Below are 144,179 nucleotides of genomic sequence, written 5' to 3'. Positions count from 1 at the left end.
CATTCACAGAGGGTGGGTTTGCTGGTAGTTGTGAACTCCAACATTAGGCGTGTAATAGGGTCCCTTAGGAACATGGCTGTCAACGAGGGAAAGGAAGCCAGTGTGCACTCTGTGTGCATACTGGGAGGAGTCATTCCGGATGTGGAAAGGGTGCTTCCAGATGGCATGAAGAGTACAGGGTGCAGCCAGCTGCAGGTGGTGGCTCCTGTACTAATGACGTGTGTCGCTTTGTATTGGAGGAGATTCTCTCCGGTTTCAGGTGGCTAGCGGAAATGGTAAAGTTTGCAGTCTTGCTTCCGAGATTGAGTCGGAGCTCACCCCCTGCAGCATCGTCGATGGAACCAACTATAGTCCTTTGGTGCAGAACCGATTGGATGGTCTGAATAAGAGGCTTAGGCGGTTCTGTGACCTTGTAGGCTGCAGTTTCATTGACTTGCGCCATCGGTTGGTGGGTTTCCAGGTTCCGCTTAAGAGGTCAGGAGTCCACTACACACAGGAAGCGGCTACACGGGTAGCGGGGGCTGTTTGGAACGTACTGGCCGGTTTTTAAGGTTAGACGGTCTCAGGAAACCATAGAAAGGGGGTCTGTCTAAAAGGGGGCAGGTAAAACACAATAAGATAGTTGCAGTAACAATCGATATTGTAGCTGCAAACTGTCGTAGCGGTGTTGGAGAAGAACCAGTGCTCCTAGCCCTAATACAAAGCACTAGATCTCAAATAGTTAAAGGTACGGAAAGCTGGCTCAGGCCGGAAATAAGTTCAGCCGAAATATTTTCAAACGACCTAACAGTGTTCGGAAAGGATACATTAAATACAGTTGGTGGTGGAGTATTTATTGCTTTTTTAAGTCGTTTACCTTGTACTTAAATTGAAGTAGACAGTTTCTGCCAAATAGCATGGGTAGAGGTTATACTTGATAATCGGACTAAAACGTCATCCAAAATTGTACTAAATGCTTTCTTAGAAAATTATTTTGAACAATTAGTTCATGAGCCCACTCGAAGAGTAAATAGTTGCGAAAACATACTTGACCTCTTAGCAACAAATAATCCTGGACAAATAGGGATTTCATGACGAACACAGGGAATAGCGACGACAAGGCAGTGAAAAGAAACGCAAAGTACATCTATAGATGTAGATGTAGATATTTAAAAAAGCTGATAAAAATGCTCTTAACGCCTTTTTAAGAGACAGTTTCCACTCCTTCCGATTGATCATGTAAGCGCAGAAAAGATGTGGAATGATTTCAAAGAGATAGAATCGACGGCAATTGAGAGATATATACCACATAAATAAATAAGTGATGGCACTGATCCTCCATGGTACGAAAAATGCACGCCAAATGTAAAAGAACGCAAAATCCCCAAGGTTGGCAAAGTTTTGCAGAAGTCCTAAATATAGCGCGACCTCCAATTTGAGATGCTTTTTAATAATTTCCACAACGAGACTATGTCTCGAAGTATGGCAGAAAACCCAAAGAGATTCTGGCCATACATAAAGTACACCAGTGGCAAGACGCAATCAAGACCTTCACTGCGCGATAACAACCATGAAGCCACTGATGACAGTGCCACTAGAGCAGAGTTATTAAACACGGTTTTCCAAAACTCCTTCACCAAAGAAGACGACGTAAATATTCCTGAATTCCAGTCAAGAACAACTGCCAACATGAGAAACATATATGTATCCTCGGTCTAGCAAAGAAGCTTAAATCACTTAATAAAGGCAAGGCTTCCGCACCAGATTGTATACCAGTCAGATTTCTTTCAGAGAATGTTGATATAATAGCTCCGGATTTAGCAATTGTATACGACCACTCGCTCATAGAAATATCCGTACCTAACGACTGGAAAACTGCTCAAGTCACACCAATACCCATTAAAGGAAACAGGAGTAATCCGCTGAATTCCAGGCCCATATCACTAACGTCGATTTGCAGCAGGGTTTTGGAACATATACATGCATACGAACTTTATGAATTACCTCGAAGAAAACGATTTGTTGACACATAGCAAGGATTCAGAAAACATCGTTCTTGTGAAACACAACTAGTTCTTTTTATTCATGAAGTAATGAGTGCAATCGACAGGGGATGTCAGATTGATTCCGTATTTTTATATTTCCAGAAGGCTTTCGACACCGTCCCTCACAAGCGTCTTCTAACCAAACTGCATGCCTTCAGAGTATCGCCTCAGTTGTGCGACTGGATTCGTGATTTCCTGTCAGAATGTTCGCAGTTCGTAGTAATAGACGGAAAGTCATCGAGTAAAACAGAAGTAATATCCGGCGTTCCCCAAGGAAGTGTTATAGGCCCTCTTTTGTTCCTGATCTATATTAACGACATAGGAGACAATCTGAGTAGCCCTCTTAGATTGTTTGCAGATGATGCTGTCATTTACTGTCTTGTTAAGTCATCAGATGACCAAAACGAATTGCAAAATGATTTAGATACCTTTATGGTGCAAAAAGTGGCAACTGACCCTGAGTAAAGAAAAGTGTGAAGTTATTCACATGAGTACTAAAAGAAATCCGCTAAATTTTCGATTACGCAATAAGTCACACAAATCTGAAAGCTGTAAATTCAACCAAACACTTAGGGATTTCAATTACAAATAACATAAATTGGGATGATCACATAGATAGTGTTATGGGTAGAGCAAACCAAAGACCGCGATTCATTGGCAGAACACTTAGAAGGTGCAACATGTCTACTAAAGAGACTGCTTACACCACGCTTGTCCGCCCTATCCTGGAGTACTGCTGTCTGCTGTGCGGTGTGGGATTCGTATCAGGTGGAACTGACAGATGACATCGAAAAATTGCGTAGTCTTCCGCTGCCAGAGTCAGTCGACATAAAAGTTTTCTGGGTTTGGTACCGCGTCATAATGTAAAAACTACTGCTGCTGGAGAAAAACCAACGTTTCGGCCACGATTGCAGCGGCCTTCTTCTGAGTCTAATGGCAATTGTGGCCGAAACGTTGGTTTTTCTCCAGCAGCAGTAGTTTTTACATTATGACGCGGTACCAAACCCAGAAAACTTTTCTGTCAACTTCGATAAAGTTCATAGAAGGCCAGCTCGTTTTGTATTGCCGCGAAATAGGGGAGATAGTGCCACAGACATGATACGTGAATTGGAGTGGTAATCATTAAAACAAAGGCGTTTTCAGTTGCGACGGGATCTTCTCATTAAATTTCAATCACCAGTTTTCTCCTCCGATTGCAAAAACATTCTGTTGGCACCCACCTGCATAGGGAGAAATGATCATCACGATAAAATAAGAGAAATCAGGGCTCGCACAAAAAAACTGAAGTGCTTGCTTTTCCCGCGCTCCGTTCGAGAGTGGATCGGTAGAGAGACAGTTTGAAGATTGTTGATTGAACCCTCTGCCAGGCACTTTATTGTGAATAACGAAGTAATCACGTTGATGTAGATGTAGACGTAGGGGATGGAGTAATATAAAGTGTTACGGGAGAGTATTGGCTTGGTCGTAGGAACGAGAGAGGTGAAAGACAAATAGAGTTTTGCAATAAATTTCAAGTTGTAGTAGTGATTACTGTATTCAAGAATCACCAGAGAAGGAGGTGTACTTGGAAAATTCCAAGAGATACGGGAAGTATCAGTTGGATTACGTCAGATTCGAAATGAGATATTGAACTGTAAGGCATACCCAGGAGCAAATACAGACTCAGATGACAATTTAGTAATGATGAAGAGCAGGCTGAAATTTAAGAGAGTGGTCAGGAAGAATCATTGCGTGAAGAATTGGGATACGGTATTATTAAGGAATGACGAGATACACTTCAAGTTCTCTAAGGCTATAGATGCAGCAATAAATAACAGCTCAGTAGAAAGTACAGTTGAAGAAGAATGGACATCTCTAAAAAGGGCCATCACAAATGCTGGAAAGAAAAACATTGGTACAAAGAAGGTAACTGCAAAGAAACGTTGGGTGACAGAAGAAATACTTCAGTTGATCGATGGGAGGAGGTAGTACAAAAATGCCTGGGGAAATCAGGAATAGGCAAATACAAGTCACTTAGGAAATAAGTGCAGGGAAGCTAAGGTGAAATCACTGCACGAAAAAGTGAAGAAATCGAAAAGAAATGGTGGTACCGTTTTACCCATCGTAGATCGACAGTTTTCTTTTATGCACCATGCATACAAATTACATTATTGGCCGGTTTCGGTCTCAGGCCATTATCAGATGTATGGCAGTGGTGATATGTGTGTCACATTTAAAAATGTCCGTTACGTGTTATGTGCGGACAGCTATGTTCCCAAGTGTTCACATGTCCTCATGTCGAATGTTACAGATATGGTCATGCACATACCAATCAGCTAACAAGAACGGCCTTCGCAAAACGTCATGTAGTCAAAAACCTTACCGACAGGTAGCGTACTAGCGCTTGCACATTCGTTTATCAGCATACCGTGTAATTTTCCACACTCGTACATGCACATAACTCGTAAAACTGTTAAAAGTGATTGCTAAGGGCCTAAGGCCGAAACAGACCAGTCATGTAATTTACATGCACGGTGCGTTAAAGGGATAATATTGACAAACTAAGGTGATTACAACTGTTCCATCATTTAGACGATGCAACGGAGCTGTGGATGTGTACATGAAGAAATTATCGAAATCGAAATGCCAGTCGGAAGAGCAGACTCAGCATATAGGAAGGTCAAAACAACCTTCGGTGAAATTAAAATGAAGGGTGATCAAATGAAGAGCACAATGGGAATTCCACAGTTAAAAGCAGAGGTGAGAACGGATGGGTGGAAAGAAGACACTGAAGGCCTCTATTTGGGGGAGGACTTGAGTGATGACGTGATAGAGGAAGAAGCAGGAGTCGACAGAGAAGAGATAGGGGATCCAGTATTACAATCAGAAAATAAAACAGCTTTGGAAGACTTACGGCCGGCCGCGGTGACCGAGTAGTTCTAGGCGCTTCAGTCCGGAACCGCGCGACTGCTGCGGTCGCAGGTTCGAATCCTGCCTCGGGCATGGATGTGTGTGATGTCCTTAGGTTAGTTGGGTTTACGTAGTCCTACGTTCTAGGGGACTGATGACCTCAGATGTTAAGTCCCATAGTGCTCAGAGCCATTTTTTGAAGACTTAAGATCAAATAAAGCAGGAGCTATAGATAACATTCCATCGGAATTTCTAAAATCAAAGGGGAAATGGCAACAAAACAACTATTCACATTGGTGTCTAGGATGTTTGAGTCTGGCGATATACCATCTGATTTTCGGAAAAATATCATCCACACAATTCCGCAGACTGCAGGAGTCGACAAGTGCGAGAATTATCGCACAATCAGCTTAACAGCTTATGCTTCCAAGTTGATGAAAAGAACAATCTACAGAAGAATGGAAAAGAAAATTGAGAATCTGTTGTATAACAATCAGTTTGGGTTTAGAAAAGATAACGGCACCAGAGGGGCAATTCTGAAGTTGCGGTTGATAATGGAAACAAGACTGAAGGAATATCAAGTCACGGTCATAGGATTTGTCGACCTGGAAAAGCATTTGACTGTGTAAAAGGGTCAAGACGCTCGAAATTCTGAGATAAATGAGGTAAGCTACGAGGTAAGACTGTAATGTAAAATCTGTACAAGAACTAAGAGGGAACAATAAGATTGGAAGACCAAGGACGAAGTGCTCGGATTAAAAAGGATGTACGGCAAGGAAGTAGTTTTTCCACCCTACTGTGTAATCTATACATTATAGAAGCAATGATTCAAGAGTAGAATTAAAATTCATGGTGAAAGGATACCAATGATGAGACTCGCAATGACATTGCTATTCTCAGGAAAAGTAAATAAGAATTACAGCATCTGTTGATTGGAATAAAGTCTAATTAGTATAAAATGTGGATTGAGGGTAAATCGAAGAAGAAAGTAATGAGAAGTAGCAGAAATGAGAACAGCGAGAAACTTAACATTAGGATTGGTGATCACGAAGAACATGAAGTTAAGGAAATCTGCTACCGAGGCAGCAAAATAACCCATTGAAACGCCCTGATAAACGCTCAGTACAGGACAGGTAGTTTAAGTTGTGGAAAGGGGCCAAAATAAGCGGCTGTCAGTTACACTCGAACATACAACCTTTAATTTGATCAAATATTACAAGAGCCAAGACATTTTTTTTAAAAAAAAGACACTGCTGTAGTTTTGGAACTTAATTAGTGGCTGAATGAGCCGTACAATCTCATGCCTTGAGGACAAGACCACTTTAATTTAAAAACGGCTGAAAGCCAATAACTTAAAGCTCAACCAAAATCAGAAATTTAAAAGGCAAAGCCTTATCGTAAAACAGTTCCTTAATTAGGCTGAAGGCCCAAAGAATCTGACACTTTAAGAGCAAAACAACTTAAATTCAAAATCGGCTGAAAGCCCAACACTTAAGACTCAATAAAAAAAAATGCCAAAGGTTTTACATAAAACAGTACTTAAATTAGGCTGAAGGCCCAAACCATCTGATGCCTTAAACAACCTTAATCTAAAAACTGACTAGAAGCCATACAAGTACAAGCAACAAGAACAAACAAGAAAAGGCAGGACACCCAAGGGCGGTGAGAAGTTCTGAGGGTCAGCCTGGAATTCAAACACTAATGCTCGCTTAGGTGAGACAGGCAGTCAGTCCAACCATTGTCGATCCGATGACAACCCAACTGACAGATAGTCAACGCACCCATCGACAAGATAACCTCCACTTCACCCGACCAGCATACAACAGGGAGTTCAATGGAACAACATAGAAGGTATTGGCGCCTACAACCAATTAAGCATTGAGCTGTCGAACTACACACTGCACTGGACAGCCTCAACACGATGAAGAAAATACACTGCCTGAATTTACGTCAGTGTCCAGGGCAGGTAACCAGAACGTTAACAGCCACAAGGCAGAAGATTCCAGTGCATTTCAGTTCAAATAACCAAGTACAGTTAAACTCCACCAGAGGGTGGCTAAACTTTGCCAACTTGAAAACACACGTTGTTGATCGTGGGAATATCCCAACAGCCGACAACGAACTCCAAATTACAAAATGTCGATAGTCGTGACTTGCTGGTAGATTAAGTCAAAACTCGACTTTCATGTCCAGGATCGGTGAGCCACGAACCTTGTAGCAATGGGACCAGCACTACACACTCCGATACCACACAGAGGCTGCCAGCGGGCCCGGCAAAACCACGAGCCGCGGAGATTTCCTCGCTGCTCCACGCCAGCCGACCAACTGCCAGGCCCGGAAACGGTGAAAGAATCAAATATACGTTGGCCGATGAGACGACCAACCGAACGACCAACCAACGGTCGCCCCGCTCCAATCTCCCTCTGTCGGACAGTTCATGTGTGTCGCCAATGGTCGGCGAGCACTGGCTGTCCGTGCCTCAGCGGTGCTCCATCCCGACTTCACTGTTGCTATGCCCTGACTGCACTGCTGGTCCATCTCCGAACTGACTGCCAGGCACATGACGACCCGGAAATACTAAAGGTCGCTCCAGAAATGGTACGACAGTGCACTTATCGATACGCGCAGCTGCTGCCGCTCACGGGCTAGTAAGGCAGGAAGTCAGTGACGCCAGTGCTATAGACGAATGTTGAAAATTCGATGAACTGGCAAGCTAAAGAATGAGGAAATTCTCAGCAAAAACGGCGAGGAAGAATGTATGGAAAACACTGACGAGAAGGAGGTCATTTTTTTTAAAGCGTCAGGGAATAAACGCCATAGCACTAGAGGCAGCTGTAATGGGTAAAAGCTGTAGAGGAGAACAGAGATTGTAATACATTCAGCAAATAATTGAGGACGTGGGTTGCGAGTGGTATTTTCAGATGAAAAGTTTGGCACAAGAGAGGAACTCCTGGCAGGCCAGATCAAACCAGTCAGAAGATTAATGACAAAAAATATTGTTTCCAGGCGTGCACCTCTTCGTCTGAAGTAAATCGACGGCCACGAATGTCTTTTTTTGGGGCTCCAGAAATATGAAATCGCATAATGAGAGATCGGAACTGTAAGGAGGATGTGTAAGGGATTCCCAGCGGAACTTTTTCGGTTTATTCGAAACACAGTCTTCTTCTTTTTTTTACTGAGCATTAATCCCATGTAGTACAGAGTCCGCTCTATTCAAGATTTGGCTAATTTATTTCTATTTAACTTTGCGGCTGGATGCTCTTCCTGACGTTGCAGTCTCAGCTAGCTAAAGTAGGAAATTCTTGTATGCCAACTGTACGTGAAATGTGTAATCATTGTTCTATATGTGATCGTATTTTAACTGTTTCATATTTTGTGAGGCTTAAATTGGAGACCAGTCCAGCATTTGTCTAAACGAGCATGGGAAAGGGCGTAAAATTCATATTGAGAGATGGCATGAGCCCCCTCTCATTTTCTATCTTACGATTTTCCTCTCTAATTGCATGCAGTGAAAAGTCGCTATTCCTTCACACGCGGACTTCCCACACAGCGTCTCTCGTCACCTGGGTGGTCCGGTGACAGGCGGGCTCTGCTGATCTGGAAAGGGTTAAGCCGACGGGTGTGAGGAAGTCGAGTGAATGCTTTGCAGACGCCGACATTGTCAAAAGACACACCCGGAGGGGTCTGAAGTAGCGGCTGGGCTAGAGGTTCCGTTACTTCGCAGAAACTTAGCGAAAACACTTTCTGGCGGGCTACCAGCGAGGCGTGGGAAGGACTTGTGTACCCAGGCAGTTGTGGCGGGAAAATTCCCGCGCTTTCTGCAAAATAGTAACTGTAATTGGCTTGCTCAGGGCATAGCTCCGTGACGTAGCAAAATCAGCGCAGAAATTGGCGCCAAGAATCTCCATTGGTGGAATGGTAGTGCTCCGGCAATAGAGTGGAATTTTCCGCCGGTTTTCAAGTTGCTGATTGGAACGTTTAACCACGGCCACTGTCGTGGGGGCGGGAATGTTGTGTGTTTGGCCTGTACGGGTGCTCGGGGTAGTCAGCTCTCACCTTTTGGTCGAGGACGTCGAAGCAACCAGCCATCGCCTCCGGTACGCCAAATCGTGTTCTTGCAGTTAAGAAGACAGATTAGTAAGGTATGTCCGCAGCACCGGCAGACAGGGATTTTCCTAGGTGATAATCAGAGCTCAGCAAAGCGCGCCTGTTCGTCTTTTTCTAACTTTGTTCTGTCTTGGGTAGCAGCAATTAATGTTGGGTTGGCTATGTGTTTTCTCTTAAGATTTGAGTTGCAAGGAATTGGCTCCACATACCACTTCGTCATAATCCTCACAATCTAGTTTAGGGACAACTTCACATTCACAGCGTTTGTTTGAGTATTCAATTTGAGCCAATTTGATGTTTTTGTTTATTATTTTGTGTTTAGTCTTAATAAATCATATTGTTATTTTGGACAGAACTTTCGTTCTGTCAATCGGTAGAGTAACCCTATCATTCCTCACTATGTTAATGAAACCTTCGTTTATTTAACTTATTCATCAAATTAAATTATTGCAGGTGCCAAACTCTCTTCTGCTCCACTGGCAGGGTTGATTAGAGTCAGTTCGCGTATTTTTTTTTTTTTTAATCCTTGTGCAACAGCAAAAGTCGGAGTTAGAATGGGGGGGGGGGGCTTAAAGCATCATTTACATATGTCGATTCTAGAAGAATTTAGTGTTAAATACACTGCTAGCCCCGGCACCTCGCAATGTACAGGGTGGTTTGTACACCAGCCACTGTCTTTAATCTGCCGCACGTATTCGATCCGTCTCTAGCGCACTTGCCTGCCTTGCAAGTTAATCTGCGAAATTACGCAGTTTAAAACATGCTATCAAAACATGTTTCCGGCTGCTATATGTGGACATAGCTTGGAAATGTATTTCGGAACAGGGAAGCAGCTGTCAGTAGCAGCGTCGAAACAGATAAAAGAAAACAATTTACGACAAGTCGCCGATGCGTGTGTAAAGACGCAGTTAAGTCAAAACAGTAACATACTTTTAAAGACACTCACTTTCGAAACATAAAAGCAGAGCATAACTCTCATTTGTGCATTTGTTAATTTCAGTTGATAGTCCAATCTGCGATATTTCGAAGCGTGCGTATATTCCGTAAATGTAAAAAGTAACACCATCTGTTATTAGTGTAAGGATCTATATGTGTACATGTTGTCATATTCCTGCCTCAGAAATCTGGTAATTGTGGATATTATTTCTGTAATCCATGTTCTGAAAAGTAAGTAACTCAAAAATGTAGTGTGTGTAATCAAAGGAAACAAAGTTTTTAAAACACTGTTACGTCTATAAGAGAAGTGCACTAATTAGCCAGAGACTTTGTTTGCCATAACAGCATCGGCAGATGTAGTCTGTGGCAGTCTGTCGTTGTAGTCGTGTGTGTTCTGAGTGCAGTTGTGTGCGTTTGCGATGATCAAGGGAAAACATGTGGAGAAATACTAGTAATGTTGTTATACACAGAGATAGCCGAAGAAGAAGTCTCCCACAATGGACTAATCAACGTAACACTGCAACTGAAGGAATAAGGGAGAATTATGAAAGCTGTCTACCTGTCACTGCTCCACGACGTCTACAGTAACAATCGAACTAAATCTGATTTTTTTAAAAGTGCAGTTTCTCGATAACTCGTTTCGTTCTCTTTCTACAATTCAAGAATTAAATATGGTCCATACAATTTCGTTCTTTTATTAGCTGTTTTTTTTTTTTTTCAACGCATCCTCGTAAAATATTTTTGCTCTAAAGTGTGAAGATCCTTTACAACGTGCTGTTCCGCCATTGCAGTAAATTAACAGATTTATAAACTGCGTGGTATATATTTATATTGATTAATTCACTGCTGGTAGTATAGTTCCCTGTATACTTCATAACTTTGGAAACATCATGCTGTGTATTACAATGGAGCAAGATGGATGTGATCTATGAGAGTTATTGGTTACAATACGGAATAGCAAGCTCAAATAACGGTTAATAATGACACGTACAGTATTGTAAACTTAATTATTGTACATACACACATATATTGGAACATACTAGTATTGCTCCGTTTTATGTAAACCGACGTTACCTGTCCAAGCAGGTCTACTAAACACGCCAGGTGGCGCGAGTAGACTGCATGGCTATGTAGAGGTACGCTGTTTACATTTCTGTTCACTTGTTGTTGCGTTTGCATAAAGGTATAACACGCCGTAATTGAAAATGGCCCCCAAGTGTCAGATTCCTCATGAATAAAGGGTAATGATGATCACTTTGCATCAAGAAGGCAACAGCGTTCGACAAATAGCAAAGAAACTGATGAGTTGTCAAAACCATACACCGGCATCGAGAAACAGGCTCCTATGAAGATCGTCCTCGCTCAGGAGCACCCAGGAAAATACCAGAACGCCAGGAAAAGTATTTGGTAGTGACCAGTAAACGTAACAGTTTAAAAACTGTCCGTGAATTGATTGATGAACTAAACGCAGTGAAGGTTACACCGGTGAGTGAGTCAACAGTGAGACGACGCCTGGCAGACAAACAACCTTCGAGGTTATGGAGCAACAAGGAAACACTGTTGCGCCCTGTTAACAAGAAGAAAAAGCTTCAGTGGGCTAAGACACCCCAACACTGGACAGCGGGGGATTGCGAAAGAGTCTTATTCACTGATGAATCCAAGTTTGAAATATTTGGAAGTAAACGCCGTCACTTTGTACGCCGTTTATCCCATGAACGCTTGAATCCTCAGTGCGTAATTCCAACTGTAAAGCATGGAGGGGGTTCTGTGATGGTATGGGGATCCATTGTAGGGAATAAAGTCGGAGATTTGGTGAAAATAGATGCAAAATTGAACCAAAAGGATAGTCATGCCATTCTCCAGCGACTTGCTAAGACACTGGTTTGCGTCTGATTGGGAGAGGGTTTGTCTTGCAGCAAGAGAACGACCCGAAGCATACATCTCGTTTGTGTCAGAACTATGTGAAGTCTCTAGAGGCTCGTAAAATATGAACTGGACAGGAGGATCCGAAAACGGGAAATCATGAGTGGGTCACAATTGTGGGACGTCATGTAGCAAGAAGGGAGATTAATTCCAACTGAAACCTTGGAAAAACTGACGCAGCGCATGCCGAGAGTGTGCAAGGCAGTGATGAAAGCAAAGGGTGGCTATTTTGAGGAATCGAAAAATTAATTGTTGCATCTTCCTGTATATTATTTAAGCTTAATAAACATTTGGAAAACAACAAAATGCATTTTTATACTGTATTTCCTTTCCGTTGTCTATAATTACTAGGTGTTTCCAAACTTTGTATATTTGTGTGAGCGATTACCATATTTCATTCAGTGCTACGGTATGTTACATTGTTAGAAACACCTACGTCAACCTTTCCAACTGTCGTAAATGTTTTATTTCTTTCTTATTTCAAATTATCAGTACGTGCACCTTAATGAGAAATATAATTACCGTGTGTACTTAAAATTTTATTATAACATGGCGTTGGATAATCAGATGCATTCACGTTCAAAATTTTAATAAATCGATGTAATTAAAAAGTAAATCAAGACACAAGGTACTTAAAGACATTAGCTGCCATTTGGCATTGATTCATATCAATGCGGCAAGTTGAAAATTTGTAACTTCCTGGCAGATTAAAACTGTGTGCCCGACCGAGACTAGAACTCGGGACCTTTGCCTTTCGCGGGCAAGTGCTCTACCAACTGAGCTACCGAAGCACGACTCAGGCCCGGTACTCACAGCTTTACTTCTGCCAGTACCTCGTCTCCTACCTTCCAAACTTTACAGAAGCTCTCCTGCGAACCTTGCAGAACTAGCACTCCTGAAAGAAAGGATATTGCGGAGACATGGCTTAGCCACAGCCTGGGGGATGTTTCCAGAATGAGATTTTCACTCTGCAGCGGAGTGTGCGCTGATATAAAGTTTGGAAGGTAGGAGACGAGGTACTGGCAAAAGTAAAGCTGTGAGTACCGAGCGTGACTTGTGCTTCGGTAGCTCAGTTGGTAGAGCACTTGCCCGCGAAAGGCAAAGGTCCCGAGTTCGAGTCTCGGTCGGGCACACAGTTTTAATTTGCCAGGAAGTTTCATATCAGCGCACAATCCGCTGCAGAGTGAAAATCTCATTCTTGAAAATTTGTGTTGGACCGGGATTCGAACCATGTCTCTTGCTTACTACATAGTTGAACTGACCACTTTGCCATCCAGATACAGTGGTCACCATAACCTCGTGGACTATCCTAGCACACGTCCTGTGAGACCCATATTCTCAGCTTACACCACATGCTACTGAAGTAGAGGGTGTCCATAATTAAAGTCCCGGTTTCGAAACGCTGTAGAAAGAGAATCACTGCTCGGAATGACGTCAGATTTGAACAGCATAGTATTGAAGCAGGGGAAACGTCATAGAATAAAACTGGACGAAAATTTTTCCCTTAGATTGCACTGTAAGCGTCAGAATACGTACACCAATAGACGCAGACACACGGCTGTTAGTTTGCGCGCAGCATTGCTGTCTCCATGGAGGATCGCACGCTGCTGGTAAAGCACTTTACCAAGAACGGCAGAGGGAAGAAAGCGGTTGATCAGGCGTCCGTCGAAAATGTGGCCACAGCATTGCAGGAGGGTTCGAGTGGTGGTGCGCAAATATGCAGTGCAAGGAGAACAGCCCGGATGTCGGACATGCCTGCGAGCGTGGTGCATAAAATCCTACGTAACACCCTGCATGACTAGCCATACAAAATCACCCATGTCCAGGAGTTGCTTCCTGCTCACCTGCCAGGAAGGCAAACGTTCGTTCTGGAATTTCTTGTTCACATGTGTAAGTAGGCTGTTTATGTTTTCTTATTGGCAACGTTACGTAGCGCTCTATATGAAAATCACTGGCTGTGCTGTGTGCAGTCTGTGGCTAGTTTGCATTGTTGTCTGCCATTGTAGTGTTGGGCAGCGGCAGCTGAATGTGAACAGCGCGTAGCGTTGCGCAGTTGGAGGTGAGCCGCCAGCAGTGGTGGATGTGGGGAGAGAGATGGCGGAGTTTATTATGACTATTAAGGTAAATACATTGTTTGTTCTCTATTAATATCTTTCATTTGCTAACTATCCCCATCAGTAGTTAGTGCCTTCAGTAGTTTAAATCTTTCATTTAGCTGGCAGTAGTGGCGCTCGCTGTATTGCAGTAGTTCCAGTAACGAAGATTTTTGTGAGGTAAGTGATTTGTGAAAGGTATAGGTTAATGTTAGTCAGGGCCATTCTTTTGTAGGGATTTTTGAAAGTCAGATTGCGTTGCGCTAAAAATATTGTGTGTCACTTTAGTGAATGTTTGACTACGTTCAGTTTTGCTCAGCTGTTTGAAAAGCAAATAGTGTAAGAGGTTTATCAGCACAGTCTCGTGTAAAATTGTTCTAAGGGGACGTTTTACATGGAAGTGAACAATGAATGGTCATGGAACATTCCGTGGACAGGCGAACCCATTTTCCATTTCCAAGGACACGTCCGTGCTCAGAATTGCAGAATATGAGCGACGGAAAATCCGCATGCACATCACTCTGCAAATGTTACTGTGTGGTGCGAGTTACCACCGTTTGTCGTAAGGCCGTATTTTTTTCGATGAGCCTTGTGGGTCCTGTTACCAGTACCGTCACTGGTACACGTTAATGGAGTCTTTTGTGCACCATCGTTATACCAACCCTACAACAGCATAGATGTATGGATAGTATCATTTTTATGCAAGATGGCTTTCCTCTGCACACTGCACAACCAGTGAAGTGGATGCTGCAGAGGCATTTCGGTTCAAAATGGTTCATATGGCTCTGAGCACTATGGGACTTAACTTCTGAGGTCACCAGTCCTCTAGAACCCGGCACGAATTCCTTTCCTGTGCTAATATCTTCATCTCAGAGTAGCACTTACAACCTACGTCCTCAATTATTTGCTTCACGTATTCCAATCTCTGTCTTCCTCTACAGTTTCTGCCCTCTACAGTCCCTCTAGTACCATGGAAGTCATTCCCTCATGTCTTAGCAGATGTCCTATCATCCTGTCCCTTCTCCTTATCAGTGTTTTCCACATATTCCTTTCCTCTCCGATTCTGCGTAGAACCTCCTCATTCCTTACCTTATCAGTCCACCTAATTTTCAACATTCGTCTATAGCACCACATCTCAAATGCTTCGATTCTCTTCTGTTCCGGTTTTCTCACAGTCCATGTTTCACTACCATACAATGCTGTACTCCAGACGTACTGTACATCCTCAGAAATTTCTTCCTCAAATTAAGGCCGGTATTTGATATTAGTAGACTTCTCTTGGCCAGAAATGCCTTTTTTGCCACAGCGAGTCTGCTTTTGATGTCCTCCTTGCTCCGTCCGTCATGGGTTATTTTACTGCTTAGGTAGCAGAATTCCTTAACTTCATTGACTTCGTGACCATCAATCCTGATGTTAAGTTTCTCGCTGTTCTTATTTCTACTACTTCTCATTACCTTCGTCTTTCTCCGATTTACTCTCAAACCATACTGTGTACTCATTAGACTGTTCATTCCGTTCAGCAGATCATTTAATTCTTCTTCACTTTCACTCAGGATAGCAATGTCATCAGCGAATCGTATCATTGATATCCTTTCACCTTGTATTTTAATTCCACTCCTGAACCTTTCTTTTATTTCCATCATTGCTTGCTCGATGTACAGATTGAAGAGTAGGGGCGAAAGGCTACAGCCTTGTCTTACACCCTTCTTAATACGAGCACTTCGTTCTTGATCGTCCACTCTTATTATTCCCTCTTGGTTGTTGTGCATATTGTATATGACCCGTCTCTCCCTATAGCTTACCCCTACTTTTTTCAGAACCCCGAACAGCTTGCACCATTTTATATCCTATGAAAGTGTCTTGATTTTTCTTTGGTCTTGCTTCCATTATTAGCCGTAACGTCAGAATTGCCTCTCGCGTCCCTTTACTTTTCCTAAAGCCAAACTGATCGTCACCTAGCGCATTCTCAATTTTCTTTTCCATTCTTCTGTATATTATTCTTGTAAGCAGCTTCGATGCATGAGCTGTTAAGATGATTGTGCGATAATTCTCGCACTTGTCAGCTCTTGCCGTCTTCGGAATTGTGTGGATGATGCTTTTCCGAAAGTCAGATGGTATATCGCCAGACTCATATATTCTACACACTAACGTGAATAGTCGTTTTGTTGCCATTTCCCCCAATGATTTTAGAAATTCTGATGGAATGTTATCTATCCCTTCAGCCTTATTTGACCGTAAGTCCTCCAAAGCTCTTTTAAATTCCGATTCTAATACTGTATCCCCTATCTCTTCTAAATCGACTCCTGTTTCTTCTTCTATCACATCAGACAAATCTTCACCCTCATAGAGGCTTTCAATGTATTCTTTCCACCTATCTGCTCTCTCCTCTGCATTTAGCAGTGGAATTCCCGTTGCACTCTTAATGTTACCACCGTTGCTTTTAATGTCACCAAAGGTTGTTTTGACTTTCCTGTATGCTGAGTCTGTCCTTCCGACAATCATATCTTTTTCGATGTCTTCACATTTTTCCTGCAGCCATTTCGTCTTAGCTTCCCTGCACTTCCTATTTATTTCATTCCTCAGCGACTTGTGTTTCTGTATTCCTGATTTTCGCGGAACATGTTTGTACTTCCTCCTTTCATCAGTCAACTGAAGTATTTCTTCTGTTACCCATGGTTTCTTCACAGCTACCTTCTTTGTACCTATGTTTTCCTTCCCAACTTCTGTGATGGCCCTTTTTAGAGATGTCCATTCCTCTTCAACTGTACTGCCTACTGCGCTATTCCTTATTGCTGTATCTATAGCGTTAGAGAACTTCAAACGTATCTCGTCATTCCTTAGTACTTCCGTCTCCCACTTCTTTGCGTATTGATTCTTCCTGACTAATGTCTTGAACTTCAGCCTACTCTTCATCACAACTACATTGTGATCTGAGTCTATATCTGCTCCTGGGTACGCCTTACAATCCAGTATCTGATTTTGGAATCTCTGTCTGACCATGATGTAATCTAACTGAAATCTTCCCGTATCTCCCGGCCTTTTCCAAGTATACCTCCTCCTCTTGTGATTCTTGAACAGGGTATTCGCTATTACTAGCTGAAACTTGTTACAGAACTCAATTAGTCTTTCTCCTCTTTCATTCCTTGTCCCAAGCCCATATTCTCCTGTAACCTTTTCTTCTACTCCTGCCCCTACAACTGCATTCCAGTCGCCCATGACTATTAAATTTTCGTCCCCCTTTACATACTGCATTACCCTTTCAATATCCTCATACACTTTCGCTATCTGTTCATCTTCAGCTTGCGACGTCGGCATGTATACCTGAACTATCGTTGTCGGTGTTGATGTGCTGTCGATTCTGATTAGAACAACCCGGTCACTGAACTGTTCACAGTAAAACACCCTCTGCCCTACCTTTCTATTCATAACGAATCCTACACCTGTTATACCATTTTCTGCTGCTGTTGATATTACCCGATACTCATCTGACCAGAAATCCTTGTCTTCCTTCCACTTCACTTCACTGACCCCTACTATATCTAGATTGAGCCTTTGCATTTCCCTTTTCAGATTTTTTAGTTTCCCTACCACGTTCAAGCTTCTGACATTCCACGCCCCGACTCGTAGAACGTTATCCTTTCGTTGATTATTCAATCTTTTTCTCATGGTAACCTCCCCCTTGGCAGTCCCCTCCCGGAGGTCCGAATGGGGGACTATTTCGGAATCTTTTGCCAATGGAGAGATCATCATGACACTTCTTCAATTACAGGCCACATGTCCTGTGGATACACGTTACGTGTCTTTAATGCAGTGGTTTCCATTGCCTTCTGCATCCTCATGTCGTTGATCATTGCTGATTCTTCCGCCTTTAGGGGCAATTGCCCACCCCTAGGACAAGAGAGTGCCCTGAACCTCTATCCGTTTCTCCCCCCACTTTGACAAGGCCGTTGGCAGAATGAGGCTGACTTCTTATGCCGGAAGTCTTCCGCCGCCAATGCAGATTATTTATCAAAATTTAGGCAGTGTGAGGTATCGAACCCAGGACCGAAGACGTTTTGATTATGAATCAAAGACGCTACCCCTAGACCACAGGTAAACATTCTCTTGAACATAGAACTAGTTAAACCTAACTAACCTACGGACATCACACACATCCATGCCCGAGGCAGAATTCGAACCAGCGACCGTAGCAGTCGGGCGGTTCCAGACTGTAGCGCCTAGAACCGCTAGGCCGCTCCGGCCGGCGAGGCATTTCGGAAATGCTGTCATCAGCTGACATTTCCCTACAGCCTGGATGTCCAGATCACTTGATCTTAATCCATTTGATATCTGGTTGTGAGGTTATGTGAAAGATGTGTTCGTGGACGGAACTGAAGCAGGCATTGCGCAACGCTTTCTGAACATCGCCCCGGAAACACTTCGATCTGTTGCGGATCATACTGTTTCAAGATTTCAGCTTGCAGGAACGATGGATAGCAACTGTATGTGTCTTGCTCCAGTCTCATGGCAAATAGAAACCGATTTGTTTTGCTTTTAATGCGATTCTTGGCCCCAGAAAAGTTAAAAACTGATGCCAGTTTCCTTTTTATGTGGTATTTGGTCCAAGGACAATTAAAAACCGATTTTATTGACTTTTTAATGGTTTTTTTTTGGCTTGAGGACAATTAAAAACCGATATTTCCCACTCGATGTGCTACGACCTTCCAATTGCAAATAGTCTTACCTAACTAATAGTGCCACAACTGTAGACTGCCGAACTTGTGCTGACAAGCATATTGAACACTACGAATGGAGTAATTTGCAACTCAAACCGTAGCGGTCGTATTGGGATTCATCTGTCATCACAATAAAGCGCCATCTATTGATAAAATTTTAATTCAATTTCTTTTTTTTTTTTCCACACGTTTCCCCCTGCGCTAGTAAAATGCTGTTCAAATCTGACGTCATTCTGAGCAGTGGTTCTCTTTCTACAGCGTTTTGAAACTGAAACTAATTACGGACACCCTGTAAATGGTAAATTCAGACGGCCGCTTTATAAGTGAAAAATATAATGTTTGTATGTCGCGTTGTGTCGTCTGCTGTACCGAGTAGTTAAGTGTTGCGTTTTTGCTTGCTGTAGTAAATCTTACTGAAAGAAAGAGTCGAGGCAGCAGACTCTGGAAATGGTTCAAATGGCTCTAACCAATATAGGACTTAACATCGGAGGTCATCAGTCCCCTAGACTAAGAACTACTTAAACCTAACTAACCTAAGGACATCATACACATCCATGCCCGAGGCAGGATTCGAACCTGCGACCGTAGCAGCCGCTTGGTTGCGGACTGAATCGCCTCAGTCTCTGGAGTTACTATCGCTGCACCAAACTGAGGAAACAAGCAGTACAAGAACAGCAAGAAAAAAACAGGACGCTTTGCTACATTTGGTACTGCATGGAAAAGAAAACAAGATCGTTTGTCGTAACATATCGACGGAAAAAGAGAAAGGCAGTGAAAAGAAGTAGTGCGAACAATGTCTGCGAACCACTTCGTTCGGCTATCCGCTCCTCCAATTTCTCGATGATGTTTACCGGGAGCTGATGACCGCGTAGTTGAGCGCCACACAAACCAAATGTCATCACCATCATCGTCATTGATGTTTAAGAGATGAAGGAAACTAGACACACTGTGTACAATGACGTACAAAAACTATGATTGTACGCAGCTCGTGGTCTCGCGGTAGCGTTCTCTCTTCCCGAGGACTGGGTCTCGTGTCCGATACACGGCGGGGTCTGGGATTTTCACCTGCCTCGAGATGACTGAGTGTTGTTGTGTCGTCTTCATCATCATCATCATTTATCCCCATTACGGTCGGAGGAAGGCAATGGTAAACCACCTACGACCTTGCCTAGTACAGCTGCTCGGGTCTCCCGCATCGTCCCCTACGCTCTGTCGAGGAGTAATGGACTTCATCATCATCAAAACTATGAATTATTATCGTTATTCGTATTTTATACGGTACAGTAAAGTCCATCCCTAGTTATTTTGCCACGGTACATTTCCTTGCGAGCTTGGAAAATAATTTGCAAACTCTTGCCGGCCGCGGTGGCCGTGCGGTTCTGGCGCTGCAGTCCGGAACCGCGGGACTGCTACGGTCGCAGGTTCGAATCCTGCTTCGGGCATGGGTGTGTGTGATGTCCTTAGGTTAGTTAGGTTTAAGTAGTTCTAAATTCAAGGGGACTTATGACCTAAGATGTTGAGTCCCATAGTGCTCAGAGCCATTTGAACCATTTTTTTGCAAACTCTTCTCGAATTTGTTTACGTATGTTAGAAGCTTTCCTTGGTATATTCTGAGGTGCAGTAACAATGGATGCAGTGTCATCTCGTCTCCATGTTCCTGCAGTCATCTCATCTGCCTGCAAATCATACGAATCGAATCTTCCTTTTTGCATATATTGGTTCCTTTCTTCATCATTTCACTTTAAAAAATTAAGGACACACGCAGCTGTATGACTGACAGTTCGTATCTTCTCAGGTTGCAACAACATAGGTCTTCGAAAGACATGAAAAACCGAAGCCATAATATTGAATGTGTTATCTACACCCATTCCGGCACTAAATAAGCGGTAGTCAAAATTTTTTTCTTTTGAATCTTGGACATGTCTTCTTCGGGATAGCTTTATGCACGAAAACGTAAGGCAGTTTCCTTGTGACAAGTTTAGTTTCTTTTTTTTTAAATTAGTTTACTTGTTGGTCTGTTCACGAATTAACTGCCATCTGGAATTCTTCCTTGGCAGGCAATATCTGCGTACAAACATTTCTAACTGGCGTCAACGACTTAAGTGATTCAGTGTTAAATGACCCTTCGTAATTGTAAAATTCGCTCTCACTGTAGGACTACATGCTTCCATCAGTTTCTCCCACACATTGGTTGAAGTGAACTTTCTGTGAGCACAAACATGGTACTTCATTCCAGTCGTTTTTCAGTCACCATACTCTAAATAAATAAATTTGGCTTCAGGTTTTGGAATATATGACAGAGGCAGGAAATGAAAATGAAGAGGACATTCACGGCCTTTGTATATCGTCTCCTCCACTGAGAAAATTAAAATGAGTGGATGTGAAGAAAAATGGCAGCGCCTATAATGTTGCTTCCCAGTTGTTAACAAGAGTTCTTAAAAGAGAGAATAAAATGCCGTGTGGCTAGGGCCTCCCGTCGGGTAGACTGTTCGCCTGGTGCATGTCTTTCGAGTTGACGCCACTTCGACGACGTGCGTGTCATTGGCGATGAAATGATGATGATATGGACAACAGAACAACCAGTCCCTGAGTGGAGAAAATCTCCGACCCAGCCGGAAATCGAACCCGGGACGTTAGGCATGACATTCCGTCGCACTGACCACTCAGCTACCAGGGGCAAACAGATAAGAGAATGAACAGTATACCGAAGAAAGCGGCACCTACGGCCAGTATGTGACATGTATTCCACGAAAACTACCACAGGTATGGAGAACAAAGGCAATGACAAAGCTAAATGTTGTTTTGATACTAGAACGACTCGAATGTGTTTAGAGTTTAGAGACATCAGTGAGTGTGGATGTGTTAGTCACATCCTAAGTAATGATGATTCCCCTGTTGCAACTCCAAAATTTATGACAATGTTGAGGAAGTAATTTTCGATGATTTGTGTGAAATCATGTTGTTGTTGTTGTGGTCTTCAGTCCTGAGACTGGTTTGATGCAGCTCTCCATGCTACTCTATCCTGTGCAAGCTTCTTCATCTCCCAGTACCTACTGCAGCCTACATCCTTCTGAATCTGCTTAGTGCATTCATCTCTCGGTCCCCCTCTACGATTTTTACCCTCCACGCTGCCCTCCAGTACTAAATTGGTGATCCCTTGATGCCTCAGAACGTGTCCTACCAACCGATCCCTTCTTCTGGTAAAGTTGTGCCACAAACTCCTCTTCTCCCCAATTCTATTCAATACCTCCTCATTAGTTATGTGATCTACCCATCTAATCTTCAGCATTCTTCTGTAGCACCACATTTCGAAAGCTTCTATTCTCTTCTTGTCTAAACTATTTATCGTGCATGTTTCACTTCCATACATGGCTACACTCCATACAAATACTTTCAGAAACGACTTCCTGACACTTAAATCTATACTCGATGTTAACAAATTTCTCTTCTTCAGAAACGCTTTCCTTGCCATTGTCAGTCTACATATTATATCCTCTCTACTTCGACCATCATCAGTTATTTTGCTCCCCAAATAGCAAAACTCCTTTACTACGTTAAGTGTCTTATTTCCTAATCTAATTCCCTCATCATCACCCGACTTAATTCGACTACATTCCAATATCCTCGTTTATCCTCGTTTGCTTTTGTTGATTTTCATCTTATATCCTCCTTTCAAGACACTGTCCATTCCGTTCAACTGCTCTTTCAAGTCCTTTGCTGTCTCTGACAGAATTACAATGTCATCGGCGAACCTCAAAGTTTTTCTTTCTTCTCCATGGATTTTAATACCTACTCCGAATTTTTCTTTTGTTTACTTAACTGCTTGTTCAATATACAGATTGAATAACATCGGGGAGAGGCTACAACCCTGTCTCACTCCCTTCCCAACCACTGCTTCCCTTTCATGCCCCTCGACTCTTATAACTGCCATCTGCTTTCTGTACAAATCGTAAATAGCCTTTTGCTCCCTGTATTTTACCCCTGCCACCTTCAGAATATGAAAGAGAATATTCCAGTCGACATTGTCAAAAGCTTTCTCTAAGTCTACAAATGCTAGAAACGTAGGTTTACCTTTCCTTAATCTAGCTTCTAAGATAAGTCGTAGGGTCAGTATTGCCTCACGTGTTCCAACATTTCTATGGAATCCAAACTGATCTTCCCCGAGGTCGGCTTCTACCAGTTTTTCCATTCGTCTGTAAAGAATTCGCGTTAGTATTTTGCATCCGTGACTTATTAAACTGATTGTTCGGTAATTTTCGCATCTGTCAGCAGCTGCATTCTTTGGGATTGGAATTATTGTATTCTTCTTGAAGTCTGAGGGTATTTAGCCTGTCTCATACATCATGCTCACCAGATGGTAGAGTTTTGTCAGGACTGGCTCTCCCAAGGCTGTCAGTAGTTCTAATGGAATGTTGTCTATTCCCGGGGCCTTGTTTCGACTTAGGTCTCTGTCAAACTCTTCACGCAGTATAGTATCTCCCATTTCATCTTCATCTTCATCCTCTTCCATTTCCATAACATTGTCCTCAAGAACATCGCCCCTGTATAGACCCTCTATACACTCCTTCCACTTTTCTGCTTTCTCCTCTTTGCTTAGAACTGGATTTCCATCTGAGCTCTTGATATTCATGCAAGTGGTTCTCTTTTCTCCAAGGGTCTTTTTAATTTTACTGTAGGCAGTATCTATCTTACACCTCATGAGATAAGCCTCTACATCCTTACATTTGTCCTCTGACCATCCCTGCTTAGCCATTTTGCACTTCCTGTCGATCTCATTTTTGAGACGTTTGTATTCCTTTTTGCCTGCTTCATTTACTGCATTTTTGTATTTTCTCCTTTCACAATTAAATTCAGTATCTCTTCTGTTACCCAAGGATTTCTACTACATTCTACTACATTCCTCAAAGCTATCCATTCTTCTTCTACTGTATTTCTTTCCCCCATTCCTGTCAATTGTTCCCTTACGCTCTCCCTGAAACTCTGTACAACCTCTGGTTCTTTCAGTTTATCCAGATCCCATCTCCTTAAATTCCCACCTTTTTGCAGTTTCTTCAGTTTTAATCTACAGTTCATAACCAATAGATTGTGGTCAGAGTCAACATCTGCCCCTGGAAATGTCTTACAATTTAAAACCTGGTTCCTAAATCTCTGTCTTACCATTATATAATCTATCTGAAACCTTCTAGTATCTCCAGGGTTCTTCCATGTATACAACCTTCTTTCATGATTCTTGATCCAAGTGTTAGCTATGATAAAGTTATGCTCTGTGCAAAATTCTACCAGCCGGCTTCCTCTTGCATTTCTTAGCCCCAATCCATATTCACCTACTACGTTTCCTTCTCTCCCTTTTCCTACTGTCGAATTCCAGTCACCCATGACTATTAAATTTTCGTCTCCCTTCACTACCTGAATAATTTCTTTTATCTCATCATACATTTCATCAGTTTCATCGCCATCCGCAGAGCTAGTTGGCATATAAACTTGTGCTACTGAAATAGTCGTGGGCTTCGTGTCTCTCTCGGCCACAATAATGCGTTCACTATGCTGTTTGTAATAGATTACCCGCACTCCTATTTTTTTATTCATTATTAAACCTACTCCTGCATTACCCCTATTTGATTTTGTATTTATAACCCTGTATTCACCTGACCAGAAGTCTTGTTCCTCGTGCCACCGAACTTCACTAATTCCCACTATATCTAACTTTAACGTATCCATTTCCCATTTTAAATTTTCTAACCTACCTGCCCGATTAAGGGATCTGACATTCCACGCTCCGATCCGTAGGACGTCAGTTTTCTTGCTCCTGATAACGACGTCCTCTTGATTAGTCCCCGCCCGGAGATCCGAATGGGGGACTTTTTTACCTCCGGAATATTTTACCCAAGAGGACGCCATCATCATTTAATTATACAGTAAAGCTGCATGCCCTCGGGAAAAATTACGGCTGTAGTTTCCCCTTGCTTTCAGCCGTTCGCAGTACCAGCACAGCAAGGCCGTTTTGGTTATTGTTACAAGGCCAGGTCAGTCAATCATCCAGACTGTTGCCCCTGCAATTACTGAAAAGGCTGCTGCCCCTCTTCAGGAACCACACGTTTGTCTGGCCTCTCAACAGATACCCCTCCGTTGTGGTTGCACCTACGGTACGGCTATCTGTATCGTTGAGGCACGCAACCCTCCCCACCAACGGCAAGGTCCATGGTTTATGGGGAGGGGAGGGGGGGGAGTGAAATAATACCAAATAAATTAAAAATTCGATAATATGCACATTTAACGATGTTCTTCACTTGCTTACCTTTAAATAATCCTTCAGGACTTCTACCAATGCTCCACAGACTTCAAGTACTAGTTGAAGTAGAGCTTCAAAATGTTTTGCTTCAGAATGTGGAACAGATACACATGGCCCTGAAATGAATCTCCTGTTCCCAATAAACGAAGAATAACAGCAAGTCTTTAGTTGATTGTAATTATGGGGTACGTGCATAAGATCGCAGCATTTTTCCATGTGTTTAATAAACGCTACAGACACATTTAACAGAGAGTTCAGTCGTCAATAATATATTCTTCTTCACCATTTACAACAGTGTGCCAACGCAGGGACTATAGAAGTCACGTAGTTTTGAGGCGAAGAGCTCGTGGATCATGTTCGGAGTGCATTTTCAGCCAGAAAGGAAGATCCCTGAAAGCTGTTCGATAGAGAGCGTGAACGGTGTAAATCTGAGGACGCAAGGTCAGGTGAATAACATGGATGCGGAATGACTTCAAAACTCAACTCCCGTGTAGTTTAGCAGAATGCCGGCTGGCGGTATCGTGGAGTAGCATCACTTCATGCAGTCTTCGTGCTCGTTGTTGTTGGACTGCGTCTCCAAGACGTCTCAGTTGTTGACAACAAATGTCACCAGTGATGGTTACAACTCGGGGAAGCAATTCCACTAGACGCGTTACGTTGTTTTTTGTAGATGCCTGCGGGTCTTTGTACAGGGAGTGGCTGCTTTGTTTGGGCTCAACCATTCCTTTTTTTTCCTTATGTTAGCATGAAGACGCCATTTCCGCGACATCAGTAACGATACGGGATAGGAACGGCTGGTGTTGTTCACGAGTCTATTGATGAGGAGCAAGCAGAGATGCACATGTGGCCAACCCTTGAGTTTTGTGATTTTGGCTTAGAGCATGCGGTAGCCATACACCCGATTTTTGAACCTTCCCCCTTGCTCGCAAATGCCTCACGATGGTGGAAGGATCACAGTTCATCCCATCTGCCACTTCTCTTGTACACTGAGATGGATCATTGTGAATTATTGCGTCTAAACGATCTTCATCAAGCCCCGAAGGTATTTCTGAACGTGGAGCATCACTAATGTCAAAACGATCCTCCTTAAAACGGGAAAATCATTTTCTTTGAAGGGCTCTGTATAATGGCATTATCCCCATACAGGACGCAAATGTTTCTGGTTGCCTCCGCTGCTGTCACCCCTCTATCGAACTCTAACACAAGAATAGGTCTGAAATGTTTCGATTTCGCCGTAGCACACGTACACTGGTGTTGTTAATCTCTTGGAAGTAGGCCCTACTTATGTATTAGACATCTTACAGGGTGTTTCAAAAATGACCAGTATATTTGAAACGGCAATAAAAACTAAACGAGCAGCGATAGAAATACACCGTTTGTTGCAATATGCTTGGGACAACAGTACATTTTCAGGCGGACAAACTTTCGAAATTACAGTAGTTACAATTTTCAACAACAGATGGCGCTGCAAGTGATGTGAAAGATATAGAAGACAACGCAGTCTGTGGGTGCGCCATTCTGTACGTCGTCTTTCTGCTGTAAGCGTGTGCTGTTCACAACGTGCAAGTGTGCTGTGGACAACATGGTTTATTCCTTAGAACAGAGGATTTTTCTGGTGTTGGAATTCCACCGCCTAGAACACAGTGTTGTTGCAACAAGACGAAGTTTTCAACGGAGGTTTAATGTAACCAAAGGACCGAAAAGCGATACAATAAAGGATCTGTTTGAAAAATTTCAACGGACTGGGAACGTGACGGATGAACGTGCTGGAAAGGTAGGGCGACCGCGTACGGCAACCACAGAGGGCAACGCGCAGCTAGTGCAGCAGGTGATCCGACAGCGGCCTCGGGTTTCCGTACGCCGTGTTGCAGCTGCGGTCCAAATGACGCCAACGTCCACGTATCGTCTCATGCGCCAGAGTTTACACCTCTATCCATACAAAATTCAAACGCGGCAACCCCTCAGCGCCGCTACCATTGCTGCACGAGAGACATTCGCTAACGATATAGTGCACAGGATTGATGACGGCGATATGCATGTGGGCAGCATGTGGTTTACTGACGAGGCTTATTTTTACCTGGACGGCTTCGTCAATAAACAGAACTGGCGCATATGGGGAACCGAAAAGCCCCATGTTGCAGTCCCATCGTCCCTGCATTCTCAAAAAGTACTGGTCTGGGCCGCCATTTCTTCCAAAGGAATCATTGGCCCATTTTTCAGATCCGAAACGATTACTGCATCACGCTATCTGGACATTCTTCGTGAATTTGTGGCGGTACAAACTGCCTTAGACGACACTGCGAACACCTCGTGGTTTATGCAAGATGGTGCCCGGCCACACCGCACGGCCGACGCCTTTAATTTCCTGAATGAATATTTCGATGATCGTGTGATTGCTTTGGGCTATCCGAAACATACAGGAGGCGGCGTGGATTGGCCTCCCTATTCGCCAGACATGAACCCCTGTGACTTCATTCTGTGGGGACACTTGAAAGACCAGGTGTACCGCCAGAATCCAGAAACAATTGAACAGCTGAAGCAGTACATCTTATCTGCATGTGAAGCCATTCCGCCAGACACGTTGTCAAAGGTTTCGGGTAATTTCATTCAGAGACTACGCCATATTATTGCTACGCATGGTGGATATGTGGAAAATATCGTACTATAGAGTTTCCCAGACCGCAGCGCAATCTGTTGTTGACAATTGTAACTACTGTAATTTCGAAAGTTTGTCTGCCTGAAAATGTACTGTTGTCCCAAGCATATTGCAACAAAAGGTGTATTTCTGTCGCTGCTCGTTTAGTTTTTATTACCGTTTCAAATATACCGGTCATTTTTGAAACACCCTGTATTTCTAAGTGACGTTAAAAGAAATTTTTACATATTCTAATGTATCAACTAAACTAAACTAAACTCCTCCCGAACAGGCCATGAAGGCCCATCCTCAGCCCATAGGTGTCACTGGATGCTGATATGGAGGGGCATGTGGTCAGCAAAAACATGGTTCAAATGACTCTAAGCAGTATGGGACTTAACATCTGAGATCATCAGTTCCCTAGACTTAGAACTACTTACACCTAACTAACCTAAGGACATCACACACATCCATGCCCGAGGCAGGATTCGAACTTGCGACCGTAACAGCAGCGCGGTGCCGGACTGAAGCGCATAGAACCGCTCGACCACAGCGGCCGGCTGTGGTCAGCATACCGCTCTCCCCGCCATATGTCAATTTCCGAGGCCGGAACCGCTACTTCTCAATCAAGTAGCTCCTCAGTTTGCCTCACAAGGACTGAGTGCACTCCGCTTGCTAACAGCGCTCTGCAGACCGGATGGTCACCCATCCAAGTGTTAGCCCAGCCCGACAGCGCTGAACTTCGGTGATCTGACGGGAACTGGTGTTACCACTGCGGCAAGGCCGTTGACACCTAATGTAGTAACAGCCATCAATATTTTTTTTCAATAACGCTTTAGCAACGTAGTTTTGATTTCAAAAGTCGTGTATAGTCAAAGTCTCTGTACTGTTGTGCTCTGATTATCGTGGCCGGCCGGTGTGGCCGAGCGGTTCTAGGCGCTTCAGTCTGGAACCGCGCGACCGCTACGGTCGCAGGTTCGAATCCTGCCTCGGGCTTGGATGTGTGTGATGTCCTTAGGTTAGTTAGGTTTACGTAGTTCTAAGTTCTAGGGGACTGATGACCTCAGATGTTATGTCCCCTAGTGCTCAGAGCCATTTGAACCTTTTTTTTTATTATCGTGCTGTTAATATGCTGTATGAAAATGGCTGAGCTGCTTTCTGCTCCGCAGTGAAACATGCGTGTGGAACATGGTTAAAAAGTGCCGATAAATAGGTTTTTCTTAATGTTTTTCATAAATTTACAGTAAAAACCGGCTTTGAAGTTGCCCGAGGAAGTGTATTTGATACAGTCGTAATATCGAATTTATAGCGGAATCGGTAGGACAGTAGATTGAAAAACTACTGCAGTTCATGGATCGCCGGTTCGATTCACGCCTTGCTGATACGTATTTTTCGTTCAATTTGTAATACCTCCATCTCACAATTGTAAAATTCATAATCATTTTTAAGAATAAATGCACGTCTTCTTGTTTCTAATTACATATTGCACGCAAAATTCATGTTTTCATTTCAAATATAAATTCTTCATTATCTATAACTTATGAAAGATTGTTAATAAATGTTTGCTTAAATTAATAAAAGATAACAGTTTAATTTTTAGGACAAAAATGAAAAATCAGATACTCTTTACTTAAACTATGTCCATTGTTTTAAACCACATATATAGTCTCATACGAACCAGAGTGATAAGTGTCGTAGAAATATGAAAAACAATCATTTTCACAGCTTCGAGCATGCACCATACCAATGCTGCATTTTTACATTTGTCACTGTACCATTACAATATGAACCCAACAAATCTGATCTGGAGCCAAGTTAATGAATTTGACGATAGAAATAACAAGACTGTTAAGCTGCCAGAGCTACTGGAACTAATGTAAGCAGCTTTTTCTCATGTCACTGCCGCACGCTGGCGGGATATAGAACGGCACGTCATAAAAGAAGAAAATGCGGCGCCTGGGTGGCTTCCGGGATTCTCTTGTTCATCAGCGTAGCAAATGACAGATCCAGGACTGAAATTTATTTCTCGGAACCGGATAAGGAAGGAACTAAGAGATTACCAGACGACTGACTGTAATTAATACCTTCAGTGGCTTCAGTATTCATTCAACAATACGGTGAAATCCTGCAGTATGCTTTTGCAGGACACATAGCACGCACATAAAAATTACCCATGTTTAAGTTAAGAATTTTCGTCACTCTTCTTTGTAATTGGAATACTAAGTTGAGAGCGAGAGCATTTTATGCTTTTCGTCTGATCATCTAAGAAGCTGTAAGTAGGCTGTTTAGATTTTTATATGGGTAATGCCACGTAGCGCTCTGTATGAAAATCACTGGCTGTGCTGTGTGCAGTCTGTGGCTAGTTTGCATTGTTGCCTGCCATTGTTGTCATGAACTGCTATAGCTGGATGTGAACAGCGCGTAGCATTGCGCAGTTGGAGGTGAGCCGCCAGCAGTGGTGGATGTGGGGAGAGAGATGGCGGAAGTTTTGAAATTGAACTGCTATATATATTATGACTTTTGATAATATTAAGGTAAATACAGTGTTTGTTCTCTATTAATATCTTTCATTTGCTAACTATCCCTATCAGTAGTTAGTGCCTTCAGTAGTTTGAATCTTTTATTTAGCTGGCAGTGGTGGCGCTCGCTGTATGGCAGTAGTTCGAGTAACGAAGATTTTTGTGAGGTAAGTGATTTCTGAAAGGTATAGTTTAATGTTACTCAGGGCCATTCTTTTGCAGGGATTTTTGATAGTCAGATTGCGTTGCGCTAAAAAATTATAGTCTGTCAGTTTAAGCACAGTCGTGTAAAAGTTGCTCTAAGGGGACGTTTCATATGTCGACCCTTAGCCTAGGATACCTCACTGGAATCTTCTGATTTTTTTTCTTGTAGTTTGTGTATTTAGTGTAGCTTTTGTTTATTGCTAGCGCGTAATTGTAGAGAGAATCTCCTTTGTAGTTGCAGTCTTTCATTGTTGTACTGTAAAACAGTTGTGGCATGCATGTAGATTTGCACCAAGTATTTCGCAGCTGCGCTTGTAATTAACTACATATTATTTTCAGTGCTATGTTAATGTGTTCTCTTATTTTTGCTATTCAAATTGTGCTTTTCTGTGTTATCGTGTGAAATATTGTGACAATAATGGCGTGTGAAAAACGTAACACTCGGCTCCAAAGTAAAATGAGAAATGACAGTGAAGACGAAAGCAGTGTGTTGGCCCCACCATGTAATGAATTAACTAATATTCAAAGTAGTAATTTGGTAACTGTGCATAGGGAAATGGAGCGGGCGGCAAATAATGGTGTAGACAGTCAAACAGGTAGTGAACAGGGAAGCATTATCGATCGATCGGTCGGCAACAGCTCGCCTCAGGAATCCGAAATGACAGGACACAATCTTGCAAATACTGTAGATTCAGGTTTTGCGTCCTCACCGTTTTCTCAAATAAGTCAAGACACATTTTCAGCTTGTCAAAATGTGAATGTTGCCGGTGCAAATGCACTGCCGAAAAGAGTAGAGGAACAGATTCCAGACACTAATGCATTGTTATTACAACTAATGCAACAAATGGAACAAAATCAGAGACAAACACAGCAAAAGCTGCAAAAGTTAGACACAATGGAACAACACCAGAAACAAACACAGCAACAGTTACACACAATGGAACAAAATCAGAGACAAACACAGCAAAAGCTTCAAAAGTTAGACACCACGCTTGAACAAACACGTGAAGATTTAACTACTGAGTTACATAACATTGAATCGAAATGTCAAAAAGTCTGTAATGACGTAAAAACACAAATTTGTGAGCATTTCCAACCTATTTTTTCGCGTCATGAGAATGCGTTACAGAATCACGAAGCAGCCATAAAAGAACTGCAAACTATTGTTCATGAAAATCATGAGACCTTGCAAGCTAAAATGGACTCAGTTGCATCTACCGATTCGGTTACGCAACTTGCAAAAACTCAGGAAAACTTAAAGGACACAGTAGAAAGACACATGGGGGAAATTAGTTCATTATCAGAGAAAGTAGCCGAACTTTCGGATCAGGTCACTAACTTATCTACAAAGGTAGATGATGATCTGAATGACACAAGACCCGTAGCCTTCACTGACACAGAAGAGTATGAACAAATTAGAAAATTCAAACAAAATCAAAATCAAATCAATACACAGTACAAAAGAGAAATCCGGGAAGTACAAGATCAGCTGACACAGGTAATACAAGAATTACATATTTCAGAGGATACTCGCGCTCCAACACGGGAAGAGGAACTTAGAAATACGGAAAAGCCACAAAATAATAGCACAGGGCATTTCGGTAATTATGAAAGAAATTGGCAAGGTACACCGAATTTTGAGATGGAACCGCCGAAACGACGTGACAATGACCGACATGCTACTCGCCGACACGATGATTTTGACTATAAGCTGTTCATTACTACACGTAAATTCAAAACATTTAAGAATTCTGGCAACGACATTCATCCACAAGCATGGCTCCATCAATTCTCTCATTGTTTCCCTCCCAACTGGTCATTGGAGCACAGGTTAGAATTTATGTGTGGCTACTTAGAGAATGAACCAGCTGTAAGAATGCGATCGGTCATTCACGATTGCCACAGTGAAGGAGAATTTTACCATGCCTTCCTCTCAGCATATTGGTCTCAAGCCACACAAGACCGCGTAAAACATAGCATCATGATGATGAAACACTTTGAACAATCTGAATTTTCCAGTCTTGTCAAATATTTTGAAGACATGTTGCACAAGAATCAGTACCTGTCAAACCCATACAGCCCCTCAGAACTCATCCGCATTTGCTTAATCAAACTGCCTGAACATTTACGACATATTATTTTGGCAGGACGTTGCAAAGACGACATTGAAGCTTTTCAGGGACTGTTACAAGAATTAGAAATTGACACAGACAGTCATGGGATGCGAAAACAGGAAAACAATCACTACAGGTCTCATCCGTCACAATTCCGTGACGACAGAAACGATAACTGGACGCGACAAGGCTATTCTCACCACACAAATCGTGACCAAAATAGACACCACCCGTATGACAACCGTTGGCAGAGTAGAAATAATTACAGGGAAAGATTACCTCTCCACAGTAATGACTATCACAGAGACAATCAGAGAAACAGACAATATGGGAACCAAAATAATTATTATCAAGGGAGACAGAATAACTTTAGACGCAACGGTCCAGCGCGCAGTTACGATTCAGGGAGAAATTCTCCACCATGTGACCGACAAGAAAGAAACTATCGAATCTACCGACATGACGACAGACGATATGATCGTAATGACAGACCTGAATTGCATCAGAACTGGCGAGATTTAAACAGAGCAGAGCACTCTCGTCACGATGAATTTGTAGAAGTTAGGTCTCCAAATCCCAATAACGACGCGCGCCAACAAAGAGACAATAGGCAATGACTCACTTCACTGGCAGCCATAATACGTACTTATGAAACTGACGACGCAGCTGCCGTAGCTAGTAATTACGTAAAAATGGAAGACATTAGGGACATCTTACTCCAGGAACACGACGTAAAACATAACAACATTGCATATCCTGTGATTCATATTACTGTAAATGACGTAAAATTTACGGCAGTACTTGACTCTGGCAGTCCCATTTCAGTAATTAGTGAAACAGCTTTTAGCAAATGCAACAAATCGAACGATTGCCCCACACTTCCGTTACGTAAGATTAAATTACAAGGTGCAATCTTTGGAAAAAGTGTAGATGTACGCCAACAAACCAATTTAGAATTCTTTTGCCAAAGCCACAGCTTCTCTATGAACTTTCTTATTGTTCCATTATTGTCGACGGAAATTATATTGGGAGTAGACTTTTTGAATGAATACAAAGCAATCTTAAGCTTTCACGATGCTGAAATAAGTTTAGAGAAAGAAGGTAAGTCAATAGCTTTGAAATTTGAAGACTGGCTCTCAAACCATGATGAGGAAATTAATCGGCTTTACGTTCTGTTAGATAACAGTTCGGAATTTTCTACGGAACTAGACACTAACAATCACTCTGCAAGTACTGACAGGGATGATATCGACGGCATGTTTGAAATTAATGAGTTAATTCAGAATAAAATTCAAACAATTGAGAATTGTAATGAAACTGATAGGCAGGACCTTTTTGAGATTTTACAAGCACATTCCACAGTTTTTACTCACAAAACAGGAACAATCAAGGGATTTAAATACCAATTTCGTGTTCGTGAGCATACTAAATTTTGTGTTAGACCATACGTAATTCCAGCACATTATAGGGACCGTGTTAGAACAGAAATACAATCTATGCTTAATGAGGGCATTATTGAGCCTGCAGTAAGCTCATACAACAACCCGTTACATGTTGTTGAGAAGAAAAATGGATCGATCAGACTTGTCTTAGATTCGAGACAAATCAATACTATCATCATTCCTGAAACAGACAGGCCGCAGACGATGGAAGAACTTCTTCAAAATTTTAATGGTGTAAAAGTGTTGTCTTCCATTGATCTCAGATCTAGCTTTTATCAGATCGAACTTCATCCAGAATGTAGAAAATACACAGCTTTCCTTTGTTTCGGCTTTTGTTATCAGTTTCGGAAACTTCCTTTTGGTTTGAACATTTCTTCGGCAGCATTCATTCGCGGGTTAAATTCCATATTACCTGAGTTCTTAAAACGTCACATCACCTTATATGTGGACGATATTCTAATAGCAGAAGCTTCATGGGAACAACATAACCGCATCCTCAACAGTTTGTTACGTATTTTTGCAGATTCTGGAATTACAGTTAACTTGGAAAAGTCTGAATTCGGTAGGTCAAAGGTGAAGTTTTTGGGACATATTATTTCTTCTGAAGGCATTCAGCCGGATCCTGAAAAGTTAGAAGCAATCAGAGCCATTCCAGTTCCATCCACAAAAAAACAAGTCCGTTGTTTTATAGGTCTCGTAAATCTTTACCGTCGTTTTCTGAATATGCATATTCTAGTTACACCAAAACTTTGTTCTCTCACTGGAAAAAATACTATTTGGAACTGGGACGAACAAGCACAGTTGGAATTCAATTCTTTGAAAGAAGCGTTACTTCACGCGCCAATACTAGCTCATCCAGATCTGTCACAAGATTTCTGCCTTAGCACGGATTCTTCTAAAGTCGGTCTTGGTGCCCACTTATTTCAAGAAGCCGTAGAAAATGACACTACTGTTCAGAAAACCATTGCTTTTGCTAGCCGAGTGCTAACAAAATCTGAAAAAAATTATTCCGTTACTGAATTAGAAGCTTTAGCTATCGTTTGGGCATTTAACAAATTCCGTTTCTTTCTTTCTGGTAAGCACGTAAAAGTATACAGTGATCATCGTGCATTACAATTTCTTATGTCTTCAAAATTAAATCATGATAGGTTAAAACGTTGGGCATTGTTTCTGCAAGAATTCCGCTTCACGATAGTCTACATTCCCGGCAAGGAGAACATTGTTGCGGACGCGCTGTCACGCGCACCGGCTGGGCTTGAGAAAAGTAACACAGAAGGCAACCTCAAGAAAAATTTCAGTATTCTTTACATTCAGAAAGTCGCCTTTGAAAACTTCATCACCACATCTTTAAAGGACATTGCTCATGAACAAGATAAAGATCCGATTTGGAAAGACATCAAAAGTAAATGGCATGAAAAGACACACACTCAGATTCGGCATTATTACCTGGTTAGAAACAACATACTCTTCAAACGCTGCACTGTTGATGACAAGCTATGGGTACTTTGCATTCCAGACGATTTTGTTAATAAGCTCATTTGGTACATTCATTTCAGCTACGCACATTTTGGTCCACGAAAATGTTATCATATTCTTCGAAAGACTTGTTATTTTAACAATATGGAAAAGAGAATTCGAAGAGTCTTGTCTATTTGTAAACTTTGTCAAAAGGCGAAACCATCTACTGTCTCACATCGTGCTCCGCTGTTTCCTATCATTCCTTCTAAATTAAAAGAATTTGCTGCTGTTGATCTCTTGGGACCACTTGTCAGAACATCTAATGGATTTTCGTACGTTCTAGTCGCTGTTGAACTTACTTCAAAATTTGTTTCTTTCACTCCGTTACGTAAGGCCACTGGACGGTCTGTATCCAACGCCTTTGTTAAAAATTTCTTACGTGAAGTTGGACACGTTAGTAAAGTCATTTCAGATAACGGACCGCAATTCAGATCTGCTGTTTGGTCACGCATGCTTCGGAATCATAAAATCAAACCTGTTTTTATTTCATTGTATTCACCACATTGTAACCCGTCTGAACGGATTATGAAAGAAATCAATAAGCTTTGCAGACTTTTTTGTCACAGAAAGCATCAGCATTGGGACAGATATTTACACTTATTTCAAAATGTGCTGAATGAAATGCCTCATGATTCCACTGCTTTACCACCTACTCTTGTACTGAAGAATGAAGAACCACTGAACAGAATCAGAGAGCTTGTACCTTTCCCGAATACACGTGAACTTCGACACAAAGATATAATTGATTTGGCTCTTAAAAATATAAAATCTGCAGCAGACAAAAGGAGAAAACTAAACGGTAAAGCAAATGCAAAGAAATTATGTATTGGTCAGAAAGTTCTCATTAAAGCTCATTCATTGTCACATAAGAAGAAACACTTGAGTCATAAATTCTTTCTAGTTTACAATGGACCTTACAGAATCCGACGTATACCACATGATAATTGCGTTGAAGTTGAAACTCTGCGTACCAGGAAGAGTAAAGGTTTACACCACATTTCTCATGTAAAACCATTTATTGACAGATAATCTGCTTTTTAACTTAGTCTTTGCAATTTTCACTTCACGCTACTTGTACAATTTGTCACACTGAGAAACTGTTAACATGCAACTATGTTTTAAAGCTAACTAACTATCCAGTCAAGAACATAGGTAACTTAGACAAGTAATTACGAATGCATTGTTATTGCGAACAGACGACACAGTGTGGTTATTTATACATTCCTCCTTGTTAGTTGCACGATTACGTAACGAATATACGGCTTACATACTTATAACATATACCAGCACTGCTAATGAAATTTTCATGCATCATTTTGGTTTGCTTGAGAGTGGATTCTGGATTTGAGGTGCTTTCTGTGAAACGCCAATTGACACAGTGGTTAGTTTATGTGACAGCTACACAATTTTATCACGACGCTGCTAATGCGTGACAATTTACAATGTTGCTTTTGCGGTGTATCTGTTTTATATCTGCACAGTTTTTTCTGAATTCTTCTATAAAGTGAGACATGTTTTAGTGGTGACTTTTGTGGTATAGCTACAAGGAAACAGCCTTTTCTGTAGCACAACAATACGTTACAGCACAGTACTTTCTTCATCACGGCAATAAGCGTAATAAGTATGATATCTATACGCAAAGCATTTCACTTTGTTTATCATGAGGTAAGTACATTGACTTCTGCAGAACTTAGCTTTCGGAGGACAATAACTATGACACTTCCCAGAGATTATCTTACAGCAAGACGTATATTTAGCGCTACAGGACACGTATTTGAGTGATTAATTTTGTACTTAAAACATTTATTTTTAAAGATTTTTGAATTACAAAGAAAGTTTTTCGTGATGCATTTCATTCCATTGCTGTAATCTGTAACACCTGAGGGTATAATTACAATAATCCTCAGGGGGGTACACGCCTACTTTGTGTATCATGTGTTTGGCAAGCACAAGGAGCCCTAGCTAATATGGTATTTGCTTATACAACTTTACACATCGGTACCATATTTCTCTAATACATAAATTACACAGCTATCTGATCATTTAACTGAGAGAGGCAAACCTTTTTACTACGTCAGTGACAGATGTTTACGCAATTACACAGTTGGGTAACTTCACACTTATGAAATTGTATTTTGTCTGTACTGTATGAACTGTTCATATTTTTTCAGAACCATTGTTATACTATGAGAGCTTTGAATGATGTATTTGGTAAGGAAGAATGATTTTAAAGTACGTTTGAGGTAGATGACGCTATTTAAATGAGCAGAGAATTTTTTTTAGATTTTGAAATTATTGCAGAAAGGTACGACTTTTTTGAGATTTGACTGAGGTGTTATGATGTTATTTTTACGACGACGATGTGTATTATGCTGTTGAGGTATGTTTATGTCAATAAGATGATGCTACCATATATGAGGAATGTGATTACGTGTTTATATGTATATGAATAATGAATAGAAGTTAGGGACTCTTGACTTGTGAAAAAGGATGTTGGAAACCGAGAATCGTACTTTAAGAGTTATGAAATGTGTGTAAATGCGTGAATGTATCACAATGCTGGCGAAAATTTTTTGGACACTGTTATATTCATAGGATTTTGTTTCTACACACTTGTGACGTAAATTTTCTACCTGTGAAATTTTCATATGAGACTGTCTCTGTAGCGGAAAAATGTCGTAAATATTTCCATAAGAAAGTTAAGTGACCACCTGCATGTGCGTCTTCGGCAGACAGCTGTGTCAGACACCTGGAGAACTAGCCATTAGGGTGTGCCTTTCCGGAAGCCTATACCCCCGCTAATGACATTCCTTTGTAGAGGGCATCGCTAATGCGACACGCTCGTTACTTGAAAACATATGATTTTTGTAATGCGTTGTGGGCACACAGCTGTGTCAAACACCTGGAGAACAAGCCATTAGGGTGTGCATTTCATCGCTAATGCGACACCCTCGTTACTTAAAAACATATGATTACTCGCACTTTGTGCTAATTACTGAAATGCTTATGAATTGATGGAAAATATTCGTACATCTGCACACCTGATTATGACAAGTGTCTTTCTCCGAGAGTTGAGTGCTACTGACTTACGAAATGCCACATGACTATTGAATGATATTTTTATGCTTTCCTTTTCATAGTTGCTTATTTCATTTGATGTCTGGTTTGCAGCTGTGTTGCAGCATTGCTTTTATAAAATGAAATGCATTTGCTAATGTGAACACTTTCTGTCAACAGATCTATTAAATAATTATTTTATGATCCACATTCTTTAAAAAAGGAGCACTTGGAAAGGAAAGAACAATAAGAAGGAACTAGTAACAGTAACACATAATTTTCTTTTCAAGTACATGGTAATATTTTTTTACAATCAGTTGTTATGGTGCACCACTTTAATTACATAGACATTAAGATGTGAAAAGACATTTCCCTTCACAGGAATTGCATAAATAATTTTTTTACGATTTGGTAACTTATCTACTAGCATAAGTTTTTGTGATGCATCACTCTAATGTTAAGATGTGACATAGGTATTAGACATGGCCATTTTAGTGCAATATTTTTTCTGCTTGAGCTATGTCATGTTTAGATATAAGTTGCTGCTGCTGTTTGCCAGGCATAGTGTTACTGAATTTGACTTTGTGTTACTCTTCTAAGCTAGTTTTTCTTGTTTCCTGCACAGTGCCTTATATTAGTTGTAATTTATGCTACTTGCTTTGCCATTTCTATTTTTTGTCATTGATGTTTGTATTAAGTGTTTTATGTGATGCTGCATTGCCTCGTCCCTTAGTTTAGCATCTGAGCTCAGTAGATTTAAGTTAGCTTATGAGGGGTGGACGATATAAGAAACTGACTATGGAGAATAGGTACAGAATGCATTGCGAAGTTATATGAAAAAGATTTGGGCCAAAATGAGTATTGTACAATGAGAAATAATTATTTTGAAAGAAATATGAATAGAATACAGGAAGGAGGTATAGATAGGACTTTTTGGGAATAATAATGAACGAAGGGAGATCTCCATGCAAAATACTGCAGTAAAACAAACCCTGTCCTTTCCTTTTGTGTTATTCCGCTATATGTTTGTGTACCCTTGTGTATTTGTGTTTTTCCTGTCTTTATGTGTTTAGCTGATGAGAGCTATGTTGTAGACTTTTTCTAATACTCTGTTATTTACTTTGTAAAGATGTTTAGACATTATTTATTCTGTTTTAATGCTCATGTGTGAAGTTGATGTTTCGCAAGTTATTCTGATTTTTTATGTATGTACTCATGTCATAATTCCTGTAACACTGATGTATATGTTTATTTCTATTCTGTTGTAAAGCCTGTACTACAAATGTTATCTGTATTGCTATGTTTTTAATGATGTATTTTGTACCTTTGTAATTGTATTCTCATGTTATAATACTGTAATTGACACCAGTTAATCAAATTAAGTAACTTGTAAGTTCCATTTCACTGCACACGTTTCTGTTGGTCATACTATATGGACAATATGTGAGAAGTTGGGACTGTTAGTGTTTGCACGTGTGTTAATAATTCAGCAATGGACTGGATAACAGCATTGCTGGTTCTAAGGACAATTAGAAAAAAAAACTTTGTGAGTGGACAAGTGGTGGTTTATGGACTTGCTATATTCTCCGCAAGACTCTTCGATGGTGAATGTGCACCTGCACAGTCGCAACAGATGGCTGCTGGCCGTCTCCACAAGGACTACAGTGGGTCTACACCTTTGCTGCCTCACCAATACTCTCTATAAGGACTGCCGTGGGTCTGCACCTCTGGTGGCCCACCAATACCACAATCTCTACCAGGACTACAGTGAGTCTACTCTGTGATGACCTACCTACCAATATTCGTCAGAACTTCGAATGACTCTGCTGTGGGTTTGCTCTGTTGTGGCCCATTACCTGTCAGCATCTCAAGAGTCAGCACTGTCTTTCTGTTGGAAGGACAACACTACTTCTTCAAGACTGCATGGACATCCACTACTTCCGTGTGCATTGTCTTTTATTGCTCAGACTTTGATAAAAGAAACGGCAGTTTTACTGTGGTGAATGATCAGGACTGTCTTTATGGACTGTGAGAGAATTTTAGCTTTTGACCAACATTGTATTAATCAGTGTCTGCATTTGATATCTTTGTTATTGTAATTATGAAATTTTTTTTTAAATCTGTATTGGCCAGTGCCCAACACCATTTGTAAAATTTTTTGTGGGGAGCATGGGGGCTATGTAAGTAGGCTGTTTAGATTTTTATATGGGTAATGCCACGTAGCGCTCTGTATGAAAATCACTGGCTGTGCTGTGTGCAGTCTGTGGCTAGTTTGCATTGTTGCCTGCCATTGTTGTCATGAACTGCTATAGCTGGATGTGAACAGCGCGTAGCATTGCGCAGTTGGAGGTGAGCCGCCAGCAGTGGTGGATGTGGGGAGAGAGATGGCGGAAGTTTTGAAATTGAACTGCTATATATATTATGACTTTTGATAATATTAAGGTAAATACAGTGTTTGTTCTCTATTAATATCTTTCATTTGCTAACTATCCCTATCAGTAGTTAGTGCCTTCAGTAGTTTGAATCTTTTATTTAGCTGGCAGTGGTGGCGCTCGCTGTATGGCAGTAGTTCGAGTAACGAAGATTTTTGTGAGGTAAGTGATTTCTGAAAGGTATAATTTAATGTTACTCAGGGCCATTCTTTTGCAGGGATTTTTGATAGTCAGATTGCGTTGCGCTAAAAAATTATAGTCTGTCAGTTTAAGCACAGTCGTGTAAAAGTTGCTCTAAGGGGACGTTTCAAAGCTTGCGGTAGTGCTGGAGCTCTACCGAACATTATGTCATTCTCCTTTTTTTTTAAAAAAAAAATAAACAATCGAAGCTACATTGTTTCTCCGCTCGCCTCTTTGTTACATCTGAACCGCAGCTGCTCACATCATTGCAGGTTAGTTGGACTAGCTGGCTGGTCAGTGCTGTCCAAGTTAAATGCGCCGATAAAGCTCTTTTCCCGCATCTTCGCTCAGTGTATGTGACAGCAAAAAATGTATCTTTATGATCGTACTTGACTCTACTGGATACACCATGGCTTCCACTCCACGTGAAACGAATCCGATGAGATTCAAGCAAACGCGGAAGAATACATAGTGTAATGTTTACATCAGATTTATTTTTTATGATGAACAGAATATAGCTGTGCAGGTCCGCTCGTTGCGTTTGGATGGCGGATGTTTACCTCGGGGAGCGCGCCTACTCCAACTGGAAAGTCACTGCTTCCTTCTGCCTTTGCGGTATTGGGTTGCACTTTGGAGTTCGACTAGACCTGTTTCCTGCCGCCTTGGTTGATAAACATGATTATACACACCGTCCTTAAATCTCCCAAGCCTGGCAGAGGAATGAACGGTGAACGCCATGTCTTGTGTGTGGTAAAGTTTCGACCCCAGTTCTTGAAAACACCTGTGCTTTTGCTATTGAACTTCATTTGCTTTTCTTACCATAGGCCGGTTGTTATCCTTAAAATGGATCAGTATCCCAGTATTAAGCAATTGCCAGATTTAAAAGTGGATTCAGTTGCTGCAAGAGGACTTGCGATTTACCTAGTTCTGTTTTGTGAATACCTGGTCTAGAAAGACTTGCTTTTACCTGCAATTCTGGTGCGTGCAAGTGTAGGTACTTTTAATATTTTTCATTGTCAATAACTTAAAGTACACGTGGGTCAAAAAGCCTCAGATATTTTCTTTACGTTCCTCAGTCAGGATTAAAAGCCCCATGTGCATGTTGTAATTTATTTTGTTATGTAAATTTTATTCTGTTAACGCCGGCCGCTGTGGCCGAGCGGCTCTAGGCGCTTCAGTCTGGAAACGCACGACCGCTACGGTCGCAAGTTCGAATCCTGCCTCGGGCATTGATGTGTGTAATGTCCTTAGGTTAGTTAGGTTTAAGTAGTTCTAAGTTCTAGGGGACTGATGACCTCAGATGTTCAGTCCCATAGTGCTCAGAGCCATTTGAACCATTTTGATGCATTCTGTTAACCCTAACTACCGGGTGATCAAAAAGTTAGTATAAATTTGAAAACCGAATAAATCACGGAATAATGTCGATAGAGAGGTACCATTTGACACACATGCTTGGAATGACATGGGGTTTTATTAGAACCAAAAAAATACCAAATTCAAAAACATCCTACAGATGGCGCTTCATTTGATCAGAATAGCAATAATTAGCATAACAAAGTAAGACAAAGCAAAGATGATGTTCTTTACAGGAAATGCTGAATATGTCCACCATCATTCCTCAACAATAGCTCTAGTGGAGGACTAATGTTGTGACCAGCACTGTAAAGCATGTCCGGAGCTATGGTGAGGCATTGGCGTCGGATGTCGGTCGATCACGATACACTTGCGGCTTCGGGTAACCCCAAAGCCAATAATCGCAGGGACTGAGGTCTGGGGACCTGGGAGGCCAAGCATGACGTGGCGGCTGAGCACACGATCATCACCAAACGACGCGCGCAAGAGATCTTTCACGCGTCTAGCAATATGGGGTGGAGCGCCATCCTGCATAAACATCGTACGTTCCAGCAGGTGTTTATCAGCCAGGCTGGGGATGATGCGATCCTGTAACAAATCGGCGTACCTCTCACCCGTCACGGAAGCAGTTACTGACGTTTTGCTGTCCTTGTTGGGTTGGGTTGTTTTGAGGAAGGAGACCAGACAGCGAGGTCATCGGTCTCATCGGATTAGGGAAGGACGGGGAAGGAAGTCGGCCGTGCCCTTTGAAAGGAACCATCCCGGCATTCACCTGGAGCGATTTAGGGAAACCACGGAAAACCTAAATCAGGATGGCCGGACGCGGGATTGAACCGTCTTCCTTCCGAATGCGAGTCCAGTGTTTAACCACTGCGCCACCTCGCTCCGTTTTTTTTGCTGTCCAGCGCCATCTGTCGGACATTTTGTGAACTTTGTGTTTTTTTTTGTTCTAATAAAACCCCATGTCATTCAAAGCATGTGTGTCAATTTTTAGGTCTCTATCTACATTATTCCGTGGTTTTTTTAAGTTTTCAAATTTATACTGACTTTTGGATCGCCATGTACTTTCGGGTCAAATGGGCTTAGTCGTCATCCTGATTGTCTCTGTCATGGTCAGAGGTCCATACGCTATTTGCAATTTGTTTGCTATCTAAATCTAACGTGTGTTCTAGGTAAGTGCTTTAAGATCTTTATTGATTCGAGCACCCATGTGGGGCGCGAGCCGTACTCAAGCTGCTTATCGTGCGTCGACTAATCCATGTGTGTCAACCTCTTTATTTGCTTTGAATTTACCATTGACTGGTCTTGTGAATAGCTGCTTATGCTTGTCGATTTTCCAACGCTCCCATTCTTATTTTGAAGGAAATGTGGAAGTCACATATTCTGCTATCTCGAAAGATTTTTAATGTTTAAAGTGTTATCCATATTTGTGGTTTTCGTGATACTGATTTTGAAACAAACAAAACTAGTTTCTAAATCCAAAGAAAGCCTCTGGGGGCGATTTTCTAACGTTTATCAAGTACTAAGGTTTTGGTTTGTTATATATTAAAAGAGGGAACTCTCTGAAATATTCAAAGTGCAATAATTTGAAGTTTTACCAACTTATTGTGGTGTATTGTGGCTTTCCCTTGTGCTTAATTTCTCATCTTTTTTGTGTCAAATTTTGTCTCTGTGGCAAATAAATGACTATATTCTTAATTCTCAGAACTTGACCACTCCAGAAGCAAACTCCGTAACATTTCAATATCCGAATGAACTTTTCGGAGACCAGAGCCCACTTCCGTATTCAGCTCCCATAGAAAATTATTCTGGCCAATTCTTGAATGGTGTATTTTCGTCCACCAACCACGACAACGCCTTTCATTTTGTTTGTGTGATCCATAGAGTATTAATAATTCAGCAACATATATCATTACAGTTTCCTCGTCTCCAGCCACAACAAAGCAGACTACACGAAAACAGAAAGACAAATAAGGTTGTAGACGATGCGAATACAGTACCAGAAATGTTTGCCGCCAGTGTGGACACAGTAACAGACAAAATCAAAGTGGGAAACGTGTAGCGAAACACCGCAGGAAACATGTTTCCAACAGAAACATGCTTCCAACAGCGCCTTGTTCTGCACGTTGGAGGAAGATGTGCATTAAAGGGTAATTCCCTATACGAGGACTCCATTTCGACTGTGTAGTCTGCCATGGTTGAGTGCACAGCCGAAATTTATCATTCATTACTTTCAGTCACTCTTTTTCCTATTGTGTGAAGCATGTGTCTTGTCATTTTACAGGATATACAGTATCAGAAACAATATTCTGGGAAATAACATGGTTATACCAGTGATTTTATTTGTACGGAACGCAAAACACCAAAGGTCTTAGCCCGCTATTGCCTGCACCGAAACTGAGTTTATTGTGCAGTTTCTCTCAATGTCTTTCCAGTAAAACCAGCCAGCACCCTCAAAGAGCAGTAGAACATGCTTTACTAATTCTTTACTAGACACAATTCCTTCGCCAATTAATGACCCCAATATTCTGTGTCTTTTGGCCTCCAACGCATTGCACGGGAAGATTAAATGTGATTCGATTTAATTCCCCTCGCCACATAATCTACACCTAAGGGCTTTTTCCTCTATATTTACCATGCGCAATTGTTTCTTAAAGTTCCCATGGCCAGACATTAGTCCTGCCATGAGCTTAATCTGTCTCCTGTTCAAGCCAAGGACTGTAGAACGTCTCTTGAAACATGGCTTCAGCCTCATTAGCTTGCCTCGTCATTTTTTTTTTATCTTAGACTAATATTATTCTGTATGCTGATGTATGGAGACTAAAACAACGAATGAAAATTTGTATCAAGCCCGGGACTCGAACTAACGCCTCCTGCTCACTAGGCAGAAAAACTAACCATTACGGTTTTGCAGTGAGGAGGAGGGCGTGCTGGGGTAGTCCGTGCAGTTGTGCAAAGCCACCGTGCCAGGGTGGTGTAGTGGTTAGGGCAACAACCTAGTGAGCACGAGACTTGGGTTTGAAGCGTGGCCTCAGCACAGATTTTCATACAGCTCTTCAATCTGCATACTCCATACATGTTTGAGACTTGAAAAGGTCTCTTGAAACATATAATTTCATTTTATTCTGTATGATGCCTATTGATCCAGCTACGTTGTTTTGAATTTACTATCGCCTTTGTGAAGGTCAGCACACGATCCGGTCCAACAATTGGAGTTTTCACTCCTTTCCTGGCCAACTTATCAGTTTGTTCATTGTGACCAGGAACCCACAGCAGGTTTACCGTGTTGCTTTCCCCTAGCCTCACAAGATCTTTGATCTCGTTGCAAAGGCTGAGATAGTCTTCAGAGGTGCTTGGTTTGTGTAATTGAACGTAGAGAACACGATTCTTGTAACACCTACGCGTATTCTCCTCCGGGCACACTCCGATGGCAAATATTTCCTTTCGGAATACCGTATCACAGGATAAAATAGAACACCACTCATCAAAACTAGAAACATTTAAGTTTTTGTAATATGTTGTTGTTGTTGTTGTTGTGGTCTTCAGTCCTGAGACTGGTTTGATGCAGCTCTCCATGCCACTCTATCCTGTGCAAGCTTCTTCATCTCCCAGTACCTACTGCAACCTACATCCTTCAGAATCTGCTTAGTGTATTCATCTTTTGGTCTCCCCCTACGATTTTTATCCTCCACGCTGCCCTCCAATACTAAATTGGTGATCCCTTGATGCCTCAGAAAATTCCTACCAACCGATCCCTTCTTCTGGTCAAGTTGTGCCACAAACTTCTCTTCTCCCCAATCCTATTCAATACTTCCTTATTAGTTACGTGATCTACCCATCTAATCTTCAGCATTCTTCTGTAGCACCACATTTCTAAAGCTTCTATTCTCTTCTTGTCCAAACTATTTACCGTCCATGTTTCACTTCCATACATGGCTACACACCACACAAGTACTTTCAAAAATGACTTCCTGACACTTAAATCTATACTCGATGTTAACAAATTTCTCTTCTTCAGAAACGCTTTCCTTGCCATTGCCAGTCTACATTTTATATCCTCTCTACTTCGCCCATCATCAGTTATTTTGCTCCCCAAATAGCAAAACTTCTTTACTACTTTAAGTGTCTCATTTCCTAATCTAATACCCTCAACATCACCCGACTTAATTCGACTACATTCCATTATCCTCGTTTTGCTTTTGTTGATGTTCGTTTTATATCCTCCCTTCAAGACACCATCCATTCCGTTCAATTGCTCTTTCAAGTCCTTTGCTCTCTCTGATAGAATTATAATGTCATCGGCGAACTTCAAAGTTTTTATTTCTTCTCCATGGATTTTAATACCTACTCCGAATTTTTCTTTTGTTTCCTTTACTGCTTGCTCAATATACAGATTGAATAACATCGGGGAGAGGCTACAACCCTGTCTTACTCCCTTCCCAACCACTGCTTCCCTTTCATGTCCCTCGACTCTTATAACTGCCATCTGGTTTCTGTACAAATTGTAAATAGCCTTTCGCTCCCTGTATTTTACCCCTGCCACCTTTAGAATTTGAAAGAGAGTATTCCAGTCAACATTGTCAAAAGCTTTCTCTAAGTCTACAAATGCTAGAAATGTAGGTTTGCCTTTCCTTAATCTTTCTTCTAAGATAAGTCGTAAGGTCAGTATTGCCTCACGTGTTCCAGTATTTCTACGGAAAGTGAAAAAAAAGACATTTCTCCGTTTATATGTATTTTACTGGTGTTTTTTTGATACTCAATCATTAACTTACCATTATCGGTTGAAGCTCGTTTGTACGGACGCACCGCGGTCATGGACATCACAGCTTACAGTGTTCTGAGTATTTTATGGAGAAATTTTTGAAAAGCAAGATTTGCCATTAAGTGGAAATTAAATAAAACAGGCCAAGAAGGTGCTCAACTATCAAAATTCTCCAAGGAAACGAACGGCGATGGCAATGAAACGAGATTGTCACCATCATACCACGTACAGCAGTACGATGTGCGAATCTCGTATTAATTCATTAGAAATTTAGTATTCTGTCTGGGTGTTGTTTGATGTCTTTAGGTTAGTTAGGTTTAAGTAGTTCTAAGTTCTAGGGGACTGATGACCATAGACGTTGAGTCCCATAGTGCTCAGAGCCATTTGAACCATTTAGTATTCTGTGACACGCCATCAACAAGCTAATAAAGTACATAGCAAGTTGCATTTATTATTCTTTGCGTTACAATAGAGGTTGCTTTTCCTGTAGTCAGTTCCGTCGACTGGGGCAGGCACGTGAGGGAAGTATAGACAAGGAAAAGGGGGAGGAATGGGTGGAAGGGAGCACACGATATTTGCGCGGATACATCTCTCGTCTTTCGTCACACTGCAATGCTCTTCTGAGACTAAAGTGCGAAAAAACAATAATCGAGATATCGTGTTATGACATGAGGCCCCCTTGGCGGGGTTATCTGAAACACTTACATCAGCATGCCAAACACGAGTCAGGTTTCGAGAAGCAGTCCGCACGTTCCACACGTGTTACGGGCAGGACCGGTTTAAGGCCCTACCGATCTAAGTGGCCGGTTATGGAGTGCAGGGCTGAGAATGCAGAATTTGTCCATAGAGTGTGTCATAATTAAAAGCAGAACCTGCTGCGAATGAACGTATACAATAACAGAAGCAAAACCGTTTCAGTAAACATAGGTTTTAAACGAGCCCTTTGCGAGATAACTGCGAATGTTTGATTACGAATGCTCACTGGGTTTAAAAATGCTTTTGTGGTATAAATTTTTCGATTGAGTCTCCATCTACTTGAGCTCGAGTTCGAACAAAAGCCTACCTCAACAATAAATAGAGTACTACTACAGCAAGTTACGTGTTACAATTTACTGCACATTTTTGCAACTTTCGATTTCTCTTAAACCCTTCCAAATCATCTCGTGAATCTTGACTAGATAGAACAATTCACTGCTCCAGTTCTTCAACGGTATCGACGGGAATGCTGAACACTTCACTTTTGACATGACCCCTTGTAACGCTACCACCGACTACATTAAACGACAATCCATGTTAACGTTATACCTCTGCGAGGAATTTTTAAGATGTGACCGTGAGATAACGTAATGAAAACAGAGCAATCAAAATGGGATTCGTTTCCGAAGTACCCCAACAGAGTATAAACAATAGTAAACGGTGGGTCTGGAACAGACGCTCTCCCAGCACAAAAGCAGGTTGTAACATTCCATATTAAAACAGGTCACCAGCCTAATTAGGCATTCTTGTGTCACGCAAAATGATAAATCAGCAGGCAGTGCTAAGGCTGTGAATAAATAGTTGCCACTATTTAAGTTCCAACCTTCGTATATTTACTGGTAGAAACCAGTAGTATCTTTCTTTTCTATGTAAAGTGGTAGCAATTTTCCATTCAGTTTTGTCCAAACACGCCCTGTGACCTTATGTGGTGCAGATCAACGGTCATCCAGTCTTTTTTATCATCTTTCTATTGCCCACGCACCCACCGGCTCTTTTAGCAGCTTTTCGATTGGTCCAGCGCTCTCCCACCTGGTAAAAAAAAGAGGCAGACCCCGGTGGGAGTCAGAAAGTTTTGGTGGGGAAGCCGCTGTGAATATCTCCACTTAGCATATGTTTCAGTTCTGTCGGAGTTAGTTAAATTATCGTTTTGCAGCATAGGTACTCATCAAGTTTACTTGAAATAAGAGTCAAGTAATTTGTTCTGGAGAGGCCACATTTTTTATTCCAAAAATTTTCTCAGTTTAGTGTGGATTTTGGTGTTCAAGTTTTGTGTTAGGTCTGATACTGAACCGGTGTCTTCAGGACGATTGCTAGTTGAATTCAGAACTTGTATCCGTGGTTGCTAGCTGACTGATGCGTACTTGCATCATAGGAAATGAATATTTGGAAAATTTCTCTTGTTTTCGCGAATTATAACTGTGATCTTTGTAAGGAGTTACCATTTATGAAGTTCACAAGTGATTCAGTTTATGGATCGCCTTCAGCGAATTATCTGTAACCTCTGTTTTCTATTGTGATTTTTCTAATTGTGTTTGTGTTTTGTGTACGACTTTTCAGGTTGAACTTGTACGTTTTTGAAGTACCATCCACCATATGCTTTATGAGTAAAGTCGTACCCACTAGGAGAGTGATAATTTGAATAATTCTCAAGTCCCTGGGTAGAACGAATAGTCATATATACATATAGATTTGTGGATATCCTACTTTACCGATCTTAATACATTTTTATAGCTTTGCCCTGAATCTATTCTCCACCCACGATAGGCTCACCTAATTTCAAAACGCTGAACTACTTGAGTGGGACTAATACCTATATGATTGGGAATTTTCAGGTAGATTAAGATTTATTAAAATTATTGACTTTCATCAAATGTAGTGGCCTTGGATTTCTGTCCTTTCGATCCTCCACCTGTGACTATACTACATGCTGGAATCAATACATTGTGTAATCTTTCCGGTAGTTTCTGTTGGGCGAATGATCGTGCATTACGTGGCTCACAGTTATTTCGCTTCCTAATGTATCCATACTTCCCTCTCTTCCTAAAAGGTTCACGTGCTGATGTTTTTCCTTTATGCACAATGCACGATGTTCATTTTATAGAATATGAGTCACTTATGCTCTCAACCCCATCATAATCCACCGTATTCCTGTTTTCCCTGTGTAGTCACTAATAAAAAGACTACTCAGCTTAGATAGTGCCTGGCAAACACATAAAGAGTTATCCTCATTCTATATCGTGTCAAAGTCTCTGCTTTATTTCCGTTGCGCATTTCAATAATCAATAGTGTCGGGACTTAGCATGACATGCACATACAATGGGACTGAGAACAAAATGCTATTTCCCTCCAAAATCTTAGAGTCATGAAGCTCTTCAGAAGTCCGTGGTACATGGCGAAACTGATGACACGGAGAATAATATCTAAGTACGAATAAGAATCAGGAGTATACACTATTGTTTTTAAAAAGTGAAACAGTCAGATGCAAAGGTATGTAAGACGCCACGATAAGAGAACGTCCTTCTTAGTTCTTCCCAGTTAGCGTGCTCGATATTTTGGCCTTATGCGCGCGTCTTCTGTGGTGTCTTGGATTTTCCTTCCAGTGATGGTATAGTGTACGATACTGTGGTCACTCAATGTCATTCCACTCTCAACCTGTTTGTTAAAGTGACGTCAATATTTGAAGTTGCTCTGGCCCACCTCCCTGCGTAGGTTGGCAGATTGAGAGGTTCATTCAATATGTATAGGTTGAGTTCCTTAATGGCTTCTTCTAGTTGCCTTCCACTGTCATCAGTCAGGTGCCTATGCCACAATACTGACTTCGCATTTTCATCAGCGGAGTACACAAGAGCTTAGTTCGTCCTTGGTTGCTAATATCCTTTAATCTTGGCGGATAATCGTCGATCTCATCTCTAAATTAAAAATTCATGGAAGCCAAGACGCAGCCCTCGCTCCCGATTAAATTTACACACAGATTACGTGTTCTGAACAGTTTTGTGATATTTTTGTCATTGTTACGGCCTTGTTAAGTACTGTTACTGCGTCATAAGACGTTGCTCTTGTGTGGCTGTGTGGGCAGTTATTGGCACTCTGGGGATCTTTCCTACCTTTGAGGCACAATACATCTAACTGCAACTAATCTGCCACTCTTCCAGCTTCATGCAATACGCTAATACTTCTCATGGCAGTAAACGGTCCTATCTTTACCTCCATTAGGGATATTGGGTATATATTCGACGGTCTTGCCCTACTCGCCTGTAATCCCACGCTGTACGTCCACGCGTCATCACAAAGTGCTTGTACAATGTATCCAAGGAGAATGATTCATTTCTTCTGGCAGAAACTTGCTTCAGTAGCTTCTCCAGATTTTTCACTTCTGTTGGCAGGTTGTCCACTCTGAGACGGATTCTATATACGAAATCAGGTACAGGAAAAGTAACATACTCCCTTTCTGGATGGTTATACCTCACTAGGTGTCTTAACGCTGTAGTAAGCGTTATCGGCTCTTCCAGTCTAGTGAGTTTCATAACGTTCTCTGTGCTTTCATAAATCTGTCGCAGATCTGTTACGGTCTGTTTTATTGTTTACTTTTTTGTAGTGGGCGTTTGTTTCCTGTACGAACTGCTCTGAGCTCGTACTGTTTTTATTGCAGATTCGCGACCTGCATTGATGAATCTTCTTCTACTTGGCGGCGCTGGATGTGTGCTGTCGCATTCTAAGCACAAGTGCCCAGTTTGTGTCACCAAATCCTGATGGCCTGTATCATATGTCACTCCTACATCCGTCTCTGATCTTGCTTCTCTGTTATATCACATATGCTGACTTTTCACCAAAAACTTCTTTCCTGCTTTTTCTTAGATGCATGATGCTCTGTTTCGGTTAGTGTTGCATCCTCCTCTCTGTGGAACTTACTGCTCACTTTTTGCCAGAATTTCCTCTCTCTTTCCACGTCTCTCCTCCTCCTCGATGATGATTTATAGTTCTTACATAAACGGCACTTGATGGTGTCGCTAAAGTCCCCATTGCTTTCTAATATTATGAGGCGCCTAGGGATACAGACAGTTTCCAGGTGGGAAGTGAGACTGCAGCCTGCTTTGTGCCTTTGTCGACAGAGCGGGAGCCTGGCCTAGCTGAGTGAAGGATATTCCGTATCGCCATTGCCATCCCCAGAGAATAATTGTGTAAAACATATTTGGCTTTTCAGTATGAACATCTATGGTTAAGCTGCTGCAGTGCTACCTAGTCAGCGTGAGAAAGACGGTTGATTTCACTCCAAGATATCCAATCAAATTAAATCGCCTCACCACTAAGCTTGCTGCAGAGAGGTTGACCTGTTAAGGAGGCAGTGCTCTAGGCAAGTACCAACCTTGTATTTATTGATGTGCACTTTGTTCACTGAGTGGGAAGTTTCTCCTGTGCTCCCCTGTTTCCTCACGAAATAAGGGACATCTTCGTCTGTCACACTGCCGACAGAATTGAGTCGTCCCCTCCAATAGCGTATTTTGAAAAGTGAGGGTTGAGGACGGAGAACTAAGTTTCGTGGATTTCCGTGCTCCGACCACCGGCCGAGAGATCTCCAGGCCGCCGTCTGGTGCTGGTGGGCACATGCTTTTTCTGATTTTCGGGACACGTAACTTTCACAATTGGAGACAGTGCCACCTGTACTCTTAGCAGCTTGCTTCTTATTTGTTGGTTGGTGGTTGGTTTGTGGGGGTTAAAGGGACCAGACTGCTACGGTCATCGGTCCCTTTTTCCAAAAAAAAAAAAAACTCACAGATAATAAAAAACGAACAACAGAAAAGACGGCAGACGACACAGGACAAGAAAGACTCAGACAGAGATCAGACAAGACAAATTAAAATTACACACAGTGTGACGGTGGTTGGCCGACCATAGAGATAAAAAAGGAAAAGCCAACCACCGAGAACACATTAAAAACTCAGTCTAAAACCGTAGGCCAAAGGCCAGAATGAAAACAAAAAGGACATAAAAACTTTCAGATTAAATTATAAAAAAAACCTGCCCGAATAAAACGCAAAACTAAACCTGCCATAGCAGAGTCATCAGTTAAAAGTGCAGGGAGCTTGTCAGGCAGTGCGAACGTCTGCCTGAGCACAGCTAAAAGTGGACACTCCAACAAAATGTGGACCACCGTGAAAACGGAGCCGCAGCGACATAAAGGTGGGTCCTCACGACGCAATATGTGGCCGTGCGTCATCCATGTGTGCCCAGTGCGCACCGAGCGGGGTGGCGCAGTGGTTAGACACTGGACTCGCATTCGGGAGGACGACGGTTCAATCCCGCGTCCGGCCATCCTGATTTAGGTTTTCCGTGATTTCACTAAATCACTCCAGGCAAATGCCGGGATGGTTCCACTGAAAGGGCACGGCCGACTTCCTTCCCAATCCTTCCCTAATCCGATGAGACCGATGACCACGCTGTCTGGTCTCCTTCCCCAAACCAACCAACCAACCAACCCAGTGCGCAGCCGGCAGAGGACAACAGACTCCTTGCGAGAGACCCACAAGGAGGAGCGCCACACACCGGTAGCCTCCTTGATGACCTGAAGTTTGTTAGGTGAAGGCAGAGCGCGCCGTTCAGTGTCCCAAAGTTCGAAAATTTTGCGGCGTACGATCCCTCGCAAATCAGTCTCCGGGAGGCCAATGTCCAGAGATGGTTTACTAGTGGCCTCTTTCGCCAGGTGGTCTACATATTCATTGCCAGGTATCCCAGCATGGCCTGGGGTCCACACAAAGACCACAGAACGGCCGCAACGGGCAAGAGTATGCAGGGACTCCTGGATAGCCATCACCAGACGAGAACGAGGGAAACACTGGTCGATAGCTCGTAAACTGCTCAGGGAGTCGCTACAGATAATGAAGGACTCACCTGAGCAGGAGCGGATATACTCTAGGGCACGAAAGATGGCGACCAGCTCAGCAGTAAAAACGCTGCAGCCAGCTGGCAATGAATGTTGTTCATAGTGGTCCCCGAGAGTCAGAGTATAAGCGACACGACCAGCAACCATCGAACCATCAGTGTAAACAACGCCAGAGCCCTGATACGTGGCTAGGATGGAATAAAAGCGACGGCGGAAGGCCTCCGGAGTGTCTGAGTCCTTCGGGCCCTGTGCCAAGTCGAGCCGAAGGCAAGGGCGAGGAACACACCATGGGGGTGTACGCAAAGGGGCCCGGAAAGGAGGTGGAACAGGCAAAACCCCAAGCGCGGAGAGAAGCTCTTTGACGCGGACCGCGATCGTACAACCTGTCCGGGGCCGACGTTCTGGCAGATGGACGACCGATTGCGGGAAGAGAAGACGATGATTTGGATGCCCAGGCAAGCTAAAAACATGGGCAGCATAAGCGGCCACAAACGTTGGCGCCGTAACCGCAGTGGAGGGACACTTGCCTCCACGAGTATGCTGTCCACAGGGCTGGTCCGGAAGGCACCAGTGGCAAGTCGTATCCCGCTGTGTAGGAGTGGGTCCAGCACCCGGAACGCAGAAGGGGATGTCGAACCATAAGCCAGGCGGGACTGGATTAACGCCTGGTAGAGCCGTAAGAGGGTAGATCGGTCGGCGCCCCAGCTGGTGTGGCTCAGGCATCGCAGAGCATTTAGATGCCGCCAACACATCTGTTTAAGCTGCCGAATATGAGGCAGCCAAGTCAACCGGGCATCAAAAACTACACCCAAAAACCTATGTGTCTCCACCACAGCAAGAAGTTCGCCATCAAGATAAAGCCGCGGCTCCGGTTCAACAGTGCGTCGCCGGCAGAAATGCATAACGCAGGTCTTGGCAGCCGAAAACTGAAAGCCATGCGCTACAGCCCAAGACTGCGCCTTGCAGATAGCGCCCTGAAGCTGACGTTCAGCGGCTGCAATACCAATAGAGCTATAGTAAAGGCAGAAGTCGTCAGCATACAAGGACGCTGAGACAGACGTACCCACCGCTGCAGCGAGCCCGTTAATTGCTATTAAAAACAGGCAGACACTTAAAACAGATCCCTGTGTCACCCCGTTCTCCTGAACTCGGGAGGAACTGTGGGGGGCCGCGACTTGCACGAGGAAGGTACGATGCGACAGAAAATTTCGGATGAAATTCGGCAGTGGACACCGAAGACCCCATTCATGAAGCGTAGAAAGGATGTGATGACGCCATGTCGTGTCGTACGCCTTCCACATGTCGAAAAAGACAGCGACCAGGTGCTGACGACGGGCAATGGCAGTACGGGTGGCGGACTCCAGGCTCACCAGATTGTCGGAGGCGGAGCGGTCTTTACGGAACCCACCCTGAGTCGGAGCCAGAAGGCCCCGCGACTCGAGCACCCAATTCAAGCGCCGGCTCAGCATCCGTTCAAGCACCTTGAAAAGAACGTTGGTGAGGCTAATGCGGCGGTAGCTGTCACCTCCAAAGGGTTCTTGCCCGGTTTCAAAACGGGGATGACAATGCTTTCCCGCCATTGCGACGGAAACTCACCCTCGACCCAGAGACGGTTATAAAGGTCGAGGAGGTGTCGCTTGCAGTCCACTGAAAGGTGTTTCAGCATCTGACAGTGAATGCGATCTGGCCCAGGAGCGATATCAGGGCAAGCGGCTAGGGCACTGTGAAATTCCCACTCACTGAATGGAACATTGTAGGATTCAGGATGGTGGGAGCGAAATGAAAGAGTCCGACGTTCCTTCTGCTCTTTAATGAAGCGGAAGGACAGTGGGTAATTCGCAGAAGCGGAATTTAGAGAAAAATGCTCTGCCAAGTGGTTCGCAATTACGTCGGAGTCAGTACAAACCGCTCCATTCAGTGAGAGCGCAGGGGCGCGCATAGGCGATGGAGGAGAACAAGTCCCAGTCAGCCTTATTCATAGCCCATCTGCTAGGGCGCCCAGAAGAGTGACGCTGTGGCAGTGACAGAAATATCGGAAAGTGGTCACTACCACGCAGGTCATCATGCACAGTCCATTGGACAGTAGGTAAGAGGCTAGGACTGCAGGTCGAAAGGTCGATGGCGGAGTATGTGCCATGTGCCACACTGAAGTGTGTGAAGGCACCATCATTTAAAATCGAAAGATCGAGCTGTGCCAATAAATGCTCAACGGTGGCGCCTCGACCTGTTGCCACTGACCCACCCCACAGAGGGTTATGGGCGTTGAAGTCGCCCAGTAACAAGAAAGGTGGTGGAAATTGGGCTATCAGCGCAGCCAGGACATGCTGCGCGACATCACCATCCGGTGGAAGGTAAAGACTGCAGATGGTAACAGCCTGTGGCGTCCACACCCTAACAGCGACAGCCTCTAAAGGTGTTTGTAGAGGGACAGACTCGCTGTGAAGTGAGTGATGGACATAGATGCAGACGCCACCAGACACCCTTTCATAAGCCGCCCGGTTCTTATAATAACCCCAATAGCCACGGAGGGTGGGGGTTCGCATTGCTGGAAACCAAGTTTCCTGAAGAGCAATGCAGAAGAAAGGGTGAAGGCTGATAAGTTGTTGGAGCTCAGCTAGATGGTGGAAGAAATCGCTGCAGTTCCACTGGAAGATGATATTGTCCATGGCTGAGAGAGGCGTGAAGGGACTGGGAAGGCAGATTACGCCGCTGGGTCACCTGCTGCCTCCGATTGAGCACCTGTGCAAGTGCTATCCATTGCGTCTGAGGGATCGGCGAGATCGAGGTCCTCAGCAGACGCAAGAATCTCCACCTCATCCTCAGACGCAGAGCTTGTAGGTAGCGGTGGAGTCGGTGCCACCGCAGGTGCCTTGGTCTTACGGTTCTTCAATGTCGTTTTCTCTCGAGAGAAGTGGCCCCCATTGTCAAGGGGGCAGGTGAGGTCCTCTGGCTCTGAGAGATGACTGTATGTGGTGCAGCTAAAGGAGCTGGAGCAGGAGTGACAGTGGAGGCATAAGATGACATCATACGCATGGAATGTTGCCGTTCAAATATCCGCTTAGCCTCAGAGTAAGTCAGTCGGTCCAAGGTCCTACATTCCATGATTTTGCGTTCTTTCTGTAAGATCCTGCAGTCTGGCGAGCAAGGTGAATGAGGCTCTCCAAAATTGACACAGACGAGAGGCGGGGCACATGGAGTATTGGTATGAGATGGGCGTCCGCAATCTCGAGGCTGGAAGTACAGCGGGAAGACATATAGCCGAACTTCCAGCACTTAAAGCACCGCATCGGGGGAGGGATATAGGGCTTGACGTCACAACGGTAGACCATCACCTTGACCTTCTCTGGTAATGTATCACCCTCGAAGGCCAAGATGAAGGCACCGGTAGCAAACTGATTGTCCCTTGGACCCCAATGAAGGCGCTGGACGAAATGAACACCTCTACGCTCTAAGTTGGCGCTCAGCTCGTCATCAGACTGCAAAAGTAGGTTCCTATGGAAAATATCACTCTGGACCGTATTTAAACTCTTATGCGGTGTGATGGTAACGTTAACATCCCCCGACTTGTCACAAGCAAGTAACCTGCGTGACTGGGCGGAGGATGCCGTTTTTATCAAAACTAACCCAGAGCGCATTTTGGACAAGCCCTCCACCTCCCCAAACTTGTCCTCTAAATGCTCTATAAAGAACTGAGGCTTCACGGATACAAAGGATTCCCCATCAGCTCTGGTACAGACGAGATACCTGGGCGAATACATGTCACAGTCATTCATTGCCTTTCGTTCCCCCCATGGTGTGGCCAGGGATGGGAACGATTTGGAGTCATAAACGTTAACTTTAAAATGCGCCCTCGAACGCTTAGAGACTACTGGTGGCTGGCCACCAGCAAGAGATGATGTGCCACGCTTCATTGCGTGTCATCCACCCTGATGCCACCTACTCCGACCAAGGGCCCTCCCCATGGGCGCCACCCAGCCACAGCAAGGGCCACGTGGCAGGATGACCATTGCCGGGAGTCCTGATGCCCCGGGGAGATGGGCATCTACTCCTTGGCATACATGGGGAGTAAACGGCGCAGGCATCAGTAGAGCGATCCCTGTGTTGTCAGGGGGCTACAACCAACAGGGTACATGGTGGCCCCACCACAACGGACTGGCTACCGTGCTGGATCTTAGATGCAAAAATGTCCAAGGTCGTCGTCGCAGCTAAAAGGAACACTGCACAGTGCTGCGTGGTAATCGCACCCAGGAACGTATCCTCGCCCAAGAGATGGAAAACGAGCCGAACCCGCAGGGGGGTCTTATGTGTTCTGGCATGCAACTTGACTTACCCATCTGATTATAATTTGTGATTTTGTCTCATTAACGTTGAATTTGCGAGCTGTCCAGATGAGGATAACTTGTGTGTTCTGCATGCAGTTTTATATATAAACTGATACCTCCCCACATTAATTACGTAATTTTTGTGTGAATTTAGTTTACATGTTTAGAAAGCTTTGCTCTTTGTTAATTACTTGTGTACTGTGGCCAGTAATTAGAGCAAATATAAATGTGTTAGACTTCATTTACATTACATGGTCCTTTAAATTGTCATACAACTCTTCCGTGTATAGGACTCACTAACAATAAATACAACCTGTTGCACAAGTAAGCGTGTTGTTTTCACCGTGAGGGTATTATTGTTGTGCACAGTAGCCAAACTCAACGATCATTATTATTCAATGAAAGTAACGAGCACTGCACTCGCTCATCGTGTTTGATCATAAGTTTGTTTATTGCCTATGGTTACCTGTGTCAGTTTCCTCTAGGATTATAAATTTGTTGTGTTATTTCACGACTCTTTGTCTAACGACCTTGTATTATTCAGACGTAATAAATAATAACACTTTACAGCAACTTCGTAGAATAATGCAGGTTCAGGATCACTGCCCACACCAACAGCAAAGAACTTTCAAGTCTCATGGAACTTCGGACGTCGTTCATAAGATCATTAATATTCATGGTAAACAGTAACGGTCCAATTAGCAACTTCCTTGGGATACCCCCGAAATTCGTCTGTCGATTTCGCCCTGTTGAGAACAATGTCTTGAGTTCTGTCTGCTTGAAAGTCCTGTTCCAGTGACAAATCTGGACCGATACTGGATAAGCTCGTATTGTCTCACTGAACTACAGGGCGCAACTTTATCGGATGACTTTAAGAGGTAATGAAAATGGTGGCGCCATTGTTTACTGCTCTCTGGATTTCATTGACAAATACAACGAGCTGTCTCTTATGCGTGACATAGAAGGTATTCGATAATTCTACAGCAAATTCACGTCAGCACATCTAAAAAACAGAAGTAGATTTCATTTATATTGACGCATACATCACACCTTGTGACGATTACATGGCCATCAAGAAATCATAAGAAGTGAATGTAACTCGATAATCTACAATAGTAAAAGAAAGGAATTAATAAACAAAGCAATAAAAATGCTATTTCGTGCCCGAAAATAGTATTTATTGGATCCGCAATGTTTGCCGATAAGAGCAACTGCTCGTGACTCAATGTGCCCTTGACGAATGACATTCGTGATAGCGTCTCTTCGAGTTCAAAGTTCAACTGTACTGGCTACTAGAGAAATATTCCTTTCGTTACTGTCTACCTTCCTATTTCCAGTTGCGATAATGTGTTCCGAGATATCATAACACATTTTTTCTGTAGATATCTAGAACGTTTGTACAGTCTAGAATGTCCCTGTCTAGTGTGTTGTCATTGTCTCAAAATTTCTCATTGACGTCGCACTGCCGTCGTCTACGGGAGCTCACAGTGTTGTATGAGTGATGGCATGGACTCAGCGCTAACGCAACATATTTCGACATGGTTTTCGTTTCTGGGTACATTGTTTATTGAAATTTTCTATTAGTGTGTGATCAACATCAGTACACACGTTAGAGAGCGATTAAACGAGCGAGAGTTGGAGTAGTGGTTAAGACGGTGGGCTCTCATTCAGGAGAGCTGGGTTCAGAACCCCGTCCGGCCATCCACACTTGGCCTTCCTTAAACATCTTGCTGCTTCAGTTGAAAACAGGACTCTCCGTTTCTGGCCCCAGTCTTGTGCAACCCGAAAAGTTAAAGCCTAATCTACTTTCCATGCTTTTGAGCGGCGTTAGTTTCAAAAATTTGTGCACCAGAACCCAAACAAATGAGATAGTATTGTAAGTAGTAATGGAGAATTATTAACAAGCTTTATTTTCAAATGTACCAATATTCCCCAACTATAACACATTCAACTTTATTCCTAAAACTACCAGTCTTTTTCATCTGAAACTCAGAAACTGAGAGTTGATTGCAACTGTGATGACTCAATTAATAATACGGCAGGATACAACAATCTGATGTGACCTGATATTGGTGGGCTGCTTACGAATCAGGTCAATCATTGTTCATAATTAAAGACATTACGTCTGAGTGCACTGTGACCACTTTTAAATTAATGAAGTATGATGATCATTCTCTGTGTCACTTTCTACGTTTATTTGGATTATCTGTTCTCACCTTTACCACCTTCAGATCCAGTATCTAATCATTGCACTGTTGGCCAACTGCAGTTCGCAGTAATTAGATATTGGACCTGAAGACGAAGTGTAACAAAAATGGAATTCGACAAGCTGAATAAATATAGAAAACGAGCGAGTGTTTCACCAGCACTGTTTGTTTTCAATTGAGTTGTTGACTTGTAACAACAATAAAACAAAATAGTGAACAAGAATAACTGTATGGAATGAATAGAATGGGAATAAGGAGTCTAATTCGAGACATGTTAACGAAAATAACAAAATAAACGAGGACCCGTTTCAAAGAGTTTCTATGTATGACAAATATTGAATATTAATACTGTCCAACAAGATAATTTGGCTTATTCCCTACATTTCATGTTCCTCTGAATATTTAACTTTTGGCCTGGACATGATTATTATTTCGGACTTGTAATTCAGTGGGCCTGTTATATGAACTGCTGGCCATTGAAACTACGACACCACATTGTATGGTATTACACTGAACATCTCTGTAGCCCCCACTGAGAAATAATTTTTTTCTCTTGTTGAGCCGACATTCTGGTCTGTCTAGGCTGTCTGGATTCTGCGTATTATGCCTGTGAATTTGGCATATCTTGCTGTACATATGATAGTTCAATTTTGCGTCGATGAGGCAGATGAATATACACTCCTGGAAATGGAAAAAAGTACACATTGACACCGGTGTGTCAGACCCACCATACTTGCTCCGGACACTGCGAGAGGGCTGTACAAGCAATGATCACACGCACGGCACAGCGGACACACCAGGAACCGCGGTGTTGGCCGTCGAATGGCGCTAGCTGCGCAGCATTTGTGCACCGCCGCCGTCATTGTCAGCCACTTTGCCGTGGCATACGGAGCTCCATCGCAGTCTTTAACACTGGTAGCATGCCGCAACAGCGTGGACGTGAACCGTATGTGCAGTTGACGGACTTTGAGCGAGGGCGTATAGTGGGCATGCGGGAGGCCGGGTGGACGTACCGCCGAATTGCTCAACACGTGGGGCGTGAGGTCTCCACAGTACATCGATGTTGTCGCCAGTGGTCGGCGGAAGGTGCACGTGCCCGTCAACCTGGGACCGGACCGCAGCGACGCACGGATGCACGCCAAGACCGTAGGATCCTACGCAGTGCCGTAGGGGACCGCACCGCCACTTCCCAGCAAATTAGGGACACTGTTGCTCCTGGGGTATCGGCGAGGACCATTCGCAACCGTCTCCATGAAGCTGGGCTACGGTCCCGCACACCGTTCGGCCGTCTTCCGCTCACGCCCCAACATCGTGCAGCCCGCCTCCAGTGGTGTCGCGACAGGAGTGAATGGAGGGACGAATGGAGACGTGTCGTCTTCAGCGATGAGAGTTGCTTCTGCCTTGGTGCCAATGATGGTCGTATGCGTGTTTGGCGCCGTGCAGGTGAGCGCCACAATCAGGAGTGCATACGACCGAGGCACACAGGGCCAACACCCGGCATCATGGTGTGGGGAGCGATCTCCTACACTGGCCGTACACCACTGGTGACCGTCGAGGGGACACTGAATAGTGCACGGTACATCCAAACCGTCATCGAACCCATCGTTCTACCATTCCTAGACCGGCAAGGGAACTTGCTGTTCCAACAGGACAATGCACGTCCGCATGTATCCCGTGCCACCCAACGTGCTCTAGAAGGTGTAAGTCAACTACCCTGGCCAGCAAGATCTCCGGATCTGTCCCCCATTGAGCATGTTTGGGACTGGATGAAGCGTCGTCTCACGCGGTCTGCACGTCCAGCACGAACGCTGGTCCAACTGAGACGCCAGGTGGAAATGGCATGGCAAGCCGTTCCACAGGACTACATCCAGCATCTCTACGATCGTCTCCATGGGAGAATAGCAGCCTGCATTGCTGCGAAAGGTGGATATACACTGTACTAGTGCCGACATTGTGCATGCTCTGTTGCCTGTGTCTATGTGCCTGTGGTTCTGTCAGTGTGATCATGTGATGTATCTGACCCCAGGAATGTGTCAATAAAGTTTCCCCTTCCTGGGACAATGAATTCACGGTGTTCTTATTTCAATTTCCAGGAGTGTATATTGGCTGTAAATATTCATAACTCCGAGTTTAGCAAAGACAGGTTTACAGTGGTACTTTTCCCATAAAAGTAATAATCTTCCCTGATATCTTGTATAACAGCAGAACATTCCTGCGTCCTGCAGAATGACCCCGCAGCAGTAGTTTGTAGCTGATATGGCTGTGAAATAAAACGTGATGTACTGTGAGTGTGTACTAATACGTTGTTACGGTTTTTTGTTTGCCTAGAAGGGATAGTATTCATGAAACCTTGACACACAACGTACAGAGGCTCTTAAACCTACACATTTAACAGCTCCAACGTTACCCAGCGCTCCCGTGTCACTTAGCTAACTGTAAACCGCTGTGTTTTGGTTTCATTAATTTTCATCGAATAATCTGTTACCTCTATAATGCGTCTATCTGAGCTCACACCGTTAACATAACTCAGAAACAACAGTGTCCTTAGTAAGGATCCGTGTAATACAACTTCTCCTCGCATGGGACCCTTTCTTGGACTGGTACAACTTGACCTCCGTCAGATATTACTCATGGGCTGCCAGGGAAGAAATTTACTTTGGAAGCAAGGCCTTGTGTGGGATGCAAAGACTCTCTGGTTTTTAAGGAAAAAAGATAGATTTACCTCTGCAATTAAGCCCAGAACTACTTTTGTCATGTACTTATGCTTCTGAAAACCATGCTGGTGCATCATGAAAGAGGATGTTGTCACCAAAATAAATTTGATGTTTTTGCAGTTAAATACACTACCTGGTGTAATGATACCACCGTTAGGCAAGGTGTTCGAAGTGTCCCCCACATGCGTGGACGCGATGCAGCACACTGACACGTACGCATTCATATCATCCCGCAAGCAAATGGCGTCACTGGCAGCATCACAGCGTCGTTCCGGTATCTGCACGTCCAGGATGGGCTCTGAATACATGATTTCTTGCAGATGCCCTCACAGAAATTCTTAAGATCTGGTGGTCTAGGCGCTGCTTGTTCAGACAAGCCGCGCCTGGGCCACTTCGTCTGATCCATTGGCTGCGGTAGATGATGCTGCTGAACAGAAATGTTGATGTGAGGTGGAGCACCATCGTGTAGTAGTCAATCTCACTCTGAACCACAAAAGGCACTTCTTCCAGCGATGGAGGCAGCAGGAAGAGAAGATATGCCTCGTCCGTCAGGTACTGTGCAAGGATGACTGGTCCCACGAGGCCGTCGCCAATAATGCCAGCTGAAATGGTGCAGACGGTTCGTAGCCACCATATCATGGTCATTTACCATAGCCCACAGGTGGCTGTCGTGAACAATGGTGATGCTGCGCCTTATAAAGGTAGCCTCAACTTGGGATAAGGGTAGCCTCATTTATGAGTAGGATCGATGACAGAAAACCCTTCACCATTGTGCCTTGTGCGACGAACCAGCGAAGGACCCTTACTGTGGAGGCAAGCTTTAAGTAATGAGGTTGCATGCTTTGTACGGATAGTGGCAGTTACTGAAGATGTTCCACACAATTGTCTGGTTTACTCCATGCTGTCAGGCCACTTGGCTGTTGCTGAAACTCGGTTCATATTCTACAGTCAGTTGCTAAAACGAAGAGCCAACCAGGTGCCAGAAGTTTATTTATTTAAACCTGACCTAGTTTTTGATACTAGTAGTAGGATCTTCTTCAAAATACATGCTGAGCTAGACCAACGTTTGCCTTCGTTCAGCAGCCACATCTATCTCACAATTACAGTTACTTGACTTTTTAACTATAGTTACTGGATGTGGCCTGAGATGGTTAGCTCATGATACATGTAACACGTTTTAATGTAGCCACTGTAACAGCATGTACTTATGAATAAGATATTCATAGTAATATCAAAATCTAGGTAAAGTTTAAATAAATAAACTTCTGGCAGCTGGTTGGCTCTTTATTTTATGAATTGAAGGTACTTACAGTTGCTATTAACAGTCATATTCAAGACTGTGATATTCTACGGTGTTCAACACATGTTCCTCCAAGAAATGCGCAAATACCGGGCAGTTTCCCATATATGAGCCTGTCTCACATAGACAACGGAACACTGTTGGAAACAGTTTATAACGCTGTTGCTTGTGCTCCGTCTCTAATGACCCCGTTGTCGATGAGACGTTATAAACTGATCTTTCTTCCTTCCATCCTCCCTCCAGTTCTCGATGAAGAATGGGCCATTCCTCCACAGACATTCAGGTACCTCATTGAGAGTACTCCCAGCGGAGTTCAAACAGTCACAAACGCAAAGGGTGGGCGCATCTCATATTAATGTCCATAATTTGTGCCTGGATACTATTGATTAGGTAGTGTATGTGGTTCGTACTTACTGGTCGTGGATAGCATTTCGTGAAACAGGCGTTGTAAAAATAAACTTACTAATAAAAATCAGGAAATTACAATGGTATAACCAAACATGCTTTGCTACTCCTACTCTTAACACTAGATACAAATCTTATGTACGGCAAAATTTTAAATGCAAAAACTAGTAAATGTGTCAAAGTTACGATGAGTGCATATAGCTAAGGTAGTGAATCTGTACTTAAAACAAAGTACAGTCTTTCTAATACACTGATGGACAAAAACAACACCAAGAAATAATTAACGTAAGGTAATGAAACTTTGGGATTATATTTAAGTGATGAACGTTGCAAGATCACATGTTAATGTAAACACGAGAAATTCTCTTGCAGATTTGACATGCTGGTACATTAATAACCACCAGAATGTTGAACGCAAGCTTCTAGACGTGCTTGCATTATGTCGTACAGGTGAAGAATGTCAGTTTGTGGGGTGGAGTTCCACGCCTGTTGCACGAGATCGGTCAATACAGGGACTGTTAGGGTTGGTTGTGGCGGATGACGCTGGAGTTATCGTCCTATGATATCCCATATGTGCTCGTTTGGAGACAAATTTGGTGATCGAGAAGCCTAAGGGAATGTGTCGACACTCTGCAGAGCCTGTTGGGCTACAACAGCGGTATGTGGGCTGTCGGAAAACACTCCCTGGAATGCCGTTCATGAATGACTGCGCAACAAGTCGAATCACCAGACTCACATAGAAATTTGCAGTCAGGGTGCGTGGAATAATTGCGAGAGTGCTCCTGCTGTCACAAGAAACCGCACTCCAAACCATAGCTCCAGGTATACATCCAGTGTTTCTAGGCTGCAAACAGGTTGGGTGCAGGCTCTCGTCTGACCTCTTTCGAACCACGATCATCACTAGCACCGAGGCAGATCCAGCTTCCATCAGAAAACACAGAAGACCTCCATTCCGCCCTAGAATAAGCTCTCACCTGACGCCAAAGAAGGCCCAAATAGCAGTGGGTTATGGTCAGCTGAATGTATGCTACAGGGCATCTGGCTCGGAGCTGTTCCAGAAGTAACTGATTCATAACCGTTCGTTGTGTCACTCTTGTGCCAACTGCTGCTCATACTGCTTCACAATGCGCCACATCCAAACGCCAAACACGATGGCTTCCCTCATGGTAGTGCCACTTGGTCGTCCGGAGATCGGTCTTCTTGCAATCATACTTCCCATGACCACCGACCGTTGCCAGCAATCATGTACAGTGCCTATACAGGGCTATTACAAATGATTGAAGCGATTTCATAAATTCACTGTAGCTCCATTCATTGACATATGGTCACGACACACCACAGATACGTAGAAAAACTCATAAAGTTTTGTTCGGCTGAAGCCGCACTTCAGGTTTCTGCCGCCAGAGCGCTCGAGAGCGCAGTGAGACAAAATGGCGACAGGAGCCGAGAAAGCGTATCTCCTGCTTGAAATGCACTCACATCAGTCAGTCATAACAGTGCAACGACACTTCAGGACGAAGTTCAACAAAGATCCACCAACTGATAACTCCATTCGGCGATGGTATGCGCAGTTTAAAGCTTCTGGATGCTTCTGTAAGGGGAAATCAACGGGTCGGCCTGCAGTGAGCGAGGAAACGGTTGAACGCGTGCGGGCAAGTTTCAGGCGTAGCCCGCGGAAGTCGACGAATAAAGCAAGGAGGGAGCTAAACGTACCACAGCCGACGGTTTGGAAAATCTTGCGGAAAAGGCTAAAGCAGAAGCCTTACCGTTTACAATTGCTACAAGCCCTGACACCCGATGACAAAGTCAAACGCTTTGAATTTTCGGCGCGGTTGCAACAGCTCATGGAAGAGGATGCGTTCAGTGCGAAACTTGTTTTCAGTGATGAAGCAACATTTTTTCTTAATGGTGAAGTGAACAGACACAATGTGCGAATCTGGGCGGTAGAGAATCCTCCCGCATTCGTGCAGCAAATTCGCAATTCACCAAAAGTTAACGTGTTTTGTGCAATCTCACGGTTTAAAGTTTACGGCCCCTTTTTCTTCTGCGAAAAAAAGTAACAGGACACGTGTATCTGGACATGCTGGAAAATTGGCTCATGCCACAACTGGATACCGACAGCGCCGACTTCCTCTTTCAACAGGATGGTGCTCCACCGCACTTCCATCATGATGTTCGGCATTTCTTAAACAGGAGATTGGAAAACCGATGGATCGGTCGTGGTGGAGATCATGATCAGCAATTCATGTCATGGCCTCCACGCTCTCCCGATTTAACCCCATGCGATTTCTTTCTGTGGGGTTATGTGAAAGATTCAGTGTTTAAACCTCCTCTACCAAGAAACGTGCCAGAACTGCGAGCTCGCATCAACGATGCTTTCGAACTCATTGATGGGGACATGCTGCGCCGAGTGTGGGAGGAACTTCATTATCGGCTTGATGTCTGCCGAATCACTAAAGGGATACATATCGAACATTTGTGAATGCCTAAAAAAAAACTTTTTGTATGTGTGTGCAAAGCATTGTGAAAAGAACTCAAATAATAACGTTATTGTAGAGCTGTGAAATCGCTTCAATCATTTGTAACAACCCTGTATTTCTGCCAAGTCTATCCGCAGTATCATGGAAGGAGTCACCCAGCTTCCCGCATCTCTATTGCACGATTTCGTACGATCTAAGTGAGCTGTTGATAATAGCGTCTTCGCCGTCTGAAAAGCATTCTTGACTAACATCGACTCAATATGTCCAGTCACAAAGGTACGCGGGTAATCCCAAAAGTAATGTCTCCTATTTTTTTATAAGTACATAGACCTGTTTATTTCTACAATGGCTTACATCAGTTTACAGCTTGAACATTTAGCCATTTTTCGACATAATCACCATTTCTGTCGATGCATTTTTGTAGACGTTGTGGCAGTGTTTGTATGCCCATGTCATACCAGCGCGCCGCCATGCTGTTCTTCTTTCACCTCGCCGTCAGAGCTGAATCGCTGGGACCACAATTAACGTTGACAGGCATTGAGAGACTCTGAAGAAACTCAAACGGGCCATTCAGAACCGGAGAAGAGGAATGTTGAGCAAGGGTGTACACATTCTCCATGACAACGCTCGCCCACACATCGCTCGGCAAACCGTTGCTCTCCTGCAACAGTTTCAGTGGAACATAATCACCCATCCACCCTATAGTCTTGACTTGGCGCCCAGTGACTATCACCTGTTCTCCAGGTCAAAAGAACATTTGGCCGGATAGTGATTCAGCTCATTCGACGAGGTGAAAGAAGAGGTTCATAACATTCTGAACAGCATGGCGGCGAGCTGGTATGACATGGGTATACAAACAGTGGCAGAGCGTCTACAAAAATGCATTGACAGAAATGGTGATTATGTCGAAAAATAGCTAAATGTTCAAGCTGTAAACTGATGTAAACCATTGTAAAAATAAACAGGTCTATGTACTTATAAAAAAATAGGAGACCTCGTAGTTAGAGCTTACCACTGTCACAGCGCCTGTTTTGAGCAAACCTGATGTTATCGTCATAGACGCACTAATAGCCGCTACTCTTATGCGACTGGAGCGAAATTTTATTAGACGTCATCGTTAAGATGTAGAAACACGCCTACCAACTTTCTTTTATGTCGCACAACTCCTACTTGGTGTTGTGATTTTTTTCCGTTAATGTTAAATGGAAACAGGAGTGCTCCGTCTGAGATACATATTTCTGACGGCTGCTGCCGCTGCACTTTTGGTTGCGGTGTATTTACGGCACTGGCTGTAAACTAAGAGGAAATGGTACAACGCAACATTCCATTGTAGATCGCTTGAGTACATTAAAAGTACGATGTGTAATAACATCACGATCATTGAAACTTTCGAGGCCAGAAACTTCAGCAATACTTCCGCATCATACAACAGCAACAGTCAACCTACCACCACCATGGGGAAACGAATCAGCTTCGCTAAAAATTTAGTACTCCTCCGAAGAAAACACAGGGACCATCCACAGCAATGAAGGATCCAGTTCCTTTCAACTTCACTTTATTTTTCGTAATCATGGTCCAGTCCTAATGTTTGCATTATTAACAGCTTTATGTAGAGTAATACGTAAGACTGCACAACACTTGTGATTTTGATAATGCCGAGCGTATATAATCACCGCGACTTTGTGTCGCACTGTCTGTCTGGTTCAGGCTGCTGCACAGGCAACTGCTTTGGACTAATCACAGAGATGCGTCGTTACAGGCAGAGAAGGCACTCATGCGTTACTGTATAATTTAAAGCTGTTGATAATGTAAACATTACAGCGGAACCATGCTCACGAAAAATAAAGTCAAGTTGAATCGAATTGCATCCTCCACTGCTGTGGATGGCCCTCGCGTCTTCGTAGGAGGAGTACTGAATTTTAGCATTCGTAAAGCTGATTCCTTTTCTCATATCCGTTTCTCGTTGACTTTTGCTATTGTACGGCATAAACAAGTCGCGGTGCTTATGCACGGTGGTCCATTGATCATGACCGGGCCAAATATCTCACGAAATAAGCGTCAAACGAAAAAACTACAAAGAACGAAACTTGTCTAGCTTGAAGGGGGAAACCAGATGCCGCTATGGTTGGCCCGCTAGATGGCACTGCCATAGGCCAAACGGATATAAACTGCTTTTTTTTAAAATAGAAACCCTCCTTTTTTATTACATATTTGTGTAGTACGTAAAGAAATATGAATGTTTCAGTTGCACCACTTTTTTCGCTTTGTGATAGATGGCGCTGTAATAGTCACAGACATATAGCTCATAATTTTAGACGAACAGTTGGTAACAGGTAGGTTTTTTAAATTAAAGTACAGAACGTAGGTACGTTTGAACATTTTATTTCGGTTGTTCCAATGTGATACATGTACCTTTGTAAACTTGTCATTTCTGAGAACGCTTGCTGTTACAGGGTGATTAGCAGTAAATACCACATTAATGAAATACACTCCTGGAAATTGAAATAAGAACACCGTGAATTCATTGTCCCAGGAAGGGGAAACTTTATTGACACATTCCTGGGGTCAGATACATCACATGATCACACTGACAGAACCACAGGCACATAGACACAGGCAACAGAGCATGCGCAATGTCGGCACTAGTACAGTGTATATCCACCTTTCGCAGCAATGCAGGCTGCTATTCTCCCATGGAGACGATCGTAGAGATGCTGGATGTAGTCCTGTGGAACGGCTTGCCATGCCATTTCCACCTGGCGCCTCAGTTGGACCAGCGTTCGTGCTGGACGTGCAGACCGCGTGAGACGACGCTTCATCCAGTCCCAAACATGCACAATGGGGGACAGATCCGGAGATCTTGCTGGCCAGGGTAGTTGACTTACACCTTCTAGAGCACGTTGGGTGGCACGGGATACATGCGGACGTGCATTGTCATGTTGGAACAGCAAGTTCCCTTGCCGGTCTAGGAATGGTAGAACGATGGGTTCGATGACGGTTTGGATGTACCGTGCACTATTCAGTGTCCCCTCGACGATCACCAGTGGTGTACGGCCAGTGTAGGAGATCGCTCCCCACACCATGATGCCGGGTGTTGGCCCTGTGTGCCTCGGTCGTATGCAGTCCTGATTGTGGCGCTCACCTGCACGGCGCCAAACACGCATACGACCATCATTGGCACCAAGGCAGAAGCGACTCTCATCGCTGAAGACGACACGTCTCCATTCGTCCCTCCATTCACGCCTGTCGCGACACCACTGGAGGCGGGCTGCACGATGTTGGGGCGTGAGCGGAAGACGGCCTAACGGTGTGCGGGACCGTAGCCCAGCTTCATGGAGACGGTTGCGAATGGTCCTCGCCGATACCCCAGGAGCAACAGTGTCCCTAATTTGCTGGGAAGTGGCGGTGCGGTCCCCTACGGCACTGCGTAGGATCCTACGGTCTTGGCGTGCATCCGTGCGTCGCTGCGGTCCGGTCCCAGGTCGACGGGCACGTGCACCTTCCGCCGACCACTGGCGACAACATCGATGTACTGTGGAGACCTCACGCCCCACGTGTTGAGCAATTCGGCGGTACGTCCACCCAGCCTCCCGCATGCCCACTATACACCCTCGCTCAAAGTCCGTCAACTGCACATACGGTTCACGTCCACGCTGTCGCGGCATGCTACCAGTGTTAAAGACTGCGATGGAGCTCCGTATGCCACGGCAAACTGGCTGACACTGACGGCGGCGGTGCACAAATGCTGCGCAGCTAGCGCCATTCGACGGCCAACACCGCGGTTCCTGGTGTGTCCGCTGTGCCGTGCGTGTGATCATTGCTTGTACAGCCCTCTCGCAGTGTCCGGAGCAAGTATGGTGGGTCTGACACACCGGTGTCAATGTGTTCTTTTTTCCATTTCCAGGAGTGTAAATGATCAAAATGATGTCCGTCAACCTCAATGCATTTGGGAATACGTGTAACGACATCCCTCTCAACAGCGAGTAGTTCGCCTTCCGTAATGTTCGCACCTGCATTGACAATGCGCTGACGCATGTTGTCAGGCGTTGTCGGTGGATCACGATAGCAAATATCCTTCAACTTTCCCCACAGAAAGAAATCCGGGGACATCAGACCCGGTGAACGTGCGGGCCATGGTATGGTGCTTCGACGACCAATCCACCTGTCATGAAATATGCTATTCATTACCGCATCAACCGCACGCGAGTTATGTGCTGGACATCCATCATGTTGGAAGTACATCGCCATTCTGTCATGCAGTGAAACATCTTGTAGTAACATCGGTAGAACATTAGGTAGGAAATCAGCATACATTGCACCATTTAGATTGCCATCGATAAAATGGGGGCGAATTATCCTTCGTCCCATAATACCGCACCATATATTAACCCGCCAAGGTCGCCGATGTTCCACTTGTCGCAGCCATCGTGGATTTTCCGTTGCTCAATTGTGCATATTATGCCGGTTTACGTTACCGCTGTTGGTGAATGACGCTTCGTCGCTAAATAGAACGCGTGCAAAAAATCTGTCATCGTCCCGTAATTTCTCTTGTGCCCAGTGGCAGAACTGTACACGACGATCAAAGTCGTCACCATGCAATTCCTGGTGCATTAAAACATGGTACGGGTACAATCGATGTTGATGTAGCATTCTCAACACCGACGTTTTTGAGATTCCAGATTCTCGCGCAATTTGTCTGCTACTGATGAGCGGATTAGCCGCAACAGCAGCTAAAACACTTACTTTGGCATCATCATTTGTTGCAGGTCGTGGTTGACGTTTCACATGTGGCAGAACACTTCCTGTTTCCTTAAAAGACGTAACTATCCGGCGAACGGTCCGGACACTTGGATGATGTCGTCCAGGATACCGAGCTACATATATAACACATGCCCGTTGGGCATTTTGATCACAATAGCTATACGTCAACACGATATCGATCTTCTCCGCAATTGGTAAACGGTCCATTTTAACACGGGTAATGTATCACGAAGCAAATGTCGTCCGCACTGGGGAAATGTTACGTGATACCACGTACTTACACGTTTGTGATTATTACAGCGCCATCTATCACAAAGCGGAAAAAGTGGTCCAACTAAAACATTCATATTTCTTTACTTACTACACGAATATGTAATAAAAATGGGGGTTCCTATTTAAAAAAAAAAAACGCAGTTGATATCTGTTTGACCTATGGCAGCGCCATCTAGCGGGCCAACCATAGTGCCATCTGGTTTCCCGCTTCAAGCTAGACGAGTTTTCGTTCTTTGTAGTTTTTTTCGTTTGATGCTTATTTCGTTAGATATTTGGCCGGTCACTATCAATACATGTATAAAAGAATGGTTCAAATGGCTCTGAGCACTATGGGACTTAACATCTATGGTCATCAGTCCCCTAGAACTTAGAACTACTTAAACCTAACTAGCCTAAGGACATCACACAACACCCAGTCATCACGAGGCAGAGAAAATCCCTGACCCCGCCGGGAATCGAACCCGGGAACCCGGGCGCGGGAAGCGAGAAAGCTACCGCACGACCACGAGCTGCAGACCACCGTGTATACATAAGGGGTTATCAAAACCACAAGCGTTGAGCAATCTGCAGCAGAAACCGGATGCTGCAAAAACTAAGCAAGCGTCGTAGTAAAACGCGACAGGCGAAGACCAAAACTACACAAATTGCACTACTGTAGGTCCCAGTGTTGCACATGCACAAATCATGGGCTGCGACTCACAGAGATGACGGCGGAGCCTCACACAAAGAACATCTCAGGGTGCCCCTGAGAGCTACATCACGAACGCTACTCTGCTTTTTGCAGGAAAAGTCTGTAGAAATTTTTCACATTTTTATTTAATATTTTACATGATACGCAAATAAACATTCAGACAGACATCGCTTATATACACACATCAAATATTTTTTTTCCCCTCACCCTGGTTCCTAGAACTCCTGAAGATAGATGTTGACTGTGGATATTGTATCATAGACACAGTCTCTTTGACTGTTCAGAGATATCACTAAACCCACCCGAACATGCATAAGCAGCGCCTTTTAGACGGAGGGGGTCCAACAGTCAATCACCTCCAGTCATTCCACCAGGGAACAGATACACGGCTCGTGTTGTCTGTGTTCAACTATGCCTAGATGGTCAATACCGCGGTTCGATCGAGTCCGCATTGATACGTTGTGCCAGGAGGGGCTCTCAACAAGGGAAGTGTGCAGGCGTCTCGGAGTGAACCAAAGCGATGTTGTTCGAACATGGAGGAGATACAGAGAGACAGGAACTGTCGATGACATGCCTCGCTCAGGCCGCCCAAGTTCTACTACTGCAGTGGATGACCACTACCTACGGATTGTAGCTCAGAGAAACCCTGACAGCAACGCCACCGTGTTAAATAACGCTTTTCGTGCAGCCACAGGACGTCGTGTTACGACTCAAACTGTGCGCAATAGGCTGCATGATGCGCAACTTCACTCCCGACGTCCATGGCGATGTCCATCTTTGCAACCACGACACCATGCAACGCAGTACAGATGGGCCCAACAACATGCCGAATGGACCGCTCAGGATAAGCATCACTTTCTCTTCACTAATGAGTGTCGCATATACCTTCAGCCAGACAATCATTGGAGACGTGTTTGGAGGCAACCCGGTCAGGCTGAACGCCTTAGACACACTGTCCAGCGAGTGCAGCAAGGTGGAGGTTCCCTGCTGTTTTGGGAAGGCATTATGTGGGGCCAACGTACGCCGCTGGTGGTCATGGAAGGCGCTGTAACGGCTGTACGATACGTGAATGCCATCCTCTGACTGGCAGTGCAACCATATCGGCAGCGTGTTGACGAGGCATTCGTCTTCATGGACGACAATTCGCGCCCCCATCGTGCACATCTTGTGAATGGCTTCCTTCAGGATAACAACATTGCTCGACTACACTGGCCAGCATGTTCTTCGGACATGAATCCTATTGAACATGCTCGAGATAGATTAAAAAGGGCTGTTTATGGACAATGTGACCCACTCTGAGTGATCTACGTCGAATCGCCATGGAGGAGTGGGACAATCTGGACCAACAGTGCCTTGATGAACTTGTGGATAGTATGCCACGACGAAAACGGGCATGCATCAATGCAAGAGGACGTGCTACTGGGATTAGTGGTACCGGTGTATACAGCAATCTGTGTCACCACCTCTGAAAGTTTCTCTGTATGGCGGTACAACATGCAGTGTGTGGTTCTGATGAGCAATAAAAAGGGCGGAAATGATATTTATGTTGATCCCTGTTCCAGTTTTCTATGCGGGTTCCGAAACTCTCGGAACCGAGATGACACAAAACGTTTTTGATGTGTGTATTTTCTCTTAATATGGACTGCGAGAAATCAGATACTGTTTTGTGTCATGATAATGTACAGTTTCATTTTCATTCTTGCCTTCAGTTTGAACTATGATAGCTAGGCATGTAAACCATTCCACAAATGATGCAAAGAGATTGGACAGGAGAGTGGGATTGAGTTTAGGATGTTTTTATTTTTTTATTTTATTTTATTTTATTTTTGCAAACAAAAATTATATATGCAACAATGTGTCGTTTTGTTTTATTGCTTGCTCTTAGTCTTACAGAAAGAAGGAAGGTAGGAAAATTGCGTTTAAGGTCCCGTCGACATCTAGGTCATTAGAGATGGAGCACAAGCTCGAATGGTTTCAAAAAAAAAAATGTTCAAATGTGTGTGAAATCTTATGGGACTTAACTGCTAGGGTCATCAGTCCCTAAGATTACACACTACTTAACCTAAATTATCATAAGGACAAACACACACACCCATGCCCAAGGGAGGACTCGAACCTCCGCCGGGACCAGCCGCACAGTCCATGACTGCAGCGCCTTGAACCGCTCGGCTAATCCCGCACGGCTCGAATGGTTTCAAGGATGGGAAAGGAAATCGGCCATGCCCTTTCAAAGGAACCATCCCTGCATTTGCCTGCAGCAATTTAGGGAAATCGCGGAAAACCTAAATCTAAATGATCATATGTAAGTTTGAACCATCATGCTCCTGAATATGAGTCCAATGTGCTAATCCCCTGTCTTATCGAAAGCAGGAAAGATATACTAATGGCTTATGAGCTTATGATTAGAATACTACTACAGAATCTGTATTGTATGCATCGTTGTAATCCTACCCAGTCACAGGTTAAAACTATGTGAAATACTGTCTTTGAAGCTAATATGCTCACAGATCCAGCAGGTGGAGAGGTTGCTCTCATACTCTGTATACCAATGATCCCAACCAATATAACCATTTATTTTAAGCGACGTCAGTTCAGAATGAAGGTTTCATTTGCAGTAATAATAAATGACAGATGGAGCGGTAAATGGACAGAGGGCGATTGAGTAAATGGACATAGAGAGGCGGGAGATGGGCTGAGATGGGGGAGGAGGTGATGCACTGAGAGAGTGAGGGGAGGAGGAGGAAATGGATGAAGCGAAGTGGGAGGAAGAGATGGGAAAAGAGGGGGGATTGAGTTTAGGATGTATATCGCATCCTCATACAAATTTAACAATTTTGAAGCATTGTCGGGTTCACTAGTCCATTATAACTTCAAAATTTCAAAGAGTGTATTCCAGTCAACATTACTAAAAACTCTTTTTTTTAATGGAGGTAGTAATCAAGAAGGGACTGAGACAGAGATGCAGCCTATCCCTCAAGAGCGGACCCTCAGAAGTTGAAATTTGCAAATGAGCGTGGTTCCCATATTGGCCTACATTGGCCACCTATCAGTTCCTACAGTGGGGAATATAAGAGAAACGGCCTAAATTAATAACTGGAGACAAATCAGTCTATTTTGCCAATTCTACTTGTGATTCAGTCAAAGTAAAATGGGCAAATGTGTCACTGATTGTCACATAAGAATAGTAAATACGGAAAATCAAGGTTCTACAAAATATCATGCTATGACTGTGGTAAATCTGTATCAGTCAGGTGATATAACTGAGATTTAAGAAACATACTTGATGAAAGGGTCCTATAGCCCCCTTTCATTATCATTTTATTTGCTTTCCAGTGCACTTTGCATCCTATGGAACAATTCAGGTGTTTTCGTTGCTAAACATCGTACCAGAGAAGACTGAGCTATGATTCAATCTTGCCGTAGCCTATTTCTTTCTACGATTTGCAAGCATCATATGGTTGTTATGTTGGTTCTCTTCACACTTGCAAATGCGCCTATAACGCCATTGTAAGTCTTCCATGTTTTTCTATGTAACCCAACTCACGATTATGATTCCATAAAATGTTTATCCCTTGTTCTTCTATTTCAAAACTCTCTGGCTCGCGTGAGTGAATCAATGTGCATGTGTTTCATTTTGCTGTGCGGTGGTTTAGTTTGCTGCAGAGAATCAGCGGTAGTCTTACAGAATGACCAACCCTTTGTAGTTCCCAGGTAGCCAAAGAGGTTTGTTCCCCTTGTGTGAAAGTTACTGGTGTTAGGTTAGTGGCGGAATCCCCATCTCTGGGTTTTCCTGACCACGGAGTTGTGTGGGAGAAGTTTTAATGTGAGACAAGCAGCTTACAGCTCTCCAAGGGTCTGCAGCCGAGGTCTGTCGAAGAAGGGTAAGTTGATTTAATCGCGTAGCGCGTTGTCTCATTCTTAAAGATTGTTTTACTAGGTCACAGCAAGGAAGGCAGGGCTTTTGCAGACTTTCAGTTTGATTCCTAATGCAGACTTTGGTAAGTAAGAAGACTGTAGTACAAAGGTGTTACATATGTTAAAGCGATCTCACATAGGAAATGCGCCCTCGGTTCAATGTGAATGTTTGTGTGCCTGCGACTTCATGTGTATACATTCTAATCTTTTCCGACTCTTGAAAATTTTTGCCTCTTTGCCAATATTCTTTGTTTCATTACTATAAGTCCATTGGAAAACATCCACGTGGGTTCATAAAACAGTTTGTTGGCCCTCTGCCATTACCCTTTGTCTATTTAAATGTGTCCTTTGTAAAATGTTAATTGTTCACGGCTGCGTGGTTTAATGTTGCTAAAATTTGGCCACGGTACATAGAAATTGTGTCTCCATGAACCACATGGCCACACTAGTTAACTGTGAGCCTAACTTTCCGGTGGCCCACTGTCTCTCTGTCTTAGAGTTTACTTATTGCTCTGATTTTAGAATATGAAATATATCCTGTCTGGATTATTCAGTTGTATTTATGGTTTGCGATTTCATGTTAAGTGCGTAAATGGTTATGTGTGGCCCTCATTGAGGCGGTTTCTCCAAACTGAGGTACAAATTTAAATGCAACTGTGATATTCAGATTTAATCTTTTATTTAATAATTTCTCAACAGAGCAGAACAAACCTCCTGGCTTCGTTGCATGTTGGTGTTTGGGCCATCCTTCCTGTTCTTTGAGTGAATGTGGGTCCGAATGGTAGTATGAAACCTTTCCTGTCGCCCTCTAATTACGACCGTGATTCTAAATTAAGAGATTCTGTTGTGAATAGTGCAGCGTTTCACAAGCATTCGTATGTAGTTACCAGGCAACAGCAGTTATATAGATGTCTTAAGTCAATGTCTTATAAAATAAATAATTTTGTTTCACGTCTTATCCAGTGTACCAATGTTATGTCTCCTTTACCTACGCCATTAGCCTTGTAGTTTCCTTGCTAGCCCACTCATAGCGTTTCCATGCACACAGGTCCAATAATTGGTGTTCCTTTTTATTTAAAGCAAATTGTTTAGAATAGATCTTGTTTTCAGGAATGTTACTGCAAGCTGCTCTTATTCACAATGTTCACGCACTTTTTACTTTATTTTAATATTTGACTCATATGAACAATCTCTGGATCATATTAATAATTGCGTCCCATTTTTTATGATTGACATTATAACGAATGTTCTTTTATGAGCTTTTTATTAGCTTTTTCTTATGTCTAAATTAATTAATTTTCCAACTCAGTGGAACCTCATGTTTGTCATGTGGCTAGAGTTGGTGGCGACCCAATCTTTTACTTTGAGTTTAATGCCAGGAGCATTTCCATTTGTGTGTGGCTCACGGCTCCAATCACTTCATAAACACCACTTATGTGCACGCCAGTTACAATGTCAGCAACAAAACAGATAAGATGGTTAGATAGCATAGCTATAATGATGTGCTGTAGTACAACAAACAGAGAAGAGCTTTACATACATACCCAGCAAAACACTGTGTAGAACATGGCAGATACTACTTAGCATGGCACCCATTCTAGCCAGATGTGGAGCACAGTAAAATTGATTTCAAAATTTCCATGGCACTTTCCCATGAGCCAAATGAACCTATCACCATTTGCACAGCCCTACTTTGTGTTTGTTCAATATTCCTTGTCAGTCGTACTTGGTGTGGGTCCCACACCCTTGAGTAATATTCTAAGATGGGACACACTAGTGATTAATAAGCACTCTACATTATAGAATGGCTACATTTTCACAGTGCCCTCCCAATTTTCCACTCTCTGCCACTTGTCTCTCCTATGACTGAACATACATAAACATTGCATTTCATATCCCTTCAAACTGTTACACATAATTATTTGTATGAGTTGAAATATGGGCCATAAACAAAATGGGCAAAAGGAGAGTAGATGCTTTTGAAAAGTGTTGTTACTGAAGAACACTAAACATTAGATGGATAGATCAGATAACTGTTGATGATTTAATGCAGCAGAGTATGGCACACCTTAATTAAAAGATTAGATAGGTCGACAAGCTATATCTTGAGGCATAAAGGAATAATTAAATTGATAGTGGAGGGAAGTATGGGCAGAGTTTCAGTCTTGACATCAGGTATGAGAGGCTGTCCTGAAGATTGTAGGCATTACTTAACGATCTCTCAGCTTAAAGGCACTATAGCTAAACGTATAAGTGCTCAGACTGAGTATTTAAACAGTGCATCATTCGCTTCATTACGTGATGAGATGATAAAGAAACGTGAAATACGTTTGAAGTCACTGTGTGATCTTAAACTGATATAAATGATAACTAAAATGCCCCCAACTCTTTTGTATGTGCTTGAAAAGCATGAGGCCCCATTCCCCACAGTAACGCTTCATTTTCTGTAGTCCTAGTCTATCCTTCTTGTTCACTGAATTCATATACTAGGTGAGCTCTTCCTTTCTGAGCCTCTTCCTCTCTGACTGTCTCCTAAGACCAGACCGTGTGTATTGCGTGTACAGCGTATTTTTTAAATTCGTAATTCCCAACGCCTGAGTCGGTAGGTATGGGTTTCACACACGTCTTGGCAAAGGCTAGGCCCATGGAAAGTTGATTTCCTGAATTGATACCTTCGCAATCGACAAATGGCCCAACAATCTGGACTTCGGGAGGTGTGACCTGAAGTGTTAACAATTACCTCAGACAGGTTAGCATCCCTTTGTACCAACTCAGATTCTGGCAGCCAGGAAAGCTGCCCAGCAACGAAACCAGGCTGCAGTCCACCAGCTGCTGCCCTGCCAGCTCAGCAGTCTCAGCAGTCACTGCTTCTGCAGTTGGTGCTTCCATGTGTCAACCACAGTAATGTCATGAGGACCTCTACCACCTGTTTGAGCGAGATACCGGTTATACCACGCCTACCTATCGACCCCACTCCAGACATTTCATTGGTGCCTCGACATGTGGACTTTCCACAGCTGTCAGGACATAGAATTTGTAACACCTCCGATTTATTATTTCGACCCGATCTGATCTGATCTGACCGAATAGCAGACCAATAATTATTAATTAATGTGACCGTGTACCTAATGGGGCTGGCAATCGGATTTGACTACTACGGAGTTGTTACATTCCATTTTGTCCTTCTCAAATGCTGTAATAATGAAACGTCTGGTAACAAGGAGAACAACAACACAGCTTCACTAATCAAGACCTATATTCGTCTCAAAAACACAAGAAAAAGGAGACAGCCACTGCCTTCGTCATACATATTTAATAACGGCTAATCTCAGCACAGGCTTCTTCGTTATTCACAATCGTCACACGCTAATACAATCCAACACTGCAATCCAACACTGCAATCCAAATGATGCCTGCGCGGTAGACGCGAAACCAAAAATATCGGCACAGAATATCACTGATCACTCTCGCAGTTATACTTCTTCACTTCCCCGTATTATTCTAACACAAAGGGGTTAAACTGCGGTGATGGCCACTCCGTTTGTCGGTACAGCCTTGCATTATAGCAACAGGCCTCCACATGGCTCGGCCCGCAACCTGAGAACTGACTCAACTCTACACTCACTCTCGCAACACGACACACTATCGATTGTTTGCCCCCTCGACCTGTGCCGAGTGCAAACTTACAGTAAGGGCCTACGGACCCCTTACATCCCCGCCCTCGAAAACTTCTTTGGAGCCTCTGGCGTAAAAGAATTGGCAAGGGAATTAGTCATTGCTACATCTGAACGAAACACATAGTGTAAATAATTAACGAAATTACAGTTCACCAAATAATCCCTCGACTCCGGTAGTGGGCTGCCTCCACAATAATATTCTACAAAAGGTTATTACATCTCATAAACATGGCATTGTCCAATTACAATTTTTTATATCAAAAAGCAATAGTCCTCTATAGTCCAATATTGAATGAAACACACGACATACAATCAAAAATTATTACTTGAACACATGACCTATGAATTATTATACTACAAATTAGTTGTTACAGGTTTTATACCCATTCTCAGGTAATCGTTGGTATGGAATATGAAGTTCTAGTTATAACACATCAGAAAATACAATGCAAATAAACATTCCCCTTTTTCAAATGTCCGTTTAACAACTAAATGTTCTAAACACATCTTAGCAGGTTTATTCGGGTCCTTGTAGCTCTCACTCTCGACAGGACCTCACCTGGAGTGTCATTCAGTTTTCCGGTCCCTCCACCTCTTCCTCTATAATCAGACGAATGATTAAAATGGTTCCTTGGGTCATTATTTCCCTCTCGGTTTTGATCACTAGCTTGCTTGGATTCCTGTGATCGAACAGATTCCAACTGTTCCAGTATCTCCATTAAGGCCTCCTTATCTTTAATTAGGCTCCCGGATACCGTTTCTTGCATTCTCCGGTTCAATCTTCTTTTTATCGCAGATATCTTTATGTCATCACTCAGGGGTTGTTCCAAGGTCTCGTTCAATTCCCACAAATGTTCGGCAGACTCTCTCAAAGTTCCTCTCCATGTATTAATTGACTTGCGGTGTAGTGGGTCCTCAATTGCTGCACACTGATGAGTTTTGGACCAATATTTCTTCAATAATTCTCCTTCAAACTGATCATAACTAGTAGTCCCTTTCTTCTTTCTGGTTCCCCAAGTGAAAGCCTCACCTTCCATTCTATCTATTGCAAATTGAATCTTGTCTGAGTCTTTAAGATGTGCTGGGAAAACTCCTTTTAACCATTTCATAAATATCATTGGGTGCAACCCTCCTTTCGGTCTAAATTTCTGCCCTGTATTATTTTGGACGTACTGATTATCGCTGCTCATCAAGGTAACGACCTTACCTTCCCCAACGGCTAAAGTGGCATTACTAATTCGTTTATCAATTTCTTCTGTCTTGCTCTCTAATTGCTACACTCCCTGTTGTAATTGCCTGACCTCCATTGCAACCCTCTTGTTATCCTCTTCTCGTTGCATGGCTATAGCATTTCTCAGATAGACAGCCAGTTGGTTTTGCCTATCTCCTATCCCCTTAACCGCATCATTGCATTGTTTCTGCATCTGCGTCACCTCGGCGATTCGATGATTGCAATTTGTTTCCATTTCGTTGATTCTTTCTCCCAATTCGGCTTTCGTTTCTTCAATATCGTCTTCCATCTTTTTTGTTAACTTTCCTTCTATCTTCTCCACGTCTCCCTGGACTTGGTCTATGCTCTTCTGTAGCTTCCTCTCTCTCTCGTCGATGTCCATCTTCAGTCGTTCTTGTAACTCCTGCATTTCCTTCTTCAGATTACATTCTATCTTCCTTTCCGATGTTTTGAGCTCTTGTGTTAGAGTTTCCTTAAATGACTTCTCTAAGCTTTCTCTAGTTTCTTGTAAACCCTTCTCTAATGATGTGTTAGTTTCTTGTAAACCTTTCTCTAATGATGCGTTAGTTTCTTCTAAACCTTTCTCTAATGATGCGTTAGTTTCTTGTAAACCCTTTAGTGATTCTCTTGTTTCTTGTAAACCCTTCTCTAATGATTCTCGTAAATCTTCCTTTAGTGATGCGTTGTTTTCTTGTAAATCTTCCTTTAATGATTCTCTGAGACTTTTCTCTAATGACTCTCGGGATATTCTTCCCTCTTCTCTAGTTTCCTTAACCTCCTTTAGCAAGTCTGGCAACACCGACCACACATCGGCACCCTCTGAAACTGACTTATTTCTCGTTGTTTGTCCCGGTGTCTCGGGATAACTAGATGAATGTGCTAATGGGCTATCTAATGACAATCCATAACCACTGATTCCTGAATCATCTCTGTCTTCCTGTCCTATCCCTTTCCTTTCAACTACTGCCTCACAAACCTGCTTATCTTCAGTAGACATGTTTGGTTTATTTTTAATGCACAGGCAAGTAATATAAAATAACCTCTAGCAACCCAAAACACTCCTAATTACCATGAAACTAATCAAACAGTACCTGCAGTATTTTCAGTTAATCCCAAAATTGATACAATACGTACGAATACCGAAAATAACAACTCTCAAAAGCTAATAACTTCAAATATCAATTCTCACATACACAGCTTATGTGAAATGTTCTAAACAAGATAAATCACACCACTCATAAAATCTATAAATGTAAAATCCCCAAAAACAATGAGCATATCTGTATAATTACCATTTAGACAACGGAGTATGCATAAATAAGTATGCTATATTTCAGAGTATGTTTCGCAAACTTTTAGGAAATTACTGTAATCGGGCACTTTTCCTAATGTGAAATTCCGTTTACAATTGTTTATTTACCGCGAAGACTGCACACTGCAATTTAATGTTATGCTAACCAGTCGTCTTCACTCACCAACTGACGTTACCACGAGTCGCGATGTTTTGACATTTGAAGTGGGCGTGGCGCTGTACTGCCGCCGGAGCCGCGTGAAGTCGTGCTGAAGATCTGTGGCGAGTCGTCGTAGTTCTCCGTCGGCCGCTCCGTGGCGCTGCAGGCGGGCGTAGTTTGTAGTTCGGTTGCTAGATGCCGGGTCGGCGCTCGGTGTCTCGAAGTCGCGCTGCTCGCTGCGGCGGGACGTCGTAGTTCTCAGCCGGCCGCTCCATGGCGCTGCAGGCGGGCGTAGTTTGTAGTTCGGCCGCTACATGCCGGGTCGGCGCTCGGTGTCTCGAAGTCGCGCTGAAGACCGTCGGTGTAGTGCGTCTGTGCTTGAACTATTCCTTGCACAGGTAGTTGGGATGACGTGTGAAATCACCTTGCAGATCGAAGCTCTTTGGTGTGGCTGCTACACGGGTCTGCGTGACATCACTCAACAATTGCGTCGCCACATAAATTTCCGCCTGTATAACAGTTTATAGGTTCACATAAATTTGCCCAATTTTCACTATTCAAAAATCAATTCCAGTCACAATATTACTATTAAACACTTCTTTAAAGCTTTCGTGACGAATTCTTAGTTCGTTTTGCTGTTGTAATGTTCACACGTGTCTTTCTTTAGTGTTCACTTTTCACAGTTTTTCGCGCGGATTTGCGCGTTTGCACATTCTAACACAGTTTATCGACGCTATTATTCTTATCTAATATGGCAAGAAAAAACAGTTTAGTCACAATCGTAAGACGCTATTACTTCGTATTGTTCAAAAATGCACTGTTTCGTGTCGCGATTTCAAAGTTTATGCTCTGTCTCGATCCGAAATTGAAAAATATTTTCTCGCGTCAAGCAAGGTAAAATTACCTATTGTTCTTTACGATTCGTCCAAAAACTGAACAACGTCCTGTCACGGTCGCCAAGGTGTAGCACCTCCGATTTATTATTTCGACCCGATCTGATCTGATCTGACCGAATAGCAGCCCAATAATTATTAATTAATGTGACCGTGTACCTAATGGGGCTGGCAATCGGATTTGACTGCTACGGAGTTGTTACATTCCATTTTGTCCTTCTCAAATGCTGTAATAATGAAATGTCTGGTAACAAGGAGAATAACAACACAGCTTCACTAATCAAGACCTATATTCGTCTCAAAAACACAAGAAAAAGGAGACAGCCACTGCCTTCGTCATACATATTTAATAATGGCTAATCTCAGCACAGGCTTCTTCATTATTCACACTCGTCACACACTAATACAATCCAACACTGCAATCCAACACTGCAATCCAAATGATGCCGGCGCGGTAGACGCGAAACCAAAAATATCGGCACAGAATATCACTGATCACTCTCGCAGTTATACTTCTTCACTTCCCCGTATTATTCTAACACAAAGGGGTTAAACTGCGGTGATGGCCACTCCGTTTGTCGGTACAGCCTTGCATTATAGCAACAGGCCTCCACACGGCTCAGCCCACAACCTGAGAACTGACTCAACTCTACACTCGCTCTCGCAACACGACACACTATCGATTGTTTGCCCCCTCGACCTGTGCCGAGTGCAAACTTATAGTAAGGGCCTACGGACCCCTTACAAATTGGGGATTGAAACCACCAGGACCATCCCATCATGGAGTCATCATGGCTGGGTTGTCCAAGATGCACAGCCTAAGTCAGTTGTTGCCACATCTGTGACACTGTTTCCACCATGCCACGAACCAACAACTGCTGCCTGAGTGTCCAATGGGGCACACAGATATCACCTCGCTGCTGCGCACCATCCAGCAATCATTTGCCACAATCCATCATTGTACTGTGATAGTTGAGCCAACATTGCCATTCATGGGGAATGCCTGCTTCAGTGCATCCATATCAGCATGCCGGGTACCAGGGATCTCCTCCTGTCATCTGTGGTCTGTCTGTTTCAGATGTGCTGAATCATGTCTCTTCGTGTTGCTCAATAAAGTGTTCTAACAATCGACTGGCTGCATTCATCACCTGCTCTTCTGCCAATCTTCAGCAGAGTACCACTTGCTCATCCTTACCCAACATACACCAGTTACATCTCCATGATGAACCTCTAGAAGAAAGGAGTGTGCCATTGGAAACATTGGCCATTATGAGACATCAAATCCCAATGAACACACCAAATCAGTCCTGTCAACCTCCATCTAACAAACAGATGTGGAGTGAAATCAAGGAAATAACGATCTTTCAGCACCCTGCTGCTTCAAGGGGTCACACATGGAAGATATTGAAAGTATCGTTAATGTAAATCCGTTCATCAATCAGAAAAGAGTCTACACAATTGCAGGCCCAGTGAAGCCATGCCCTCACCTATGTAATGGAACCCTGTTAATCGAGACAGCCAGTGCATTTTGGGCAAAAACTATCACACACTTTATTCCTCCACTGAACTTTGTTCGGTTTAAAGAACTATCACAAACTAAATTTCTCGCTTGGAATTGTTACCACCTGACTGCTTGACGGTCTGACCAAGGAAGAAACCCAAGTTAGCTTTCCGATCAGGACATAAAAGTAATCTGTCAAGATACAAAGAGAACAGGTAACGAATTAGGGCCTACCCATTCCCCATTACTTACAATCCATCAGGCAGAGCTCTCGTCAATAATAAAGGTGAGCTATGAGGACATCTAAGTAAGGTGCTATATACCAAATCCAGTGCTTTGCCACCACTACCAGTCTTTCCATCATACTTACATACACTGCAAAAATTCAGCCAGATGTGTAAATTGTGACAGAGATGCACGTGAGAAAGATAGCACATGCCCATCCTCTCATTACATTTACTTCATAGGAGACAATGGCACACCATCCCACAAATGGTCTGTGTACTTCAATGAGCAAGTTATACAGGGGATCTGTGTGAAGGAAGAGGTCTCACTTGCTGTTACTCAAAAATAAAATTTTCCATCCGAAATTCTCCCATCTGAAAGCCTTCTTTTCAACCCTCTGCCAGTTAAAGCTCTATTGATAAAAAGGCCACTCACTCCTGTGGTCTCCAGCGCCCCAACTGTAAAATCCCTGAGCATTAAAGTAGTACCACTATCGTACCTGCACTACATACTATTAAACCTTCACTCACGACTGCGAGGCCTTTTATGACTCTTAAGGAAGAACAGATATTTAAGATGGAATACTCTGCCCGGATCTAGTCCTTCAAACTGATGCCCCATATCCCTCACCAGTAGTGCCTGAAAGGTTATGAAATTAGTTATCAATGGGTGGCTGGTATAATGGCTACAGTGACAGAAATTGCTAATCAACGTCCAATGAAGCTTTAGATTGTAGTTGTATTTTTTGATTTGGAAAAGATCTGACACGTGCTGGATGATGGGAATCCTTCATACAACGCCTGAATGGGGCTTTTGAGGCCAGCCCTCACACTTTATTGGAATTTTTAAAATATCAGGTTTTTAACATATGCATATGTTCAGCTTTATTGGAGCTCTTTAGTCAGGGAACCTCAGGGCTCCACGTTGGGTGTAATCTTATTTGCTATGTACTCAATATCTCTTACTAGGCATCTCAGGCTCTCTCTTCATCGACGATTTCTCAGTCTACTGCAGCTCTAGATGGACCTGTTTATTTGAGTGGCAATTTCAGCGCACACCACAGTCGTTCTTCATTTGTATCGACCCCTAAGTTGTATGTTCATCTGCATCTGTAACATAATGGACAGTTGTAGAATTCGTTTGCCTGCTGATGCATTTCCCACCAGTTCATTTATGTCTATGTAGAAGCTGCCAAATTATGACTGTCATTCTGCTATGATGACCTCCACTGCAAATGTGCTTGTCAGTTGCCTGCATCTAGTCCTCCCTGTTTTGATAACTTCCTTGATCTCAAATATGAGATAAAGTTTGCTTCCTTCTACCGTTCTGGAATTCATTTTTGTATTATGCCTTGAAAGCTTCATTTAGCTATCCTGCTACATTCCTGAGTAGTGAGAATCTTTACACACTGACTTCTCAGTTCTGTGCAGAGACCTGTATCCTTTGGACTTACTTTGCTCCCAAAGAACTCTACTCAGGCTACGATTGTTTGCTCGAATTTTGTGGAGATCTGTGCACGATTTTCGTAGCGCAATTTAATTTATACTGATGGCTCTGCTACCCAGACAGCGATCTCAGTGTTGGTACTTAAATACACAGAAACGTTCTATCATTTTGACATGAACACTGGTCGTTTCTCTGTGGGAACAAGCTCAGGAAGATAAAACCCATCCCTACAGCTAGAGCAATGTTATTTTGTCCATCTCGTTGTGAGGAGGTAATTTTAGCTATACTTTATGTTGGACATGGTTTCTTCTGCCAGTATCATCAGTTAAGCAGAAACCCCATTCATTTTTCTCTGGCTGTAACGGACCTCTGATGGTGTGACACGGTATGTGCAAACTCATAGCTTATCAGAAGGTGCTTAGGAAAGCTATTTTTCAGCCGTTGTCATCTGTTATCCAGCAAACCCACAAAACTTTGCTCTCACTGTAACAAACTACTGATAGTAGGCAACAGTACATTATAACTTCAGAAGGGGTATGATTTAATTTGATCTGCTTAGCGCTGGGAGACATCAGAAGGGCCTTAAGAATATTTTTTCAAATGCGTGTATGTATCCATGCTTCAAGAGAATAACTTTTGTGGAAACAAGAAAACATCTCAAGGGGTGATATGATCACAGATGCTGACATAGAAGTCCCAACTGACGTTATTTCTCATTTCTCTGCATGGATTCGTGTGTGTGTGGGGGGGGGGGGGGGGGGAGGTAGGTGGTTATCTTCTTACACATATCAATTTCAATATTTCTCTGATAACTTTTGGATAATAAATTACCATGAAAACTAAGAGTGTCGAAAATGGTAATTACAAAGCTGGAAATTACAAAGCTATATGTAACACAGAGTGATTCTCACTTGTGCTTCAGAAGGTTGCCCTTTGTGGATGGGTTTGTGGCCTGACTTCCTGCAGAGAACATTCCAGCAAGGGATGGGTGTCCATTCACAGGCTGACTGTACTTGCTGTCAACAACAGGTCCAACTTTCTTTGTGCACACATAGAACTAGCAAACTATAGGAAGCTGAGTAAGCCATCACAGAAAGGGAAACACCATCAGTCCCAACCACTAGAAACCAACCAGTGGAAGCCCAACTTTCCTGTCCATAGACGAAAGTAACAGAAAGAATCAGCAATCCTATCCCCATCTTTTATAAGCTTGAGTAACTTAGACTGCAGACATGTGTTCACAGTCATAGATCACAGTGAAATACTGGTAATGACGAGTGCACACTTCAACTTTATTATGTAGAGAATGTCACTTTGTCAAAGTTGTGTGAGTTTGTTGCTATTATAGATCTATGTAAAGCAAAGTCTTTAACATCCTCATTCTTTGTTGAGAATGTTGCTCCAGTAATATTAGTTTCAACTAAATCTGAAATATTTGGGCGAATGCTTCCCTAGTGCTGTATGTCTCTGAACTGCAGTTTCTCAGCCATTACACTAAAGTGATATACTGATGTAATCAAATTATGATAACAGTACCATGGCGAAACACTTTACTCATTTTATTGTTATTATTACTAAAATCATAAGCATCAGTGGCATGTTAAAAGTAAGACTGATTGCCATTTTATGTTTTAAGGTGAGGGGGAAGGGGGAGGGGGAAGACAGTAACTGTGACCATCTACCCTAGAACTGAATCTTGAATCTGCAGCTTCTATCTCTCTTACATCCAGGAGCCTCTGTAACACACATAAAGCCACAATAAGTACCATCCTCCCATCATACCTAATTCCTAATAAACTAAGCCTCACTTGCACATACTCTACTCTGGCATCTATGGGGGGATGGGGGGAGGTGTTTATCTTCTTACGCTTACCAATTTCAACATTTCTCTCATAACTAAGAGTGAATTTCTCTCAAAACGAAGAGTGTCTAAAATGGCAAGGGATTCTGGAAATTACAAAGCTATGTGTAACACAGAGTAATTCTCAGTTGCACTGTCCTCTTGACGAATTTCTCGTGTGTATCTTTTTGTACTATCTCAGTGCTTCATGACACTGACTACTCCTAAATATATGAATGCTAGTGTTTTCGTTTATACACCATTTATGTTAGTAGCACATATCCTCACCACATGTGGTCTACATAATTTGAGGCTAATCTACATTCATCCTTATTCAGTATTCCTGTTTCAATAGTCAAAGGTTATTTCAAAGAAGTAATATCTACAAGGTTTATAGGGTACAATAGTTCTAAGTAAATCAGGTGTTCACTTTATTTTTTAACTTCCTGTTAATACTGAAATCAAATGTTTCAATGTTGCATGTAATGTTTCAGCACTGATTTGATCTGAGTGGTATCACAGTACAAACATATTCCAGGAGAAAATGTATTACTTTTAATTGTTTATTATGATACTAATAACAACAGTTAATATGCTTTACTATTTAGTGTTAATGTTAATGGAATATTTGAAAACCCATGGTGAGCTCATTAAAATAATTTGCTAGAAGTTAGAGTGTGGTATCAGAAAATCCATTCACTGTTACAGAAAATGATAAATTCTAAATTCATTGGAATTACAATATAATAACTGCTAAAAACAAATTTCTACAGGCAACCTGATATAACAGTGGGTTTTTTTGGGCAATGAAGCCCCAACAGTTTACAATGTAATTCTCATAGGCACAAAGGCCTACAGTTTAAGACACAATATTTACACTGCTGAACATCGTTTTCGATTCATATTTGCAACTCACACCTCAAGGAATGCTGTGAATTGCACATACTATTAATAACACATAACTCAATAGACGTATATGTTATATTTACATGCATCACTTAGTGTTTCTAGCCGGCCATTGTGGCCGAAGGTTCTAGGTGCTACAGTCTGGAACTGCACAGCCAATACTGTCACAGTTTCGAATCCTGTCTTGGGCATGGATGTGTGTGATGTCCTTAGGTTAGTTAGGTTTAAGTAGTTCTAAGTTCTAGGGGACTGATGACCTCAGGTGTTAAGTCCCATAGTGCTCAGAGCAATTTGAACCATTTAGTGTTTCCAGCAGTCCCTTTATTAGAATTCACTGGATGACAATAAAAGATGAAAGAAAGATTCAACTCATTGTATCCATAATCACACAGTATAAAAAAGTAAATTTATCTTCATACACCTCCACAAATTATTATTTATATAGCGCAGCATGATACAAGACTTCAACTACTGTCTTCAAATTGTTTCAGTTGCATGCAACTCTTCTTCACTGAGAAGCTGCAACCAAAAGTGGTCGTTTTATAACAACCATAACGAAATCGTGGAAAGCAGGTACCAAGTGGCAGTTACTGCCAGATTAAAAATAAATAAGGAATGAACTCAGTATAAGGAACGAGACCTTTCGTCATTTCAGTAACTGCCAGACAAAATTTTAAAAACATATGTTTAATTTGTATACTTGAACACTGTCTTATAACAATAATATTTCCTAATTCACACTGCCAGCGTATAACATTGATTATTAGTTCTGCAGAAATAGAGCCCACCAATCTAAATGTATGAAAATCGTTAATTTCTTCCTTTTAACTACAGTGACTTTTCTTGTAATGTTTAGTTTTTATAACTGGATAACTCGTGATTTAGGAATGCTGTTGTAAAAACGATACTTATTGAAAAACTCCCAGCTGGAAGGAGGCAATAAATATCGGATACCTATAAAAAAAAAAGAGTGAGAATTTGTACCTGAAGAAAATTACACAAGATACGAATTGAATGGTTCACTGTACAAAAGCGCAAAACAGGATACAAAGTAGTAACTGTATGCATACTCAAGGCTAGCATTTTGGAGGAGTTTGACTGTAGTTTACCAAAAATCCTTGAACTAGTTCTGACGATTCCAAAAAGTCATTGCCTATTTTCGAGCTGTTTCAAACGACTTTCTGGTTCTGAGAAACGGCTGAAAGTACTCAACAGTGCTGCCAGAATGGCGTTTTCGCTCTGCACATGCATGCAACGATTGTGGATTGCTGCCACTCATCCTCATAGATATGTATGTGGCGGCTTGTGAGTATACATTTTGGTTGTACACAGATCTTTAGATTGAGATAAATCTGAGAGTGTAAAATAGCTTCTGCAATGGAATAGTTGTGATAATGAACAAATTTATGTAACTGCAAGAACTGCCAGTAACAATAATATTAAAAATAATAGCAATAATATGAGTAAATTGTTTGAGTAAGGAAGGAACTGTTTTGTAGAATTTTGTTGTTCTGTACACAATTAAGTACAGATTAGGGAAGGAATGAAATCATGTTATAGTTTTCCCTACTCTCATACCTATATTAGTGGACAAATTATGTTCCGAGCTAAAAATCAGACCTTCTTACATTGGCACCCACTCAACCACTTACACATATTGTACACTTCTTTGTTAAATGTTTGCTTGTAGCTACACTTATTTGATTTTGTCACATTTTCAATCAACTGATCTGGTCTTGGAGGCCTTAGTTCCTTTGCAGCTAACTTTTTGTCTTAATTTACTTTTCTTTTCGTGTTTAAAATAGATTCAACAGAGTTCTTGTTGACACTGTACATGAAATCTGATTCCTGCACAGCAAACAAACGACTTCAAACACAAATTGCCGTTTGTGGAAATGGAATACCAACATTGTCACTTGAGCGCAGTTGAAACAAACCTGCTGAAATGGTGTAATCTGAAATCCACAAAATAGGTTTTTCTGTCAGTGTAAGTGTAAAATACACTCACGCCCAATCTCATTTTGCTGCATAGAATGCGAACTGCCATATTTGAGGAGTATGCTAGCGGGATTTATGCTAAGCGAATGGGGGATAAAAGTCTTCTGCAGTGTGCTACCACCAGATGGCATTGACATAAACTGCTACTTGAGTGGCGAGGGCTGACAATGTGCATCGTAAACCGTGCATGTTGTTTATCATATCCGTATGTATTTGACCTAGAAGGCAATTATGTCATGCCAGTTGCACATGTGCAAAAGCTCCTTAAAACGAGCACAACTGAAGGCACACTCGTGACCCTGATGCCAAGTTCCAAGGAGTCTAGAGGAATAACAATACAGCATACAGTGGTAGATTTAAGTGGCGTATATTTCAGATTACCACATCTGTGTTATGTTTAACAAGAATCAAAGAAAAATTAATAATAAATCAGCAAGGCGTCAAAAGTTAGGGTCTTCGCGTGCTCTTGTCCTCTTATACACCAACTGCCACTGGATGTGCCGAAAATATGTAATTTATTAAGCACTTGTAAAGAGGAGGTAGATGTAGATAATCTGACAGAGGAAGTAGACGCCTTGAGGAAATAGGAGTTCATATACCAGTCTGATTTCAAATCAAACTATGAGGTGTGGCAATAAAGTAATGAGACTGATTTTCTTTACAAGATGTGGCAACCCTGCAGGCTTGCCTAGGCACAATATCTTTGACTTTGGTTTATAAGCTGCTTCTAGTCCAAGTGGCACATCGATGCAACTGCTCAGTCGTGAGTTATGCTGTAATAAGTTAACACATATTTGTGCATCTTGTCGCGGAAATGGAACCGCACAATATTGCGCAATGGTATTCCTTTTCTTTTTGCGTTAAATTGGGTGCTTCAGAAGGTTTTTGGAGAGGAGGTTATGTCAAGGGCTCAAGTTTCTCGTTGGCATAAAATGCTTAGTGAAGGCAGAACGAATGTTGAAGATGAAGACCACAGTGGACGACCATCAATCTCACGGACAGATGTCAACTTGGCCAGGGTGCGTGAACTCATACGATCTGATAGAAGATTATCCATGAAAAAGATTGCAGAAGAACTGAACATCACTCGAGAAACGGTTCATCTAATAATAATTGAGGATCTTGGTATGAGAAAGATTTGTGCAAAAATGGTTCCCAAAAATCTCACACCACAACAGCGAGAAACACGGAAAAATGTTGCAGCCGATATGTTAGAGCAAACGGAAACCAATCCAGAATTGTTGAGCCATGTTGTCACTGGTGATGAAAGCTGGTTTTTTCAGTACGATCCAGAGACAAAACTTCAAAGTTCGCAATGGTGCTCAAAAGTGAAATGCATGCTTGATTCCATGGGAATTCTTCGTAAAGAGTGGGTGCCTCCTGGACAGACAGTTAACCAATATTGCTACAAAGAAACTTTAGAAAGACTTTGTAAAAGAGTTCTTCGAGTCCGTGCCAACATTGCTGATAATTGGGTTCTGCATCACGATAATGCGCATCCCATACTGCTCTGTCAGTACAGCAATTTTTAACCTCAAAACATTTCAGCACCTTATTCACCAGATTTTTTCTATTTTAATGAGTCAAAATGGCAGTCAAAGGACACCATATTCAAACAACACAAGATGCCCAAAAAGCTGTGACGAGGGTCTTGGAGGATATTACAGAAGATGAGTTCCAGAAATGTTACCATCAATGGCAAAAGCGCTGGAAAAAGTGTGTGCAATCAGAAGGGAACTACTTTGAAGGAGAGAACACTAAACTTGACTAAAACGGTAAGCAACATTTTTTTCATATCAGTCTCATTACTTTATTGTCACACCTCGTATGTCCTTCACTCTGTTAACAGCTCCAGAAGGAAGTTGTGAAGAATAGGGTAGCTCGTTAAGCTGTCAGGTGAAATTATTAAACATTTCTCAGTACACTCAGCATAATCATGTAAAATGAATTAGATAATACTTACTAGTAGCAAATATGAGACCGAGAGAAGAAAGTAATGAGTCAATGTAATAGACTTTCAGAACTTACTTGTGATGTACTTACATAAGTATTTTTGTTTAAAACAATCGACTATCAAATCGAAACTACTGTTGCCGAAACCAACAAGTGTACTTCTGTACGTGACGACTACGAGTATCTTTGGTGACGGTCGGTAGTATTTGTTTACATTTGTGCGTTGTTTGTGTGAACCGGCAAGTCTTAAATATAAGCAATGCCGTTTATGAAAGGGCGAGCACCTATAAGGAGGACTCTGAAGTATCTTGAAGCAGGAAAACTTATTTTCAAACCCAGAGTAAAGATATTTACGGTTAATTACAACACATCTGGTGATCATCATCAGGGAGCAAGGTGAAGTTGCATACGTCGAATGTAAAGTATATATAAAAATCACCATTGAAAGCTTTCCTTCGTCTACTTATGTAGTACTCTACGTAAAACTATGTTTGCTGGAGTGCTGCGAATGTTAGAACGTACGCGAGGAATCTCGTTTGTGAACCATTAAAACAAGAAATCATATCTGACGTAGCGAAGCCAAATGCTTACGCCCGCGACTTATTGAAAAATGTAACGTGGCCCCAATACGTAACTTTTACCTACAGTAGATTTGAAAACATTTGTGATGATGGTAATATGGAAGGCTAGTGAAAACAACATGTCAGGTGCCTCAGCATCAAATTACATAGCAGTGTCAAAAACTGCTCCAGACAGCGGTATGATTATTGCAGCACGACATAAGAGAAAAACATAATTACCTCCTCTTAAACAAAGGGTTTCCAGAGATCCTTTGACTGTCGAAAGATTGGGGCCATACTTAGGCGTACGTTGTTCCATGATCCTATTTTGATAAAAACTGTTGTCACACCAGCCATACAAAACATTAAATAGCTGTTGTTTATCTCCTATTGGTAGCTAATTATTTTCTTGATTAATTGATTTTTTTCTTTGAATTAAAGTTGAATACCCTGTTTACAGTACGTAACAGTAAGGAAGTTTTACAGCAAACACTACAGTTTGCCTTGTAATTAACAGGAATTTCCATTCTAGACATTAGATAGTGTATCACTGTTTAAAATCATGTTGCATACCCTTTTAACTGCGTGTGTAGCTCCACTCTGAATTATAGGTAAGAGGGAAAGAAGCACATGAATATTATTTTTATGTTCTGCCTTAATTACATCAGCATGACTAACATCCAGTTATCAGTTAGGATGAATGGGCGTAGGCAGAGAATGTACATTGGTAACAAACAATATCCTGTTGCAGAGAACGCTCTAGCCTACAGCATGACAGTCATGATCTCAGCGCCATCTAGATTTTGCCCCCAGACACCAGTTTCTCATAATTCCACAGTGCTACAACACGCCCTTGGTTCTCGCCACCCATAGGACCCTAATTTACGTTAATCCTTTCCATCTCAGCCTTTCTTCATAGTAACTACTTCTTTCTTCTCTCTGAGTTTTCTCCATCTTTCATTTACTGATCTGTCTATTTTTCGCTGTCCTTTCCCCCCCCCCCCCTCCCACACACACACATCTCTTACATACAATCAACTTAGCTTTTCACTCTTATTAGTGCGTAGACGATGTTTTACCAGTCATCTCTGTCTTGCATATTACCCTGTCTCCACTTTTAAACTCTCGTGTTTTCATATCTTGTCTGGTGCAGTTATTCCTTCTCATCCAATCCAGTAAGTCTCTCCGATCCAAGGTTCTGACTTTTCTGTGCTGTACCACTTTTCCTTAAACTCCCCATCCTTTTCCTGTGCCCCTCTTCCTTCCCCTTCAACTCTTCTGCCAGAAGAAGGAGCCACAGGCTCTCAAAGCTTGCGAAAGTTAAACCTGTGTGTGTGTGTGTGTGTGTGTGTGTGTGTGTGTGTGTGTGTGTGTGTGTGTGTGTGTGTGTGTGTGTGTGTGTGTTTTCTCCAACCGCAGCTTGGTGAGTATGCAATTACATTATATTGTCAGAACTTAATTGTTTTTTTTGTCGTATACTTTTGTTGTAACTCCCGTGTCATGTTTTCATTTGCACTGTAATTCAAATTTACTTACATTCTGGCTTATTCACATTCTTCATCTTTTCTTATCTTCCTTTTTCTCAGTAACTCTTAAAAACAGCTTCTTCGCACCATCTTCCTCCTCACACCTGTAATACTCTGGACTTCTTTTAATTTTTTTCCCTTGACTTTGAGTAACTACCCTCTTCATGGTAAGAGCAACTGTTGTGTTGGTAAGCCTCTGTGTGAGCTTGCATCTCTCTGCATGAACTTCTCACAATACACATTTAGGAGGAAGCAGTGTTTGACTGATTCTGCAAGGAATGTTCATTCTCAGACTTGTTAACAGCTAACCACGTCATGATGCAAAACACTGTACTTGCACTATCTGCCACTGGCATTGGTTGAGCATATCTGTGATACTTTTGTGCTTGCTAAATGAACTCATAACGAAATTTGCTGCTTTTCTTCAGATCTTCTCTATTTCATCTGTCAACCCTGTCTGATATGGATCCCTGACTGGCAAGCAGTATTCAAGAATTGGCCAAACAAAGGGTTTGTAAGCTACCTCCTTTGTATATGTACTACCATACAGTTTCTGAGTATTCTTCCAATTAATCTCAGTCTGGAATCTGACTATCTTGCAGTTAGTTGTATGTGGTCATTCCACTTCACATTACTTGTCTGCATGCATACTTCAAGGTATTTTAAGGGTGTGACTGCTTCCAGTGATTGGCCTACAATTGTGAAATTTTTCAGCAATGAACCTTTCTGTCTACTTATGTGCAGTATGTTACATTTGTTTATGTTGAGGGTCAACTATCAGTCCATGCAGCTAGCATCAATTCTCCCCAGGTCTTCCTACGTATTTATACAATTTTCAGTTTTGCAACTTCTCTGTGTACAATTGCATGTTGTGCTTTGATATTTAAAGATTTCTCTCTGTTGAGAATGACATGCTGTGTTCTGTTTGCTATAAACTTGTCAATCCACTCACATAGTTGGCTTGATATTCTGTACACTCTTATTTTGTTCATTGGGTGGCAGTACAGAATCATATCGAACACATTTCAAGCCGTGTGGCGTCAACCAGGGTGCCAGTATCTACTGCTTTCTGGATCTCATGATTGAATAGGGAACAGGATTCCACACAATCATTGTTTTCAGAACTCATGTTGATTCCTAAAGAGATTTTCAGTTCCCAGAAATATCATGATAAGGGAGCTTAAAAAACATCCAAAATTCTACAGGAGACTAGTATCTGACATATAGGCCTATTGTGTTGTGCATATATTCAACAACTGTTCTTGAAAGTGGGAGTGATCTGCACCTTTTCCAATCACTAGGAATGCTTCACTCCTCCAGTGACATATATTATGTAGCAGCTAGAAGAGGAGCAAGTTCTTTTGCATACTCATAACAATACACCATCAGGTACAGTGCCTTTTCCTCTGTTGGGTGATTGCAGTTTCTTTTCTATCCCATGGTCGCTTGTTTCAGTATCCATCATCTTGATGTTTGTGGAGCTTTTTAAGGAGGAACCACAATTCAATCCTCAGTGAAAGGGATTTGGAAAAAACATTTAGTATTTCAGTTGTCTCTCTGTCATGCTCTCTTTTTCAATGCCATTGTGGTCACAGAGTATCTATGGCTTTGATCTGTTTCTTCTTGCTAGTTCATTAATAATAATGGTTAAAATAATCTGTGACATTCGTGGCTCAATCCATATGAAGTGATCCAATGAGAGTTGCTTGACCATTTTTAATTTTTTTTTTTTTATACGCATTTGATTATACTTGATTGAGAAGTTCAAAAGAGTTTTATTCTGAATGGCAGCCATTTTTATTTGTAAGTGCATGGCAGTTTTTGTATTTGGAGACATTAGTGTTGATTTGGTTATATCTGCGCTTGCTGAAATTGCAACATTGCAATTGACATATTTGTTTTTATAAAAGTCTCTTCTGCAACATTGTTTATTACCCAAAATACCCTAAATTCAAATCTAACTATTCGAAATTACCTCTAAAGTTTGGTATTGAAAACTTAGAAAATCCACTTTTTAGATCCATAAACTACTAGCCTTATATAGAAGAAGAACACTGACAAATGTTTTCTTAATTTGTTATAAATTTTTGAAATTTTAAAATCTATATTTTTTGTGAAGTTTGAGAGCTAGATACCTCTTAAAATATTTATTTTTGTAAATAAATAAAATAGAAAGAAACATTCCACATGGGAAAAATATATTAAAAACAGAGATTCCATGACTTACCAAACGGGAAAGCGCTGGTAGATAGGCACAATAAAAAACACACACACAAAATTTTGAGCTTTCGCAACCCCTGGTTGCTTCGTCAGGAAAGAGGGAAAGATGAAAGGATGTGGGTTTTAAGGGAGAGGGTAAGAAGTCATTCCAATCCCGGGAGCGGAAAGACTTACCTTAGGGGGAAAAAAGGACAGGTATACACTCGCGCTCACACACATCCATCCACACATATACAGACACAAACAGACATATTTAAAGACCAAGTCTTGTCTGCTTGTGTCTGTATATGTGTGGATGGATATGTGTGCGTGTGCGCGAGTGTATACCTGTCCTTTTTTCCCCCTAAGGTAAGTCTTTCCGCTCCCGGGATTGAAATGACTCCTTACCCTCTCCCTTAAAACCCACATCCTTTCATCTTTCCCTCTCCTTCCCTCTTTCCTGACGAAGCAACCGGGGGTTAGCGCTTTCCCGTTTGGTATTTTTGTAAATACAAATACTGAATACAAAAATTTGATTTTTGCACATTTTGTACATCTATATGATAGCAAAGTACTGTAAAAATTTCAGCATTGGTATTTGAGTGTGAACAAACATGAATTTTTGAAAATTATGAAATAATTCATATTACGCTACAATTGATCTAATGGTTGTTGCCTGTTTAAATGGTTTATTGTTTCGTTGTGATAAAATTTAGTTGTAACCTGTATTTAGATAACACTATCATCTTACGTTTAGTTAGTATTATTTATTTTATTAATAAAATATTAAATGATTGGAGCTTTTCTTTTAGTTCTAAAAAAATGCCCATTTACATCTATGTTTATTGTCAATTAAGTAGCACATTATTACAAGTTCAAAATGGTAAAAGTAAAAGAATAAACATGTGAAATTTCTGTATTGTTGAGAAGAGTACAGTTTTATGCATGAGTTTACTCCTCAAGACAAATGTAACAGGAGCTCAGTGGACAGAGTTACAAGTCTGCAAAGGAGCCCAGTAGTCAGTGACAAGTCTGTACATGAACTGTGTACCCCCACTACATTTGCAGAGTGTGGCGCTGCTGTAGTCAGTCCGTTACAGTAGATATACTTACTTCACTGAGAGTGTAGAATATTTTATGTGCTTTTGTTGTGAGTGTAATTTTTAATTAACTAAAATAATTTTTACAATTTAATACTAAATAAATTTGAAAGATTAATTGGAATGCAACAGAATGGATGAATAGTGCTATCTTAGACATATAGTAAGTGAAGTGTGTCGCAAAACATTTTGCAGTTCAGTTTCAAAAAACATTAAAAAATGTTAATGACTTTGATGAAGAGAGTCAAACTTTGTTTAATTAACGAATAGGTTTTTCTGTATCATCACTTTGTGAGTATCATAAAAAAATATTCTTAAGTGCAATCAAATTTTTGGAAATAATGCTCTGATCTACTCAAAGTTCATAAAAAGCCATTAATTAAAGGTTTGAGGGAAATGAAACTTGAACTTTTGTCCCTGTTAAGTGAAAGTAAAACAGCTTCCCAAGTGAAACTTAATGTGGAAATTCTCTATGCCCAAATTGTTACTCAAAAATATGTATTGTGATCCAGCACCAGAAGCATGTAACCTTGTTAATTACATTTATACTCCTGAGAAAGCTATTAGCAAATTGGATTTTTGTTGTTCTAATTTAGAGGTATGTCCTGCACTGAAAATAAGAGACTTGAATAGCAGAAAAAGAAAAGCAACTATTGAAAGCAAGGTACAATGAATTTCAGACAAAATTAGGAAAAAAACTTAGAATCAAGCTTTAATAATGCAGATACCAACAATATTTATAAAAAAGAAGAAAATCTACATTCAGAATCATCCAACACTGAATATTTGAACTAAATTGAGAAGTTGAAAAGTAGGTGTTCAGTGACACCTGAAGAGTTTGCTCCCTGACTCGCCCCCCCTGCGGGTCCGGGGATTAGAATAGGCCCGAGGTATTCCTGCCTGTCGTAAGAGGCGACTAAAAGGAGTCCATCCCCCTCACGGGGGTAGTTAGCGCCTGTGTCCGGAGACGGACGGTTTCACGACCTATAATCGTGGTCTTTTTGGTTTTTCACTTCTCGTTTCTTCCTTCCTTTTGTTGGTTCCTTTCTTTGCTCTTCTCCACCTCACTGTCTTCCTTACTCTTTCCCTTGACTTCTCCTTGCCTTCTCATTGCCTTTTTCTCCTTGCCTTCTCATTGCCTTTTTCTCCTTGCCTTCTCATTGCCTTTTTCTCCTTGCCTTCTCATTGCCTTTTTCTCCTTGCCTTCTCATTGCCTTTTTCTCCTTGCCTTCTCATTGCCTTCTTCTCCTTGCTTCCTCATTGCCTTCTTCTCCTTGCCTTCTCTGGTCTCCGCCTCGGCGTTTGAGACAGTCTGTCCTCTTTCTCCCTCTCTCTCTTCTTTTTCCTCTTCTTCCTTCCTCCCTGTGTGTGTCTGAAGGCCGACCCACGCGTTCGGACGCGTAGCCGGTGACGGGGTAACGCGTAAGTCCCCGCCCTGGGTAGACATGTAAGGCACGCGCGTACCCCCTGGTAAAGGCCAGGCCCGGGGAGGGGTGATTGCCTGAGCTGATACCTTCTGACCATGCCGATTGGTCCCTCCGTCTGTTTCTCGGGAGGTGTGACCTGAGGTGTAAACATTCACCTAAGGCGGGAGTGCCCTCTGAGAGGGTCCCCACAAGGAAGGAGCGCGCCATCGGAGACGCTGGCAATCATGGGGGATTCCTCCGCAATGGATTCTACTCCATCGCTTTCGACTTCGACCCAAAAACGGAAACGTGACCAGCCAACAGTGACAAAAGTACTACCGCCTGCCCCACAGTTCCTCGTAGTTTCTCGATCTGAGGATGGAAAGGATTTTTCCTCTGTCAACCCTTTCGTTATTCAGAAGGGCATAGATGCCATAGCCGGATCTGTCAAATCTTGTACCAGGTTGCGTAACGGTACCTTATTACTAGAAACTGAGAATGCCTTTCAGGCACAAAAACTGCTTCGGGCCACACTCTTGTACACGTTCCCTGTCCGAGTGGAGGCCCACCGAACTTTGAATTCGTCTCGTGGTGTAGTCTATAGTAGCTCCCTCGACGGATTGACTGACGAGGAGCTTCAATCTTTCCTCGCTGAGCAGGGCGTGACGGCTGTCCATAGGGTCATGAAAAAGGTCAACAATAACCTTGTACCGACCCGGACACTTTTCTTGACCTTCGATAGTGTTAAGCTGCCATCGCGCATCAAGGCGGGCTACGAGGTTATTTCTGTTCGCCCCTATGTCCCGACACCTACGCGCTGCTACCAGTGTCAGCGTTTCAATCACACTCGACAGTCTTGCTCCAATGCGGCTAAATGTGTCACTTGTGGCAGGGATGCCCATGAGGGTGACTGTCCACCTCCGTCTCCTCGTTGTGTGAACTGTCAGGGTGACCATGCCGCATCCTCCCGCGACTGTCCTGTCTATAAGGAAGAACGCTGTATCCAAGAAATTCGGGTCAAAGAGAAAGTGTCCACCTCGGCTGCTCGCAAGCTATTGGCTAGTAGGAAGCCCACGCTGCTCCCAGCGGGGAAATACAGCACTGTCCTCGCCTCTCCTCGGACTACCCGGGAGGTAGCAACCCAGACATGCGATCTGACCTTCAGCACCACGGTCGTCCGTTCGGCCAGTGCTAAGATCGCGCGGTCGACGTCTCCTCTTCCTCCCATCACCCCACAGACACCAGCCACTTCCTCAGCTTCTGCTAAGTCGAAGACCCCGAAGTCAGATGCACGGGCCTTCAAGAAGGAACCATCCCGTGCAGACTTCCTCCGTCCCTCGACCTCCCAGCCTTCGACCGGTACTTCCACCAAACGTCCTTCTAAAAAGGCGCATAGGAAGCACAGTTCTCCTTCTCCGACACGGCGCCTTTCTTCTCCTGCGCCACCCAGCGGTTGCCGCCCCAGGCCGTCATCCGTTTCGCCTGGCCGCAGCGCTGGTAGCCGAACATCTGGCCGTTCACCGGCGGAGGAAGCTCCCCCTCCCGGCCATCCTCCCGAGATGGCCGATGACCCTATAGACCCCATGGACGATGACTGTCCGCCTACTGATAGCGGCGGCAGTGCTCGCTCGAAGCCAGGCCCTAAGCGGCCTTCGAGGTGACCCCTTCTCTCATCTTCCTTTTCTTACGATGGCACTTATTAACTGGAATATTCGCAGCATTCGCTCCAACCGAGAGGACTTGAAGTTGCTGCTCCGCTTGCATCATCCGCTCGTCGTAGCCCTCCAGGAAACGAAGCTACGCCCATGCGATCAAATTGCCTTGGCACACTACACCTCTGTGCGTTTTGACCTACCCCCTGTGGTAGGTATCCCAGCTCATGGAGGGGTTATGTTGCTGGTCCGGGATGATATTTACTACGATCCCATCACGTTGCTCACCGGCCTGCAGGCAGTTGCCATCCGCATTACTCTCCCCACCTTTACGTTTTCCTTTTGTACCGTTTACACTCCATCGTCATCTGCCGTTACCAGGGCAGACATGATGCAACTTATTGCTCAGCTACCTGCACCATTTTTGTTAACTGGAGACTTCAATGCCCACCATCCCCTTTGGGGCTCTCCAGCATCCTGCCCGAGGGGCTCCTTGTTAGCAGACCTTTTCAACCAGCTCAATCTTGTCTGCCTCAATACTGGCGCCCCCACTTTTCTTTCGGACACATCTCATACCTATTCCCATTTAGACCTCTCTATCTGTACTCCCCAACTTGCACGCCGGTTTGAGTGGTATGCACTTGCTGATACATATTCGAGCGACCACTTCCCGTGTGTTATCCATCTCCTGCAGCATACTCCCTCTCCATGCTCCTCTAGTTGGACCATCTCCAAGGCAGACTGGGGGCTCTTCTCTTCCAGGGCGACCTTTCAGGATCAAACCTTCACAAGCTGCGATCGTCAGGTCGCACACCTCACGGAAGTCATTCTCGCTGCTGCTGAATATTCCATCCCTCACCCTACTTCTTCTCCACGTCGCGTACCGGTCCCCTGGTGGTCCGCAGCATGTAGAGACGCTTTACGTGCTCGTCGACGTGCTTTACGCACCTTTAAACGCCACCCTACAGTGGCGAATTGTATTAATTATAAACGATTACGTGCTCAGTGTCGTCGTATTATTAAAGAAAGCAAGAAAGCCAGCTGGGCTGCTTTCACAAGCACCTTCAACAGTTTTACTCCTTCTTCTGTTGTCTGGGGTAGCCTGCGCCGGCTATCTGGCACTAAGGTCCACTCCCCAGTTTCTGGCTTGAAGGTCGCGAATGAAGTCCTTGTGGCCCCTGAGGCTGTCTCCAATGCCTTCGGCCGCTTTTTCGCCGAGGTTTCGAGCTCCGCTCATTACCACCCTGCCTTCCTCCCCCGCAAACAGGCAGAGGAGGCTAGGCCGCCTGACTTCCGCTCCTCGAATTGTGAAAGTTATAATGCACCATTCACCATGCGGGAACTCGAAACCGCACTTGGCCGATCACGGTCCTCCGCTCCAGGGCCTGATTCTATTCATATTCAGATGTTGAAGAACCTTTCTCCTGCGGGTAAAGGTTTTCTTCTTCGTACATACAATCGCATCTGGATTGAGGGACATGTTCCCGCATGCTGGCACGAGTCTATTGTTGTCCCGATTCCTAAGCCGGGGAAGGACAAGCACTTGCCTTCCAGTTATCGACCTATCTCGCTTACCAGCTGTGTCTGTAAAGTGATGGAGCGAATGGTTAACTCTCGATTGGTTTGGCTGCTAGAGTCTCGACGCCTACTTACCAATGTGCAATGTGGATTTCGAAGGCGCCGCTCTGCTGTTGACCATCTGGTTACCTTGTCGACCTTCATTATGAATAACTTCTTGCAGAAGCGCCCGACCGCGGCTGTGTTCTTTGATTTGGAGAAGGCTTACGACACCTGTTGGAGGGCGGGCATTCTCCGCACCATGCATACATGGGGCTTTCGCGGTCGCCTCCCTCTTTTTATTTGTTCCTTTTTATTGGATCGACAGTTCAGGGTACGTGTGGGTTCTGTCCTGTCCGACACCTTTCGCCAGGAGAATGGGGTGCCACAGGGCTCAGTTTTGAGCGTCGCTCTCTTCGCCATCGCGATCAATCCAATAATGGCTTGCCTCCCAGCTGATGTGTCAGGCTCCCTTTTCGTGGACGATTTTACCATCTATTGCAGCGCGCAGTGTACACGTGTCCTGGAGCGCTGTCTTCAGCGTTCTCTTGACCGTCTTTACTCCTGGAGTGTCGCCAATGGCTTCCGTTTTTCTGCCGAGAAGACGGTCTGTATTAACTTCTGGCGCTACAAAGAGTTTCTCCCACCGTCCTTACGACTCGGTCCCGTTGCTCTCCCAATCGTGGAGACAACCAAATTTTTAGGCCTTACATTTGACAGGAAACTTAGCTGGTCTCCACATGTGTCATATTTGGCCGTCCGTTGTACCCGTTCTTTAAATGTCCTCCGTGTTCTCAGTGGTATGTCGTGGGGAGCGGATCGAACCGTCCTACTTCGTCTATATCGGTCGATCGTCCGCTCCAAGCTGGATTATGGGAGCTTTGTATACTCCTCTGCACGGCCATCCATCTTACGCCGCCTCAACTCCATACAACATCGGGGTTTACGACTTGCGATCGGAGCATTTTATACCAGTCCCGTAGAGAGTCTTCATGCTGACGCTGGCGAATTGCCACTCACCTACCGGCGCGATATACTGCTTTGTCGGTATGCCTGTCGGCTACTGTCAATGCCCGACCATCCGTCTTATCGTTCCTTTTTTGACGACTCTCTTGACCTTCAATACGGGTTGTATGTCTCTGCCTTGCTACCCCCTGGAGTTCGCTTTCGTCGCCTCCTTCAACACCTTAATTTTTCACTCCCTGCAACCTTTCGAGTGGGCGAGAGCCGCACGCCACCTTGGCTCCAGGCTCAGGTCCGCGTTCACCTCGACCTCAGCTCGCTCCCAAAAGAGGTCACCCCCGGTTCGGTCTACCACTCCCGTTTTTTGGAACTTCGTTCGAAGTTCATCAACATGACTTTCATTTATACAGATGGCTCTAAGACCAATGACGGGGTCGGGTGTTCCTTTATTGTCGGGGCACAAAGTTTCCAATACCGGCTCCATGGCCATTGTTCGGTCTTCACAGCTGAGCTCTTTGCCCTCTACCAGGCTGTTCTTTACATCTGCCGCCACCGACATTCTGCTTATGTCATATGCTCAGATTCCCTGAGCGCCATCCAGAGCCTCAGTGATCCGTACCCGGTTCACCCTTTCGTACACCGGATCCAACGCTCTCTCCAGCAGCTGGTGGACGTCGGTACGCCGGTTAGCTTTATGTGGGTTCCTGGCCATGTCGGTATCCCTGGGAACGAAGCTGCAGATGCCGCGGCCAAGGCTGCGGTCCTCCAGCCTCGGACAGCTTCTTGTTGTGTCCCTTCGTCCGATTTTAGCAGGGTCATTTGTCGGCGCGTCGTGTCGCTGTGGCATGCCGATTGGGCTGCACTTACCGACAACAAGCTTCGGGCCTTAAAACCTCTTCCCGTGGCTTGGACGTCCTCCTCACGCCCTTCTCGGCGGGAGGAGGTCGTTTTAGCAAGGTTAAGAATTGGACACTGCCGGTTCAGCCATCGCCATCTGCTGACGGCTGCGCCGGCGCCGTTCTGCCCATGTGGGCACTTGCTGACGGTTAGGCACATTTTAATGTCCTGTCCAGATCTTACCACACTGCGCCTCGATCTTAACCTGCCTAATACTTTCGATGCCATTTTAGCGGATGACCCACGAGCAGCTGCTCGTGTTCTTTGTTTTATCAATTTGACAAACCTCGCTAAGGACATTTGATGTTTTTTAATCCTCTGCCTGTCCGTCTGTCTTTTATTGTGTTTTCCCTTTTAGTTGTTGTTGTCAACTTGTGCCTCGCGGTGCATTTTTAGAGTAGTCAGGGCGCTAATGACCATTGAAGTTGTGCGCCCTAAAACCACAAAAACAAAACTCCCTGACTCGCACTCAACAGAAAAAAAGGTCACTAGTTCATCATTTCTAATTGTTTGGTTAGATTAATCTGAAAATTAGTGCAAGAACAAGGCATTCTACCAGTTGTAGGAAAGACAAAAGGAGTAGGAGAAAGTGGAGAAACAAACTGAAAGGATCTAGCAGTGTTTTGAAGATGATGAAAACAGTAGAGTGTGCCCTGGTAACAAAGATAGCAAAAGGGTTATCATAAATGGATTTAACGTAACAAAGCAGAAATGACTAGTGCTGTCAAATTTAAATGAACTATATGCAGCTTTTAAAAATGCTCATCCTGAATGTAAAATTGAAAGATCAAAATTTTGTGACCTTTGCCGTAAGTGGTGTATTCTGGCCCTCTCCTTAGGAAAACACTCCATATGTGTTTGTTTATATCATCAAAATGTTAAACTGATGACTGCCGGTGCAAAGCTCAATGATGTTAACTGCAAATAGTTACTAGCTTTAATGGCCTGTGACACAAAGAATTATGACTGGATGAGGGGTTTGTACAATAAACGCCATGATAAAAAAACCACCCTTGAATTGTTTAACGAATCTTAGGAGGAAATGCCCAGTAATTTTAGCTTCAAACAGTGGGTCACAACCGACAGGGCTGAAACGATAACAGTGATTAAATCTCAGGAAGGATGCTTTGAATCTTTAACTGATAACTTAGAAAATCTCAGAAGTCACCACTAAATCTCTAAAACCCAAAGTAAGTATTTGAAGGACAAAAAAGCACAACTTTATGAAACTGAATGCATAGTCCCAGCTGATTTTGCAGAAAACTTAATGTTTGTGGTTCAGGATGAAATACAAGGGTACCTCTGGGTCAATGAAATGAAATGTCGTGTGGCTAGGGCCTCCCGTCGGGTAGACCGTTCCCCTGGTGCAGGTCTTTTGAGTTGATGCCACTTCAGTGACCTGCGCGTCGATGGGGATGAAATGATGATGATTAGGACAACACAACACCCAGTCCCTGAGCGGAGAAAATCTCCGACCCAGCCGGGAATCGAACCCGGCACTTAGGATTGACAGTCTGTCACGCTGACTACTCAGCTACCGAGGGCGGACTCTGGGTCAATGACCAGGCAACAGCGCATCCGTTTGTTTTGTGCTTCAGAAATGAGAAAGACAAAGTTTGCATTTCTTCAATTTGCATTCTAAGCGACTACTTTGAGTACAACACTTTTGTTGCCAACGTATTTCAAAAGTATGTAACAAATTACATGAAAGAAAAGTTTCCCAAGGTTGAGAAGCTCATGTACTTTTTAGATGGAAGTGGTAGTCGATACAGTAAGAAAAAGAATTTTTCAGATATTTGCAACCACGAAGTAGATTTCAGGTTGGAGACTGAACAGCATTTTTTTTGCCTCTTGCCATGGTAAAAATGCATGTGATGGAGTAGAAAGTACAACATATGTGAAGTGAGTACAGTCAGCCTAAAAATAAAACCCACAGACCATATTCTTACAATAGAGGAAACATATGCCTTTTGCATTGATAATATTAAAGACATTACCTGTTTTCTCATCAAAACAACACTTCAACCAGTTTTGAAAACAGTACAGCAATAGAAGGAACAAATCAATTCCACATATTCCTTGGCATTGCAGAAAACTTAGTTCACTGCTATGGAACATCAGAAACCAAAATTTATGAGGATCATTGTCAGTAAAATTACATATCTGTTTTTAACATTGAATATCTCTGTGACATATATGTATGGTGTACTATGGTGACTTGAAAGAATAAGTTTGGAAAACAACAATGTTTTTGTGCATTTTTACCACCTTGCAGACACATCAACATCTGCTAGTGACAAAGTTTCGATACAAATGAAAAACTTATTAAGGAAGCTTTCAGTGCTTGAACTTACCACAGCAACTGGGAGGTCTTATTCTATATCACTAAAGCTGCCTGAGGAAATAAGTGTTCTTAGCAATCACTACTATGATTAGAAAGCACTACATCTCAAAAGTATGTTAATTGAAAATATTTATTTTAAATTTGTTGAGATAATATAAATATTTAGTTCAATAATTTTTCGAATTTTTGCATATAATTCAATACCTTAACTTCAGTAATAATTGACTGCATGTAGCGAATATCACATATGAATTAGGCAACAACCATAAGATCAATTGTAGTTTTATGTGAATTATTTCCTCATTTTCAAAAATTCATATCTTTGTTCACAGTTAAGTATCCATCTTGAAATTATTTTACAGTACTTTGCTGTCTTATAGATGTACAAAATGTGCAAAAATCAAATTTTTATATTTAGTTCCACCAGAGATAATGAGCCCAAACTTTATTTTTCGTAAAGATTTTCAAATTTCAGAAATTTATAAAAAATTAAGGAAACATTTGTCAGTGTTCTTGCTCTATATAATGCTAGTAGTTTATGAGGAAAAAAATACACTTTGATAAATCATTCTTTGGTCATTACTTTTGGGTCTAAAAAGTGGATTTTCTAAATTTTCAATACCAAAATTTGGATGTCGTTTTGACTGCTTATTTTTGAATTTAGGGTATTTTGGATGATAAACAGTGTTTTAGAGGAGACATTTCTAAAAATAATCATGTCAATTGCAATGTTGTAACATGATCCATTGAAGAGATATTCAAATTAACAGTTAAGTCTCCAAATAGAAAAACTATCATGCACTTACAAATAAAACTGATTGCCATTCAGTAACGATTCAAGGTAACATTTTTGTAAAAACTGTTTAGAACTTCTCATTTATAGTGTGATCATATATTAAAAAATAAATATATTTAAAAATGGTCAAGTAACAAACTTTAATTTTTATTGGGTCACTTCACTTGGATTGACCCTCATATTATAATATAATTCACTCTCATAACTGTAAGTAATATATTTTTCTTCCACAGGGACTTTGTATTTTGGTACCTTCCTCAAATTCAGTACAAAAATCCAGATGTCCAAGTTGCAACATTCAAGAACATGACACCATCACCTTTTATAAGATGTTTCTTTGGTAAGTAAACACAATACCTTTGTGTGGTATAGTAACTGAAAACCCAATGTTGCCCAGTTGTTGACAAACTGCCTATTTGCTTCTGTCTCGGGTTGTTCGGCCGACGTTCGTCTGATGATTTTACTGACATTTCGCCAGCACGAGTGGCTGGCATTGTCAAAGCTTCACCATCCATTGCCGGTGGTGAACTGGAGCCGAGCTCGCGGGAGCAGACTATATGTACCCGGGGCGCCAACGTCCGAGGGCTTCTCCACGGTCATTTCTGGTGCAGTTCTCCTCTTGCTACCTGCGACGGTCGTTTGCTGCAGTGCGGGAAGCCAGGATCCGTTTACCTTAAGGCTTTCCTCTTTCATGTTGAAGCTGTTCCGATGTTTGTGTATTTCTACAGCTTCTCTAAACAAGCGGGTGTGATAGTGCTTCTCTACAGCCAGAACTTCCATGTCGGAGAATTTTATTACATGGTTGGTCTCACTCAGCACGTGCTCTGCCACAGCCGATTTCTCAACCTGCCATGCCGCTTATGTTCTTTGATCCTGGTGTTGATTGATCATCCAGTCATTCCAATGTAAACTTTTCTGCATGTGCATGGTAAGCGGTATATTCCCGACATTGCAAGTGGGTCCCTTTTATCCTTCGCCGATCTAAGACATAATTTGATCTTCCTTGTTGGTTTGAAAATTGTCTTTATGCCATGTTTGTGCAATGTACAGCCGATTCTGTCCGTCACTCTGGGAATGTATGGCAGAAAGGCCATACCCGACATTTCTTTTCCCGATTTCTTACTTCGCCGAGTTACTTTGGCTCTGTTACACTTCTAATATAATTTGTGGAGTACCAATTGCTCCTCAGAACACTTTTCTGGTGTTGCATTTCATGTTTGAGGTGCTGCGGCTCACATATTCATCCTGCTCGCATTACGAGCAGATGAATCGTGCCTCTTTTCTGGCTCGGGTGGTGGTTTGATAGTTTGTGCAGGTATCGGTCCATGTGTGTCGCTTACCACGCATGGAGGGTGAAGCTTTGACAATGCCAGCCACTTGTGCTGGCGAAATGTCAGTAAAATTATCAGACGAACATCGGCCGAAGAACCCGAGACAGAAGCAAATAGGCAGTTTGTCAACAACTGGCCACGAAAGCCTTAACAATTTTGTATTACTGACATAAGTCTAATATTAGATAGGAAAAGGAAGCAGATTTGTAGCACAATGCAGAAACAAAACTTAATTTATATACGAGTTTGTGGAAGTGTTAATAGTATATTCTCAATTATTTGTAGAATTCACCCCCTTCATACACCGACTCTATCTCAAAGGGTACCCCAACTATACATTATTCTAGTAGGTTTATGTGATGTATATGAACCAAGTTTAGTTGAAATTTCTCCAGGCATTCCAGAGCTATGTCTACCTGTCACCACTTTTTCATCCCCAACCATACAAATAGGATTGCTAGGGTTATTGATATCATGGGAACAACTTAATCTGTATCATGCAGTAAAAGCTGTGAGTGAAAAAAATACATATTTGAGTCATTTCAGAGTTTAATGTTTGTTCAACCCACTCTACGTAGACTGTATTGCAGTCACAAATTTCCTTCCAAACTTTTATTTGTAGAAGACCCACAAGGTAATTGTTGTGCCCTGCATTTGTTTCAATGTGATATTGCCTCTTTGGAATCTAATAGACAGCTTGTTACGTGTGATATGAAATATAAGTATGATTTTATTGAAAGATCTAATTTCTGTTATTCGTACAATTTTAACACAATGGAAAGAGTGAGGCACATATTAATGTGTGTGAAACGTTGAGAATTTGAAATCAGTTTCCAAGATGATAATGGTTTCAGTTTGTATTAAAATGACAAATTTTATTTGTCTGTCTTGTGAAAGTATGAAGAAAATTTTGTGAGCTGGCTGTGAAAGAATATGTTTATTAGGTCATAAATTTCACCTTAGTTTTTGACAGTAGTATAAAAGGTATGTGAGCTTTCAGAAAAAAAGGCCTTCTTTTAAACACACATTCATTCACGCAAGCACAACTCACACACATGACCACTATCTGTGGCCACTGAGTCCACACTCAACAACAATATGTGCTTCAGTTAACTCTTTATTTACATTGTAAAAATACCTTTGTCACGTTGGACTCTGTTGACACAGCTATAGTTGTAAAGCTCGACTATTTTTTTAATGTATCCTATTGCTGTCTTTGAAATCTTTTTTTGGCAGGACAGAGCGGATCAGGTTATAGTTGTGCAAAGGGGCCAAAATCAGTTACTGTTAGCTGCAGAAAACCACCCAACTTTATTTTCCTAAAAGCACTTAATCACACACACCCTTAAAAAGATTCAAAACAATACGGCTGCAAGCCCGAACATAAGTTATTAAAATTGCTTTAAGGAATACGTGCGGCTGAAGGCCTTTCTTAAAAAAATTTACGTAAATACTCGGCTGAAGGCCACACACTGGACAAGAGCAAAACTTTCTTTAAAAATTAGTTTAAATAAAGAATCGTCAGAAATTTAATTTAAGGTGACTGAAGGTCTTATCTAAAAAAGCTCACCTGAAGGCCATGTAATGAACATTGAACAACTCAAAGCTTAAGGCCTGGATAACAAAGATTTCAGATGGAGCCAAATCTCCTTTTTAAAATGAGTTTTAACAAATCAGTCTTGGAAGCTTAGTTTAAGTTGGCTTAAGGTCTTGTTTTAAAATTTAACCAACTAAATTAATAGGCAGCTAAAGGCCTTGTTCAGTACTTGAGACAAAAAATCACAGTCTAAAAACAACAGAACAGTGGTGCTCAGAAGTGTTCCAAGGGCGTCCTGAGGAGGTAACTCTAACATAAGTTTAGGTGAGACAGGCAGCCAAGAATAAGACTAAATAATCAGATGGCAACCCGACCCAGGGACAGCTGAAGGACCGACCAACAACCTAATCAGTTCCCTTCCACCGACCAACGGCATTACAGCGGAAAATATCAGCCAAGGACGAAGATACCAGCAGCACTACGTCTTCAAAATTGGAGTCTAAAAACAGCCAAGGCACAATAACCATTCAAAAATATGAACAACACCAAAGGCTGTCGAACTACACACCATGCCGGACAGCATCAACACAGCGAGGAAACGTACACTTCGTGCTCCGTCCCACCCGACCGACTGCCTACTCCAGTACACAGACAGCATTCATAACTGCTCAGTCAAAATCACACAAGCTACACACAGTTCCACATAGGCACTTGCACCAAGAACTCCGATAGTCCTAACCAATCACTGTGGGACAACAAGGACGAACCACAAGTCAACACACAGAGTTTCCATAAGCGGTCGGCGACCAAATACATGTCTACCGATGAGACAACTGACTGAATTACCAACCAAAGTCATCCCCACTCAAGTCATATGTGTCAGCAATGGTCATGCCAGTCTTGGCTGTCCGGAGCTCGTTGCAGCTCCATCCCAACTCAACTCGATGTCTGTTCGGAACTCAGAGACACAATAACCCAGGCACACAGGCTTGGACCCAACCATGCAGAGGTAACACCTGCTCACTGGCCATGACATCTCTGCACAAGGAAGGCACCGACCCACGTCCGGCAAGATGACCAACTGATGAGGCCCAGAAATGGTTAAAAGACTAAATACACGTTGACTGATGAGATGACCGACCGAACGACCAACCAATGGTTGTTCCCGCTCCAGTCTCCTTCCATCGGACAGAACATGTGTGTCGCCAGCAGTCAGCGAGTACTGGCTGCCCACACCTCACTGTCACTCCATCTCAACTTAACTCCTGATACACGACAAGCTGGAAATACTAGTGGTCGTTTCAAAGGTAATATGACACTGCTCTTATCAATACGTGCCACTCATGGGCAGGCTAGCCACCAACTTACTGACGCCAGTAAATCAAATAAGAAACGAGGCGACAGTTCCATAGAGACAAGCTGTCAAGCAAGAAATGGCATGAACGTGAGCCATGCATGGCTCAGTATTCTTTTTATATATTTAATGATATGCTCCATTAAGAAGGAGATTGTGTATGAATTTCAATGTCTTCTCAACAACAGAAAAAATTATAGACTTACCTTAATACTGCTTCTCACTGTGCTGTCTTTATAGTCAACATAGTTTAATTCTCAATGCCCCTTTTGCTTGAACTATTTTAATAAACTCGAGAGTATAAATATATGCATCCGGCTATGTGGAAAGATGTAATACATTTTCAAAAATTATTGAAGCCTTCACTAAGAGAACAGTATTAACAGCCTGCCTCAGATTGACACGGTTTTTATTATCACTTCGCCTTCAGCTTAGCAAAACTGCAGTAGATTTTAGATTTTTCAGTAATATTATCCATGTTATGCCTAAGCTTTTGGTATTTAGTTTGTGTTCAGAGTTTTTAGTTAATTTTCAGAGGCACATCTTTTGGAGTATTATTTTTGGCTTTACTAGATGGCAAATTCTTCAGCAATGGGGTTACTTTTTCATTGGAACAAATGTTAGTAGCTTTCATTTCTGATCAGTTGCAGTGATTCCAGAGATGTGAGTTGAAAATAATATTTGGTGAGGTATTTGCAGATTATTGGAATTTCCTTGTAAATTTTATTAAAGCTGGAACTAAACAAGAAAAAGTTCACAAACCGTGATCAGAGAGACTAACTACACTGAGAACAGCTACTTAATCGGTCGGCACACTCAACAAATTATTTATTTACCAAAGGTGTCTGCAATTAGGTGTAAATAAAAGCATTAAATTTCTCCATTAACTTTCTATCAGTTTTTGCCTCGGTGAGCTCTGGGAGTAAACTACATAAAAAGTTTAGCTACTTCATTGTTCTACTTAGACCATGCAGTACAAAAATATTCACTCTTCCACTTCAGGCACAAGTTGTTTACCTCTTCTACTTATTCCTCCTATCAAATCTATCTAAATTGCAAAATGTATGCAACATGTTTCCACAAGTAAGCTGTGATGATAAAGTGCTCCTTGCTGCTACATTTTTCCACACAAATAACATTTTATTTGGTGCCCATTCCTATCCCCCTTACCCTCCCTGCCTCATACATTAGTTGCCATTTCTTGGGCTCCTAGTAAGTTCTTTAAAAATAAATCTAAATGTAGTGATCATGGAACGGGTTGTTTTTACAAATTTTTCACTACGGGTGCCTCTGGCTCCAATCTTGACTTGGTTCTCCAAACAACTGTTGGATCACTTTGGTCTTACCTTGGTCCTAGCTACTACACCAACATAACTTAATGCCTGCCACCAAATTTTTGACTAAAGTCTTAGATCAGGGCCAACAACAGTCACAGTAGTGTTTCTCTAATACTTGTAGGTTGGTAGAGCGTCAATTCTGCATAGCCATTGGTATGATACATAACCAATCAGAGGCAAGAAAATAAGAAATTTTAGAGTCAAAATACAAATTATACTCTTTTCCACTGTTGTCACAAATATTACCTTTTTCTCTGAATATGTTATGATATACAAGGTCGTGGTTAGGTTAGAATCTAATAGCATAGCTTTAGTTGCAGCAGCCGAATATTTCGATGACTCAGAAGGAGAGTGTTACAACCCAAAAATCAAGTTTTTCAGCAACTCCATTTAAAGTTTTTAACTACAGTTAGTAAATAAGTGATTCATCTAACAACAATGAAAATGCAAACAAAATTTAATATTTTTATTGCTCTAAAATTTTATCTATGTTTCAGTTTTGTCAATGCTTTGTTTTAGGTAGCTTTACTATGACTTTTTTGAGTTACAACACTTTCTCATTTCAGTTGCTGAATAAAGCTTTCAAGTTGTAAAAGTATTGATAAGTATTTTATTACATATTGCTTACTGCTTCTTACTTTCATTTGCTTCACAATAAATTTGTATAAAACAATAAAATGTGTATTTGTGTACAACATTATATTAGTAACATAAAGAGGACTTAGTACATGCAAAGAATGCTGAAGGCAATAAGGTATAAAGAGCATAGTTTTCAAAATACAACATTATTAATCAGAATTATCTTCTAGAATGCAATTAACTTTCACATTCTCATAGAATTGGGCACGATCACTTGAAATGACACCATTTTTACACAGATCAAGCAAATCTTTCTTTTTCCTGCGTCTGTTTCTGGTGGTGAAGAAGATGTTGCATTAAGTACAGTGTTTGAAGGTTTGTCTCTCTTTCCTCGTCGCACGCTAATATTCATGAAGTCATCTTGCTCATAAGAGTGTTTGTAGGAAATGGTATAAGGATCCTCTTTTCTGATTTCTGTGATCTTGATGTCACACCAGTTTATATTTTCACCAGTGTGTTCTTGGAAAAATTACTACCCATTTGTTGTGCTAAATGTTTCAAATCTATGACATCTTGGGTTCTGTTTTATTGACTCTGTAAGCATTGCCTTTTTACTTGGCCAGTTTCAGTACTGTTACCCACTGGGTTGGTACTAACATAGGTCATCCTTTAAAAATGCCCTGTTTTTATCTTTCAGTGATGGAATGTATGGAGTCATTTTCAGTCTGTGTGTGGCCTTTGATCAGTAATTTATGAGTTACAACATTAATATGACTCATATTACATACACAGGATAAAAATAAGGAAGCAATGAATTTGTTATTGTTCTGCCCAGTGCTATTATCTGAAAACAAAACTACTTGTTGCAATACTGAGCTGGTCAAAGACATGACAAATTTTTATACGCCTATACCAATCTAGAGTCAACCTCTTTTGGCCAAAGCCTCATGCCAAAAATATCCTTGGCTATTTGCAATGTCATATACTATAAAACTATGACATGACAGCTTCCTTTTATAGCATAAAGAAGAACACTCACCACAAGGTGAGGGGAAAAATACCTGAAGATCAAAGCAGCACGCAGTTTTGTTTGGAACCTGTTTCATTGATTCAGTATCTACAGTCTTCTCATCTCTCGGCATTTGTTTTTCATAATGTCTCTAATAACTTTCTTGAAGTTCTAGTTTTTGGGGTTTGATGCTTTTTTTGTATGCAGTATATATGCAACATTGGTCCTTTTTAGTAGTATGAAATGCTAAATTAAGTGAATGAAATACTAATGTATATGCATGCTTTGAGAGATGAAAGAGTGAAGGCAGCAGAGGATCACGTAAGTAAAAAGACGAGGGCTAGTAGAAATCCTTGGGTAACTGAAGATATATTGAATTTAATTGATGAAAGGAGAAAATATAAAAATGCAGTAAATTAAGCAGACAAAAAGGAATACAAACGTGTCAAAAATGAGGTCAACAGGAAGTGCAAAATGGCTAAGCAGGGATGGCTAGATGACAAATGTAAGGATATAATATGCCACTAGAGGTAAGATAGATACAGCCTACAGGAAAATTAAAGAGACCTTTGGAGAAATGAGAACCACTTGTATGAATATCAAGAGCTCAGATGGATACCCAGTTCTAAGCAAAGAAGGGGAAGCAGGAAGGTGGAAGGAGTATATTGAGGGTCTATACAAGGGCAATGTACTTAAGGACAATGTAGGATGTAGATGGAGATAAAATGGGAGATATGATAATGTGTGAAGAGTTTGACAGAGCACAGAAAGACTTAAGTTGAAACATGGCCCCGGGAGTAGATAACATTCCATTAGAACTACTGATAGCCTTGGGAGAGCCAGCCGTGACAAAACTCTACCATCTGGTGAGCAAGATGTGTGAGACAGGCAAATTACCCTCAGACTTCAAGAAGAATGTAATAATACCAATCCCAAAAAAAGCAGATGTTGACAGATGTGAAAATTACCAAACTATCATTTTAATAAGCCACAGATGCAAAATACTAGCATGAATTCTTTACAGATGAATAGCAAAACTGGTAGAAGCCAACCTCGAGGAAGATCAGTTTGGATTCCGTAGAAATGTTGGAACACGTGAGGTAATACTGACTCTACGACTTATCGTAGAAGGTAGATTAAGGAAAGGCAAACCTGCATTTCTATCATTTGTAAACTTAGAGAAAGCTTTTGACAATGTTGACTGGAATCCTCTCTTTCAAATTCTGAGGGTGGCAGGGGTAAAATACAGGGAGCGAAAGTCTATTTACAATTTGTACAGAAACCAGATGGCAGTTATGAGAGTCAAGGGGCATGAAAGGAAAGCAGTGGTTGGGAAGGGAGTGAGACAGGGTTGTAGCCTATCCCCAATGTTATTCAATCTGTATATTTAGCAAGCAGTAAAGGAAACAAAAGAAAAATTCGGAGTAGGCATTAAAATACATGGAGAAGAAATAAAAACTTTGAGGTTCGCCGATGACATTGTAATTCTGTCCGAGACAGTAAAGGACCTGGAAGAGCAGTTGAACGGAATGGACAATGTCTTCAAAGGAGGATATAAGATGACCATCAACAAAAGCAAAACAAGGATAATGGAATGTAGTCGAATTAAATCAGGTGATACTGTTGAAGTAGAAAGGACGTAAAATGTAGACTGGCAGTGGCAAGGAAAGCTTTTATGAAGAAGAGAAATTTGTTAACATCGAGTATAGATTTAAGTATCAGGAAGTCGTTTCTGACAGGAGTCGGTTGGTAGGACAATTTCTGAGTCAACAAGGGTTCACCAATTTAGTAAGGGATGGCAGCGTGGTGGGTAAAAATCGTAGAGGGAGATCAAGTGATGAATACACTAAGCAGATTCAGAAGGATGTAAGCTACGGCAGGGTAGAGTAGCATGGAGAGCTGCACAAACCAGTCTCTGGACTGAAGACCTCAACACAACACATGTATGCTTTTTGACAAGGGGTAACCTTCCTTCAAAGGGGGATCATCATAAAGGCACTACATTTCACTAATATTCAGGTTTCGATTCACTTTGAAATGCCTTTTGCAATAGTGAGACTACACAATCAAAAGAGAGTGTGCATTCTCTCACATACTTAAGAGCCTGATCATCTAAGTTCTGTCTATTTCCATGTTTTACCCTTAAGTTTCCCTCAGTTTACCACCACATTTTGTTTTAGACCATAAAGTTGTCATGTTTTGATGGCTGCTACTCAGAGATGAAAGACACATGCATTTACAGATTCTGGTTCTTTTCTCTTCAATTTCAAAATGATAAGCGACATTTTTTTAGTGATAAACACTAGTGTGTTCTTTAATGTACCATCGAACGGGGTGATTTCGGATGGTTTTGCCGTTATTTTGATTGTAACTTTCATATATATTGTTAGATTAAATTGATTGTTATGGAAGTGGTAGAGTATATGTGTAACAAATAAAATATCCCAGAACCAGAAAGTGTATGTGTAGGTATATTTATCTGAGGCAGTTAAGTAAAGTGTCCAAAGTCACCTCATGGATTGGGGTGATTTTGGACACATGTGTTTTTTAAATCTCTGTCTGAAGTTACAGTATATAGAGGGTGAATTAGGACAGTTACTGCCTTTTTTTAAAATCCTGCATGCTTTTTTTTATTTTGGTGACATTTTACACATTTTAAGGTAGCCCTTTGTTACGAATAAGTGATATGGAATGGTATAATGAATTTTATATATTACAGATAAGCTTTTATTTTGCAGGAATTTAAATAAAAATTTGTTACAGTTCTTAACTGAAATATTAGAAACAGACAGAAACAAACAAAGTAATTTAACTAAAATGTCAAAATAACTGTTCTCACTCATCATTCTAAATTAAGTTGCAAACACTTTAAATAAATGATTGTCTTCGAGTCTGAAGCACATCTTATCGAAAAATGAACATTCCTCTCTTCTCAAGTGATGTGGGAAGTATTCTCGAAATTTGCAATTTTTGTATTGTGTTTTCATCGGGGAAATTAGGAAACATAAATATGTTTTTACTGTTCTCGTGTGGGCACAAGAATTTCACACTTACTTCCGTAGCACCAACATTTGTGACCACTCCAACATACTGCCTTGTTTGCTCCTCGTTACCACATTTATATTTGTACTCTGCAACAAGAAAAGCCCCTTCTTTCAGCAGTAAAACTTCATTGGATGATGTGTCGTTTTCACTTTCACTACTGCTAGAAGCACTGTCACTTGTTTCAGCACTGTTTTCGTTTCCTTGAAAATCTCGGCCAGTGATTGATTTTCCAGGTTGAACATCTAGTTTGAGGCGGCATCGGGAGCTACCAAGCTTATTTGGAGGACAACGAATTTCTTTGAGCATTCTTCAAAAGTGGAAGACCATGCATCTGCGTTGCTTTGCTGGCTCTCCTCATTATCAGGCAATTTTCATAAGAGGTGATCTGGATCAAAAGGAATTAGGCCCGTGGCGCAAAATCCACCCTTTATGTTTTCCTTGGAGTTTGCTGAAATCTTATTCAGTTTCTGCTTCAGAAGAGATGGGAAGGCATCCTTGGAAATGGTCCCACGAGTGTGTTTCTTCCGATAAGTTAATACAGCTCGCCATGCTGCTTTCATTGACCTGAAGAAGCTTACATCGAGCAGTTGGAGGAGGTGCATGCTATTGAGGGGAAGGAGAATGAATGAAATATAGTTCCACTCACACTCTTCAATAACATGTAAAGACATGTGACTGGATAAGTTGTCTCCAATCATGACTGTTGGCCTGTTTTGCCTCTTCAAATAGGGGAAAGCAATTGTAAAGAACCAGTCTTCAAATACTGGCAGGTCAAACCATCCACTTTTGTTCCTATTGAAACGGGTTCCTTGTGGTCCACCTTCTTGCCACGTGTCCCACAAATGCTCTGATTTGTAAAGGACGTATGGAGGAAGCAGTTTACCCTCAGCACTAGCTGCCATCATTATTGAGACACTAGATTATGATGAGTCCATCACTTTTTCAGCATGCTTATTCCCTCGTTTCGTAATTATCTGCTGCTTGCCTGGATCATCTGACATGTTGGTTTCATCATAGTTGATCATGTTGCTAGGTGGGAGATTTTCCAGTTTTGCCTTGATATTGGAGAAAAACATCTTAACAGTCTCTTTGTTTACTTCTGCAGGAGCTCATTTAATATTTTCGCTTAAGCAAACAGAGATCTTCTGACTGTCATTTGAGGAATAAATGCACCTATTCTTCTCCTGGCAAATTATTATGAAATTTCTTCTCTTTTCGGCCAGATTTATCAAGGTAGCCTTTAACGAAATATCTAATATCCAGTTTAGTGAAGGGAAATCCCCAATGTGCAGCCCTCAAGATACCTTGCTTCAACATTTCTTCTTCTTCTTCTTCTTTATTTAGCACTGGCTGTCCTCTCATTTTTTTTGGATGTGCTTCCTGCACTTTATTTTGTTGGGTTGATTTAGGTATACCATACAAACCACACACTTTTCTGTACTATAATTTACCACTCTGAATATCACGAACAGCTTTATCTAAAAGTTCCAGGTCATAATTACACCGTACTGTAGCACCTCCCCTGCTCTTATACATTCTTAGCATTGTCCGAAATCATCCCACACAGTACACAGTTTTACAAAAACCGTCGTTACTTTATAACCTTGCACGAGAAACTTGACAAACTTATACAGAAATTGTCTCAATGCTGTCATCAACAATTATAGTTACAATAACTTCACACTCGGTGCAACAACAGAAAGTTTCCACTTTACGATGGATTTTTAACATTGAGACTGTTCGTCAGTTATTCACCTAGGGAAACAATTGATGCAAAATAAAAGTTGTGGAAAGCGATAAATGCAATCTGGTGCATGGACATTAAAATAAGTAACTCTTTGTTTCTATGCAGTGGCAAAGAGCCAATAAGACATACTGTCCGAATTTGCCCCGGTGTCTGAAATCACCCCGTTTGATGATACCTGTATTTTGGTTCCACTATACTAGTACGCCACAATACAAATTGCCTCTGCCATTTTATATCTCCCATCTTCCAGAATGCAGATTTTTCCTTATTTTTGTTTGTTGTGCAGATGACCTCCATTTAACACTTTGTCATTAACAAAATCTACATTGAAGTCAGGATCGTGAAATAAATCAGTTGATTTAATTGTCTACTGCAAGAATGGGTTTGTTACCTGACAGGAGCACAATATTGTTAATCCATTTTCTGCCAAATAAAAATCAACTTTTCTGCATTGAATATAATAATAATAATTATAATAATAGTAGTAGTAGTAGTAGTAGTGATAATGATGATAACAGTAGTAGTTGTGGTGGTGGCGGCGGCGGCTGCGGCAGCAGGAGCAGGAGCAGAAGAAGCAGCAGTAGAAGAAGAACTAGTAATACGTATAGTACTTACTTTTAGTGTTGCCTAGGATGGAACTTCCTTACCGATGCCACGAGTATTTTTATCATCATTCATGACATATAATGCCAAGCTCACCATGTACTTGCATCTACTTTCCATTTTAATAAAGCACCAAATTCACACAAGACTGTAAGTTTACAGTATGTTATGAAGACAAAAGTGTAACAAACATGCAGCCAGTGTTACCAGTACTACCGTTATCAAGAATGGTGTGCCAATAATAAGCCATTAAGTTTCCTAATGCGAAGATGTTACGACTCAAAATGCAACACTTCTCTTTAATAATTTGATTGCTGTCACTATAGGAAAACTGTTACAAAGCAAAATGTAACATTTCTCAATTGAAAAAAGAATTAAATAGAATTAATTTAAAAGTGGTACATATGCTTTATTGCTTGTTTTTGACATTCTTAGACTTGTACCAGTTTCCCATAACAACGGTGCAACTAAGATAGCCAGATGATGATAACCCAAAAACATGATTTTTTTAGTCATAACACTCCTTTTAAGCCATCAATTTGTCACAAACGAGATTATAAATTTCACTGCTGTGTGTCCATGCAGCAGTGAAGTTTGTAATTTTGCTTCAGCAATTTTTTTATGAAGATGTGATTTCTGAGGGTGTGGTTAGGCTGGGATCTAAGAGCACAGATTAAATACAGGGTGCGACACTTAAATCTGTACAAATGAAACTTTTTTTTTTAAAGCAAGTTTATTAAAACAAAATACAAATAAAAATGAAAATCTTTTTACATTATAAGTAGTAGTATCTTTCAAGAGTAACATTACTCGACGTAACCCCTTTCAGCTGCAATGACTGCCTCCAGTCTTGTCCAGAAGCAATCGCCTGCACTCTTTAAAACAGCGCTGTCCATATTCGCAAGTGCTGCTTCAATAGCGGTGCATAGAGATGTGACATTAGAGTGCCTTGTCTTATTGGTAACTCTTTCGACTACACTCCAAAAATAGTAGCCGAGGAGGTTCAAATCCAGGCTATTAGGGGGCCAGAACTCCTTTGAACAGAGAATTTCAACATTATCTGAGAGCCAGTTTTGGACTAAATGGCTTGTATGTGATCCTCCTCTTCCATCCGATGCATTATTCACTCACTGACATTCAATGCTGATGCCAGTTTCCTTAACTATTGCCCTGGGCCCTTCAAAATCAGTGCATGAACCTTTTCGATGACTGTCGCAGATCGTGCACGCATTTCCTCAAATTAGGTTTCCTCGCTTTGTTAGTGGAACCTTCCCCAGACTTATCCGAAGCATTATACTTGGCCACAATATCATAAACAGTCGATTTCAGGTACCCGCAGAATCAAACTATTTCAGTGGGCGAACGCCCAGCATGAAGTCTTTCGATAATCATGGCTCGTTGGTTGTACTCTGCACTTGTCTGTAACATCTTGGCCATTTTGAGGTTGTAACTGTTTACTAGATGCGTATGGCATTCAAGAATGCCAATCGGATCTCCGATGGAAGTATGATATGGTGTGAAAATCAAATTGAAATTTGTCCATATTTAAGTGCTGTACCCTGTATATAATCTTGATAGTTACAAGACTGTCTTTTCTGACTATGTCACAAAATATCATGTTGTTAGGTTGCTGTGTGATTGGTTGTGAGCTGGTGAAGCCAACAAATGTGACAGCTAAAAATCTGGTTGTGATGACAAACTGATCTGTAGCTTAGCCCAAGGTTTAGGTTAGGTTGGAATGCACTAGGTTTATTTGGAAAAATTCAATTATTAATCCTTTTTGTGACATACATGTGTTTCTTCTGATAATGTCACAAATTACAAGGTTGTGACCTAATGGCACAACTTAAATTGAATTAATAATCTTGGGTGTCAAAATATGTGCCTGTTTCTTCTGAATGTGCTAAAATTTTAGTGATTGTAGTATCATGAAATGAGAATTTGACAATATTCCTTCAAAACATGTTGTCTGCCCACTGCTCTCTCATTAGCTCCATAGACCCAGCTGCTGACATGCCCTATTTCCTTCGCGTTATATCTCATGGCATGTGTCGACAACACTGTTGCACGAAACATGTGAGTATGTGACTGGCCTTGGTTTAGACTTTTGCCAAATTTTCTTGCATTCAATACCAATGGCTTATTACAAGTCATTCTTACTCATGAAGGAAACCAACAATGCGATTTCCCTCTTTCAGTAAGACTTAATTCTACAAAGTTATTAACTTGGACAATTGATAGGCAGCTTTTAGGTTTTGTGGTATCTTAAAGTTTCATATTAAAGTATACCGGTATCTACATTCTGAGCTCTTTGGACTCAAATCTATGTGTGGTTGCTGCAGTGCCTAATAAATGTCTTTTTGCTCACTTCGAATGATCCATCAGGCTCCAAATTTGTCTCGAGATGTCACCCTGTGTGTTTCACATGTGATCAACACACACAAAATAAAATTTTTCACTAGAAGTAATTACTGTTCTATAAATGAACATAAAAAACATGATGATCTAAATATAATTCTGTACCATCCTCACTTATGTAAGGGGCAGCTATGCCCTATGATAACATTCAATTCAGAGCTGCAACAGAAGTTGTATGTCACAGTGGATGTGTCCTGGGAAAATATTATTTTTTTCTGTTTTGCAATGCAGCTACTTTATATGTATTTTCTTTTGTCAAGGTAGTCCAAGTGACTTGTTTAGTGTTAGCCAATTATTGTTTTACTCTTTCTAAGTTTATCGATACGAATAACCCCTTTTGCATCCCAGACAATTATGGACACAACCTTTCCAGAAGCTGAAATAAACTTGAGCTTTATGCTGGTTGGCCACTGCCTTTTATTCACTGCTTTGACTGCTGTTTTGATCTGGTGTGAAATTGTAGACCCATATCTCATCCACAGTAACAGACGGGCACACAAAATTTGTTGTTTTATTTTTAAAATTGGTGTGTGTGTGTAGTAACAGACGGGCACACAAAATTTGTTGTTTTATTTTTAAAATTGGTGTGTGTGTGTGTGTGTGTGTGTGTGTGTGTGTGTGTGTGTGTGTGTGTGTGAGAGAGGAGGAGGAGGGGTGGGACCTTAGTTTTAAGGTGTGATACATGCTGATGTGTGAGACAATCATTAGCAGGCAACCCCTGGGGAATGTGCCACATCTCAGTTGTACAAAGCTTACTCAAGCTAGTGAGCTCTGTCATAGGTGTTCATAGGATGCTTCTGGAGCCTATTGATGTTTCAAAAACCACTCCCAGTAAAATGTAAAATGAGTGGACCACTGGTGAGCATTCACATCCAATCCAGCAAGAGAAACCCCCATAGGGGGGAGATGGCTATAAAGCTATGTAAACAAAACTATTCCAAACAAAAATTTGGTTTTGTATGTTACATGAATTACAGCTACATTAAAAAGAAATCAGTATCAAGGCCACGTGAATACCAGCCCAAAATTTTTTTTCTTGCTCACAGAAAGGTTCTTTTGGATGATAATTTACTATTATATAATTGCTTTTATTTGGGGAGTTAATTGTATCTATAAGGTGTTCTGATAAGTGTAATTTGAAACCATGTTCTTTGTTTCAGATGATGGAGAACAAATGTTAATTGATATTGACAGTAAAACCAAGGAGCAAGTACATAATCATGTGCAAAAAGTAATATGTAAACCAGAGTAAGTCAGAAACTTCATTGTACTTCTGTCATTTTCAAATGTTATAATCAAATTAAATTGTGCTAACTCTGATGAAATTAGTATGGGGGAAAATTTACAGAAAAGGTCTTTCAAAATTCTTTTACATGTTCATGGTGTGTTGAAACCATTTTAACATCTGTGCTGAATATTTATATAAGCATTTTGCTATACATTTTTGTGTAAAATACTTCCAAGCAGTACTGCTGGTATACACAGGGTCAGGAGTCAGTCATCTTTTTCATGTGTCACCTTTTTTAAAAATTTAACACCTTTTGAAATTTTTGTCACCTTTCTCACATTTTTGCTTTTTTAGGAAGAAAATAAGTTGTTTACTTTTTTCCATGTTCATTCATTTAACTTTTTGGAATACTCCAATGATGAGAGTAGATAAAATCTATACTCTGATAAAAATTATGTTGTGACTGACAGGTGGCAGTGGTGAGGAGTGGAGTTAGCAATTTATACACAACATGCCACGTACTCATGTGATTGATAAATGCACATGCACCAACAAAGAAAAAAATCGTCTGTTGATCAGCTGTTGCCAAATCTTTGTAGGTAGTGGGGAGGGTAGTGGTGGGAGCTACTATTGCTGCCACAGGTGCACCACCTTGAAAATAAAGGCCAAACGTATACCAAGACAACAATTGAGGCCCTTAGCTGATAGCATTGTGTCATGAGTTGCTGCGCATGGCAACAAGGTACTCTGTGATAAACTTTTCGAGATGAGAAAATGCAAATTTCTTATTGACTGGATTGAAAAGGCAGATAGTTTGAAAAGTAAAGTCTCTGCGTGAAGGCAAAAAATTAGTGAAAGTGCACTACTTTGCAATGTGTGTTATTGTCCTATTAAATTTGAGACAAAAGGTTTTCAAGCAATTTTCACCACTCAGTTTCTACAAAACACAAGAGCAACTTTGGTAATAAATTTGGACCACATCAGTTACATTTAGAAGTTTCAGATCTGCCGCAGCCCTCAAGTTTGGTTTGTGCACCAACAATACCAAGGATAATTCCACCACCACTGAATGGATTTGGACAATGAAATCAGTGATTTCCAATTACTCTATGGTTTCATCAAATAATTTCCAAGAACATATATTAGAAGGGGCATGTTCACCATATTACACATTGAGTTTCGACAAAACTACCAATTCAAAAGAGAAAAAGGAATTACATACAGCCATTACAGTTTGGTCACAGAGTAAGTGTTGCATAACAGTGTGTCACTTTTCCTTATTGGCAAAGCAGTTGCTTATACATTACATCAGAAATTATATTAAGTGCTTTCTGAAGCCAACTTGTTGTTAAATTCCTTGTGGTGGGATCAGATAGACCTAACATCAACAAAAAAGTATTTAGGCTTTTATATAGTGATATAGACGGACAACTTCTAAATGTTGGAACTTGCAATATTCATACAATGCATAATGGTATGTAAAGGCTCTGGATTGTGTAGGTCAAGAAGCATCCTGACTACTGGTCAGTATTTATCATTATTTTGACAGTTGGCCTGTTCACTACGAAGAATTTGAAGGAATTCAGTCTAAGTTTTAACATTCCACCTGACAAGGTTTTAGATACACAACCACAAGGTGGCTTAGTTTAGGCCCTGCAGCCAGTGGAATTTTGGAACAGTTGGATGGTATTCAATATTTATTTCATAAGCATATACCCCTCAAAAAGATTTCTGCTACTGTTCAGTCTAAATCCTACAGTACAATGTTTTAAAAACCTTCAATGAAAGCAGAATTTTTTATTTCATAATTTCATGTGCAGAACTATTCACTATATTTACATGTTTTCAAAGCCAAACATCTTTCATTTCCAAGTTGCATACAGAAATAGAAAACAAACTTGAAACATTTTTGGCTCATTTTTTTGAAGATTTCTGTTTCGAGAAAAAAGAGTATTTCTGAATTTCTTCATAATGAACTCTTTACATTTGATAATCTGCTTCCTCTTGAACAACTGGATGTTAGTGGACAAGTAACCAAAGACCTTAATAAACTGGAAAAATGTGACTAGTTGTGGGTTCTAGAGAATGCCTAAAAACATTACATTGCCAGTTGCAAAAATGTGATGGAAAATACATGTTTTATGATGTGTGCAACTGTAAAGTTGTAGGTTTTTAGACCCCAAAGAAAGATTAAAGATTAGAAGCTGCCATATCATGTTAAAGATTGCAAAAATGATGCCATTCTACCTCCAACAAGGTTACTTGTTGGATGAGTGGAGGGTTCGACAGTTTGAAAAAGATGAACCAGCTTTTGATAATAAAGGTATTGGCAGTTACTGGCAGCTGCATATCTCGAGAAGAGACTCATAATCCATACAGTTAAAGTGTCCAAATATTTAAAAACTTGTTAAGGCTTCTCTTACGTGATCCCATGGAAATGCAGACATGAGAGAAGATATTGTATTTTGAAGTGCATATTAAGAGAGGATAAGACAGCAATGACCAAAAGATTTTTAAACAGTGTTTTGATTGTGAGCAATGTTTTGTGACAGTACCCCCATTTCCTTCCTGAGCTCATTCATGTGCAGTTAATTAGGTATGGACAGCAAGCACAAAAAAAAGTGTATTGCTTATAAGCAAGAATGTGAAAGGAAAAGAAAACTTGAATTAGAAGAGAAGCAAAAAAAGAACGAAATGGAGATCATCTTGAAGAGGAGATTAAAAAGATGAATGACTTGGAAAAATCAATTGAGTATGAGGCACTAAAAACTCTAAACTCCATCCAAACAGGTCTTGGAAGGCCCAGTGGTACCGATCGACCAACCATGTGTCTTCCTCAGCCGATAAGCGTCACTAGATGTGGATATGGAGGGACATATGGTCAGCACATTGCTCTCCCAACCATGGTAAATTTTCATGACCAGAGCTGCTGCTTCTCAGTCAAGTAGCTCCTCAATTGGCCTTGCAAGTGCTGAGTGCACTCCACTTGTCAACAATGCTTCGCAGACACAAGTGGTCACCCAGCCAAGTGTTAGCCAAACCCAACAGTGCTCAACTTCACAAGTTTGATGGGAATTGGCCTTACCATTGTAGCAAGACATTTAGCAACTATGAGACAGCTGCTCTGGAAAAAAAAAATAAAGAAAGAAAAAAGAAAAGAAAAGAAACACCAACTCTGTAAGAAGGCATAAGAAGAACTTATCTTTGAAGCTTCAGCTAGAAGTTGAAAGCACTGGAAAAAATGATTTAAAGGCAGCAAAACTGGCCCAGGATATGCTTGAGGCTGCACAAGTTATGAAACTAGAAGAAAGAGTGAAAGAAATGGAGATGGAAGCCATTCAGAAATTCCTCGAGAAAAGAAAATCAGGTATTATATTTCAGTTTTTGCTAAGATTCCTAAGGAACAGGAATCCAAAAATATTTTGTTGGTTCTATCCTCTGTTGATGTGTAGAATGTCATTAGTTGTATAAATGTGATGTAGATTTTGTTTGTGAATTACAATTACCAAAATCAAATCAATAGCACTGAATTACATATTTACCTGCATATATTAACAAGTTTGTATATAATATTTGTGTATAATGTCAGCATACTTCCAACTGAAAAAAAAAACAGCCATTGATATAACAGATGAAACTAGTCAGCAGATCACTCAGAGTAAACATAATAAACCTCTAATTATTGCCAGAGACTTAAACTGTAGAATGGATAAACAAAAACTACCAACCAAAAATAATTGGAAGAATTTTAGAAATAAGGCTTTACCCTATTAACAATCCCAACATACCTACACATATTTCCCACAACAGCAAAAGCAATGGACTGCAAACCACACACCACTTCAAAACCATAATACGTATCCAAGATGAATTGCAAAAACCACAAGAAAAAGAGGAATAAGCATTTTTGAGAACAATAGTCATTGGGAAAGTGGAAGCAAAATCAGGCAATATAAAACAAATTGAAATGCTAATAGACAACATGTGGCTAGAGGAAGGAACAGATGAATTAGGCGAACTCCTTCCCAAGACAAGCTGCCAATCCTAAAAGAAAAATAGGGGTGAAAAAATGGTTCGACATGGAGTGTTAAAAGCTAATAAAAGATGTAATAGGAAGCCTACACCAACTAAAATGGTGTGCTGAGAACCCTACAGTCCTCAGGACCTGCGCTGAAAAAATGACATATCTACAAGAAGGAAAGAAAAGAGAGAGAGAGGGGGGGAAAAAGGAGAGGGAGATCATTTTGGCAAAGAGAAGGAAAGAAATTAGTGGAGCCACAAGAGACTCATATATTACACTATGCCCCATAAAATGAGCCAAAACACATTTTCAGTACAAAAGAATGAGAGACACACTTTGACAACTGAACCAGGAAGGACTAAAAGGCAGACCAGAGGGCAAACAAGAGACATTGCACAAACAACTACAGAATAGGTCCCATTGGCCACACAAGAGGCCAAAGATGACATGAACTGAACAGCACCAAGAACAAAAAAGCTGCAGACACTGACACATTGTATTGTGAATATTTAAAAGACACAGTCCAAATACTAACAAACCAGACAAAACTCTAAAATAAGTACTTAGAAACAACCTCCATTCCAGAACAGCAGAAATAGTCAATAATAAAAGTTCTACATAAAAAGAAAGGAGACCCCCAAGGACCCTAGCAGATACAGAGGCATATCACTAGAAAACTTACATTTCAAAATATTCAAAAAAATAATAACAGAAAGAATAAAGCAATCAACAAACACCTCTCTGAAAGCCAAATGGGATTCAGGAAAGGAAGATAAACTTAACTGAAATAGAACTCCTGTAAAAGAGTGTATAGGAAGTCGTTGAAGAGAGAGGAAAGTTTTATGTAGTATTTATAGACTTCATAAACAAGAAGCTAGAGACAAAAAACTAAAGGAATTCCTAAGTGAAAACAACATATGGACACTTATCATAAGTGCAATACTGCCATGGAGTGAAATAAGGATGTCTGATAACCTCTCTCTGATAGAGCTTGATACTCCAATCAATCAGAGTACTGAGGGAAGCCCACTAGATCCTCTGTTATTTATCCTTGCAGCATAAGAAATTGTAAGAACACCCCAAAGGGAGGGTGTAATCTCATACACATATGCTGATCATACTGTAATAGTCTCAAAATATGTTGCAAAGTACAAGAAACAATAAATAACATACAAGATTGGTACGTCTCACATGCCTTTAAAATAAATGTGGCAAAACTAGAAATGATGGTGCCCAGAAATGCATTGGCTGATATCTTCATATGGGAGAGAAAACGGATAATCATACCAGACTTCACATAGCTAGGTCACAATACAGACAAGTGCAAAATGTTTCACAGAATATGTAACAGAGAAATCAATGAAAGCAATAACAGGTATCCATGAAATACAACACATTAGATACCCCAGTCTAGAGACAGAGCCAAAATTTCACCAATACTGGCATATGACATAGACGTCATTGGACCAGCTTAGTGCCTGTTTGTGAAGGCCCTCATGAGACCTTCAGCATACTGGGCAAGGGAGTTCTTGTCATTGCAGGAAAGATCACCCACTGGTGGTGGAAATTTTTTGGTGTTGTAGGGAGGATAGTTGTCAAAATTGGTGGTTAGTGGGTTTAATGTGGAAAGAGGTGTGGATGTCACCATGAGAGAGGTGGTTGTTAACATCCAGGAAGGTAGAATGTTGTGTTAAGAAAGACCAGGTGAAGTGGATGGGAGAGAAGGTTGTGGAGGAATGAGGATAGGCTGTCTTGGTCCTGAGTCCAGATCAAGAAGATATCATGAATGATCCAGAAGCAGAACAATGGATTTGGGGTTTTGGGAGCCTAGGAAGATTTCCTCCAGCTGGCCCATAAAAAATGTTGGCATAGGAGTGTGTCATAAAGGTGTCTGTGTCCCCACTCCAGATTTTTTTAAATATACCTTCACCTCAAAGAAAAAGTAATTGTGTGTCAGGATATAGTCAGTAAGATGTATGGGGAATGAAGCACTGTGTTTGCGTTTTAACCAACATGGTTGGGAGTGTCAGCAATCTTACTTGGGATAGCTACTTATTGAGAAAAGTGAGAAGTTTGCCATCATGACTGTTCCTTCATAAGTAAAGTGCATTTGGAATCTGAAGGGTGTTGGCAGGGTTAGTGTTTGACATCAACAGTGACAAGAAGGGAGATAGTAGAGGGGTGGGTATGGTGAAGAGTTGGTGAAGGAAGTGCTTAGTATCTTTGATGTGTGAGGCAAGATTTAGGACAGTTGGTTTTAGGAGCATGTGAAAGGAGGGGTGGGATCCTGAAAAGAGAATTTTTATGGTTAGGGTTGGGAGGGGGGGGGGGGGCAGCATTTATGGAGCAGGGTGTAGGACTGGTTTTAGGTAGGGAAAAGGATATTTTTCTGAACCGATGCAGATTGATAGGGGAGGGGTCCATTTGAGTGAAGATGATGCTGGCAAAATGAGAAATGGTGTGGAAAATGGATGAATGAAATCCTTAGGTGGTTCTAAAGGGAATTGTGTGGCAGATCATGAGTTTAGGGAGTGGAAAGGATGGGAGAAATTATGCTATGGACAATAGGATGGTTCTGTAATGTGAGAATATCATATGTAAGAAATTATCATGTGCTACAAGACTAATCCGGAATGTAAGGTTACAAGAATTTTTTGAAGTACAAAAAAGAATTTATTTTAATAAAATTTGCATGCATTGTAGTATAGGTCTTGCATTATTTGGACACATAATCACCATTTACGTCAATACATTTTGTCATCCATGGAATGATTTTTTGATTCCTGTGTCATAGATGTCTCCCACCACCTTCTTCAGCCAGTTTTTCACTTTGATTTTTCAACTCGTCATCATTGGAAAAAGTTTTCTAAGAAGGTGTTCCTTCAGTTTAGTGAACAGATGAAAGTCACTGGGTGCGAGGTTGGGGCTGTGAGAGGGGTGGCTTAAAACAACACAACCAAACAAAGTCAACAACTCATGTTGCATGAGCATTGTGTGGACACACACTGTCATGAAGGGGAGACAGTCCCATTGTCGGCATCCCGCGACATTTGTTTTGGCTCTGCAAAGCTTCTTCATAGACTCACAATATCCTGCAGTATTTATTGTTTCACCTCCTTCCACAAAAATCAACGAGCAGAACCCCTTTTTGTCCCAAAACACTAACACCACGATTTTCTTCACTGTTTGCTGAGTCGACTGAGTATGTTACCATTGCATTGATTGTCATTTGCTCTCTGAAGTATGGTGATACGCCCAAGTTTCATCTCTCATCACTATAGAATTGAGAAAAGCCTCGCCTTCAGTCTTTAAATGGTCAAGAAATTCACGAGCGACCCTGACTCTGTTCATTTTGTGTGCTTTGGTAAGCATTTTGGGTTCTCATCGCGCACACAACTTGTGGTAATTTAGTCAATCAGTTACGATTTCACAAACAACAGTTCATGAAATGTTTGGACAAACTGCATGCAGGTCGTCAGTTGTTGAGCAGCAGTCAGAGAGATGCTGATCTTCAATTTTCTGCACCACATCATCAATCACAACAAATGGTGTTCCACTTCTGTCTTCATCATGGATTTCTGTCCTTCCAAAATTAAAATTCTATACCCATTTCATCACATGCTTCCTCTCCATGAACTGAAAAGATTATGCGATTAATCACAGCTGCATTCATATCCTTAACATTTAGGTAGTGAATTACAGCTCGCACTTCACTCTTGGCGGGTGCCCGACTGAGAATGCTCATATCTAACAGTCACCACAATGCTAATTGATGACCTACTGATTGTTGGGAATGCTTGTTCCTTCTGCTGGCTTACGGCTACGTGGTAGTGGTACCAACTTCCCCGACAGACATTCCATGCTAAAACTACATGCTTTTCAACCTTAGTTTCTGGATAAACCTCATTTATCTGCAGTGATGAGATGCTGAAAGTCTCATGATGGCCTTCACAGACTGGCACTACCCATCCCTCCACCTCCCAGCTCCGGTACACATGCATCACATGCCTAGCCTGTACACCTGTCACCCCTCCCTCCCACAATCCTAGACAGCACACCAGCTGCCTCCCTCTGATCCACTAGCTATCTACCCCAATCCCCCCCCCCCCTCTCTCTCTCTCTCTCTCTCTCTCTCCTCTCTCTCTCTCTCTCTCTCTCTCTCTCCCCCCCTCCCCCCCACTCCCCCACTCCCTCCCCCCCTCCACCCCACCTAAGAAATCGCAGCCACTGCATTGTGTGTCCAGCCAGTGCCATGTAGGGGCACAGATGCATGCGCACACTCATTTGTGTGTGTGTGTGTGTGTGTGTGTGTGTGTGTGTGTGTGTGTGTGTGTGTTTGTACTCTGGCTCAGGATTGGTTCCAAAAGTTAGCAATGTTTCTCTCTCTCTCTCTCTCTCTCTCTCTCTCTCTCTCACTCTCTTTGTGTGCCTGTTAATGATTCAGGACTTCTGCTATTTGGTTCTTTACTCGTAAATTGTTTACATTTAACCATAAATATCATGGTATTTTCGTGACGATTCATTAGATGGCTACAAGGAATCCACTCTTTGTTCCACTGCTACACAGTACAAATGAACTACTGGCCTGACCTCATGATCTCTGCCAACCCGGTTCCACCTCCCACCATACGGCCCTGTGATGCCAACCTCTATAATATGAATGAAACTGGGCTATCAAATAGGATTTTTTTTTTTTTTTAAGTTAAAGCAACACATTGTTATAGACTCAGATGAGAATATGGGAAAAAAGCTTTATAAATATTGCAACAATTTTATGTCCAGCTGAAACTTCTCTTTTCACAATACTGCCCCTTTCAAGGTGAATGTTTTGCTGAAGTATTGAAGAAATGTCAATGATATCGGAGCACAGCTGAAATAAAGGAAAAGATTTGATTTTTTACTCTTTGGCTTTGGATGAAAGCACTAATGTAGCTGATGTTGGTGAGTTTACCATGCTTGTTAAAGATGTTGACACTGAGTTCCAATGTGATCCCACATGTGACACAGGTATGGATGATGATAATTATTCTTGCTTAGAAAACATAATCGACAAAAAATGATGTTTGTTGGAGAAAAAATTTCCCTCAATCCAAACACATGGAGTTGCTGCAATGGTTGGATCCAAGTCGGTTGTCTTAGTTACAACACATCTTCAGTGAGTATTCTGAAAAAATTACACAATTTCTTATTTATTTATTTGCACATATAGCTTATCATTTGTACATGTAGGTTGTAGATTAAAACACTTCATTGAAGTTTCTATAGTAAAATGGAAAATTACTTGCAGATCCATTTCTAATTCATTGTTTCTAAGCCAAACAGATTTCTCTTCTAGTACCTCCCGCCGCGGAAGTTGAACACGTGCCAGAACAAATGGACATAGCCAGCCCATAGAGGGCTCCGCGTCCGCGGCGGCTCTTCCGCAGTGGCTCTTGCGCAGCGAGGGCACCACCGCTACACCACGTGCAGACCGAGCGGGGTGGCGCAGTGGTTAGACACTGGACTCACATTCGGGAGGACGACGGTTCAATCCCGCGTCCGGCCATCCTGATTTAGGTTTTCCGTGATTTCCCTAAATCACTCCAGGCAAATGCCGGGATGGTTCCTCTGAAAGGGCACGGCCGACTTCCTTCTCAATCCTTCCCTAATCCGATGAGACCGATGACCACGCTGTCTGGTCTCCTTCCCCAAAACCAACCAACCAACCAACCACGTGCAGACCGTGGCCAATAGCCACTCCCTCCGGTTTCGTATACAGGGTGAGTCACCTAATGTTACCGCTGGATGTATTTCGTAAACCACATCAAATACTGACGAACTGATTCCACAGACCGAACGTGAGGAGAGGGGCTAGTGTAATTGGTTAATACAAACCATACAAAAATGCACGGAAGTATGTTTTTTAACACAAACCTACGTTTTTTTAAATGGAACCACGTTAGTTTCGTTAGCACATCTGAACATATAAACAAATACGTAATCAGTGCCATTTGTTGCATTGTAAAATGTTCATTACATCCGGAGATATTGTAACCTAAAGTTGACACTTGAAACCTCCGACGTTCAGTTGCGTGTTGTAACAAACACGGGCCATGGTCGGTGAGCAGCATCTGCAGGGACATGTTTATGATGACGACCGTGTTTACGAGTGTGGCTGTAGTGCGCTGTTGTGGTTTGGTCTAGCTGTCGCAGTGTCCACATGTAGCGCTTGCTGCTATTGTTATTCTGCATTCGTCCCTCCACGCAGACCAACTGTAGTACACCGTGTTACCAGAAGTCTGTGATAGTTTAGTATTGTAGGAACTGTGACCATTGTGTATTCGAACTCTGAAAAGGCGGAGATGATACTCATCTATGGCGAGTGTCGACGAAATGCAGCTGAAGCCTGCAGGGAGTATGCAGAACGGTACCCGGACAGAGAGCATCCAACGTGCCGCACATTGCAAAACATCTACCACCAACTGTATGCAACAGGTATGGTCGTAGCATGCAAACGGGCCCGTCACAGGAGAAGCGGGTGCAGTTGGTGTGTTAGCTGCTGTTGCCATGAACCCACACATGAGTACACGGGACATTGCGAGAGCCGGTGGACTGAGTCAAAGTAGTGTCATGCGCATACTGCATCGTCACCGCTTTCACCCATTTCATGTGTCGCTACATCAGCAATTACATGGTGATGACTTTAATCATCGAGTGCAATTCTGTCAATGGGCATTAACAGAGAATGCGTTGCAGTTCTACCTGTTTACCGATGAAGCAGGTTTCACAAACCACGGGGCAGTGAATCTACGGAACATGCATTACTTGTCCGTGGACAATCCTCGCTGGCTCAGACAGGTAGAGCGACAGCGACCATGGACTGTAAATGTATGGTGCGGAATCATTGGCGACCACCTCATTGGTCCTCACTTCATTGCAGGGGCCCAAACAGCTGCAACATACATTGAGTTTCTACAGAGTGATCTGCCAACGTTGCTCGAAAATGTCCCACTGGAAACGCGTCGACGTATGTGGTATCAGCATGATGGTGCACCTGCACATTCCGCAATTAACACTAGGCTGACCCTTGATAGGATGTTCGACAGGCATTTCATAGGACGTGGAGGACGCATAAATTGGCCAGCCCGTTCTCCTGATCTTACACCTCTGGACTTCTTTCTGTGGGGTACGTTAAAGGAGAATGTGTACCGTGATGTGCCTACGCCTCCATAATTGAAAACGGAAACCACGTGTGTACGTGTACCTCACCCCTCATGGTAATGTACACGTGCGTCAGTGAAAAAGACCAGTAAAAAGGTGTTAGCATGTGGACGTAATGTGCTGTTCCAGTCTCTTCTGTACCTAAGGTCCATCACCGTTCCCTTTGGATCCCTACGTAATTCGGTGCTCTCCGATACACCCGATCGAACAGCGAAGGAGTGGTACTCAAGCTTCAACTTTAGGTTACAATATTTCCGGATGTAATTAACATTTTACAATGCAACAAATGGCACTGATTACATATTTGTTTATATGTTCAGATGTGCTAACAAAACTAACGGGGTTCCATTTAAAAAAACGTAGGTTTGTGTTAAAAAACATACTTCCGTGCATTTTTTTATGGTTTGTATTAACCAATTACACTAGTCCCTCTCCTCACGTTCGGTCTGTGGAATCGGTTCATCAGTATTTGATGTGGTTTACGAAATATATCCAGCGGTAATGTTATGTGACTCACCCTGTATAGGGACCCACTCTGACCTAGTCCAGTCAGTCTGGTACTCGCTCTGGATTGCATCTCTATCTCGGCGATACTGCGTTCTGGTCATTGCTCATTGTTGACATTTGCCTGGCTCTAGTTCCGAGTGGATTTACTGTTGGTGTTTGGTGTTGTGGTTTCTTCAAGCCTCCGTTGTTTATCTCTTCCTTGTTGTGTCGGTCATAGTCAGTCGCTGTCGGTTGTTGTCGGTTATCGTTGGCCTGTCGTCCGACTCGTCCTTGTGTTTACCCGGTGGTGCGTGCTCCACCGCCGGCGGCTTCCATGCCTGGCAGCTCCGATCCCGCAGCCCAAGGCATTCCTGTGGTTGGTTTTGGTTACTACATCTCCCATGTGGCAGACTGGTTGAAAGTTTGCCATTTTCCTTGTGGTCACCAATTATAGTTAGATGTTGATTGGTTAGTAGTTTTAAATTTTATTATAAAAACTTCAATGGAGTGTTTTAATTTATAACCTATATGGTTGGTTGGTTGGTGTGGGGAAGGAGACCAGACAGCGTGGTCATCGGTCTCATCGGATTAGGGAAGGATTGGGAAGGAAGTCGGCCGTGCCCTTTCAGAGGAACCATCCTGGCATTTGCCTGGAGTGATTTAGGGAAATCACAGAAAACCTAAATCAGGATGGCCGGACGCGGGATTGAACCGTCGTCCTCCCGAATGCGAGTCCAGTGTCTAACCACTGCGCCACCCGCTCGGTAACCTATATGTGCAAATGATAACCTGTATGAGTGAACAAAAAAGAAAAAAAAAATCTTATAGTATTTCAGGACACTCACTGAAGATGAAGAACCAAGATGGAACATGTCTAATTGCACTATTTTTTATTCAAAAATATTAATATGCAGCATGCAAAAGGCATTTTTCTTTTGAACTACTGCAGTTTGTTTATAATTAATGTGGTATTTGTCACATTACATGGTTTGAGGTATCAGGAGACTTAACTACATGGGGTGAGAAGGAAAGACTTTCCTTCTCTTCCTCTACTGTTGACTCTTACCTGGGGTTCTGGACAACTTTTCCATAACTTTCTCCATTTCCTAAACCTCACCAGTTCTTTTCCTTTATCCCTCTGTGATCCCCTTTAACCTTTTTGTCAGAAAGCTTGCACATTTCCATTACTTATGTTTTCTCATGCTGCTGCTTGGTGAGTAGATGTTTGTAAAGTAATTATTTTGTCCTCAGTTACACACTACTAATGAAAATGTTGTAAATGCTGACATTAGAAGATTTTAGTTTCGTGTATAGTGAAATGTTATTTTGCTACATTCACGAAAACCTTCCATTTATAAAATGAAATTATAATATATCTAGTTTTGGAGGGATTACATGGTGCCATTTGTGCCTCATATCCTTCATAAAGAATAATTTGTTGGCACTCAAAGCATTTGGAGGACTTTGGTCATGTTTCAGATTAATATTACACCAAATCCACATGTCATCAGATAGTGCTGATATCTATGACATGTCTTGCATGCCACTTTCTGTGACCTGAGTAAAGCATTTGACTGCATAGGACATGACACACTTCTACAGAAACTTCATTTTTATGGCATCAGGGACAACAGCAAAAAACTAGAGTCTTACCTCAAAACCATTGGCAGCTTGTGTGTATTGGCACAGAGAAGTCTACCTTGGTGAGAGTTTGACAGGGATCTGTGTTGGGACCATTTTTGTTTTTGGTAATTTTCAATGACCTACCCTCCTTTATAAGTTCCAAAAAGTGCTATTTGCAGATGACACTACCTTTCTAAACTATAACAATGATCTAAATAAGTTAAAAGATTCTGTTGACAATACACTTGCCCAACTCTCATATTGGTTCAGGTCAAATGGGTTTGCTCTGAACAAGAACAAAATACAAAAAATTATATTTAATGTAAAGGATAAAAGTCCTTTTAATGATCCCTGTTACAAAAAGTTCTTGATAGTGTATTTAGATGACAAATCTGGGTTAAGCTAAGTATCAAAGGTGGGTCAGATATGATAGTCGGATGCTTCTATAGACCACCTGCATCAGCAACCGTAGTAGTTGAGCACCTCAGAGAGAACCTGCAGAACGTCGTGAAGAAGTTTCGTGATCATACTATTGTAATAGGGGGAGACTTCAATCTACCAGGTATAGAATGGGATAGTCACACAATCAGAACTGGAGCCAGGGACAGAGACTCTTGTGACATTATCCTGACTGCCTTGTCCGAGAATTACTTCGAGCAGATAGTTAGAGAACCAACTCGTGAAGCTAACGTTTTAGACCTCATAGCAACAAATAGACCGGAACTTTTCGACTCCGTGAATGTAGAAGAGGGTATCAGTGATCATAAGTCAGTGGTTGCATCAATGACTACAAGTGTAATAAGAAATGCCAAGAAAGGAAGGAAAATATATTTGCTTAACAAGACTGATAGGGCACAAATCGCAGAATATCTGAGTGACCACCATCAAACGTTCATTTCTGAGGAAGAGGATGTGGAACAAAAATGGAAAAAATTCAGAAACATCGTCCAGTACGCCTTAGATAAGTTCGTACCGACTAAGGTCCAAAGCGAGGGGAAAGATCCACCGTGGTATAACAATCATGTACGAAAGGTACTACGGAAACAAAGAAAGCTTCATCATAGGTTTAAGAGTAGTCGAATCATAGCTGATAAGGAAAAGCTGAACGAAGCGAAAAAGAGCGTAAAGAGAGCAATGAGAGAAGCATTCAACGAATTCGAACATAAAACATTGGCAAACAATCTAAACAAGAACCCTAAAAAGTTTTGGTCATATGTAAAATCGGTAAGCGGATCTAAATCCCCTATTCAGTCACTCGTTGACCACGATGGCACCGAAACAGAGGACGACCGAAGAAAGGCAGAAATACTGAATTCAGTGTTCCGAAACTGTTTCACTGCGGAAAATCGTAACACGGTCCCTGACTTCAGCCGTCGCACGGACGCCAAAATGGAAAATATTGAAATAAACGATATCGGAATTGAAAAACAACTGCTATCACTTAGTAGCGGAAAAGCATCCGGACCAGACGAGATACCCTTAAGATTCTACAGTGATTATGCTAAAGAACTTGCCCCCTTTCTATCAGCAATTTATCGTAGATCGCTGGAAGAACGTAAAGTACCTAGCGACTGGAAGAAAGCGCAGGTCATTCCCATTTTCAAGAAGGGTCATAAATCAGATGCGAATAATTATAGGCCTATTTCGCTTACGTCAATCTGTTGTAGAATAATGGAACATGTTTTGTGTTCTCGTATTATGACGTTCTTAGATAATACAAATCTCCTTCATCATAACCAACATGGATTCCGCAAACAGAGATCATGTGAAACTCAGCTCGCCCTATTTGCCCAAGAAATTCACAGTGCCGTAGACACTGGCGAGCAGATTGATGCCGTATTCCTGGACTTCAGGAAGGCATTTGATACGGTTCCGCACTTACGTTTAATGAAAAAAATACGAGCTTACGGAATATCGGACCAGGTTTGTGATTGGATTCAGGATTTCCTAGAAGAAAGAACTCAACATGTCATTCTTAACGGTTCAAAATCTGCAGATGTAGAGGTAATTTCGGGAGTACCACAAGGAAGCGTGATAGGACCTTTATTGTTTACAATATACATAAATGACTTAGTTGACAACATCGGTAGCTCCGTGAGGCTATTTGCAGATGACACGGTTGTCTACAAGAAAGTAGCAACATCAGAAGACTCGTACGTACTCCAGGAAGACCTGCAGAGGATTAATGCATGTGCAACAGCTGGCAGCTTTCCCTAAACGTAGATAAATGTAATATAATGCGCATACATAGGGGCAGAAATCCATTCCAGTACGATTATGCCATAGGTGGTAAATCATTGGAAGCGGTAACGACCGTAAAATACTTAGGAGTTACTATCCGGAGCGATCTGAAGTGGAATGATCACATAAAACAAATAGTGGGAAAAGCAGGCGCCAGGTTGAGATTCATAGGAAGAATTCTAAGAAAATGTGACTCATCGACGAAAGAAGTAGCTTACAAAACGCTTGTTCGTCTGATTCTTGAGTATTGCTCATCAGTATGGGACCCTTACCAGGTTGGATTAATAGAAGAGATAGACATGATCCAGCGAAAAGCAGCGCGATTCGTCATGGGGACATTTAGTCAGCGCGAGAGCGTTACGGAGATGCTGAACAAGCTCCAGTGGCGGACACTTCAAGAAAGGCGTTACGCAATACGGAGAGGTTTATTATCGAAATTACGAGAGAGCACATTCCGGGAAGAGATGGGCAACATATTACTACCGCCCACATATATCTCGCGTAATGATCACAACGAAAAGATCCGAGAAATTAGAGCAAATACGGAGACTTACAAGCAGTCGTTCTTCCCACGCACAATTCGTGAATGGAACAGGGAAGGGGGGATCAGATAGTGGTACAATAAGTACCCTCCGCCACACACCGTAAGGTGGCTCGCGGAGTATAGATGTAGATGTAGATGTAGATGTAGATTGTCCTGGGAGCAATATGTTGTTGTTGTTGTGGTCTTCAGTCCTGAGACTGGTTTGATGCAGCTCTCCATGCTACTCTATCCTGTGCAAGCTTCTTCATCTCCCAGTACCTACTGCAGCCTACATCCTTCTGAATCTGCTTAGTGTATTCATCTCTTGGTCTCCCTCTACGATTTTTACCCTCCACGCTTGCCCTCCAATATTAAATTGGTGATCCCTTGATGCCTCAGAACATGTCCTACCAACTGATCCCTTCTTCTAGTCAAGTTGTGCCACAAACTCCTCTTCTCCCAAATTCTATTCAGTACCTCCTCATTAGTTACGTGATCTATCCATCTAATCTTCAGCATTCTTCTGTAGCACCACATTTCGAAAGCTTCTATTCTCTTCTTGTCCAAACTATTTATCGTCCATGTTTCACTTCCATACATGGCTACACTCCATACAAATACTTTCAGAAACGACTTCCTGACACTTAAATCTATACTTGATGTTAACAAATTTCTCTTCTTCAGAAACGCTTTCCTTGCCATTGCCAGTCTACATTTTATATCCTCTCTACTTCGACCATCATCAATTATTTTGCTCCCCAAATAGCAAAACTCCTTTACTACTTTGTCTCATTTCCCAATCTAATTCCCTCAGCATCACCCGACTTAATTCAACTACATTCCATTATCCTCATTTTGTTTTTGTTGATGTTCATCTTATATCCTTCTTTCAAGACACTGTCCATTCCATTCAACTGCTCTTCCAAGTCCTTTGCTGTCTCTGACAGAATTACAATGTCATCGGTGAACCTTAAAGTTTTTATTTCTTCTCCATGGATTTTAATACCTACTCCGAATTTTTCTTTTGTTTCTTTTACTGCTTGCTCAATATACAGATTGAACAACATCGGGGAGAGGCTACAACCCTGTCTCACTCCCTTCCCAACCACTGCTTCCCTTTCATGTCCCATCTGGTTTGTGTACAAATTGTAAATAGCCTTTGACTCCCTGTATTTTACACCTGCCACCTTCAGAATTTGAAAGAGAGTATTCCAGTCAACATTGTCAAAAGCTTTCTCGAAGTCTACAAATGCTAACATATAAAATACATTAGTTTTAAATTATCCAGAGTAATTTACTTATTAAGACATCTTATGAAATGTGTTCCAGCAGCTTATGTTAAAAGATCCTATTTTGCATTTTTTCAAAGTATTGTGTCATATGGACTTATTCTCCTGGAAAACTCAAACCATGTTCAAAACATATTACTTCTACAGAAGAAAGCAATCTGAGTCTTTACATGTTTTCAGCAAAAAGCAATTTGTAAGTCCTTGTTCTTTGAATGCAAAATAATGACTGTCATAAATCTGTATATATACCAAGTGTTAACCTATACAAGAAATAATCTACATGAAGTAAAAGATAGAAATAATATTGACAGTCACATATGTCATACTATAGATTGTGAAAGTCAATCAGTAGCTATGAGTCAGTGGGCCATAAACTATTTAATAAGCTTCCACCGATGGTACAAGACCTTCAAGAGTGTGAATTTAGGAAAAATTTAAATAAATGGCTTCTTGCCAACCCCTTCTATGAATTAAAAGAATTTTTTGACTGCAACGTGGAATTGTACTCTAACAACTACCATGGTCACACAGTTACATTTGCTACTGTAATGATTTTTTTGCCTGTTGCTATAAAGGACTAATGACAATGAAATTATCTTATCTTATCTTGTAGACATTTATGAATGTCTGTCCCACAGTAAAACTTGCTGATATAGGCCTAATAACTTTAACATTTTTATGTTATTCATTCAAAATTGACATGTTGCTATTATGTGAATCAGTTTGTCAAAAGATTGACATGGACTAGAACTTAAAAGTAGATGTTTGCTATTCAGTGGCAACACTATACAATCTAAACCTGAATATGGAACAGTGTCCATGAACAAATATTCAGGTTTGAGTTGATGTGCAGCATGGCTTTTTAATTAGTCAGGTGGATCAATATGAGCAAACAGTACTTGATTAGTACATGTTTGCTATTGTACTGCCATTGATGCATTTAATTTAACTGTTCTTATTTGTTAAGAGTTTGTTTTAAATTGTGGCATTAAGTGTTTGTTGTATTATTGTGACCCATAAAAGTTATCTGTACAAGTTACGAGTACCAGTGTGGCATATTTCTATACTCCAATTCTATGTTATTGTTTTCAGGAGTGTTTTGGCTGCAGAATTAACAGCCAAGGAGAAGAAAGACAATCCTGCAAATTTTGGTTTTGGCTGTGAAAAGCATTGCATATGTGAAATCCTTGGACAGGTTCCATGCCCTGGTGTAGTTCCATTGCCAAAAGAATGGAGAGGGAAATACAAATATAAAAAAGAATAAAATCTCCATACTTGTAAAGACCTCATGCTAATCGATGTATTTGTTGTTGTGTATAAATAAATGTTTGGACAGTACCAAATTATAGTCTTCAGTGTCATTGTTTGAATCTGTGATATGTTGTTAACATATAATGTATTTGTAGAAAGAGTATTTGTTGAACAGGCTCTAATAAATATTTCACTGCTTGTTATCTGCAAACTTCAAATTCCCCCCCCCCCCCCCCCCCCCACCCTCGAAGACATGGTATAAGTGAATTGGAATGATCAATAAACCATTCACACCTATACAACATGCTTATAAAATTTCATACCTGAGTTTTGTCAAGGCAG

The 144,179-nt window shown here is 41.9% G+C and overlaps 1 protein-coding gene across 1 annotated transcript; it reads left to right on the top strand.

Moving 5' to 3' along the window:
• The first annotated feature begins 94,195 nt into the window (after positions 1–94,195).
• On the top strand, positions 94,196–143,934 carry LOC126190956 (probable 28S ribosomal protein S25, mitochondrial). Its single transcript, XM_049931615.1, has 4 exons — positions 94,196–94,411; positions 109,249–109,355; positions 125,136–125,223; positions 143,679–143,934. The coding sequence occupies exons 1-4, from the start codon at positions 94,275–94,277 to the stop codon at positions 143,848–143,850; spliced, it is 504 nt and encodes a 167-aa protein (XP_049787572.1). The 5' UTR covers positions 94,196–94,274; the 3' UTR covers positions 143,851–143,934.
• The last annotated feature ends 245 nt before the right edge of the window (positions 143,935–144,179 follow it).

The sequence above is a fragment of the Schistocerca cancellata genome, chromosome 6 (assembly GCF_023864275.1).
Source record: "Schistocerca cancellata isolate TAMUIC-IGC-003103 chromosome 6, iqSchCanc2.1, whole genome shotgun sequence".
Classification (NCBI taxonomy): domain Eukaryota; kingdom Metazoa; phylum Arthropoda; class Insecta; order Orthoptera; family Acrididae; genus Schistocerca; species Schistocerca cancellata.
This window is presented reverse-complemented; position numbering and strand designations above follow the sequence as displayed.

Coding starts and splice junctions, on each gene's coding strand:
- LOC126190956 (XM_049931615.1), top strand. CDS start 94,275: ATGCCGTTTATGAAAGGGCGAGCACCTATAAGGAGGACTCTGAAGTAT. Junction 94,412..109,248: donor GATCATCATCAGGGAGCAAG/GTGAAGTTGCAT, acceptor TTTCTTCCACAG/GGACTTTGTATTTTGGTACC. Junction 125,224..143,678: donor AAAGTAATATGTAAACCAGA/GTAAGTCAGAAA, acceptor TATTGTTTTCAG/GAGTGTTTTGGCTGCAGAAT.